A 144179-nucleotide genomic window follows, 5' to 3' on the forward strand; every position below is an offset into this window, starting at 1 on the left:
TTGAACTGGTAAATGTAAATGAAGCACTTGCCGATGAAAGTTAGATATTTGCTATGCAAGAAGATTTAAATCAATTTGTTAGAAATTATGTTTGGTACTTAGTTCCTAGACCTCTGATTTATATAATATTTCTGCACTTTATTTTATTATTTGGCATAGTCCTATTCAACCCCCCCCCTTGATTTATTTATTATTGATTATAATGAAAGCTTTGCACCAGTTACGTGCCTTAAATCCATAAGATTATTTATTTCAATTACATGTCATATGAAATTTAAAATAAATTAAATGCATGTCAAAAATGCATTTTAAACGGTGATCTACATGAGGAAGTATATGTTAAACAACCAAAGGGTTTCGAGGTCCCCAAACTTTCAAATCATATATACCGTCTTAAAAAGATACTTTATGGTTTGAAACAAGCTCCTATGGCATGGTATGAAAAACTGACTAAATTCTTACTTAGTCACAACTTTATTATAGGAAGCATTGATAAAACCTTATTTGTCAAGAAATATAATGATCATATATTGATTATTTAGATCTATGTTAACGATATTATTTATGGATCTACATACACTAACTTGTCTATTGAGTTTGTGTAAGTGTTATGGTTTTATGCTCTTTTAGTTGTCAAATTTTGTAGTATCAAAATATCAATCTATGTCTTATGTAATCTATGTCTTGTGTAGCTTATTGGTATATATGATCAAGACATCACATCATCTCTCTAAACATGATGCTTCAAATCAAGAACGAAGATTTACTTCAAACCATTTCAAGAAATGCAAGTACAAGCTACAACGAAAGAAGTGATCTTGTTTAAAGACTCAAGTTCGTGTGCAACTCGAAATGAAGTGTAATTCAAGCTCTAGAAGATCTCAAGTTCAATGCTACATCAAGTATAGAGATCCCAAGTTTTACAATCTTCAAAGTTTAACTATCTTATGAAGATTCAATGTCCATTCTTCACATTTAAGGTATGAATTGCCTTAGATTGACCTTAGGGTAGGTCATTTTGTATACATAATTCAAATTAAATCTTTTTATAAGTGTTTGGACTGTTCTAAGACTAGTCCTGGACCCTGTTCGACTAGTCCTAGCACTGGCTCGACCAGTCCAAGAATTTCCAAGACCAGTCTTGAGTTGTTGTAATTTTTTAAAATTTTTTGGTTGAGCTATGACCAGTCCTAGAGTCTTCTCGACTGGTCGTATGAACAGTACACAACTCATCCTACGACCAGTCCTGGTTCTACGACTCAAACTCCAGCAACCATTCTTGGTGCCTCACGGCCTGTCTTAGGTTGGTCACAACCAATCGTGGAGGGCTCATGATCAGTCGTGGACACCCTACGACCAGTCACGGAACGGTCTAATCCGATCGCACTCAAAATTTCAAAATGTCATTTGTCCTACGACCAGTTGTAGTGTTCATAGGACCAATCGTAGATGTGATTTCTGAAACTATAAATAGACGACGAATTTCAGAGTTTGATAACTTAATTCAAGTAAAATCAAGGCATCACTCTGAGATAAGTTTATATTCATTTTAAGTTATATTGTGCATATTTAATATTCTCTTTTGTTAGCTTTATTGATTTGATTTTGTTTCTATATTCCAATCTGAATTGAAAAGAGGAATTGTTGTATTCCTTCTTCTTGGAATCAAAATCAAATATAGCTAGCCCATCTGGTTTATTTTAAAATCAATTAGAACCTAGAACCATTTCAAAGTGAGTATTGGACATTGAACTTCTATATTCGAACTTCTACTCCGATTAGTTCTACTGGGCTGCTACAAAGAGAGAAATCCAGGTATTTTACATTTGTGTAAATCTTTTATTGTATTGGTTTCTTTTGAGATTGAGCCAGAAAAATCTCATTATGCTGGTTATTTGAGGAGAGCTAGAAAACTCAGAAGTAGGGTTTTTTGAATTGTGTAAGCCCATTTGAAAGACACAATTGTGAAGGTTTTAGGTGAACCTGAGAAACCTATTTTCATAGTGAACGCTGGTATCCCCTATGTGAGGATATTAGGAGTGGAGTAGCAACCTGTGTGGCTGTTGTTTAACAGTTGGTGAACACACAGGCGAACTACTATAACTCTTTGTGTTTTGTGGATGTGTGGTTTATTTTTTCTATCTTTTATCATTCAAGTTTGTGGGATGTATGTGTGGATGTGAATGTTGTGATATTTATATTTCAAGCATTGTAGGGAATGTTGTAATAGTTTAGAATTTCATTTATTGCTATTTCCTTTATTTGTTCCTTTCAGTTTGAGTTTTTGATATTCAAATTGTTCTAGTAAGGTTGTCCTGCTATAAACCCTTGGTTTTTATGGTGCAAGGTTGTCCTGCTATAAACCCTCAGTTTTTATGGTGCAAGATTGTCCTTAGATAACATTGGTATCAACCTCTCTGTTCTAGAATTTGAAGTTTGATTTACATTTCCATATTGTGATTGGTTTAAAGTGCTATCTTTCCTTTATTCATTTTAATTCCGCTGTTAAAGTTTTAATTTGGCATAGTCCTATTCACCCCCTCCAAGGACATATAGCTAGGCCTTTTCAAGTGGTATCAAAGCCTAATAGCTCATTTTAATTGTTATATTTTTGGATTTAATTCCTAAGCTAATCGATCTAAGCTATTTATAAAATGTCAAATTTTGATAGCCTTTCAGTCACTAGGCCTCCACCATTTGATGGCTCCAATTATGCCTATTAGAAAGTCAGGATGAGGATTTTCCTTAAATCTATGGATGAGAGCGTGTGGCAAGCCATAGTGACAAAATGGACCCCTCCTACCACTGAAGTGACTGGTATCGATGGTTCAAAATCAATGAGAGTAACACTTTATTTCTCTTGGACCACTCTTCAGAAAAATGAGAGTAGTTCCAATGCAAAAGCACTAAATGCAATCACTTGCGCACTATCACCAAATGAATTCAAAAGAATTATATCCTGTGATACTGCAAAGCAAGCTTGGGATATTTTAGAAATGACATACGAGGGTACATCAATTGTCAAGAAATCTAAAGTCCAACTCCTCACAACCAAATTTGAGGAAATACATATGGAGGAAAATGAAATGTTCATAGACTTTTATACAAGATTAAATGACATTGTAAACTCTATGTGAGGTCTTGGTGATAAAATCTTAGAAAGTAAAGTGTATGCAAAGATACTACACTCACCTCCTGAACGGTTCAACTCAAAGGTTACCGCGATCCAGGAACTTCGTGATACGGATAATATGAGGGTAGAAGAACTGGTTGGGTCTTTATAAACCTATGAATTAAATTTTAAAGCTCCTAAAGGTAAATCTATTGCCCTTAAATCTTCTAAATATATTTCTTAAGAAAATTCTGAAGATGATATGGCTCTTTTAGCGAAAAAGTTTTACAAGATTTTCAAAAGTAAAAAGAGGGTTGATTTTTAAAAATCAAATGATAAGAAAATATCAAAATCTAAATCTAAAACTTGGAAATCTTTAAAAGATAGTCAATGTTACAACTGCCAAGAATATAAGCATTTAGCACACAAGTTTCTTAAAAAGGACAAACCTAAAAAGAAAGGAATGTTGGCTACTTGGGATGAATCTTCTAGCACTGAAGCCTCTTCTGAATCAGAAGATTTTGAAATTGAGTCAGGCAATAAAGTCAAAGCCCTTATGACTCTAGCCAAGTTCACTTTTTCAGATCATGATAATTCTACAAGGGAAGAAAATCTGAATAATGATCATGAAAATGAAGAAGATCTTAAAGATGCTTACAATGCCCTATACAAAGAAAGTTGTAAATTTTCTGTAAAACTAAAACTTCAAAAAGAAAGGTTTTCAAAACTTAAAGAAAATTTTGATTCACTTGTTTTAGAAAAATCTCATATTTCAGATTGTTTTAAAAAATCAAAATGCGATTTAGATTTCAAAACTTCACTGATTGAAAATCTAAAATCTAAAAATGAAAAACTAAAACTTGAAGTCTCTTCTCTTTTGAGTTTAAAGGATACATGGAGATATGCCTAAGGTGATCCAAAGTTAGAAAAACTTTTGTCTGGATTAAGAAAATGTGGTGACCGATCTGGTTTGGGCTATGATAAAAATGTTCCTCCGAATCACAAGAATACTTCTCCTAATTTTGTGAAAGGAGAATCTTCAAACTCAAAAGGAAATAGTTCAAATCAAAAGTTTTTTTTAAATGATAAAACTTTTCAATCTTTCAAACCTAAAAGTAATCATATCAACTATAAAAATCAAAACCAAAACCCTTTCGCTGAAAAAATAGTTGATTTACTTAAGGAGCTCTTAAAATCTAACTCAGTGGGTCATTCTTACAACAACTACAAACATAAGAAGACCAACAATACTCCTAAACCCAAAACAGTTATGAAATGGGTTCCTAAGGTTACTTGTTTGGTTGCCCACACGGCTTTCAAAGCTTCAAGCCATTCAAAGTGGTACCTAGACAGTGGATGCTCTAGGCATATGACTGGTGAAAGGTCTATTCACTGATCTTAAAGATATGATTGATGGTTCAGTCACATTTGGTGATTGTAGCAACTGCAAGATTATTGGCCAAGGTACGGTTCAACTTTCTACCCTTCCTTTATTTGAGAATGTTTTATACGTTGAAGGTTTAAAACATTATTTATTAAGCATTTCTCAAATTTGCGATAAAAATCATAGTGTTAAATTTTCTAACCAAGGGTTTGAAATATTAAACAAAAATGGTTCAGTAATATTAACTGGTCGTAGTAGTTCTGAAAACTGCTACATCGTGAAAAGGCCTAGCTATATGTCCTAGAAGGGGGGGTGAATAGGACAATGCCAAATAAAACTTAAAACAGTGGAATTAAAAAGAATATGATAGCCAAAGTAAAGCACAATGCAGGATAGTAAAATAACCTCAAAATTCAGATCTTGAGAGGTTGATACAAATGTTATTCTAAGGACAACCTTACACCAAAAACCAGAGTTTATGGTAGGACAACCTTATTTCTAGAAAGATCTTTGTATCAAATCTCAAATCGAAGAGGAATATAGAAACAAATACAAACTGAATTGAAATAAATTGTAATAAAAAATGTATTGTTCTAGGGACAGCCATACACCATAAAAATGGCAGGGCAACCTTGCTGGAACAACTTTCAAAAGAAATTAAATATCAACCTGATAAAGGAATAGCAGAAAATAAATTCTAAACTATTACAACATTCTCACAATGCTTGAATTAAATGATTACAACATTCACCACCATACATACATCCCACAAAATAATTAAAGATTAGAAAAATAAATCATTCAACCACAACACAAGGGTTTATAGTGGTTCGCCTGTGTGTTCACCAACTGTTAAACAACAACCACACAAAATGCTACTCCACTCCTAATATCCTCACACAGGGGATATTAGCGTTCACTAAAAATAGGTTTTCCCAGGTTCACCCAAAACCTTTACAATTGTGTCTTTGTATGTGGGCTTACACAATTAAAAAAACCCCACTTCTGAGTTTTCCTGGCTCTCCTCAGATAACCAATACAACAAGATTTTTCTAGCAAATCTTGAAAGAAACCAAAACAAAAAGGAATTTACAATTAAATGTAAAATACCCGATTATCTCCTTCATTGTAGTAGCCGGTAGAACCAAATCGAGTAGATGATTGAATGTCCAAGTTCAATGTCCAAGACTCAATTACAATGGTTCCAATTCTAATAGATTTTAAATTAAACCAAATAGGGCTTGCCTTAATTGATTTTGATTCTAAAGAAAGGGAATAACAATTCCTCTTATCAAATCAGGATTGGAATAGCCGAAACAAAATCAATTAAATAAAGCTAAGGAAAGAGAATATTAAATAAGCACACTTAGCTTAGATGGAGCACGGAATTACTCTCAGAAGTTCGACGATGATTGGCTTGAATGGATTAATTAATTCGATAATTTCTTCCGAGATTCATGCTCTATTTATAGGTGAGAAGATCGTGTCTTCAACTGGGTCTAGAGAGCTCTTCGACTAGTCGAAGCAATATCAGATATTTGAAAATCCGGCGGGATATGCTTTAACCGTTCTACGATCGGGTCGAAGGTCTCCTACGACTGGTCGTAGGTCACCTACGACTGGTCGTAGGTCTCCTTCGACTGGTCGAAGAAACTATAAACCATTGCTGTTGGAATTCGAGTCGAAGATGTTCGATCGGTCGAAGATGTAGTCGACACTATTCCTACGATCGGTCGAACAAATTCTGGACTAGTCGAGCCAAAGAGATTTTATCCAGAATTTGTAACAAACTCACGACTGATCGAGGAATTTCTTAGACTGGTCGAAGCAACTCTAGGACTAGTCGAAGAAGGCCTAGGACTAGTCGAAGAACAGACCAATCACATGAAAAATAAACATTCGGTTTATATATCTGAAATGACCTACTTCTAAGGTCAACCTATGGTCAGTCAAACCTCAACCATGAAGTAAGGACATTGAAACACTAGGAACTAGTGACCTTGAAGTATGAGCCTTGAAGTCTTGATGTAGATCAATCTTGAAATCTTGATGTAGCTCAATCTTGAAAATGTACAAACTGCCTTGAACTCTTGAGCTTGAGTCTTGTCTTGTGAGCTTTGCTTGTTGTGAGCTTAGCTTGTTCATGAATGTTGATCCTTGAGAGAGCTTCACTTATGTAAGTTATATATAACATAACAGTGATTTTGGCACCACAAATTTGACAACAGACAGGGATATAAACTATAGCACTTACAATCTCCCCCTTTGTCAAATTAGTGACAAAACACATAACCAAGATAAACAAAAGTAAAACAACTGGTTAATACCTGCAAATCAATATTCAATATTCAATATTCAACATTCAACCAGTTTCAACATTCAACCAACCAATTTCATTCAACAAGATCAAACATACTCAACAAGATCAAACATCCTCTCCCTGACTACCCCTGAGTAACATAACCATTGCTACTCCTCTCACAATCACATTAAGAACAAACCATTCTCCCCCTTTTTGTCACAATATGACAAAGGAGAACTAAATAAAGGAATTCATGAGAGTAAACATGAGGAGGTAAGAGAGTATAGCAAAAGAGTGATAGAGATATTCAACATAGCATCACAAAGAATAAATATCCAGCATAAAACATAAATAGAATCCAACTCAAAATCAGTCAACCAAGTGCTAAGTTATAAAGTTATTACAGACCAGAAGTCTCATAAAAACTACTCAGAACTAGAACTTGAAGATGGAGCAGGAATAGAGGGATCAAGTTGGTGCATGCCTTTGTTCAAGCGCCTAAGATATTTGCTCATGTACTTGAATTGCAAATCATGAGCAACAGACATGTTTTCCATCTTTACATTTATATTCTCAACTTTATCCTCTAATGCTCTCAGACGAGCATCAACATCAGATGGTTCAAAATCTGGATCATTTGCTGAGTCAGAATCCAGTTCCTCAAAAATGTCATCCATATTAATGTCAACACCAGCTTCTTCACGAACACCACCACCACCACCTTGTTCAGGAAGCAGATCCAACTTCATCTTATTGATATTTGTATTGTTGAAGATCAGATGATGGATAGGTGCCTCATCAGCTGGCATATCGACTAACATATGTGTAGCCAATACAGTCATTAAATAAGCAAAAGGAATGTCACTATGACCAAGATGGAGTCTAAACTGAAGAATGAAATGGCAGATTAAGGATGGTAAACAAATCTAAGTACCATTGGAAATAGCATGGATAACACGAACCATAAACGAAGTCAAGTCAGATTTATTACCTGAACGAGGATACAGATTAGACACAAAGATTCTGTGGAGAATTCTGTATTTGGGTAACAAATACCTTGCGGGAAGCGCATTCCCTTTTTGAGTCCATTGAACATCCATGTTGCACAAGTCTCTAGTGAGCATGCGTTTTTCAGACATTGAGGGTTTATCAGTTAAGTTATGGATAGGAATACCCTCATCATTCACAGGAATTTCCATAAGGGCTGAAATTAAATGACGATCAACGTCAAAAAGCCCTTCTCTAGTAGAAATTTGAAAAGTTAAATTATCCTGTGAAAAAGCACTAATACATGTAAACATGGATTGGGCAATGGACTGGTATGCAGGCCCACCCCAATGTAATAAGTTAACTCAACCTACAGCTTCAAGCATAGGAAGGATGCCAAAAGGTGCAATATGATTAACATCAACAGGATGCTCAACAATAACATTACGAGATCTAATGTCCCTAACATATGATGGATCATCATTAGGAACAAGAAGATGACGCTTAGAGATAGCGGTCGATCTAGAGGAAGAAGAAGGACCACGGGAAGTAGTTTTTCTACCTCTAGAAGCCATTTGCAACAAGGATTTCAAGGAATAAAGAAGTTGCAAAGGATTGAGAAGTGGGTTTACACAAAACAGATTTTTTTAAATCTAAACCCCAAATCTCAATGAAATCCAAAATAGAAAGCTTCAAGCTTGAAAAGGAAGCAATCTAGACACAAATCTGCAAGAAAAAGTGATTTAGAACACTAACCTTGAAGAACTTGAAGGATGAGTTCGACAAGTCGAAGCTCGGCTCCAAGGAGAAGAAAGATGAAATGAGGAAGAAAGCAAAAATCCCCAATTTTAAGTGAAACCCGAGTTCTACGACTGGTCGTGGGTATCTACGACCGGTCGTAGGACGACTGGTCGTGTATACTCACGACTGGTCGAAGAAACCCCAAAAATTCAAATTTCTTGCAAATTCTACAAAAATTGGAATTCAATCTAGCAAATATATACACTATAATACAAGTAGGCATAAATAATCAATTTAAAATGCACATGCCAAGATCAAATTTCATCTTTTTGAACCTGCTTTTATCGAGAGGTTTTGTGAAAATGTCAGCTCGTTGATCTTCAGTAGGAATATATTCTAGAGATATAACTTTTTCTTCTACTAATTCCCTTATATAATGAAATCTAATGTCAATGTGCTTAGTACGAGAATGCTGAATAGGATTTTTTGAAATATTTATCGCACTGGAATTATCACAATGTAATAACATAGAATCCTGTTTAATTCCATAACCACTTAACATTCGTTGCATCCAAACAAGTTGTGTACATGCATTACCAGCTGTGATATACTCAGCTTTAGCTGTTGAAAGTGATATAGAATTTTGTTTCTTACTAAACTAGGAAACTAGACAATTTCCAATAAAAAACAACCACCACTGGTTGATTTTCTATCATCTAGATTACCAGCCCAGTCAGCATCCGAGTACCCAGCTAATTGGACATTAGTCTCATGAGGATACCAGAGACCGAGATTTACAGTACTTGCGACATATCTAATAATTCGCTTGACAGCAATCAAGTGAGATTCTTTTGGATCAGATTGATATCTTGCGCAAATACCAACACTTAGAGAAATATCAGGTCTACTAGCAGTTAAATATAACAAACTACCAATCATACTCCGATAAAGTTTTGAGTCAACATTTTTACCATTAGAGTCTTTTGATAGTTTCAGGGTAGTACTCATAGGAGTATCGAAATTCTTGTCATTCTCAAATCCAAATCTCTTGATTAGATTCAAGGCATACTTAGATTGAGAAATGAATATTCCTTCAGGTTGTTGCTTTACTTGCAATCCAAGGAAATAAGTCAATTCCCCAACCATGCTCATTTCGAACTGTGATTTCATCAAATCTGCAAACTCAGTAGTCAAGTCAGTACAAGTTGATCCATAAATGATATCATCAACATAAATCTATACCATTAAGATATGATCATTATGTTTTTTAACAAACAGAGTTTTATCGACAGATCCCATTTGAAAATTATGACTTAGAAGAAATTTTGTTAGTTTCTCATACCATGCCCTAGGTGCTTGTTTTAATCCATAAAGTGCCTTTTTAAGCCGATATACATGATCAGTATTTTTGGAATCTTCAAAACCCATTGGCTGTTCAACATAGACTTCTTCATGTAAATCGCCATTTAGAAAAGTACTTTTCACATCCATCTGATAGATCTTTATCTTTTTAAAACATGCAATGGATATAAATAGTCTGATAGATTCAAGACGTGCTACTGGTGCAAAAGTTTCATTAAAATCAATCCCTTCAATTTGAGTATAACCTTGTACCACTAGTCTAGCCTTGTTTCTAATTATATTTCCACACTCGTCAGACTTATTTTTGAAAATCCATTTTATTCCAATGATGTGTTTATCTTTAGGTCTTGGTCCGAGATACCAAACATCATTTCTTACGAATTGGTTGAGTTCATCTTGCATCGCAACAATCCAGTTCTCATCAGCAAGAGCTTCTTTTACGTTAGATGGTTCTATTTGGGATGTAAAACATACATAATTACATATATCCTCAAGTTGTCTACGGGTGCGAACACCGGTGAGAGGGTTTTCAAGAATTTGTGTGGTTGGATGATCTTTAACAGTCCTCAACTCAGAATCAGTCTGATTCGATGAAGTATCGGGTTTATCAATAATTAGTACTTCATCATTATCTGAATTAGGAATTAGCGTGTTTAAGTGATCATCAATGACAACATTAATGGATTCTTGAATCACACCGGTCCTTTTGTTCAGAGAACCCTATAAGCTCGACTATTTAAGGAATATCCTAGAAAAATCCCTTCATCACTCTTCGTATCGAATTTTCCCAAATTTTCACGATCACGTAAAATATAGCACTTGCTGCCAAAAACTCGAAAGTATTTAACAGTAGGCTTTTTATTGAACCACAATTCGTAAGCCGTTTTATTATTATCTTTTTTAGTGTAGACTCGGTTAATAATATAGCAAGCTGTGTTGACTGCTTCAGCCCAAAGATTTTTAGAGAGCTTCATGCTATTCAACATGACATTAGCCATTTCTTGAAGCACCCTATTCTTTCTTTCAACAATTCCATTTTGTTGTGGAGTTTTGGGAGCAGAGAATTCATGTAATATTCCTTAGTCAGTACAGAACTTCTCAAAATTGCTATTCTCAAACTCAGATCCATGATCACTACGAATTTTACTGATTTGAGAAGATTTTTCAGTTTGAATCCTTTTGAGAACTTTTCTTACTTCTTCAAGGGTTTCAGATTAATCCCTTAAGAAGACTACCCAAGTATATCTGGTAAAGTCATCAACTATTACTAGGATATACTTTTTCCCACCACGACTTTCTGTTCTGGTAGGTCCTATCAGATCCATGTGGAGAAGTTCAAGTGGTCTTAATGTGGTATTTGAATTCACCTTTTTGTGTGAATTCTTTGTTTGTTTGCCTATCTGGCACTCACCACATATTTTATCTAATTTCTGAAGTTTGGGTAAACCTCTTACAAGTTCTCGTTTGCTCAATCGATATAAATTTCGATAATGTACATGTCCAAGACGTTTATGCCATAAATCAGTCTCGTCTGTATAGACCATGTAACAAGTTTGATTAGATGAGCTGGATTCACTAATAATATAGCAATTTTCAGACGTTCTACGTCCAGTTAATATTACAGAACCCTTATTATTCATTATCTCACAGCTTTGATTAGAAAACCGAACATTATGGTTATTATCACATATTTGAGATATACTAAGCAAGTTATGTTTTAAGCCTTCAACATATAAAACATTTTTAAACACAGGAAGATTAAAAAGTTGAACCGTACCTTGGCCTAAAATCTTGCAGTTGCTTCCATCACCAAATGTGACTGAACCATCAGTCATATCTTTTAAATCCGTGAATAAAGTTTTGTCACCTGTCATATGCCTGGAGCATCCACTGTCTAGGTACCACTTTGAATGACTTGTTGCTTTGAAAGCAGTGTGAGCAACCAAGCAGGTGTCTTTAGGAACCCATTTCATAACTGTTTTGGGTTTAGGAACATAGTTGGTCTTCTTTTGTGTATATTTGTAGGAATGACCTATAGAGTTAGATTTTAAGAGCTCCTTGAGTAAATCAACTATCTTTTCAGCTAGTGGATTTCGTTTCTAATTAAAGTTGACATGGCTGCTTCTAGGTTTTTGAAAAGTTTTTGAATTTCTAGAAAAATCTTGATAAGTACTTTTCCCTTTTGAGTTTGAGGACTCTCCTTTAACAAACATAGGAGTATACTTTTGTTTAGGAGGTAGATTTTTATCATAGCCCAACCCGAATAGATCGCCACTTTTTCTTGATCTGGATAAAAGTTTCTCTAACTTTGGATCACCTTGGGCATATTTCCATGTGTCCTTTAGACTCAGAAGAGAAGATACTTCAGTTTTAAGTTTCTCAATTTCAGATTTTAAATCAATAATTAGGGAGTTTTTGAATTCCAAATCGCATTTTGATTTTTCAAAACAATCTGAAATTTGTGATTTTTCTATGACAAGTGATTCAAAACAATTTTTGAGTTTAGAAAACTTTTCTTTTTGAAGTTTAAGTTTAACAGCAATTTTACAACTTTCCTTATATAGGGCATTGTAAGCGTCTTGAAGATCATCTTCATTTTCACATTCACTATTCAGATTTTCTTCACTTGTAGAGTCATTATCTGAAAATGTGAATTTGGCTAGAGTCATAAGAGATTTAACCTCATTGCCCGACTCAGTTTCAGAATCTTTTGATTCAAAAGAACCTTCAGAATCAGATGATTCATCCCATGTAGCCAACATACCCTTCTTCTTGGGTTTGTCCCTTTTAGGACATCTATTTGCTAAGTGCCCATATTCTTGACAGTTGTAACATTGACTATCTTTCAAAGATTTTCAAGATTTGGGTCTAAACTTCTTTTTATCATTTGATTTTTGAAAATCAACCCTTTTCTTACTTTTGAAAATCTTGTAAAATTTTTTAGGTAAGAGAGTCATATCATCTTCTGAATCAGAATTTTCTTCTGAATTACATTTAGAAGATTTTAGTGTGATAGATTTACCTTTAGGAGCTTTAAAGTTTAACTCGTAGGTTTGTAAAGAACCAACTAGTTCTTCTACCCTCATATTATCCGTATCACGAAGTTCCTGGATCGCGGTTACTTTAGAATTGAACCGTTCAGGAAGTGAGCGTAATATTTTTGCACCCACTTTACTTTCTGGGATTTTATCGCCAAGACCCCACATTGAGTTTACAATGTCATTTAATCTAGTGTAAAAGTCCATAAACATTTCATTTTCCTCCATATGAATTTCTTCAAATCTAGTTGTGAGGAGTTGGACTTTAGATTTTTTGACAATTGTAATACCCTCGTGTGTCATTTCTAATATATCCCAAGCTTGCTTTACAATATCACAGGAAATGATTCTTTTGAACTCATCCGGTGATAGTGCGCAAGTAATTACATTTAGTGCTTTAGCATTTGCACTACTCTCACTTTTCTGAAGAGTGGTCCATTGGTAATATGGTGTGACTTTCATAGATTTTGAACCATCAACCCCAGTAACTTCCATGATAGGAGGTTTCCATTCAGTTGTTGTGGCTTGCCACACACTCTCATCCATTGATTTGAGGAAGATCCTCATTCGGACTTTCCAATAGGCATAGTTGGAGCCATCAAAGGGTGGAGGCCTTGTGACTGAAAGGCTATCAAAATTTGACATCTTAAATAGCTTAAATCGTTAGCTCAAGAATTAAATCCAAGAATTAAAAAAAAGAGCTATTAGGCTCTGATACCACTTGAAAAGGCCAAGCTATATCGTCCTAAAGGGGGTGAATAGGACTGCCAAATAAAACTTAAAACAAAGGAGTTAATAAGAATATGATATCCAAAGTAAATCACTATGCAGAAAGTAAAATAACCTCAAAATTCAGATCTTGAGAGGTTGATACAAATGTTATTCTAAGGACAACCTTACACCAAAACCAGAGTTTATGGTAGGACAACCTTATTTCTAGAAAGATCTTTGTATCAAATCTCAAATCGAAGAGGAATACAGAAACAAATACAAACTGAATTGAAATAAATTGTAATAAAAAATGTATTGTTCTAGGGACAACCATACACCATAAAAATGGCAGGGCAACCTTGCTGGAACAACTTTCAAAAGAAATTAAATATCAACCTGATAAAGGAATAGCAGAAAATAAATTCTAAACTATTACAACATTCTCACAATGCTTGAATTAAATGATTACAACATTCACCACCATACATACATCCCACAAAATAATTAAAGATTAGAAAAATAAATCATTCAACCACAACACAAGGGTTTATAGTGGTTCGCCTGTGTGTTCACCAACTGTTAAACAACAGCCACACAAAATGCTACTCCACTCCTAATATCCTCACACAGGGGATATTAGCGTTCACTAAAAAAAGATTTTCCCAGGTTCACCCAAAAACTTTACAATTGTGTCTTTGTATGTGGGCTTACACAATTGAAAAAACCCCACTTCTGAGTTTTCCTGGCTCTCCTCAGATAACCAATACAACAAGATTTTTCTAGCAAATCTTAAAAGAAACCAAAACAAATGGGAATTTACAATTAAATGTAAAATACCTGATTATCTCCTTCGTTGTAGTAGCCCGGTAGAACCAAATCAGAGTAGATGATTAAATGTCGAAGTTCAATGTCCAGTACTCAATTACAATGGTTCTAATTCTAATAGATTTTAAATTAAACCAAATAAGGCTTGCCTTAATTGATTTTGATTCCAAAGAAAGGGAATAACAATTCCTCTTATCAAATCAGATTGGAATAGCAGAAACAAAATCAATTAAATAAAGCTAAGGAAAGAGAATATTAAATAAGCACACTTAGCTTAGATGGAGCACAGAATTATCTCTCAGAAGTTCGACGAAGATTGGCTTGAATGGATTAATTAATTCGATAATTTCTTCTGAGATTCGTGCTCTATTTATAGGTGAGAAGATCGTGTCTTCGACTGGTCTAGAGAGCTCTTCGACTAGTCGAAGCAATAACAGATATTTAAAAAATCTAGCGGGATATGCTTTGAACGTTCTACGACTGGTCGTAGGTCACCTACGACTGGTCGTAGGTCTCCTTCGACTGGTCGAAGAAACTATAAACCATTGCTGGAATTCGAGTCGAAGATGTTCGACTGGTCGAAGATGCAGTCGACACTATTCCTACGACTGGTCGAACAAATTCCTGGACTTTATCCGGAATTTGTAACAAACTCACGATTGATCGAGAAATTTCTTAGACTGGTCGAAGCAACTCTAGGACTAGTCGAAGAAGGCCTAGGACTAGTCGAAGAACAGACCAATCACATGAAAAATAAACATTCCGTTTATGTATCCGAAATGACCTACTTCTAAGGTCAACCTATGGTCAGTCAAACCTCAACCATGAAGTAAGGACATTGAAACACTAGGAACTAGTGACCTTGAAGTATGAGCCTTGAAGTCTTGATGTAGATCAATCTTGAAATCTTGATGTAGCTCAATCTTGAAAATGTATAAACTGCCTTGAACTCTTCAGCTTGAGTCTTGTCTTGTGAGCTTTGCTTGTTGTGAGCTTAGCTTGTTCATGAATGTTGATCCTTGAGAGAGCTTCACTTATGCAAGTTATATATAACATAACAGTGATTTTAGCACCACAAATTTGACAACAGACAGGGATATAAACTATAGCACATTCACATCGTAAGTGATTCTAGCTCATCTAATCAACTGTGTTACATGGTCCATACCGATGAGACCGAGTTATGGCATAAATGCCTTGGACATGTACACTATCGCAATCTCTATAGATTGAGCAAAAGAGAACTAATAAGAGGTCTACCTAAATTGTAAAAAGTATATAAAATATGTGGCGAATGCCAGATTGTCAAACAAACTAGGAGTGCTCACAAAAAGGTGGACTCTAATGCCACATCTAAACCTCTCGAACTTCTCCACATGGATCTTGTAGGACCAACCAGGATGGAGAGTCGAGGTGACAAAAAATACGTATTGGTAATCGTGGATGATTTTACCAGATTCACTTGGGTAGCCTTCTTGAAGTAAAAAGGATTATCAAACGGATCCAAACTGAAAAAGGTTCTCAAGTCAATAAAATCTATAGTGATCATGGATCTGAGTTCGAGAATAGTAGTTTTGAGAAATTCTGTAGCAATCAAGGGACATTACATGAATTCTATACACCTAAAACTCCACAACAAAATGGAATTGTTGAAAGAAAAAATAGAGTGCTTCAAGAAATGGCTAATGTAATGTTAAATAGTATGAAGCTCCCTAAAACTCTTTGGGCTGAAGCGGTAAATACTGCATGCTATACTATCAACCGAGTTTATATAAGTAAGTCAAATAATAAATCTCCTTATGAACTGTGGTTCGATAAGAAGCTTATTGTAAAATACTTTCGAGTTTTTGGCAACAAGTGTTATATTTTACGTGACTATGAAAATCTGAGAAAGTTTGACACTAAAAGTGATGAAGGGATCTTTTTAAGATATTCTTTAAATAGTCGCGCATATCATGTATTGAACAAAAGGACCAGTGTTATTTAAGAATCTATTAATGTGGTCATAGACGATCACTTGAATACACCTACCCCAAGTTCAGATAATGATGAAGTTCTTTTAATTGACAAACCAGATACTTCATCAAATCAAATTGACTCAGAACTAAGGACTGTGAAAGATTATCCAACCACTCAGATTCTTGGAAACCCTCTCACTGGTGTACGCACTCGTAGACAACTAGAAGATATATGTAATTACGTATGTTTTACATCCTAGATTGAACCGGCAAATGTAAAAGAAGCTCTTACTGATGAAAAATGGATTGTTGCGATGCAAGAAGAGCTTAATCAATTTATGAGAAATGATGTTTGGTATCTTGTTCCCAAACCTAAAGATAAACATATTATCGAAACGAAGTGAATTTTTAAAAATAAGTCTGATGAACTTGGTAATATAATTCAAAACAAGGCTAGACTGGTTGTACAAGGGTACACTCAAATTGAGGGTATTGATTATGATGAAACATTTGCCTCAGTAGCTCATCTTGAGTCAATCAGACTATTTATATCCATTGCTTGCTTTAGAAAATTTAAAATTTATCAAATGGATGTGAAAAGTGCCCTCTTAAATGGTGATCTACATGAAGAAGTATATGTTGAACAACCAATGGGTTTTGAAGACCCTAAGAACACTGATCATGTCTATCGCCTTAAAAAGGCTCTCTATGGCTTAAAACAAGCTCCCAAATCATGGTAGGAGAAATTGACCAAGTTTTTACTAAGTCATGATTTTCAAATGGGAAGTGTAGATAAGACTCTTTTTGTTAAGAAACTTAATGATCAAATTTTAATAGTGCAGATCTATATTGATGATATTATTTATGGATCTACCTGTACTAACATGACTGTTGAGTTTGCAGATTTAATGAAATCTAAGTTCGAAATGAGCATGGTTGGGGAATTGAATTATTTCCTTGGGTTGTAAGTAAAATAACAACCTGATGGTATTTTCATCTCTCAGACCAAATATGCTCTGAACTTGATTAAAAAGTTCAGATTTGAGAACGGTAAGAATTTTGATACTCCTATGAGTACAACTTTAAGACTCTCAAAGGACTTTATAGGTAAAAATGTGGATCCTAAATTATATCGTAGTATGATTGGTAATTTACTTTATTTAACTGCAAGTAGACCTGATATTACTTTTAGTGTTGGTATTTGCGCTAGATATCAATCTGACCCTAAAGAATCACATCTAACTGCTGTTAAGAGGATTATGTGATATGTCGCAAGTACTGCTAAATTGGGTCTCTAGTATCCATATGATACTAGTGTTCAACTGGTTGGGTACTCAGATGCTGATTGGGCTGGTAATATTGATGATAGGAAATCAACCAATGGTGGTTGTTTCTATATTGAAAATTGTTTAGTTTCTTGGTTTAGCAAGAAGCAAAGTTCTAGATCGCTCTCAACTGCTGAGGCTGAATACATCGCAGCAAGAAATGCATGTACTCAGCTTGTTTGGATGAAACATATGTTAAGCGATTATGGAATTGCACATGAATCAATGATATTATATTGTGATAATTCCAGTGCTATAAACATTTCAAAAAATCCAATTTAGCATTCACGTACCAAGCACATTGACATTAGGTATCATTACATTCGTAAATTAGTGGAAGAAAAGATGATATCTTTGGAATACATTTCTACCGAGACACAACTTGCTGAAATTTTCACTAAATCGCTCGACAAAAGCAGGTTTAATAAATTGAAATTTGATCTTAGTATGTACATTCTAAATTGATTATTCATGCATATTTATATCATAGTGTATATATATTTGATAATTTATTGATTTAAATTTCAAATTTTTATGAAAAATGCACATTTTTTATGGTACACGACCAGTCGTAGACGTGCTAGACTAGTCATGACACAACCGATCAAGGACGACCCATGACTAGTCGTGTAGTGCACTGACCCTTTTAAAATTTGGAAAAAACTTCATCTTCCTCATTTTCTATTTCCTCTCCAACGAGCCGATGCCCGACCGGTCATACCCACCTTCCTAGATCTTCAACATTAGTGCGTCTTTTGCATTTTTCTTATAGATTCTAGTCAATATTACTTCATTTTCACTGTTGGAGTAATTTATTTTATTATTCATTGCAATTTTGAGGTTTTATCTTGAAAAATCTGATCTATCAAAACCCTACTCTACATCATGTGTAGCTACTTGTTTCTTTGTTTATTCTATTGCAAATGGATGCTAGAGGGAAAAAAAAAACTTTCCGTGGTCCATCATCTTCTAGATCAACCCCTATCACTCGACATCATCTTCGGTCACCCGAAGATGATCCCTCATATGTGCGGGATTTGCGTATGCGCAATGTCATTGTTGAATGTCCTGTTGATCTCGACCACATTGTTCCTTTTGGTATCCTACCTCTTCTTCAAACTATAGAATGGGCTAACATCTTACATTGGGGTGGGCCTGCATACCAATCTATTACTCAGTCCATGTTTGCATGTATTTCTAATTTTTCAACTGAGAATTTGTCATTTAAAATTACTGCTAGAGAAGGCCATGTTTGCATGCATGATCATCATAATGATATCTAGCCTTATTAACATACCTGTCAATGACGAGGGTATTCCTATTCATACTCTAGTTGAAAAACCCTCAGAATCAGAAAAACACATGCTCATTAGAGATCTATGTAATATGAATGTGCAATGGACTCATAAAGGGAATGCACTCCCCTTAAAGTATTTGTTACCCAGATACAAGGTTCTCCATAGAATCTTTATTTCCAATCTATATCCATGTTCTGGTAATAAAACAGAGCCGACTGCCTTTATGGTTCTAGTTTTGCATTCTGTCATTTCTAGTACTAAAGTTTGTCTTCCTTCCTTAATATGTCATTCCATCATTCAGTTTTGTCTCCATTCGGGTCATAGTGATATTCCATTTGCCTATCTTATAACTGTTTTAGCTACTCACATGCTAGTTGCTATGCCTGTTGGAGAGGCTCCTATCCATCATCTTATTTTTATCAATTCGAATATTAACAAGATGAAATTAGAATTAGCTCCTGGCCAAGTGGATGTGGGTGGTGGTGGAGGTGAAGTAGGGAATGAAGAAGAAGCTAGTGATCTTCCTCCTGATGATATAAATATGGATGATATTTTTGATGAAATTGAATCTGATTCTGGTAATGATCCTGGCTATGAGCCATCTGATTTTGATGCTCGTCTTCATGCTCTAGAGGAGAAGGTAGAGAATATGAATGTGGCCCATGATTTACGGTTTAAATATATGCACAAGTATCTTAGACGCTTAAACAAGGGCCTTCATCAACTTGATCCTACCATACCTGCTCCTTCTTCAGGATCTGATTAAGTGCTTTACTCTTGGTCTGTAATAACTTTACTTCTACATTTGTTGGCTTGTGAACTTTGTTTGGTTAACTGACTTTTATTTAAAGTAGTTAATGACTTGTGAAAAAAAAGGGGGAGAATTGATTTGATTTTGCATATGGATTGATATATTGCTATTGATTATAGATAATATGGACTGAATATATGTGTGTTACTCAGGGGGAGTAACTAAGGAAGAATTTGTGCTAGTTAATGACAACTAGTGCATGATTCTTTAACCAGGTTGTAAGTGGTTCTCTTATATATGACTGGCGCATGATTCCTTATTGAGCATGTAATGCTTCTCTTATTTTGATTGGAGTATGTTTTGTCATAAATTTGATAAAGGGGGAGATTGTAAGTGCTATGGTTTTATGCTCTTTTGGTTGTCAAATTTTGTGGTGTCAAAACATCAATCTATGTCTTGTGTAATTTATGTCTTGTGTAGCTCATTCGTATATATGATTAAGACATTGCATCATCTCTCTAAACACGTTGCTTCAAGTTAAGAACAAAGATTTACTTCAAACCATTTTAAGAAATGCAAGTACAAGCTACAACGAAAGAAGTGATCTTGTTCAAAGACTCAAGTTCGTGTACAACTCGAAATGAAGTATAATTCAAGCTCTAGAAGATCTCAAGTTCAATGCTACATCAAGTATAGAGATCCTAAGTTTTACAATCTTCAAAGATCAACTATCTTATGAAGATTCAATGTCCATTCTTCACATTTAAGGTATGATGACCTTAGATTGACCTTAGGCTAGGTCATTTTGTATACATAATTCAAATTGAATCTTTTTATAAGTGTTTGGACTATTCTAAGACTAGTCCTGGACCCTGTTCGACTAGTCCTAGCACTAGCTTGACCAGTCCAAGAAATTCTAAGACCAATCCTGAGTTGTTTCAATTTTTTGAAATTTTTTGGTTGACCTACGATCAGTCTTAGAGTCTTCTCGACTGGTCGTGTGAACAGTACACGACTCATCCTACGACCAGTCCTGGTTCTACGACTCAAACTCAAGCAACCATTCCTGGTGCCTCACGACTAGTCGTGGGTTGGTCATGACTTGTCATGGAGGGCTCACGACCAGTCGTGGACACCCTACGACTAGTTATGGAACGGTCTGATCCGATCGCGCTTAAAATTTCAAAATGTTGTTGGTCCTAGGACCAGTCGTAGTGTCCATAGGACCAGTCGTAGATGCGATTTCTAAAACTATAAATAGATGACGAATTTCAGAGTTTTACAACTCAATTCAAATAAAATCAAGGCATCACTTTGAGATAAGTTTGTGTTCATTTTAAGCTATAGTGTGCATATTTAATATTCTCTTTTGTTAGCTTTGTTGATTTGATTTTGTTTCTATATTCCAATCTGAATTGAAAAGAGGAATTGTTGTATTCCTTCTTATTGGAATCAAAATCAAATATAGCTAACCCATCTAGTTTAATTTAAAATCAATTAGAACTTAGAACCATTTCAAAGTGAGTATTGGACATTGAACTTCTATATTTGAAGTTCTACTCCGATTAGTTCTACCGGGCTGCTACAAAAGGAGAAATCTAGTTATTTTACATTTGTGTAAATCTTTTATTGTATTTGTTTCTTTTGAGATTGAGCCAGAAAAATCTCGTTGTGTTGGTTATCTGAGGAGAGCCAGAAAACTTAGAAGTGGGGTTTTTTGAATTGTGTAAGCCTATTTAAAAGACACAATTGTGAAGGTTTTAGGTGAACCTGAGAAACCTATTTTCATAGTGAATGCTGATATCCCCTGTGTGAGGATATTAGGAGTGGAGTAAGCAAGCTGTGTGGTTGTTGTTTAGTAGTTGGTGAACACACAGGCGAACCACTATAACTCTTTGTGATTTATGGATGTATGATTGATTTTTTCTATCTTTTATCATTCAAGTTTGTGGGATGTTGATGTGTGGATATGAATGTTATAATATTTATATTTCAAGCATTGTGGGGAATGTTGTAATAGTTTAGAATTTCATTTCTTGCTATTTCCTTTCAGTTTGATTTTTTAATATTTAAATTATTCTAGTAAGGTTGTCCTGCCATAAACCCTTGGTTTTTATGGTGCAAGGTTGTCCTTAGAACAACATTAGTATCAACCTCCTGTTCTAGTATTTGAAGATTGCTTTACATTTCCATATTGTGATTGGTTTAAAGTGTTATCTTTACTTTATTCATTTTAATTCCACTGTTAAAGTTTTAATTTAGCATAGTCCTATTCAACCCCCCCCCCCCCTGCAGGACATATAGCTAGGCCTTTTTAGTTTGCAGATCTAATGAAATCCAAGTTTGAAATGAGTATAGTTGGAGAACTAAATTACTTTCTTAGATTACAAGTAAAACAACATGAATATGGTAAATTCATCTCACAAACCACGTATGCCTTGAATCTTGTAAAGAGATTTGGGTTTCAGAATGGGAAAAAGTTTGATGCTCCTATGAGGACAACTCTCAAGCTCTCTAAGGATGAATTATGTAAAAGTATAAACTCCCGTCTATATCGGAGTATGATTGGTAGTCTTTTATATATAACTGCTAGTAGACCTGATATTGCTTTTAGTATTGAAATATGTGTTAGATATCAATCTAATCCTAAAGAATCACAACTAATCGTTGTTAAATGGATAATCCGATATGTCGCGGGTACTTCTAACTTAGGTATATGGTATCCGCATGATACAACTATACAAATTGTCGAATATTCTGATGCAAACTCAGGGAATATTGACGATAGAAAATCTACCAGTAGTGGATGTTTCTAAGGAACTGTTTAGTTTCCTAACTCAGCAAAAAATAAAACTCTTTATCTCTCTCAATAGCTGAAGCTGAATATATTGTAGCTGGTAATGCTTGCACCCAGCTGATATAGATGAAAATAATGTTAGCCGATTATGGTATTGCGCATAACACAATTGTAAGTGCCATAATTTATAGCCCTTTGTGTTGTCAAATTTGTGGTGCCAAAGACACTGTTATGAAGTTTGCATCTATGAAAAAATGCTCTACGCAAGATCAACTTAGGTTGACAAGCACTGTTCACCATTCAAGAATCTCAAGATGCTTTTAAGTTCTACCCCAAGATCTCATGAAGCTTTCAAGTTTGAGCTCCATCAAGACTTCAAGCTTCACTACTTTAAAAGGTCACTTGTCTCCTATGTTCAATGTCCTTACTTCACTCCTGGGTATGATTGACCTTAAGTTGACCTTTAGAGTAGGTCATTTTGGATACATAATTCATATATTTTCTATAAGTGAGTTTTGGTCTATTCTAAGACTAGTCTTGGACTTTGTTTGACTAGTCCTAGCACTGCTTCGACCTGTCTAAGAAATTCCTGGATCAGTTGTAAGTTTGTTACAAAAATTAAAAATTTTCTGTTAGACTTCGACTAGTCCTGGGGACTGTTCGACTAGTCATAGGTACAGTGTCGACTGCATCTTCGACCTGTCGTAGAGCTACGACTCAATGTACAGCGCTGAAATTTGACTTGATTCGACTGGTTGTGTGAAACCTACAACTAGTTGTAGGAGACCCACGACCAGTCGTGGACCACCTACGACCAGTCATAAAACTCTCAAATCTTATCACGCCCGAATTTTTCAAATATTTGTTGGTTCTACGACCAGTCATGGAGGTTCTTAGACCAGTCGAAGACATGATTTGCTCACCTATAAATAGAGTACGAATCTTATAATTATTTCATTGAAAAAAAGGCAATTCAAGCTAATTTAATTCAGTCTTCTGAGAGATAAGTCGGTGCTCCATTTAAAGCTAAGTGTGCATATTTAATATTCTCTTTCTTTAGCTTTCTTAATTGATTTTGTTTCTTGCATTCTAATCTAATTTGAAAAGAGGAATTGTTGTTTTCCTTTTTCTGGAATCAAAATCAATTAGAGCTAGCCCTATAACTTTTATAAAGTGAGTATTGGACATTGAACTTTGACATTCAAATCTCTACTCCGACTTGGTTCTTCCGGGCTACTACAAAGGAGAAATTTAGGTATTTTACATTATTGTAATTTACATTCTGTTTTTGGTTTCTTTTGAGGTTAAGCCAGAAAAATCTCAAAGTTGTTAGTTATCTGAGGAGAGCTAGAAAACTCAGAAGTGAGGGTTTTTGAATTGTGTAAGCCCTTTGAAAAGACACAATTGTGAAGGTTTTGGGTGAACCTATGAAAACCTATTTGATAGTGAACACTAATATCCCCTGTGTGAGGATATTAGGAGTGGAGTAGCATTCTGTGTGGCTGTTGTTTAATAGTTGGTGAACACACAGGCGAACCACTATAATTCTCTGTGTTGTGGATGTGTGATTTATATTTCCTATCTTTTATCATTCAGAATTGTAGAATGTATGTGTGGATGTGAATGTTGTAAATTTTATATTTCAAGTACAGTGGGGAATGTTGTAATAATTTAGATTTATATTTCAGCATTATATTTTTGCTTCTCTATTTGTTCTAGCAATAAGGTTGTCCTACTATAAACTTTGGTTTTGGGTATAAAGTTGTCCTTAGAATAATTTGTGTTTCCATTTTCTCTATTTTAGGTTGCTTTCCATTCCTATTCTGTGATTAGTGTATAGTGCTATCTATTCTTTATTTCATATTCCACTGTATTTATCTTAAAATTTGGCATAGTCTTATTCACCCCCCCTCTAGGACATATAGCTTGGCCATTTCAAGTGGTATCAGAGCCTAATAACTCGCTCTTACTGCTTTTTGTTTCGATTTAATTCCTGAGCTAACGATCTCAGCTATAAAAAAGATGTCAAATTTTGATAGCCTATCAGTCACTAGGCCTCCACCCTTTGATGGCTCCAACTATGCCTACTGGAAAGCCAGGATGAGGCTCTTCCTCAAATCCATGGATGAAAGTGTGTGGCTATCCATAGTGAATGAATGGACCCCTCCTACAACTGAAGTAACCGGGATTGATGGTTCAAAATCTATGAAAATTACACCATATTTCTCTTGGACCACACTTCAGAAAACTGAGAGTAGTATAAATGCTAAAGCACTAAATGCAATTATATCTTGTGATTCTGTAAAACATGCTTGGGATGTATTGGAAATGACACACGAGGGTACTTCAATTGTCAAGAAATCTAAGATACAAATCCTCACAACTATATTTGAGGAAATGCATATGGAAGAAAATGAAATGTTCATGGACTTCTATACCAGATTAAATGACATTGGAAACTTTATGTGGGGTCTAGGCGATAAAATTCTTGTAAGCAAGAAATGTGCTAAAATAATACGCTCACTTCCTGAACGGTTCAATTCTAAAGTAACCGCAATCCAGGAACTTCGTGATACGGACAATATGAAGGTTGAGGAATTAGTTGGCTCATTACAAACTTATGAGTTAACCCTTAAAGCTCTAGAAGGTAAATCTATTGCTTTAAAAACTTCTGAAAATGATTTAAACTATGATTTTGAAAACTCTGAGGATGATATGGTTCTTTTAGCAAAGAGATTTTATAAAATCTTTAAAAGTTACAAGAGGGTTGATTTTCAAAAAGTATTTGATAAAAAGAAACCTAAATCTAAAACTAGAAAATCTTTAAAAGACAGTCAATGTTATAACTGCCATGAGTATGGGCATTTGGCTAACAAATGTCCTAATAAGGGCAAGTCAAAAAAGAAAAGTATGATGGCTACTTGGGATGAGTCCTCTGATTCTGAAGTCTCTTCTGAATCAGAAGATTCTGAAACTGAGTCAGGGTGTGATGTTAAGGCCCTTATGACTCTAGCCAAATTCACTTTTTCAGATAATGATGACTCGACTAATGAAGAAAATCTGAATAGTGAATATGAAAATGAAGATGATTTCAAGATACTTACAATGCCCTATACAAGGAAAGTTGTAAAATTACTGTGAAATTAAAACTTTAAAAAGAGAAATTTTCTAAACTCAGAGAAATTTATGAATCTCTGGTTTTAGAAAAGTCTCATATTTCAAACTGTTTTGAAAAGACAAAATGCAATTTAGATTTTAAAACCTCCCAGTTTGAAAATCTTATGATGACTCGACTAATGAAGAAAATCTGAATAGTGAATATGAAAATGAAGATGATCTTCAAGATGCTTACAATGCCCTATACAAGGAAAGTTGTAAAATTGCTGTGAAATTAAAACTTCAAAAAGAGAAATTTTCTAAACTCAAAGAAATTTATGAATCTCTTGTTTTAGAAAAGTCCCATATTTCAGACTGTTTTGAAAAGACAAAATGCGATTTAGAGTTTAAAACCTCCCAGTTTGAAAATCTTAAATCTGAAAATGAACAACTAAAACATGAAGTCTCTTCTCTCTTGAGTTTAAAGGAAACCTAGAAATATGCCCAAGGTGATCCTAAATTAGAAAAACTCTTATCTGGATTGAGAAAATGTGGCGATCGATCCGGTCTGGGCTATGACAAGAGTGTTCCTCCTAAACCGAAGAATACTTCTCCCACGTTTGTAAAGGGAGAGATCTTAAACTCAAAAGGGAAAGATCAAATGTTTTCTAAAAACTTTAAGTCTTTTCAAAAACCTAAAAGACATATCAACTATAAAAAGCAAAACCAAAGTCCTTTAGCAGAAAAGATAGTTGATCTACTTAAGGAGCTTCTAAAGTCTAACTCACTAGGTCATACTTATAACTCTTACAATCGAAAGAAGACTCGCTATCCTCGTAAACCCAAAATGGTTATGAAATGGGTTCCAAAGGTCACTTGCTTGGTTGCCCACATCGCTTTCAAAGCAACAAGCCATTCTAAGTGGTACCTAAATAGTGGATGCTCCAGGCATATGACAGGCAACAAGGCTTTATTCACCGATCTCAAAGACATGACTGATGGTTCAGTCACATTTGGTGATGGCAGCAACTGCAAGATTATGGGGCAAGGTACTGTTCGACTCTATAACCTTTCTTTGTTTAAAAATGTTTTATATGTTGAAGGTCTAAAACATAACTTGCTTAACATATCTCAATTATGCGACAATAACCATAGTGTACGGTTTTCTAATCAAAGCTGTGAGATTCTAAACAATAAGTGTTCAGTAATACTAACTGGACGTAGAACGTCTAAAAACTGCTATATTGTTAACGAATCCAGCTCATCTAATCAATCATGTTACATGGTCCACACAGATGAGACTGACTTATGACACAAACGTCTTGGACATGTACACTACCGAAATCTATATAGATTGAGCAAATGGGAACTTATAAGAGGTTTACCCAAACTACAAAAATTAGATAAAATATGTGGTGAATGCCAGATTGGCAAACAAATAAGGAACTCACATAAAAAGGTGAATTTTGATACCACATCAAGACCACTCGAGCTTCTCCATATGGACCTAGTAGGACCTACCAGGACGGAAAGTCGAAGTGGCAAAAGATATATCTTGGTAATTGTAGATTACTTTACCAGATATACATGGGTAGTCTTCTTAAGGGACAAATCAAAAACCTTTGAAGAAGTGAAAATGGTTCTTAAAAGGATTCAAACTGAAAAAGGTTCTCAAGTCAGTAAGATTCGTAGTGATCATGGATCTGAATTTGAGAATAGCAGTTTTGAGAAGTTCTGTAGCGACCAAGGAATATTACATGAATCTTCAGCGCCCACAACAAAATGGAATAGTTGAAAGGAAAAAATAGAGTGCTTCAAGAAATGGCTAATGTCATGTTGAATAGTATGAAGCTCTCTAAGAATCTTTGGGCTGAAGCAGTCAATATAGCTTGCTATATTCTTAACCGGGTTTATACTAGTAAAGGTAATAATAAAACGGCTTACGAAATGTGGTTCGATAAAAATCCTACTGTCAAATACTTTCGAGTTTTTGGTAGCAAGTGTTATATTTTACGAGATCATGAAAATTTGGGAAAGTTTGATACAAAGAGTGATGAAGGGATCTTTCTAAGATATTCTTTAAACAGTCGAGCTTATAAGGTTCTGAACAAAAGGACCGGTGTGATTCAAGAATCCATCAATGTGGTCATTGATGATCACTTAAGCACACCTGTCTCAAGTTCAGATAATGATGAAGTTCTTGTAATTGATAAACCTAATACTTCATCTAATCAGACTGATTCTGAACAAAGGATTGTAAAAGATCATCCAACCACACAGATTCTTAGAAACTCTCTCACTAGTGTTCGTACCCGTAGACAACTTGAGGATATATGCAATTACATATGTTTTACATCCCAGATAAAACCATCTAACGTAAAAGAAGCTCTTGCTGATGAAAACTAGATCGTTGCTGTAAGTGTTATAGTTTATATCCCTGTGTGTTGTCAAATTTGTGGTGCCAAAATCACTGTTATATATAACTTGCATAAGTGAAGCTCTCTCAAGGATCAACATTCATAAACAAGCGAAGCTCACAAGCTCTCTCAAGGATCAACATTCATAAACAAGCTAAGCTCACAACAAGTAAAGCTCACAAGTACAAGGATCAATCTTGAATGCAAGAACTGCTCACAGACAAGACTCAAGCTGCAAGACTTCAAGAAGAGTACAAGGCAGTTTGTAAAGAACTCAAGACACTTTCAAGATTGAGCTACATCAAGATTTCAACTACATCAAGACTTCAGGGCTCATACTTTAAGGTCACTAGTTCCTAATGTTTCAATGTCCTTACTTCATGGTTGAGGTTTGACTGACCTTAGGTTGACCTTAGAAGTAAGTCATTTTGGATACATAAATCGAATGTTTATTTTACATAAGTTTGGTCTGTTCTTCAACTAGTCCTAGGCCTTCTTCGACTAGTCCTAGAGTTGCTTCGACCGGTCTAAGAAATTCCTCGATCATCGTGAGTTTGTTACAAATTTCGGATAAAATCATAGGCTTCGACTAGTCCAGAATCTGTTCGATCGACCAATCGAAGGAACAGTGTCGATTGCATCTTCGACCAATCGAAAATCTTCGACTCAAATCCAGCGATGTTTTTCAGTTCTTTGACGATCGAAGGAGATCGTTTTATAGGTTCTTCGACCGATCGAAGGAGACCTTCGACCCGTCGTAGAACGGTCAAAGCTTATCCGCCGGATCTTTCAATATCTATTATTACTTCGACTAGTCGAATAGCTCCCTAGACCAATCGAAGACGCGATCTGCTCACCTATAAATAGTGCACGAATCTCAGAAGAAATTATCGAATTAATTAATCCATTCAAGCCAATCTTCGTCGAACTTCTGAGAGATAATTCTGTGCTCCATCTAAGCTAAGTGTGCTTATTTAATATTCTCTTTCCTTAGCTTTATTTAATTGATTTTGTTTCTACTATTCCAATCTAATTTGATAAGAGGAATTGTTATTCCCTTTCTTTGGAATCAAAATCAATTAAGGTAAGCCCTATTTGGTTTAATTTAAAATCTATTAGAATTAGAACCATTGTAATTGAGTACTGGACATTGAACTTGGACATTCAATCATCTACTCTGATTTGGTTCTACCGGGCTACTGCAATGAAGGAGATAATCAGGTATTTTACATTTAATTGTAAATTCCTTTCTGTTTTGGTTTCTTTCAAGATTTGCCAGAAAAATCTTGTTGTATTGGTTATCTGAGGAGAGCCAGGAAAACTCAGAAGTGGGGTTTTTTAATTGTGTAAGCCCATAGACAAAGACACAATTGTAAAGGTTTTGGGTGAACCTGGGAAAACCTATTTTGTTAGTGAACGCTAATATCCCCTGTGTGAGGATATTAGGAGTGGAGTAGCATTCTGTGTGGCTGTTGTTTAACAGTTGGTGAACACACAGGCGAACCACTATAATCCCTTGTGTTGTGGTTGAATGATTTATACTTCTGATCTTTAATTATTCTTTTGTGGGATGTATGTATGGTGGTGAATGTTGTAATCATTTAATTCAAGCATTGTGAGAATTTTGTAATAGTTTAAAATTTATTTTCTGCTATTCCTTTATCAGCTTGATATTCAATTTCCTTTAAAAGTTGTTCCAGCAAGGTTGCCCTGCCATTTTTATGGTGTATGGCTGTCCCTAGAACAATACATTTGTGATTACAATTTATTTTAATTCAGTTTGTATTTATTTTTGTATTCCTCTTCGGTTTGAGATTTGATACAAAGATCTTTCTAGAAATAAGGTTGTCCTACCATAAACTTTGGTTTTTGGTGTAAGGTTGTCCTTAGAACAACATTTGTATCAACCTCTCAAGATCTGAATTTTGAGCTTATTTTACTTTCTTGCATTGTGATTTATTTTGGCTATGATCTTCTTTTTAATTCCGCTGTAATAAGTTTTATTTGGCATTGTCCTATTCACCCCCTCTAGGACATATAGCTAGGCCTTTTCGAGTGGTATCAAAGCCTAATAGCTCTGTTTTATTCTTGGATTTAATTCCTGAGCTAACGATTTAAGCTATTTAAGATGTCAAATTTTGATAGCCTTTCAGTCACTAGGCCTCCACCCTTTGATGGCTCCAACTATGCCTATTGGAAAGCCAGAATGAGGATCTTCCTCAAATCAATGGATGAGAGTGTGTGGCAAGCCACAACAATGAATGGAAACCTCCTATCATGGAAGTTACTGGGGTTGATGGTTCAAAATCTATGAAAGTCACACCATATTACCAATGGACCACTCTTCAGAAAAGTGAGAGTAGTGCAAATGCTAAAGCACTAAATGCAATTACTTGCGCACTATCACCGGATGAGTTCAAAAGAATCATTTCTTGTACCGCAAAGCAAGCTTGGGATATATTAGAAATGACACACGAGGGTACTACAATTGTCAAAAAATCTAAAGTCCAACTCCTCACAACTAGATTTGAAGAAATTCATATGGAGGAAAATGAAATGTTTATGGACTTTTACACTAGATTGAATGACATTGTAAACTCAATGTGGGGTCTTGGCGATAAAATCCCAGAAAGTAAAGTGTGTGCAAAAATATTACGCTCACTTCCTGAACAGTTCAATTCTAAAGTAACCGCGATCCAGGAACTTCGTGATACGGATAATATGAGGGTAGAAGAACTAGTTGGTTCTCTACAAACCTACGAGTTAAACTTTAAAGCTCCTAAAGGTAAATCTATCGCACTAAAATCTTCTAAATGTAATTCAGAAGAAAATTCTGATTCAGAAGATGATATGGCTTTTTTAGCTAAGAAATTTTACAAGATTTTCAAAAGCAAGAAAAGGGTTGATTTTCAAAAATCAAATGATAAAAAGAAGTTTAGACCCAAATCTCGAAAATCTTTGAAAGATAGTCAATGTTACAACTGTCAAGAATATGGGCACTTAGCAAATAGATGTCCTAAAAGGGACAAACCCAAGAAGAAGGGTATGTTGGCTACATGGGATGAATCATCTGATTCTGAAGGTTCTTCTGAATCAGAAGATTCTGAAACTGAGTCGGGCAATGAGGTTAAAGCTCTTATGACTCTAGCCAAATTCACATTTTCAGATAATGACTCAACAAGTGAAGAAAATCTGAGTAGTGAATGTGAAAATGAAGATGATCTTCAAGACGCTTACAATGCCCTATATAAGGAAAGTTGTAAAATTGTTGTCAAACTTAAACTTCAAAAAGAAAAGTTTTCTAAACTCAAAAATTGTTTTGAATCACTTGTCTTAGAAAAATCACAAATTTTAGATTGTTTTGAAAAATCAAAATGCGATTTGGAATTCAAAAACTCCCTAATTATTGATTTAAAATCTGAAATTGAGAAACTTAAAACTGAAGTATCTTCTCTTCTGAGTCTAAAGGACACATGGAAATATGCCCAAGGAGATCCAAAGTTAGAGAAACTTTTATCCAGATCAGAAAAATGTGGCGATCTATCGGGGTTGGGCTATGATAAAAATCTACCTCCTAAACAAAAGTATACTCCTCCTATGTTTGTTAAAGGAGAGTCCTCAAACTCAAAAGGGAAAAGTACTTATCAAGATTTTTCTAGAAATTCAAAAACTTTTCAAAAAAACTAGAAGCAGCCATGTCAACTTTAATCAGAAACGAAATTCACTAGCTGAAAAGATAGTTGATTTACTCAAGGAGCTCTTAAAATCTAACTCTATAGGTCATTCCTACAAATATTCACAAAAGAAGACCAATTATGTTCGTTAACCCAAAACAGTTATGAAATGGGTTCCTAAAGTTACCTGCTTGGTTGCTCACACTACTTTCAAAGCAACAAGTCATTCAAAGTGGTACCTAGAGAGTGGATGCTCCAGGCATATGACAGGTGACAAAGCTTTATTCACCGATCGAAAGATATGACTGATGGTTCAGTCACATTTGGTGATGGTAGCAACTGCAAGATTATAGGCCAAGGCACGGTTCAACTTTTTAATCTTCCTGTGTTTAAAAATGTTTTATATGTTGAAGGCTTAAAACATAACTTGCTTAGTATATCTCAAATATGCGATAATAACCATAATGTTCGGTTTTCTAATCAAAGCTGTGAGATACTAAACAATAAGGGTTCTGTAATATTAACTGGACGTAGAACGTCTGAAAATTGCTATATTATTAGCGAATCCAGCTCATCTAATCAAACATGTTACATGGTCCATACAAAAGAGACTGATTTATGGCACAAACGTCTTGGACATGTACATTATCAAAATTTATATAGATTGAGCAAACGAGAACTTATAAGAGGTTTACCCAAACTTCAAAAATTAGATAAAATATGTGGTGAGTGCCAGATAAGCAAATAAATAAAGAACTCACACAAAAAGGTGAATTCAAATACCACATCAAGACCACTCGAACTTCTCCACATGGATCTGATAGGACCTACTAGAACAGAAAGTCATGGTGGGAAAAAGTATATCCTAGTAATAGTTAATGACTTTACCAGATTCACTTGGTAGTCTTCTTGAGGGATAAATCTGAAACCCTTGAAGAAGTAAGAAAAATTTTCAAAAGGATTCAAACTGAAAAATCTTCTCAAATCAGTAAAATTCGTAGTGATCATGGATCTGAATTTGAGAATAGCAATTTTGAGAAGTTCTATACCAACCAAGGAATATTATATGAATTCTCTGCTCCCAAAACTCCACAACAAAATGGAATTGTAGAAAGAAAGAATAGGGTGCTTCAAGAAATGGCTAATGTCATGTTGAATAGCATGAAGCTCTCTAAAAATCTTTGGGCTGAAGCAGTCAACACAACTTGCTATATTATTAACCGAGTCTACACTAGCAAAGATAATAATAAAACGGCTTACGAATTGTGGTTCAATAAAAAGCCTACTGTTAAATACTTTCGAGTTTTTGGCAGCAAGTGCTATATTTTACGTGATCGTGAAAATTTAGAAAAATTCGATACGAAGAGTGATGAAGGTATTTTTCTAGGATATTCCTTAAACAGTCGAGCTTATAGGGTTCTGAACAAAAGGACTGGTGTGATTCAAGAATCCATTAATGTTGTCATTGATGATCACTTAAACACGCCAATTTCTAATTCAGATAATGATGAAGTACTAATCATTGATAAACCCGATACTTCATCGAATCGGATTGATTCTGACTGAGGACCATTAAAGATCATCCAACCACACAAATTCTTGGAAACCCTCTCACCGGTGTTCGCACCCGTAGACAACTTGAGGATATATATAATTATGTATATTTTACATCCCAAATAGAACCATCTAACGTAAAAGAAGCTCTTGCTGATGAGAACTGGATTGTTGCGATGCAAGAAGAACTCAACCAATACGTAAGAAATGATGTTTGGTATCTCGTACCAAAACCTAAAGATAAACACATCATTGGAACAAAATGGATTTTCAAAAATAAGTCTGACGAGTGTGAAAATATATTTAGAAATAAGGCTAGACTAGTGGTACAAGGTTATACTCAAATTGAAGGGATTGATTTCGATGAAACTTTTACACCAGTAGCACTCCTTGAATCTATCAGACTATTTATATCCATTGCATGTTTTAGAAAGATAAAGATCTATCAGATGGATGTGAAAAGTGCTTTTCTAAATGGCGATTTACATGAAGAAGTCTATGTTGAACAACCAATGGGTTTTGAAGATTCCAAAAATACTGATTATGTATATCGGCTTAAAAAGGCACTTTATGGATTAAAACAAGCACCTAGGGCATGGTATGAGAAACTAACAAAATTTCTTTTAAGTCATAATTTTCAAATGGGATCTATTGATAAAACTCTGTTTGTTAAAAAACATAATGATCATATCTTAATGGTGTAGATTTATGTTGATGATATCATTTATGGATCAACTTGTACTGACTTGACTACTGAGTTTGCAGATTTGATAAAATCACAGTTCGAAATGAGCATGGTTGGGGAATTGACTTATTTCCTTAGATTGCAAGTAAAGCAACAACCTGAAGGAATATTCATTTCTCAATCTAAGTATGCTTTGAATCTAATCAAGAGATTTGGATTTGAGAATGGCAAGAATTTTGATACTCCTATGAGTACTACCCTGAAACTCTTAAAAGACTCTAATGGTAAAAATGTTGACTCAAAACTTTATCGGAGTATGATTGGTAGTTTGTTATATTTAACTGCTAGTAGACCTGATATTTCTCTAAGTGTTGGTATTTGTGCAAGATATCAATCTGATCCAAAAGAATCTCACTTGATTACTGTCAAGCGAATTATTAGATATGTCGCAAGTACTGTAAATCTCGGTCTCTGGTATCCTCATGAGACTAATGTCCGATTAGCTGGGTACTCGGATGCTGACTGGGCTGGTAATCTAGATGATAGAAAATCAACCAGTGGTGGTTGTTTTTACATTGAAAATTGTCTAGTTTCCTGGTTTAGTAAGAAACAAAATTCTATATCACTTTCAACAGCTGAAGCTGAGTATATCGCAGCTGGTAATGCATGTACACACCTTGTTTGGATGCAACGAATGCTAAGTGATTATGGAATTAAACAAGATTCTATGTTATTACATTGTGATAATTCCAGTGCGATAAATATTTCAAAAAATCCTTTTCAGCATTCTCGTACTAAGCACATTAACATTAGATTTCATTATATAAGGGAATTAGTAGAAGAAAATGTTATATCTCTAGAATATATTCCTACCGAAGATCAACGAGCTGACATTTTCACAAAACCTCTCGATAAAAGCAGGTTCAAAAAGATGAAATTTGATCTTGGCATGTGCATTTTAAAATGATTATTTATGCCTACTTGTATTATAGTGTATATATTTGCTAAATTAAATTCTAATTTTTGTATAATTTGCAAGAAATATGAATTTTTAGACATTCTTCGACCTGTCGTGAGTATACTCGACCAGTCGACCTTCGACCGGTCGTAGATATCCACGACCAGTCGTAGAACTCGGGAATCACTTAAATTTGAAGATTTTTGCTTTCTTCCTCATTTTGTTTTTCTTCTCTAAGGAGCCGTGCTTCGACTTGTCGAACCCATCTTTCATGTTCTTCAAGGTTAGTGTTCCAAATCACGTTTTTCTTGCAGATTTGTATCTAGATTATTTACTTTTCAAGCTTTAAGCTTTGTATTTTGGATTTCATTGAGATTTGGGGTTTGAATTTTAAAAAATCTGTTTTGTGTAAACCCACTTCTTAATCCTTTACAACTTCTTATTTCCTTGATATCCTTGTTGCAAATGGCTTCTAGAGGTAGAAAAACTACTTCCCGTGGTCCTTCTTCTTCCTCCAGATCGACCATTATCTCTAAGCATCATCTTCTTATTTCCAATGATGATCCATCTTATTTTAGGGACATTAGATTACGCAATGTTATTGTTGAACATCCGGTTGATGTTAATCATATTGCACCTTTTGACATCCTTCCTATGCTTGAAGCTGTAGGTTGGGTTAACTTATTACATTGGAGTGGGCCTGCATACCGGTCCATTGCCCAATCCATGTTTACATGTATTAGTGCTTTCTCACAGGATAATTTAACTTTTAAAATATCTACTAGAGAAGGGCCTTTTGACATTGATCGTCATTTAATTTCAGCCCTTATGGAAATTCCTGTGAATGATGAGGGTATTCCTATCCATAACTTAACTGATAAACCCTCAATGTCTGAAAAACGCATGCTCACTAGAGATTTGTGCAACATGAATGTTCAATGGACTTAAAAAGGGAATGCGCTTCCCGCAAGGTATTTGTTACCCAAGTACAGAATTCTCCACAAAATCTTTGTGCTAATCTGTATCCTCGTTCGGGTAATAAAACTAACTTGACTTCGTTTATGGTTCGTGTTATCCATGCTATTTCCAATGGTACTCAGATTTGTTTACCATCCTTAATCTGTCATTTCATTCTTCAGTTTAAACTCCATCCTGGTCATAGTGACATTCCTTTTGCCTATTTAATGACTGTATTGGCTACACATATGTTAGTCGATATGCCGGTTGATGAGGCACCATTCCATCATCTGATTTTTAACAATTCTAATATCAATAAGATGAAGCTGGATCTACTTCCTGAATAAGGTGGTGGTGGTGGTGGTCATGAAGAAACTGGTGATGACATTAATATGGATGACATTTTTGAGGAACTAGATTCTGACTCAACAAATGATCCAGATTTTGAACCATCTGATGTTGATGCTCGTCTTAGTGCATTAGAGGATAAAGTTGAGAATATAAATGTAAAGATGGAAAACATGTCTGTTGCTCATGATTTATAATTCAAGTACATGCGCAAAGATCCTAGGCGATTGAACAAAGGCATGCATCAACTTGATCCTCCCATTCCTGCTCCTTCATTTGGGTCAGATTAGTATTTTTATATGAGACTTCTGGTCTGTAATAACTTTATAACTTAGCACTTGGTTGACTGATTTTGAGTTGGATACTATCTATGTTTTATGCTGGATATTTATTCTATGTGAAGCTATGCTGAGTATCTCTATCACTGTTTTGCTATACTCTCATAACTCCTCATGTTTACTCTCATATATCCCTTTATTTAGTTCTCCTTTATTGTTGTTTCCTTTGTCATATTGTGACAAAAAGGGGGAGAATGGTTTGTTCTTAACGGTGTGATTGTGAGAGGAGTAGCATTGGTTATGTTACTCAAGGGGAGTATGTTTGAACTAGTTGAATGAAACTGGTTGAATGTTGAATGTTGAATGTTGAATATTGAATATTGATTTGCAGGTAAGCCAGTTGATATGACCTGGTTCATAACTCTTTAACCAGTTGTTTTACTTTATGTTTATCTTAGTTATGTGTTTTGTCACTAATTTGACAAAGGGGGAGATTGTAAGTGTTATAGTTTATATCCCTATCTATTGTCAAATTTGTGGTGCCAAAATCACTGTTATATATAACTTGCATAAGTGAAGCTCTCTCAAGGATCAACATTCATAAACAAGCTAAGCTCATAAGCTCTCTCAAGGATCAACATTCATAAACAAGCTAAGCTCACAACAAGCAAAGCTCACAAGTACAAGGATCAATCTTGAATGCAAGAACTGCTCACAGACAAGACTCAAGCTGCAAGACTTCAAGAAGAGTACAAGGCAGTTTGTAAAGAACTCAAGACACTTTCAAGATTGAGCTACATCAAGATTTCAACTACATCAAGACTTCAAGGCTCATACTTCAAGGTCACTAGTTCCTAATGTTTCAATGTCCTTACTTCATGGTTGAGGTTTGACTGACCTTAGGTTGACCTTAGAAGTAGGTCATTTTGGATACATAAATCGAATGTTTATTTTACATAAGTTTGGTCTGTTCTTTGACTAGTCCTAGGCCTTCTTCGACTAGTCCTAGAGTTGCTCCGACTAGTCCAAGAAATTCCTCGATCAGTCGTGAGTTTGTTACAAATTTCGGATAAAATCTATTAGGCTTCGACTAGTCCAGGAATCTGTTCGACCAATCGAAGGAACAATGTCGACTGCATCTTCGACCAGTCGAAAATCTTCGACTCGAAATCCAACGATGTTTTCAGGTTCTTCGACCAGTCGAAGGAGACCTTCGACCAGTCGTAGAACGGTCAAAGCTTATCGCGCCTAATTTTTCAAATATCGGCTATTGCTTCGACTAGTCGAAGAGCTCCCTAGACCAGTCGAAGACGCGATCTGCTCACCTATAAATAGTGCACGAATCTCAGAAGAAATTATCGAATTAATTAATCCATTCAAGCCAATCTTCATCGAACTTCTGAGAGATAATTCTGTGCTCCATCTAAGCTAAGTGTGCTTATTTAATATTCTCTTTCCTTAGCTTTATTTAATTGATTTTGTTTCTGCTATTCCAATCTAATTTGATAAGAGGAATTGTTATTCCCTTTCTTTGAAATCAAAATCAATTAAGGCAAGCCCTATTTGGTTTAATTTAAAATCTATTAGAATTAGAACCATTGTAATTGAGTACTGGACATTAAACCTGGACATTCAATCATCTACTCTGATTTGGTTCTACCGGGCTGCTACAATGAAGGAGATAATCAGGTATTTTACATTTAATTGTAAATTCCTTTCTGTTTTAGTTTCTTTCAAGATTTGCCAGAAAAATCTTGTTGTATTGGTTATCTGAGGAGAGCCAGGAAAACTCAGAAGTGGGGTTTTTTAATTGTGTAAGCCCATAGACAAAGACACAATTGTAAAGGTTTTGGGTGAACCTGGGAAAACCTATTTTGTTAGTGAACGCTAATATCCCCTGTGTGAGGATATTAAGAGTGGAGCAGCATTCTGTGTGGCTGTTGTTTAACAGTTGGTGAACACACAGGCGAACCACTATAATCCCTTGTGTTGTGGTTGAATGATTTATACTTCTGATCTTTAATTATTCTTTTGTGGGATGTATGTATGGTGGTGAATGTTGTAATCATTTAATTCAAGCATTGTGAGAATTTTGTAATAGTTTAGAATTTATTTTCTGCTATTCCTTTATCAGGTTGATATTTAATTTCTTTTGAAAGTTGTTCCAGTAAGGTTGCCCTGCCATTTTTATGTTGTATGGCCGTCCCTAGAACAATACATTTGTGATTACAATTTATTTTAATTCAGTTTGTATTTATTTCTGTATTCCTCTTCGGTTTGAGATTTGATATAAAGATCTTTTTAGAAATAAGGTTGTCCTACCATAAACTCTGGTTTTTGGTGTAAGGTTGTCCTTAGAACAACATTTGTATCAACCTCTCAAGATCTGAATTTTGAGATTATTTTACCTTCTTGCATTGTGATTTATTTTAGCTATCATATTCTTTTTAATTTTGTTGTTATAAGTTTTATTTGGCATTGTCCTATTCACCCCCCCTCTAGGACATATAGCTAGGCCTTTTCAGTTGCGATGCAAGAAGAACTCAACCTATTTTTGAGAAATGATGTTTGGTGTCTCGTACCTAGACCTAAAGATAAACACATCATTGGAATCAAATGGATTTTCAAAAATAAGTCTGATGAACTTGGCAATATAATTAGAAACAAGGCTAGGCTAGTAGTATAAGGTTACACTCAAATTGAAGGTATTGACTATGATGAAACCTTTGCACCAGTAGCACGTCTTGAATCAATCAAACTCTTTATATCCATTGTGTGTTTTAGAAAGTTTAAGATTTACCAAATGCATGTGAAAAGTGCATTTTTAAATGGCGATCTGCATGAGGAAGTTTATGTTGAACAACCAATGGGTTTTGAAGACCCCAAAAATGCTGATCATGTGTATTGTCTTAAAAAGGCACTTTACGGTTTAAAACAAGCTCCTAGGGCATGGTACGAGAAACTAACAAAGTTTCTATTAAACCATAATTTTCAAATGGGATGTGTTGATAAAACTTTGTTTATTAAAAAACATAAGGATCACATCTTATTAGTACAAATCTATGTTGATGATATCATTTATGGATCTACCTGTACTGACATGACTATTGAGTTTGCAGATTTGATGAAATCTTAGTTTGAAATGATCTTGCTTAGGGAATTGAATTATGTAATACCTGGTCCATTCGGTACTATTTTTCATGCTCATGTATATGATGATTGACGCCCTTAGCTAGACATGGATTGGTCGTTCATAGTACACACCCAACTGACCAGAACCCCAAGACTGCGAAACTTATCTCATATCGACCGCCCCATCGCCACAATCGTGGAGAGGTACCACCCGTGCATCGGTATAATACTCCGTTAGTGAGATACGTAGTGAAGAATAATAAGTGTATCATGTGCACATGGCACCATGTATTTCCCACACATGTGCACAACACATGTCATGCACACATGTACATGCCACACATGGGTGAGAGAATCTCTACCCATGTGTGTGATGTCACATACCCATACCTCTTCTCTCTCATGTGCATGAAAAGTCAACCTTTCTCTATGCCATACACTATGCATGACATCACCACACCATGCCATCCCATGCTCCTTTAATCTACCATTAATTATAAAGCATGAGTTAAGTACCACAATCCTAGCCTAAGCTAATATTAATCACATTAGCTTAACTTAACCAAAATTTTATCCATTTCTTTATAAATACCCCTCCATCCCTTAGCATTTCACCATTTTCCATGGAGAGAGAAAGAGGAGTGATTTTGGTGGGCCATCAACACCATCAATTCCATCCCTTCCATCCATCTCAACCATCAATTCCATCCCTTCCATCCATCTCAACAATCCATGTAATTCATCAAGGTGAGTACACCCCCTCCACTCTTATGGTTTGTTCTCTTTTCAATTTTTTTTTATGATTAATAGTGGTTATGATTTGATGATAATGATGTGATCAACGGTGTGGATGTATAGGTGAATACATATAAAAAGATGATCTAATAGTTGTGATGATATGATGATAATAATGTAATTAACGATGTGGATGCATAGAAGAATATATATATATATATATGTGTGTGTGTGTGTGTGTGTGTGTGTGTGTGTGTGTGTGTGTATCAAATAAAATTATTCTAGAATTCTTGTGGACCCATTGATAGTGGGCCTCACCAAAATATTTGTATGTCATCCAAACTATGCAAGAATAACCCTTTAGGCTGGTTAAACTCTCACACACTCACACCTTGCACACATGTGCATACCACACCATAAAAAAAATAATAATAATAATAAATGATAATAATAATAATATAAATAAATAAATAAAATGAAATGAAATGAGGAGTGGACGCTGCTGCCAGCGTTGAGAAGACGCTGCAGCAAGCAGCGTCATTTTGCTTAAGTGTAAAGGGGTTGGGACTGTGGGCCCACAACGGGCCCCACCCAAAATGTATGTATTTAATCCACGCCGTCCATCCAATTTTTCAGCTTATTTTAGGTGTTGAGCCAAAAAATGAAACTAATCCAGTTCTCTAGTAGGCCACACCATTAAAAATCATGTGAAGACATGTTAAAACATATAAAAGTACTTGCTGGGGCCCACTTGGAATTTTTATGCATTTGAAACTTAGACTGACCCCTCCACCACATAGGACACACATAACAGATGGACTAGATTGTCCTGTTGTGGGCCCCAAATATGAAAAACAAAAAAAAATGCAAAACAGCACTGACGTTGTTGCTGTCAGCATCTAACGCTGCAGCAAGCAGCGTCTCTGCTGACGCTGGAAGGAGGTGGGCCCCACCACAGGCCCCACCATGATGTGTGTCGAACATCAGTCCCATGCATTTGATGGGTCTCATTTAAAAATGGGCCACCCCTAAATTTTAGCCATACACAGAACTCAGGTGACCCACACCATCAAAAATCATGTAAAAACATGCTAAAATATACAGAAGTACTTGTTGGGGCCCACCTAAAACTTTGATGCATTTGAAACTTGGACTGACCCCTCCACCAAGTGGGACACACACAATGGATGGATTGGATCTCTCAAGTGACCCACCTTGATGAGAAAATATACAAATAATAATAATAATAATAATATCAAAATAAAATAATGGTGTGAGGAAGTGAGGACGTCCACATTTGGGGTAAAATTTTGTGGGCTGATCATGGAAATTTGATAACCATTGGAAATTTTTAGGCTCTAGTATGCCCTTATATGCTGGGATGCTTCCTTGGCCATGGACTCCACTTTGTAGTATGATGTAGATCTATGCCTTTCATCGATTTATCCTCATCATTTTACGGTATGGTTCCATAGACTAGTCAGATCCAAATCTCATACCACGGGAGCAATATTGATCACTTGTCCACCGTTAAATATTTTCTAGAGTTACAGTAATGTTTGTGAGAAATCTATCCATCTATTCCTTTTAATCGATCATGGACCACCTAATATACATGTTTTACCAGCCATTCATCTATTTTGATTAGATCATTTTAGAGTGTGGGGCTGCCTATATATTTACGGCAATCTAAGTCGTTTTCATAGTGCCTATTATAATAGTTATTTCTCATTTAGTCCGCCAGTTGGTAGGAATCATGTGGATCACTATACTATAGGAATTTAGGATCTTGGGTGGCCCAACTAGTAGTGTGGATTGGTGGAAGTTGTGTGGACCACCACATGTGAGTGCTTGATTTTTTTTAGCCCACCTAACTATATGAAAATTGGGGCAATCGTGTGACTACTTGTTTAAGTAGATTTATGATTGTTGTGGCCATTAAACATATGATCACTGACGGGATGAGTGATAACTAGATTTGACAAAATGGTGCTAAATATGTAACTCATAAATCTTGTGATCATGCGTGACGTGGATAGCCGTAAATCATGTGGGTATGTGGGGAATGTGTAGCCCAACTATATGATCAAGTAGTGCTTTGGTGAGTACTAAACTATGTGAAATTGTGATATTGGCCGCCCGACTACATGAAAATTTAGTAAAGCGATTGCTCCATTATGCGAAATATGGTATAATAATAATAATAATAAGTAACCATCTCACCTTAAGTCCCTTATTATGACAAGTAGAGTGACATTTGTGTGGCCACTCAACCATACAGACTTCTGATGGTGGAGTGGCCATAAGACCATGTGGGCATAGGAGAAATTATGTGATTACTCAGACTCATGGACTATGCCAATGGTGTAACTTCCTGGGTACATGAACTTAGGACTTGTGATAGATTAATCATAGGCCCATTGAGATATATTTTTGGCCCATATGATGAAGCTCATTGTGATGTATTTCCTGCCCATGTAATGTGGCTCATAGTGATGTGAATTAGGCCTAGGTATGTGGCCTACTCGCGAAATAGATTTAAGTCTACTTGCAATGTATTCAAGGCCCATGGGCGAGGCCCAATGTGATGTATTTGAGACCCATGGGCGTGGCTCATTGAGATGTATTTTAGGCCCATGGGTTGTGGCTCATTGTGATGTATTTGAAGCCCATGTGTAGGGCCCACCTCTTGTGTATTTGAAGCCCATGGGTCGTGAAGCCTGATGTGGTGTATTCATGGCCCATGAGCCGAGGCCCGTTGCGATATGTAGTGCACATATGATACGGCCCAATGCAATGTATATACGGCCCATGACTGAGGCCCAATGCGATGAACGTGCGGCCCTTGTGTGAGACCCAAAGCGATGTATCTGAGGACCGATGTGATGTGTGATTTCACCATGACGTATGTATTGATGTTTATGTGGGTCATTCCTTGGGGGCAATGTTGGTTAAATGTCCACATTGTCGAAGCCGATTGTTGAGGCCGGTTATTGATACTGATTATGAGTATGTGACAGCATAGCATCATCATACATGCCCATACGCATCATCTGCATGTTTGTTATGAGATGTGGTTGACCATTGCATATGTTGTTGGGCAGATTGTTATGAGACTCCCTGATAGGCGGAGGTTATCTTATATGAGTGCACGGTATGCGTAGGATTGATGCATGACTGTATTGTATGACTCATGCATCTTGCATTGTGTGCCCTAGCGACATCAGGGCCGTAGCCTCCACAGACATATCGTGGATGGCCAGATGGGACACCGAAAATGTTTGGTTCTAGCATACGGGCGCCATAGATGTCCCTAGGTAAAAATCCCTAAACCTCCGAGGCCAGGAGACGGCCCAATGTCGAGACCAAGTGGATACATGAGCACCCGAGTGCTGAATACCAGGAGGCCGCGTCTCCCACTGTGTTGTGGTCGGTTAGGAGGGGGTGTGGCCTTACCCACCTGAGGGTAAAAGGCATTACTAGGCTGAATTTGACTAGCTCATGAATGGGTCCGTTATCGACATGCCGGATAGGTATTGGCAGACTATTGGCCAGGCAGATAGTGAGGTTTCTTACGCTCACTTGGACTGTGCTGCTAGGAGAGAGACAGTGTCATTTGGAGTGTACTAAACCCTGGTGATGATCTTAGAGAGAAACTATACTGATATATGGACTTATTGAGCAAGAGTTGCATACTCATTCATTCATTCATTCACTATCCACTTGGGCTGGTGGTGCGCAACTATTTGTTACGTGTACCTTTGCAATGGCCAGGATTTCGGTTGGGGCGCGCGACTAACCTGAGATCAGGAGTTTACCACATTGAGTCTAACTATCCAAATTAGGTATGGGACTAGTTTGGATAGAAGTCCCTTGTGATAGACCCCATAGTCTGCGATACTACGTACTACTATCCCGACTTCACTCAGCATAGTCATTTCATTCGCACCACATATTGCATTGCATTAGTAACATTTAGCATTTCGGGTTACTATGTTTCAGAATTTAGATACGGTTGACGGTATTCGTGAACTCATCAGGAACTGTATATTGCATTGCATCCTTGGCATCTGATATTTAGCTCTTTATAACTCCTCATTTACATGCTGATTTATATTGCGTACTCTGATATTGTATGACTCATGGACTTGTCAGTATTTCTGATATTGTATAATTATAGCATGACAATATGATGATGATGATGTGATTACGGATGCATGTAATATGGTTATGGCTGTGGTATGATTTCCTTGTAGCATATTTATCTTGCCTGCATGTAGGACACTGCACACACGTGTGTACTCACTAGGCTTTTGCCTAAGCCTCCTATTTTCCATTTTTTCAGGGTTGGAGTAGCTTGGAAGACTTAGCTTTCTCGATGCATTACATCTATTATTCGATTTGGCAATGTTGACGTTACGTACTTTTTGTAAACCATTATACTTATAAGCATCGGGACTTATGATGGAGAGTGTTGCTTAGTAGTTTGATCATGGATCTTCATGCTTAGGTATTATTATATGTATATACCAAAAAAAAAATTTCAATCAAAAATTTCCTTGTGGTGCGCCGAACTCGAGACTTGGTGTATGAAAGTCGAGTGTCGAATTCGGGGCATCACAGAAGCTGTCCGTCCCCGGGTTTGGGGCGTGACAAATTATTTTCTCGGGTTGCAAGTAAAACAAAAACCTGATGGAATGTTCATTTCTCAATCTAAATATGCTATGAACTTGATTAAGAGATTTGGATTTGAGAATGGTAAGAACTTTGATACTCTTATGAGTACAACCTTGAAACTCTCAAAAGATTCTGCAGGTAAAAATGTGGATCCGAAATTATATCGGAGTATGATTAGTAGTCTATTGTATTTAACTACTAGTAGACCAGATATCGCTCTAAGTGTTGGTATTTGCGCTAGATATCAGTCTAAACCTAAAGAATCGCACTTGACTGCTGTCAAGCGGATTATACGATATGTCGCAAGTACTGTAAATCTCGGTGTCTGGTATCCACATGAGACTAGTGTTCAATTAGCTGGGTACTCGGATGTTGACTGGGCTGGTAATCTTGATGATTGAAAATCAACCAGTGGTGGTTGTTTTTATATCGGAAACTGTTTAGTTTCTTGGTTTAGCAAGAAACAAAGTTCTATATCACTTTCAACAGCTGAAGCTAAATATATCGCAGCTGGTAATGCGTGTACACAGCTTGTTTGGATGAAACGTATGCTAAGTGATTATGGAATTAAACAGGATTCTATGTTATTATATTGTGATAATTCCAGTGCCATAAATATTTCGAAAAATCCAATTCAACATTCTCGTACTAAGCACATTGACATTAGATTTCATTATATTCAAGAATTAGTAGAAGAAAAAGTTATATCTTTGGAATATATCCCTACCGAGAATCAATGTGCTGATATTTTCACTAAACCGCTCGACAAAAGCAGGTTTAACAAAATGAAATTTGATTTCGGCATGTGCATTTTAAAATGATTAATTATGCCTATTTGTATCATATTGCATATATTTGCTAGTTTAGTTTTCAAATCTTGAAAAATATACAAAAATTAGATTTTTTGGCCTGTACTCGACCAGTCATAAGTATCCACAACCAGTCATGCTACGACCGGTTGTGTATACCCACGACCAATCTTGAATCGCATGGAGTCACTTAAAATTTAGGAGAAATCACTTTCTTCTTTATTTCAACTTCCTTTTCCAATGAGCCAACACACGACTAGTCGAACCCATCTTCCAAAATCTTCAAGATTAGCGCTCCATTTGCATTTTGCTTGTAGATTTGTGTCTAGATTGCTTCTATTTCTCTCTTGGAGTTGTCTATTTCGAATTTAGTTGAGATTTGGAAATTTTCTTTTGAAAATTCTGATTTGAGAAAACCCATTTCTCAATCCATTGCAACTCTTTATATTCTTGAAATCATTGTTGCATATGGCTTCTAGAGGAAGAAAATCAACGTCCCGTGGTCCGTCTTCTTCTTCCAGATCAGCCCCTATCACTAAGCGTCATCTTAGGGCTCCTGAGGATGATCCTTATTATGTTTGGGACATCAAATTACGTAATGTCATTGTTGAGCATCCAATTGATATTAATCATGTTGCTCCTTTTGATATTTTTCCTATGCTTCAATCTGTAAGTTGGAATAACTTATTGCTTTGGGGTGGGCCAGCATACCAGTCCATTGCCCAATCCATGTTTGCATGCATATGTGCTTTCTCACTGGAAAATTTAACTTTTTCTATCTCCACAAGAGAAGGGCCTTTTGAAGTTGATCAACATTTGATTTCAGCCCTTATGGATATTCCAGTGAATAATGAGGGTATTCCTATCCATACTCTATATGATAAACCCTCTGTCGCAGAAAAACATATGCTGACTAATGACTTATGCAATTTGGATGTACAATGGACGCATAAAGGGAATACGCTTCCCTCAAAGTATTTGTTACCCAAATACAAAATTCTTCACAAAATCTTTGTGTCTATTTTGTATCCTCGGTCGGGTAATAAATCTGAATTGACGTTCTTCATGGTTCGTATTCTTCATTCTGTTGTTAGAGGTGTTAACATTTGTTTACCATCCTTGATTTGTCATTTCATCATTCAGTTTCGTCTCCATCCTGGTCATAGTGACATTCCTTTTGGATATTTGATGACTGTGTTGGCTACACATATGTCAGTCGACATACCGGTTGGAGAGGCCCCTATCTATCATCTGATATTTAACAATTCCAATATCAATAAGATAAAACTAGATTACCTTCCTGGCCAAGGTGATGGTGTTGGCGGTGCTGAAGCTGTACATGAGGAAGAAGTTGGTGATCTTCCTCCTGATGATATTAACATGGATGATATTTTTGAAAAGCTTGAGTTCGATTCCACAAATGATCCAGATTATGAGCCTTCTTCATTTGATGCACGTCTAAGTGCATTGGAAGATAAAGTTGAGGGTCTAAATGTTAAAATGGAAAACATGTCTGTCGCCCATGATTTACAATTCAAATATATGCGCAAATATCTTAGGTGCTTGAACAAAGGCATGCATCAACTTGATCCTTCCATTCCTACTCCTTCATCTGGGTCAGATTAGTATTTTTAAGTTTACTGGTTTGTAATAACTTTATTGCTTCTAACTTGTTTTGAGTTTGTCACTCTCTTTAACGTAGCTCAGTCTATGAATTATGTGTGTTACTTTTGCTATGTTCTTATATTTTGCTAGTTACCTCTCATATTTCTCATTGATTATTTCTTCTCTACCATCTATTTTGTGCTTCCTTTGTCATATTGTGACAAAAAGGGGGAGTATGGATATGTTATAGATATGTATATGGATATGGATGTTGTCATGAGGAGGGAGTAGCATTGTATTGTATATTGTTTTATGAGTATGCTACTCAGGGGGAGTATGTGTAGAGGTAGACTGAATATAGATTTACAAGTCTGTAGGATGCTGGTTGCTAATAACTGGTGCATGATTCTTTAATCAGATATTTTGTGTTATGTAACATATCTTGAAAGTGTGTTTTGTCACTAATTTGACAAAGGGGGAGATTGTAAGTGCCATAATTTATAGCTCTTTGTGTTGTCAAATTTGTGGTGCCAAAGACATTGTTATGAAGCTTGCATCTGTGAAGAACAATGCCCTACTCAAGATCAACTTAGGTTGACAAGCACTGTTCACAAGTCAAGAATCTCAAGAAGCTTTCAAGTTCAACCTCAAGATCTCAAGAAGCTTTCAAGTTCAACCTTAGGATCTCAAAAAAAAAAAAAAAAAAAAAAAAAAAAAAAATCCCCTAAAAATCCTCATTGTAGGATCTCAGGATTGGAACCTAACATATGGGAGCTAGGAGCTAAAAATTGGGTATTACGGAGGCCGTTGCACTGGATTCAGTAGTCGAAAATTTTATGAGCCTAGTTCCTGAGTTTGGGGCATGATACCCAATGCTATAACTGTAGAGGTTATGGTCATCTTACATCTGAATGTCCCACGAAAACAAATCAAAGGAAAGGCAATGGCCGCCACTTGGGATGACTCGGAGGATTCAAATTCAGACTAAGATGAATCCCAGAGTGATGAAGACTAAGGCTCATTAAGAATACTTATGGCCTCCACCACATCTCTCCCAAAATCAAGGGACACAAGAGACAATGATGATCATATGAAAGACAAGTCATCCTCAGATGAAGAAGAGGAAGAAGTTAGTGATAACGGTCTACAAGAAGCCTATGACCAGCTATACACTGAGAGCTTGAAAATACTTAAAAAGCTTGGTCAGGCTATGACCAAAAACAAAAAATTAAATAGTGAACTTGAAAAAGTTAATGTTGAGAAAAAATGATTGGCTAATAAGATTGAAGAATTAACAATAGACAATTGATATTGCGGCTTTACTACTACAAGTGAGGCTTGAATATATGACTAATGTCTTGATTTTTATTTTTTATTTTTTTTTTGCGCGTGGGGGGGGAATAGAACTTTTAAATTTTAATAATTTAAACAACAATCAACCACATCCAAATATACAAATAAAACAATCAAACAAAAATAAATGGATGTATCAAATCAACTCAAGACTAAAACAGAACAATAGTGAAACATCATGTGTGCATTCTATCAAACATGTTTGCTGCAATAATAATAGACATCCACAATCCTTTAGCAAAATAAAATAACTACAAGAAAAAATCATTTAATCCATTACACACTATGTATAGTGGTTCGTCTATGTTCTTACTTCACTCCCAGTTGACTCACTCTCTCCTAGAGTGTACTAGATTTGACTATCAAAATGGTTTTAAATTAGGTTTACACAAATAAAACAATTAAACAAAAATGAATGGATGTATCAAATCAACTCGAGACTAAAATAAAACAATAATGAAACATCATGTGTGCATTTTATCAAACATATTTGCTTCAATAAGAATAGACATCCACAATCATTCAGCAAAATAAGATGACTACAAGAAAAAAAAAATCATTTAACTCATTGCACACTATGTATAATGGTTCATTTATGTTCTTACTCCACTCCCAGTTGACACAATCTCTCCTAGAGTATACTGGATTTGACTATTAAAATTGTTTTAAATCAGGTTTACTATAAACCTTTACAACATACAAAAGATCTATACATTTTACATTCGTCGATGGCCAACAAAAGGTTTCAAAGAGTTTGTATCTCAAACTCAACACGATATCTTACACAAGGATGACACACATACGCTCCCATCGGAGGCCTACACAAGGACTTGGTGAGTTTGGTTTGTCAAACTCTGAAATCCAACTCTACACAAGAATCGATTTTCAGACAAAATGGATTCAAAAATAACTTTCTTACTTAAAGTGGATGAGCTCCCATTAATGCGCCTTGTTAAAGAGCTTCCTCTATCACGAAAACATCCTCTTTAGCTCCCTTAAACTGCAATCTTGAAGTAGATGTGATTTTCTAGTACCGAGGTATGGGAGAAGAGTATGTGAACCTAACTCAAGATGATAGATCTTCGAGGATACAAGTTAGGATCTTCAAAGACTAGCAATCAATGCCCTTTAGCATAAAGATTTGCCATTAAAGATGAGGCCATGGGCCCACATGTATGGAATGGGCAATCACGACGCTATTAGTACCTTGGTGCCCCTTCGGACCGGCAATGGGTGGACCTGGGTTTAGGTCCATTAAAGGTGATAACACAACAGTATGCGAAGTTTGCTCGACTCGACAAGCCTGACACGGCTTTGGTACCAGCTTAGTCCATGGGCCATGCTTGGGCCTGCATGTAGGCCTGATCAATTTTTGAGGCGGGCGTAGCCTCACTGGGCCAAGCCTGGCCCAACCTGAAATGAAAAGTGAATGTCTTAGATCCTATAAGTATGCCATTCCAATCCTTAGACAGGCAACCCATCCACCTTGAATGTAGACCGTTGGTTTCATTATTGAATGTAGACAGTTGGTTTCATTCCTCTAAAATTTCTCTGTGCTTGTGTGGCCTACTTGATCAAATGATAAATTAAAAAATTCAAGTGAGAAAATAGATTACAACATTTTTTGGCTGGCCAGGTCAGTCCCAGGCCCAACCAATTTTTATGCCTCAATCTTGGGCTGCTGTGATAGGCCCTGAGTCTTAACCGTTGGGCCTATTGCCACCCGTAAGGCCCGAATTTTGAAATGCTCAGCCCTCGACTTCCAAAATATTGATTTTGTTGGTTGAGGCCCAGAACATTGGCAGCCGTAGAAGTACTAACCATGGCCTGTCAATTTCTTCTTCTTATTCTTCTCTCTCTCTCTCTCTCTCTCTAAGAAAAGAAAACTGACGTCAGGCATTCAACGACCAGAAGCGCTTTAATAGGACAGTTATTATTGTCTTGTCGTGTGTTACTTGCAATGGGCCAAGTACATCGAGGCGCATCAGATGAACAGTTCGATCACATGAGCACTGAGCTTTTACAGATTACCATTTCAAGTAGTGCTGAAGTGTGTAAAACAGAACAAACTCAAGGATGCCAATTAGCCCAGCAGCCACACCTGACCCATCTAGTTGTGGGTCCAACCCCAGCCCAATTCAGGATAAGAAAGTGCACCACTTTCCGGTGGACATAAATGAGCCTTCTTAGTTGAGGCAGGTTCTTCTACAAGTCCTTGGTCGAATAAGCTTATTATACAAGGGTTGCACGTGGGGCCCACCATGTTGTCTGCATGGCATCAGATGCTGGCCCCACCATGAAAGCCGGACACCCCCAGAACCAACCATCATGTGGGTCACCATATGATTTTGGGGTTTTTTAGGTGGTTGCCTGTTGTTTTGTACGGTGTAGCCCACCCAATTGAAAAGCTCTATTTATCGTAGCATCCCTTCATCGTGGTGGGTCTCACTTAATGCATGGCTTAGATGGCATACAAACAATCTAGCGTACCCCAACCTGCAATAGCGTTGCGTATGGATAGGTGACTAGGCAGGTGAACAACTTTTACACGGGTGAATAGATTTTTACACTCAGGTGACTAGGCTGGTGAATAGACTTTAAAGCTCAGGTGAATAAGCTTATCCTACAAGGACTAGCAGAGAAACCGGTCTCTCCTATGTTATTTCTATGTGACCGCTTGCTCCATCAAATACTTTTAAAAGTATTAATTTGAGCCTTCTATGACCACATGATTGGATGCGCTGCTGCATGCATCATCCATCCAGTGGGTCCCACTAGAACGGTCGCATCTTGGAATTGTACCCGTTGATGGAGCTTCCACCTAGGGCTGTACATCGAGCAGAGCTGAGTTGAGATGGGCCAAGCTTGGCTTGACTCATCTTTGCTCTCCTCGAGTTTGTGCTCGACCTCGAGCTTACCACCAAAGCTTGGTTTGTTTACTAAACTTTTCGAGTCAAGCTTAATGCGATCTTACCTCGAGTCAAGTCGAGCCTACTCCTAACCCGACCCATCCCGCACCTAACTAAACCTAGCAACCCGACCCAACCCACACCCAACCCAACCCAGCCACCCGACCCAACTAACCCAACCCCCGATTCAAATATTCACTTATATATATATATATATATATATATATATATATATATATATATATATATATATATATATATATATATATATATATATATATATATATAAAGTATTATATAAAGTCATAGAGGTACCTTTTTATTGGTGCTAAGAGAGAGAAAGAGAGCTTGAGCGAATGGCCGAGTGCATATGGCTAAGACAAGTTGGGCAAACGCCGAGTCGAGCTTGGGAGCGGCAAGTTGGGTAAGAAATGAACGGACCGGTAGAATAAGATTTAAGTTATATATATATATATATATATATATATATATATATATATATATATATATATATATATATATATATATATATATATGAGTGGAGCTCAGCCGAGTTCGAGTCAAGTCCAATTCCACTATGTTCGAACTTGGCTAAAACAAGTTGGGTCATATGAAGCTTGGCTCATCTCGAGTCGTCCAAGCTGATTCAAGCCAAGCTAAGCGAGCACTTCCAGTTAGTTTGGCTCATGTACCGCCCTACTTCCACCTTCGAATAAAAACCATCGTCGCCAATGTTTTTAGATTTCTTGTAGACTTGGGCCATATGGTTAGGATTGTATGAATGGGACCCACCAAATGGGCCATTTGGCAGGCCCCCAAGTGAAACTGGGTCGATTTTCTGAAATTTGGGTGACTCCCAACGGACTTGACTGATTCAATGGCCCAGATTGAATTTTTCTAAACACAGGTCCCATCATGAAAATTATGTTGATCCCACTCATCACACGGCCACACCGATACTTCCGGTCAGATTATCGGCCCTTCATTGATTTCAATGGCATGGTCCACCTTATGAGTGGATCCACCTGATTCCTACACCAAGCTTCTTGTTGAGCCCCACCATTTGCAAGGCTTGGATGTTCTACACATGCGACAGAAGCATGATACAATGCAATCATTCTTGTTCAAAAAGGAGAAGCGGAAAGATTTTCAGATCTTAAAGGCTGCAACCGACTCTACTCGGAAGACTGAGCTGAGCTGATCCTAGACTCGGGTCCTTCGTTCATGGGTTGGAACTAGACATACTTCGGTAAAGCCCAGACCATATCAATGATTTACAATAGACGATCCATATAAATGTTTGGACATTTTCTAATATACTTTCTAGATCCATGAAATGGGCTCCACGGTTGTAGATGTATATTACAGGGCCCATTTACACATGGTGCAATGCAGATAGTGACCCATGTCCACTGTGTGCTAACAATGTTGCTATACTGAAATAGATTCTTAGATCGGTGCGACATACCAGAAACAAACATGGGAATATGACTTTTATAGGAAAAATACAGTAAAATGGAGAACATGGTAAAAATTATTACCATGCAAATGAATACATGTGGAAATAATTTAGTGTAAAGCATTTGCATATGCAAATGTTGTGCAGACAAACAAGCCTCTGTTAGAAATAGAGTTTTCCATACCAGCCATTTAATGGCCAATTTTTAATTTTTAATTTTTTGCTTTGAATCACCTGTTACAATGATCATTAAACATATACAGAACATTAATGTTCATCATCATGATATTTATCTAATGCTGTTTAAAACAAAGCCACTCACATGTATGCACCTATCTATATAGAATACCAATACAGATTAGGATTAGCTACAGAACTCTAAATATCATATAATACCAATACAGATTGGGATTATATATATATATATATATATATAAAATTCCAGTTCATGAAACTTTCAAGCCACTGGAATATTTGGCTCCCCTAGATTCACAAAGGCCTCAGCACGGACCATGCGGGTCGTCGCTGCATTCCACGAAACAAGGTGGTTCATGAATACGCTCACATATTTCCCCCTGTTGTCCTGTTCATAGAATCCCAAAGACCATACGCAACTTTGAGTAAATTTCAGAATCAACAAACCAGCCTTTTTCTACTCTTTTATTATTAATTATTATTATCATTTTTTTGTTGGTGGGGGGATGATTTCTCAATCTTTCTTTCTTTCTTTCTTTCTTTTTTTTTTTTTTTTTTTTTTTTTTTTTGTAAAATGGTCAAGGGCACCAAATATCATGAAATTAACAGGCAAAAGTGATCATAAAGCTGAAAACAAATTCAAATGTCCATTATGATTAAGAGCCCCAAAGCATTCACAAAGCTCCCACTACCAAATGCCAATGGATGCCCACACATATTCAAAGTGGGGTTTTGGACAGAAGGAACCCTTAATGCCACAATAAAAATTGAATTAGAAATGGCATTAGATCCCATTTTGACTGAAATTGGATTCTGGCCGACTGTCATAGGACAGTGGGAGATTTGGGAACAAAATATTGGTTTCCCAGTGGGTAGACGCTCTTTTCCCTATCATGAATCATCTGAATAAACCATAATTGAAGGACCATGGATCAATGATGTAGGACGGTGGAGTTCGGATGGATGTAAAGTACCTTGTAATCGGTATAGTAAGCATGCTGCAAGATTTACAAAATGGAAAAAGATTATAAATTCTTGCTGTATACAAGGATAAATTTGAAAGAAGAACAGAGGCATTTGTCCATCAACTTACCTCCCACATATCCAGATTGATAATTGGCTTCAAAAAAAATAAAATAAAATAAAAATCAATTCAAAAGAATGTCAGCCCAAAGTTTCAGACTAGTTGACTCACGCAAGCACACACATGCAGTCACATCCAACTGATTTTATTTTTATTTTTTAAATTTTTTTTTGAAGACACAGGGTGTCCCCACCTCTTTTTTGAAGTGAGACTAATCCCTACGGATACACGCAATCACCCACAACCATGTGTACCGGGTAAAGCCAAGGAGAGGAATCGAACCCTCACCTATAGGGAGAGAACCTGTGGTGAAGACCATTCGCCCAAACCCCGTTGCCATCCACCTAGTGCATAATTTCCAACCTATCATGCATGTGCGACATCCACCCTGTCCAAAGGTTGGCCCCACCATGAGGATCACTTTGTCCAAGAATCAGCCCCATCCGCTCATCGGGCAGATCACACTTGTCTTTTGCTATTTATAGCTGAAATACATTATTTCTTGTGTGGCCCACCTGATGAATGGGTGGACAAGGTATTCAATAATACCATTATGATATGGGCCACCATACGCCCATAATGGCCTCGTAATGCATGAAGGTTCCTGATGGGGACATCACGCACACACGCGTACGCACGCCGCCCCCCTATGCATGTACACCAGAAGGAGGGCTCCACCGTTGATCTAGATCGATGACAACGTCCAGGGAGGGCCTCCTAGTTAGAAGACGGAGTTTGGTTCATTGAAGTGGGCCCGATAGTCAAGCAAAGCCCATCATGGAATCTCATGATCAGGGTCCGCTAGTCGGATTAAGTTCATATTTTAGGTTTTGTTTATTTATGTTATTTAGAACATCATGAATACTTTAGATTTCTTTGATTAATTTTTTTTTTGGTTTACTTCATCGCCAAGTAATAGGTTGCGCACATGGCACGAGTTTTGAAGTATAAGGTTTTCCTATAAATAGGCACCCCTTGTAGTTCTTTTGATTCAATGAAGATGAATAAAAATTACTGCGTTTTCCTGCTCCTTTCCAAGTTATAAAAACCTAATTGGGTGCGAAGCCCTCCCTTTTTCGAAGGGCTAACTACAGTGGTGCGAAGCCACATCTATGCCAATTCGTCCCCACCTTCTTCCATCCATATCTATCTTCTCCTATAAACATTCCATCTGCAAATCCATCAATAGTTGCAGCCATTTTTCTCTCTACAACAGATTTCCATAATCTGGCCCTACAGGAGGGCTGAAACTTTTGCGGAGCACCACGCACAAACTGTGCATCGGATCGAGTTGAGATTTGGGTGTTTTGGAGTCCATCCCTGGCTAACCAGGGACAAGGTGGCCTTTTCTGAATAGTGGGCCCCACACACGTGAGGTCGTGATCACACGCACATGCGTCTGGGCCATTGTTCTTGTCCACACGCGGGAACTGTCTTCCGATTTAGGTTTTCTTCTTATTTTATCATCTCATACCAGTTTTTCATAAACCCTAACCCTAGATTGTATTATCCTTAACTTATTTGCCCCTTTTCTCACCCTAGGGTTCCTTGAATTGAAATTGGTGAATCCCTTTGATTAGGGACTGATTGTTGTGCATGTGTGGATGATTACTACTTTGAGCATCGTTTGGTTTATAATTTTAACAGATCCAGCCCTAACATGTGTAGGCCTGGACCCACATAGATTCCCCTTAATTGAATGGTTTGGACTTTCATGTGGGATATGGAATTTGTGTAATTGTTTCTGAACTAGTGTGATCTTAAGCCTGAAATCTCGCACATCATATTTGAATTTCATGTCCTACATCAAATTTGGTATCAAAGCTTAGGGTTCTTATAAGAGAATGCATTACATGTTTAGGGTTTAGTTGTTTATGTCCATTATGCATCAATTCTCATCATATATGGCTGTTTAGAGGTTCATAAACCCTGACATAAGTTGCTGAAATTTTTTGTTATACCCTTATTTGAATTATTTTAGAAATTAACTTAGTTTTCTATTTCTTGGTTTAAAAACTTTCTTTTTCTGTTTTTTAGAAACTAATTTTTTAGAAACTTTCTTAATATGTTTTTAGAAACTAATTTCCTTTCCTTTTTCTTTTTTAGAAACTAGTTTACTTTCCTTTTTCTTTTTTAGAAACTAACTTACTTTCTATTTTTAAAAACTTTCCTTTTTCTTTTTTTTAGAAACTAGGTTGTTTTTTTTTTTTTTTTTTTTGAAACTTTCCTAATTTGTTTTTAAAAACTTTCCTTTTTCATTTTTAGAAACTAGGTTGCTTTTTATAGAAACTTTCCTAATTTTTTTTTTTTAAGAAACTTTCCTAATTTGTTTTTAGAAACTTTCGTTTTTCATTTTTTAGAAACTAAGTTGTTTCCTTAAAAATAAGTAAATAAATAAATAAATAACTTTCTTATATTTTGACAACTATATTGCTGAATTTTAGTAGCACTGCGTAGTTTCCCTCATATAGAGTCTCATAGGATCATTTAGTCCCGTGTAGTTGCATATAGTCGTAGTAGAAAGTCCTTAGGTGGAGTTAGCAGCCGTATGTCATACGTATGGGTCATGGTTTTGGCTTGTACCCTTACACTAAACATGAAGCAACTGCTAGAGTCACTAAACAAACGGTCCCAAAAGATCGAGTTTTCGGGTAAGCGCTGGGAACAACATATAGACCAACGCTTTGATCAATTTGATATGCGTATTACCAAACTAAAGGCCTCCGCCAGGACAAACCCCTCCATTGGGGTAGATGTCCAATCTCAGGCAGGTGGCCAGGATGATAGACCAATAAATGGAGTTGGCCAAGGAATCAGTTATGGGTGTGCACCCGTGCACCCACCCCGTGAGGGACATCAAGACCACTATTTTGAGGGGAACAACATATGCAACATTGTAGCTAGAGAGGGTACACCAGAGGCCAGTGTATAGTTACCTACTAAAGTCATTCCGGTAGTGGGTAAGTTCCATGATGTCTTTCCTAATGATCTACCAGATGAGTCTCCCCCTAGGAGGGATATAGAGCACACCAGAACATGAGACACGGTAATACCTACAGCCGAGTTTGTGTTTAATAGTTTTGTTAATAGGTCCACAGGTCTCAGTCCTTATGAAGTCGTTACTAGTTATAAACCTGAGAAACCTATTGATCTTGTCCCTATGTCACTGTCCCATAGGCCGTCAGAGTCTGCAGAGTCTTTTGTGCATTACATTCATTCATGGCATTAAGAAATCAGGCAGAAGATCACTACTAGTAATGAACATTACAAATTTTCTGCAGACCAGTATAAATGTTTCAAGGAATTCAATGTAAGAGACTGTGATGGTCTGCATCAGGCCCGAGCGGTATCCTCTGTGGGCCGTTCGTAAGTTACATGCGCGTAGAGCTGGACCCTTCAAAATTATAAAATGAAACGGTCTCAATGCGTATGTGGCAAATTTTTCACCTTCCATGGGAATTAGTTCCACATTCAATGTGGAAAATCTAGTTGCATTTCTAGAGCCCATTGATGCATTGTCCAGCCTTTCGTCTAACCATCCTGATTCCTCAGACATTTCCCTTTATCCATGGCCCCCTCCCAACCCATCTTCCCAGCCTCTACCTCCCATACCTACCCTTCCCGACCCATTTTTTCAGCCTCTACGTCCCATACCTACCCGTCCCGACCCATTTTCTCAGCTTTTACCTCCCATACCTACCCTTTTCCGACCCATTTTCTCGGCCTCTACGTCCCATACCTACCTGTCTCGATCCATTTTCTCAGCCTCTACCTCCCATACCTACTCTTCCTGACCTTTCTTCCAAGCCTCTACCTCTCATACCTAACCTTCACACACACAGAGGAAATAGAAGATATCCTAGACCATCAAATAGTTTCAACGTCGGACGGCGGGTTTCAGAAGTACTTGGTTAAATGGAAGTCATGCCCAGCTTCAGACAGCACGTGGCTCACTGAGAAGGAGCTTCAGAGACTTGATGCTGACATCCTGGAGCAGTTCAGGAGTATTATTTCACCAGTGGCGAAATCTTCACAACCGGGGAGAATTGATGGGGACATCGCGCGTACACGCGCATGCACGCCGCCCTCCTATGCACGTATGTCAGGAGGGCCCCACCGTCGATCTGGATCGATGATGACGTCCATGGAGGGCCTCCTAATTAGAAGACAGAGTTTGGTTCATTGAAGTGGGCCCGATAGTCAAGTAAAGCCCATCATGGGATCTCATGATCGAGGCCCGCTAGTTGGATTAAGTTCATATTTTAGATTTTGCTTATTTATGTTATTTAAAACATCATGAATGCATTAGATTTCTTTGATTGATTTTTATTTTAGTTTACTTCATCGCCAAGTAATGGTTGTGCACAGGGCGCGAGTTTTGGAGTATAAGGTTTTCCTATAAATAGGCACCCCTTGTAGCTCTTTTGATTCATTGAATATTAATAAAAATTACTGCATTTTCCTGCTCATTTCCGACTTATGAAAACTTAATTGGGTGCAAAGCCCTCCCTTCTTCAAAGGGCTAACTACCGTGGTGCGAAACCACATATATCCTGATTCGCCCCCACCTTCCATCCATATTTCTCCTCCTACAAGCATTCCATCTACAAATCCATCAATAGTAGCAGCCGTTTTTCTCTCTACAGCAGATTTCCAGAATCTGACCTTGCAGGAAGGCTGAAACTTCGGCGGAGCACCACGCACAAATCATGCATCGGATTGAGCTGAGATTTGGGGGTTTTGGAGTCCATCCCTGGCCGACCAGGGCCAAGGTGACCTTTTTCTGAATAGTGGACACCACACATGTGTGCCCGTGATCACACGCACGTGCGTCTGGGCCATTGTTGTTGTCCACACGTGGGAACTATCTTCCGGTTCAGGTTTTCTTCTTATTTTACCCTCTCATACCAGTTTTTCATAAACCCTAACCCTAGATTGCATTATCCTTAATTTATTTGCCCATTTTCTCACCCTAAGGTTCCTTGAATTGAAATTGGTGAATCCCTTGGATTAGGGACTGATTGTTGTGCATGTGTGGATGATTACTGCTTATCTTTGAGCATCGTTTGGTTTATAATTTTAACAGATCCAGCCCTAACATGTGTAGGCCTGGACCCGCATAGATTCCCCTTAATTGAATGGTTTGGACTTTTATGTGGGATATGGAATTTCTGTAATTGTTTTTGAACTAACGTAATCTTAAGCCTGAAATCTCGCACATAATATTTGAATTTCATGTCCTGCATCAGTTCCCACCATTACCGTTACATAGGATCCATTACATAACCATTTTTTAAAACCTTTCTGATAAAACCTTTCTGATGGGGCTTGGATGTACTGGGTGTTGGATGTGAGCATGTGTGTGTGTGTGTGTGTGTGTGTGTGTGTGTGTGTGAGAGAGAGAGAGAGAGAGAGAGAGAGAGAGAGAGAGGATAAAATGCTAAAGTTACGTAGTAAAGCCAACTATTCACCACAAAGGCCTCATGACTGAAGTTGGGTTTTCACTAAAACACGTAAAAAAAAGGAGACAATACACAATACATTATTTATGGCTAACATTAGCTGAATAAGAAACATGAGATTTACGAATTCACTATAATTATATATATATTTTTTTGAATTTGAGACATTGAAGAAACATCTTTTTTGTTAGGTAATTGAGTACCGTTGAGTGGATGGTTGATGTAGACACGAAGACTAAGACATGTCAGCCTTCTCTGTTACTGACTAAAAACCTCTCTCTGTGAATTCAAAGTTAGCTTATCAGGTTGAAGAAAACTCGAAAACCATTTTCTTGAGGTAGGAAAACATTTCATCCATTTGGGAGTATCAATTGCAGCAGAGGCTAAAAACCTTTGAGATTTGCATGACAACTAGAGAATGAAATGGTGGATATTGTCATGTTCTTCGTTCAGAGCAAGGATGGTTTTTTCAAAACACCAATACGTTGAGAGAGTAGGGGAGAGAGACCAAAGGAGAAGGAGATCGAAGGCAAGCGTGAGACTAGACGCGGGGTGCATACTACATGCAGGGAGAGAAAGAAAGGTTTCAACGGTGGGCAACCCATCCCTACTTTTTATGTTGCTGTGGCCCATTCGAATTTTAGATCTACCTCATTTTTTGTTTGATGTCCTAATGAGCTGGCGCAACAGATCTATGGATTGGATTTCACAGTCACCATGGTGAGCCCTACAGAGCCTTTGTTGTATGAGCTCCCTAATACGACATCGCCCTATGCGGGCTACATGCAAAGAGAAGGAAAGTGAGTGCGGGCTACTCACATGTAAGACACAAATGCCCTTGGTTGAAGGGCCAAACAGATCCCATCTTCCTTTTAAAATCGAAAGTTTAAGCCCTCCCTCTGACTAATTGCAGGGTAAAATTGGCCAAACACAACTCACGTTATATATAGTAGAGATAATAAGGGAAAAGATTGTTTATAGGCATTGTCCTGTTCTTCATTATTTCAATTCGGCAAAGAAGAGTCAATTCTAAGGGTACTCACACACAAGCCACACCCAGCCAGAACCAAATAGTGCAAGGGCTGTGTTCACAAACTCTTCTTTGAAATTTGTAAAGGAGCCAAAATCCTTCTCAATCTGCTGAAGAACACCACCCCAAGGCATATTACCACCTCCAGGTTGCATGGATTCCCAGAAGAAATCATGATTCCAGACCTGCAAATGATCGAGTTCCCAAAGCAAGCACATAATCATCTTAGAAATGTATTTTCCTTAACAAACAACCACATAATTTGGTCAGAAAATAAGATTTCAAGATTATAGAAGTTCAGATGAATATGTATAACTTACATGCGCCAATGCTCCTAGCTGCATCAGTTTACTTGGACAGTCCAATTGATAAATCTGAACTGTCCATTAAGTCCAGAACAAATTCCATGGGCTATGATGCAAAAATCACACTGATCAGATGACCCAACTTGATTTGGCCTTCTTTTATAGCCATCCATTTCCAAGCAGTGGATGGGATGGTTTCAATTGCCTAAAAAAAAGTCATTCTTTAGAATTATAAGCATTACATGATGGGTCCTAACAAATAGATGGATCAAATTGGTCAGTGGACAAATTTTTATGTGAATGACCTTGACCGTCCACATTAGAGGCTATTGATCATATGGTTATATTTGTCAGATTAGTGTGATGTTTGCATGGTAACCCATGAAATATTCTCTGGACTTAGTGAACAGTTTGGACCAATGGATTGGACTAAGTGTCTCAATGCAACTAGGAGTACTGTAATTTATAGTACTATGAGAGCATAGGAGCTCTCATACTTAAAATCTCCCTTTAAAAATAAATAAATAAAAACACAAATATGGCATATTGAACCACATGAGAGTAACTGATCTGTCTTGGCCACCAACTTGGTGGCATGAGCAACAATGCATATGTATTTTTGGAGAGCCATGAGTGGACCAAAATTCAAGCAAACCACTGACCACTAGGAAGTAAGTGCCCGATCATGAAGCTCTTATGCTAGTTACCGAGATCCTTCAGGTTCCCCATGGTCTCTGCAGATATAACACAACATGGATTCGAGTATAAAATCTATTTTGGATACAACCTAGTGATACCAGAATACTTTAATAGATGAGTCATTGTTGGAACAATTAATGACCATCACAGCATTTTGGCATTAAATAACTGTTAAAACACGTTGTTCAAGTAGGGCCGCTCCACATCTTACCCATTTTACTCACTTCCCCTCCATATTCATTATTTTATTGTTAGTAGTGAAAGTATTTGTCTTTATGTTATCAAACATTTATCATTAGTTAACAAAAGAGTTTGGACATGAATATGGCTGAGACCTATTTGATGCCTCTTCCTCTTTCTTCATCATCTCCTCTCTCATTTCTCTATCCTTTTTTCCTTTTACTCGTGTTTTTTTTCACATATACTCAACTTGGTATCAGAGTTTCAGGTGGGTTAATTTGCTTAGTTTTGGATCAGCACCCATTTTTGTAAATTGGGGATAGACAATGTGATGGTATTGATCATCACCAAAGAATGAGGCAAGATCAAAACCCATTATTTCTATGACAGAATTGGGCACATATTATCCACATCTTCTCCCCATTTCTATGAGGGAACCCACCATCTCTCCAACCTACAGCGATCACCAGATTCATCCTCCATTTGAACTGATGTCCAAAAACATTGGAGAACACAGGTTGTCAAAATCACGTGCCAACACATGCTGTTGCCAATCCTGTGGTTCGAGCATCAAGATTGCTGGAGCCTTGATGCCATTGGAATCAACACGTTTCACCACTACAAATTGCAACCATAATGAATAATCCTCGATGAAACCCATCGCTACTGGTTTTCCTACTGCTCTTATCATGGTCACTGGAATATTTTTACATTGCAGGACCTAGCTACGACCTACAGTCATCAGGTCTTTATTGGATGCCTGCGGATGTTGTTCTTGCTCAGTTTCTCTTGTCATGGGTATTTTGGTTATAGCTGCATTCTGTATCATGGCAAGATCTATCTGGCAACAACCATCCAGCTCCAAAAATGTTATCAAATCACATGGTATCTGGTCAATGAGTTTATGCTTGTGAGGTCTTTGTAGGTGGGACCTGAGAAATTCAGCATGTATCAATTTGGTTTTGTACAAGCTGCGTAACAATTGGGATGTCCGATAGTAGTGTGGTAGATTCTTCTACTGTTTCAAGTACTCCAAGTGGTACATTCATATGGTTTTCCATAATGATAACCAAGGTTTACAGATTACTACAACGAAGTTGGAAGATACGAACCACCTTATAATGTTCCCAATTTGCCAAGACGTATATTGGCGGAAGGGGCAAACTGGGTAGACTGTCAATGGAACGGGCCTGGGGTTGGCTTCAGCCCAAATTTTGAACTATTCAGACTGCGCCTGCTGGGCCGGGCTTGTTCAAATTTTTTATTTTGCTTGGCCCGGTCCCTCCCATTGACAGCCCTAGTACTAGGGGTGGCGATGGGTCAGGCTAGGGCTGGGCACCCTAGCCTGGCCCTAGTTTCCTAAGCTCTGGCCCTTGCCTGGGCCCTACAGGGACCACTCTGTTGGGAAAAGATTGAGATGATCAAAGGTTTGAAATTGTCCAATCTAAGATTTTTGGCCCCTCCAGCCAAGATGAGTCCCAATCATATAAATGGCTTTGATGTTTGGAAAAGATCACTTTTAAACTACATGTGTAAGTTGAATGACAACCACTCACTAGTGTATTTAAACTGCCCATTCTTTTCATATAATGATGACCCAATTGATGATTAAGCCGAAGCATTTATCATTGGCCTGGGCCAAGCCAGGCATGGGCACCAGGCCTAGATTTCATGCCCATGCCTAGTTCTCAGGCCAAGTTTAGGGGGCCAAGCCCTAGCCCTACAGGCCGGGCCGGCCAACCCATTGCCGCCCACCCCTAATTGGTACCTTAACAGTAGGATTACGGATGCAACTACTTCAGATGCATACTATGAGAAGTGGGAACCCAAGAATTTGATGGTACTGTCTTGATTGTTGCACTATGTAGCCTCAACTAAGTAGATTTCTTTCTTTCTTTTTTCTTCTTTTCTTTCTCAAACTGCCTGGGAAATATGGTATTTTGTTACCTACACATTTGCAGAGAAAAAACATAGCTCGTTTATACCACCTACAGCAAGATATTGCATATCTTACACAGGGGGAGCAGCAACCAGATGGTGATTATTCAATTCTACATGGAATGGAGAAGGAACTTGATCAATATCAAATCTTCAAACCAACCTGTTCAGCAAACGGAGAGCAAACCAGATTTTTGAGTTCTTAGCTGGTTTAAATTCACAGTTTGGATTACCCTGAGATCAAGTGCTTAGTTAAGATGACCTTCCACTACTTAGCCAAGTTTACTCCTTTATTCAAAGTGAGAACATCGTCGTGCTAGTACACAACACTCCCAAGTGACTGATAGATTCGCTCTTGTCTTGTCTTCCCTTCCACCAGAAGGTAATAAAGGTGAAGCTCATATAATTACAGGAGGAAATTTGACCAAAGATGATAGGGACAAGGTGAAGTATGATCATTGTGGACCAGTGTTTTAAATAGCGGTAGCGTGATGCGTGGCGCTCCACCCTCTATAGCATGTAGCGTAAATACGTAGCGTGTAGCGTAAGTTACACGATACTTCGATTTTTTAATTTAAAAATAGGACAAATATAATAAATAGTGAAAATATATAAATAAATATATATATATATATATATATATATATATATATATATATATATATATATATATATATATATATAAATGCCTAAAAGATGATTCATTTTATAAATTATAAGCATGTTCAAAAAAGTTATCAGTTATCATTTATCAAAAGCCAATCCACATATATAAGCCAAATTAAATAATTATCACATCAACAACTTTCTAAGCAAACCACTTTAATTAATAATGTCTAATTGAAACCACAAGTCACAATTATGAAAAGAAATAAAAATCCTATAGGTTAAAAGTATCAAGTACAATGCAAGTGTTACATTCCTCAACATTAGAAACAATGAAAACATGAAAAAAAGAATTAAAAAATAAAACAGTAAAAAAATACATTGTAGCTTACGCAACGGACGCTACGCGCTACATAGCTATAGCGTACGCTACAGGGGATTTACGCTATTTGGGACGCTGCGTAGCGCTACGGCCACGCTATGCTACGTAGCGTACGCTACGGGCGCTATTTGAAACACTGTTGTGGACTACCACATGATGCTAAAAAGCTTTAGAAATGAACTTGGGCATCCTACCAAGTTCAGCTGACCAGGACCGTCACATTCACACAATTCAGCTTTTATTGGAGAATCAACTCCTATCAGTTCTAAGCTGTTAATAGTGCTTCCCATTGTTACACCAGATTTAGCAATGTCCTCTTTGAGGCAGATGTCTGTTCCAAAAGGCAAGAGTGAGAATCTCCACCATCTATTTGCTTAGTTGTATTGTCCACCTTCCTCTACCACATCCTTTCCCATTCAGGCATGCATTCAGGCCATCATGTCTAACTCTCATTATCTGACTTTCCCTGGATCATCGATTTAGGTGCATACAACCACACAACAGGTATGTCCTCTCTTTTTTATTCTTATAGTCTATTGTACGACCGTGAAAAAGTTTAGATTGTTAATGGTTATTTTTTCTTTTGTATCTAGAAAGGGAACTACTACTGTCTTTCTTAATTTGTCCTTCTTGTCAATTCTCCATATTCCTAATTTTGCAACTAACCATGTTTCAGTCAGTGACCTTACCAGATCTTTGAATTGCAGTGCAACATCTTATACCTCATATAGTGCATTCCAGGAGTTGGTGACGAAGAAGATAACTGGACTTGGTCATGAAGCCGATGGTACGCACATGCTGGATTCTGCTACTTCAGCTTCAACTACTCTCCAGCCCAATCACATAGAACTTTCTACCTCCCAAGTAATAAAAAAGCAACTCATTGTTAGAACTTTTTTACATAGGTGTGGGGACCCTCCTTGATTTCTTCTATTTCTAGCTACTGTAATTTTATTTCATTTGTGGATCATTTCTCCCATTGTACATGGGTTTATCTTATGAAAACCAGTCATGAAGTTCCACAATTATTAGGAGTTTTCATAAAATGATAATCACTCAGTTTGAGAAAGGAATTAAAAATTTTAGATCTGATAATGGAAAGGAATACCTTAATGGTGAGCAATCCTACTTTGAAGATCAAGGAATTACACACCGGACTTCATATACATATAACCCACAGTAAAATGGTGTCATGGAGAGAAAAATTAGATATCTTTTGGAAGAATGTTCCAAAGAGGTTCTGCAGCGAAACTGTCCCCACTGCATCATACCTTATTAATTAGATGCCTTCTTAAGTCCTTTAACTTCAAAATTACTTATCAATTCCTTGACCATAATAGTTTGTTGTTTAGTGTACCCATAAAGTCATCAGTTGTGTCTGTTTTGTTCATATTCGTGGGCCGGATAGGGTAAAACTTGAACCTAAGGATTTGAAGTGTGCTTTTCTTGGATAGCCAATCTTAAAGGGAGTATAGAGTGAGTATAGATTCTTTGATCCATCTTTAGAGAAGAAAATTGTTCCACAAACGATAATTTTTAAAGTCTGTGCCTTTTTCCTGTGCTACTATCTCTAAACCTCTTCAGGTCAAAATTATTTAAGGAAAGAGGCAGTCTTGTGTTTCTATCCCTATGCTAGTCACTTTTCCAGATAACTTCAAATACTTGAAGTAAAAGAGGAGCTGAGAGTATAATAAACTCAACTGCCAAATGAGGTGACCTGATGCAGGAAGTGAAAAGTAAATATATTATGCAAGATTTCAGGCTTTAGATCATACTAATTTTAAAACAATCACAAAAATTTCAAATCCCACATAAAGTCAAGCATTCAACAAGGGGAATCTACGAGGGTCCAAGCCTACACATGTTAGGGCTGAATCAATTAAAATTATAAACCAAACAATGCTCAAAGGAGAGTCGAATCATCCACACATGCAAAGGATTATTCTCCAATCCAAGGGATTCACATGTTTCAAATCGGAAAAACCTAAGGTTTGCAAAAGTGGAATAGAATTTGGGATTTAGGATTATCTAGGGTTAGGGTTAGGGAAATAAGGTAAGAGAGGGGCGAAATAGAGGAGAGACAAACCCGAGATGTTCCACACGTGTGGACAGCGGCTGGGTCCAGACGCATGTGCATGGGATCCTGCCCTCACGTGTGTGGGGCCCACGAACCCAAAAAGCGACAACTTGGGTTTGGTCGGCCAGGGTTGGGCCACACACACACACCAAATTTTAGACTAACCCGACGTCCGGTCTGTGCACGGTGCTCCGCCGAAGTTTCAACCCTCCTGCAGGGCCTGATTCTACAAATCTGCTGTAGAGGAAGGATCGGTTGCAAAAGGGGGTGGATTTGAAGTGTGGATGGCTGTGGGAGATGATGAATATGGATGGTAAGAGATGGGGGCGATTTGAGATGGGTGTGGCTTTGCACCACGGTAGTTAGCGCTTCAAAGAAGGGGGGGTTTCGCACCCAATTGGATTTCCACAACTCAGAGAATTAGAAAAGCACGAAAACGCAGAATTTTATTCATAATATTCAATGAGAAAAAACCTACAAGGGGTTGCCTATTTATAAGAAAACCCTATACCCCAAAAGTCGCGCCATGTGCGCACACTATTACTTAAAGACAAAGTAACAAAAATAATAACTAATCAATGCAATCTAAACCGTTCATGTCCATGATGTTCCTAATAACAATAATAAACAAAACTCAAAGTCTTATGTCATCTAGAGTAGTAGGCCACGATCATGAGATCCAATGCTGGGATCCACATGATGATTGGGTCCACTACAAGGAACCAAAACATAGTCCTCTAACTTGGAGGCCCTCCATATATGTCGTCATCAATCCAGATCGATGGTGGGGCCCTCCTCCTCCTTGCGTACGTGCGTAGGGTGGGGGGCGTGCGCGTGCGCATGATGTCCCCATCATGACCACAGTAAGCACTCCACACCAATTGACTTCTTTGAATCCACAGAACGTTTCCTCTCAGCCTTCTTCTACTTGTCCTACAGTAGTTAATACTGATTTTGATCTTCACATTGCTTTCTGTTTTGTTAGGCCTCCAAAAACCTTGAGCCTTTGTGGCCAAAGGAGATTGTTCTAGTGTTACTAGGTATCATATTGTTGCAAAGGTTGAGAGGTTTTAGTAGGAGAGAAGGATGGAGATCCCTAGGAGACGGTGAGGAAGAGGAAGTTGAGCATCAAGAAGAAGCTCAGAAAGAAGCCACTGCTGTCGGAATATCCAACCCTTTACATCAAAGGCTTTCTGGGAGGTTGGCTGCCAATCAATTTTTTTTAGGGTTTTCGATAGAGCCGGAATGGTGATGGATGTAGTGGTGCCAAGGGACAGGTACAAGGTGGCATATCGAGGCTTCGCGTTCGTCTAGATGAGCTCGGAGGAAGAACTCACTAGAGCAGTGAAGATGCTACATGTGGAGAGTTTTGGAAGAAAACTCTTAGTTCAGAGAGCGGATTTCAGCTCTAAGCTCAATAGCAGGGAGGGGAAGCCCTGTTTAGATGCAAAGACTTCTAATGGAGCGACGAGGTCTTTGGAAATGATGGTTGTGCGGCAGATGCCAAGGCACCCTCCTCTCGATAGGGAAACAAATCCATCCTCCTATTAAGAGGCAATTCCAGAGAAGCAACCCAATTGAGTCCATTAGCAATGACACAGGTGCACTAGATGAGGCACCCTCCTCTCGATAGGGAAACAAGTCCATCATAGGGAGGCAATTCTAGAGGAGCAACCCCAATTGATTCCATCAACAATGATGCGGGTGCACTAGATGAGAAGCAATCCAAGGAAGATAAGTTGGCCTCTATTGGGGGGTGGGGGTTCCGTCTAGATCATGAGGTGATTTCCTAGTCTTAGGAGTTTATTTGCCATTTGGCTGTCGTCGGAGTTGTATTCGCTCAAGTCGATTGGCTTCAATGAAGTATGGATCTGCTTGAGGCCGGAGGTGAAGGTGGAACTTCTAGTTATGGCAGGAGCAATAGATGGCCATGTTCTGTAAATTTGGAAATGGGTGGAACATTCCCTGCTCAAGAAGGAAGAGGCATGGTTTTTATTTTGAGAGATTCCTCTTGAGCTCTATTTTAAAGACTTTCTACATCACAATAGCTTCTTGTTTAGGTTAAGTGCTGCTACTAGACCATTCAATAGAGAATGGGGAGGAGGTGGGGGTGGCCAGAGTTCGAATTAAGCGAAGCAAGGGGCAAGGAGACCCAGATTAGTAACAATGATTGTTGCGAAAAGAAGGGTGGTGTTGCAAGTGTAGCGGGAGGTGTCGGAAGGGTCACCACCCCGTTGAGGAGCTTTTTAGAGTTTGCAGGAGGCAGGGGAGAGTCGAGAAGCCATGGTTTTCGACATTCTAGCAATGAAGGAGCACAGGGCTGATGCTCTGCTGGAGCTCCAGTCTCTCAATTTGACTCATGCACAATCTTGATTGGAGGGCAGAAGGTTGGTGAAGACGGAGTTGTTGGTGACATGTAGCGAAGATTATGATGCAGAAGCATGAGTCGTCGCGAACTCCATGAACCAAAAGTTTGAAAGAGGTTTTGATGGGGACATCACGCACACGCCCCCTCTACGCACGTATTCTAAGAGGAGGCGAGCCCCACTTTCGATTTGGATCGACGACGACATCTTTGGAGGGCCTCATAATTAGGGGGCTGCGTTATGGAGCATTGGAGTGGAACCGATCATCACATAGATTCTTCCATCGGATCTCAAGATCGTGGCCCACTACTTTAGATGATGTGGGACTTTGAGTTTTAACTATTTTTGTTATTAGAAACATCATGAACGATTTTGATTGCTTAGATTAGTTATTTTATTTGCTTTTGTTTTAGTATTAGTGCACGCACATGGCGCAAGGGTAATTTTCTCTTTTTGGGGTTTAGGGTTTTCTTATAAATAAAGCAATCACATGTAGGTATTCTCAATGATATTTTTGAATAAAAAATTCATGCGTTTCTTCCTCTTTCTCTTTGGGTTGAAGAATCGAATTGGGTGCAAAGCCCTCCCTTCCTCGAAGGGCTAATTATTGTGGTGTGAAGCCACATCCGCTCCAAATCATCTCCACCTTCTTACGCACCACATCCATCACCCTCTACACTCCTTCCACCTTCAGATTCACCCACTTTCATATCTAAGTTTTCTCCTACAGTAGTGTACAAACAGATTTTCAAATTCTGGCCCATCTGAAAGGCTGAAACTTCGGCGAAGTACCACACACACGCCTTGCAACAGATCAACACGAAACTTGGTACGAAGGCAGCCCATCCCTGGCCGATCCCAGCCTAGAAGTCAGTTTCTGACTTTGTGGGCCTCACACACGTGAGAACGACCTGTCACGCACGGCGTCCAGGCCCATCTGCCGTCCAGCGTGTGTGGCTCATCCCAGGTTCTCTTTTTCCTCTATTTCCTTCTCTTTTAGCTAAAAAAAAAAACCCTTAATCCAAATCCCTAACCCTAAAGAGTCCCAAATCTCAATTATCCCCAATTTTCAAACCCTAGATTTTCCCCCAAATTGAAACTTAGTGAATCTCTTGAGTTGAGAACAATCCTTTGCAAGAATGGATGATTCTTACACTCCTTTGGGCTTGTTTGGCTTATAATTTTATTTGATCCAGCCCTAAAGTTGTGTAGGCTTGGACCCCCATAGATTTCCCTTTTTGAATGTTTGATAGTATGCAAGATGTGGAATTTTGTGACTGTTTAAAATTGGTATAATCACAAGCCTGATTTCTTGCATTCCATATTTAATTTCATGTCCTGCATTAAATTTGGTATCAGAGCACATAGGGGAATACAATGCATGATTAGGGGTTAGTTCATTTTTTTTTTAATGCACCACACCCATACAATTAGGGTTGTTTAGAGGTCCATAACTCATGATATAGGCTACCGAAATTTCAGTTATCAGAAAGTTAGCGATTCACATTGCTGAATTTTCTATTCTCCATTTATTTTGACAGCCATATTGCTAGATTTTTGTAGAGTTGCGTAATTTCGTTCATATAGCGTCCTATAGGTTCATCTGATGTCATTAGGGTGCATATAATGGAGTCTAAGCACATATAGTTGCATCTTAGGACCCCTTGAGTTGTGTAGTGCATGCCCACACGTACTGGACGCGGCTTTGGTCTGCACCCCATCATGAACACCAAGCAACTTACCGAGTCTCTTAGGAGAATAACCCAAAAGTTGGACGCCATGGATGCAAGCATTAAAGCATCTTTGCAACAGGTTAATAATCGTTTGGACCAATTAGATACACGTGTCCATCAAGTTGAAATCTCCACCAGAGCAAACACCACCATTGGTGAAGATACCTAATCTCAGGCAAGTGGTCAGGAGGATAGACAAGGGAATGGAAGTGGCCGAGGAAATGGTCGTGGGCGCGCACCTGTGCACGCACACCGCGAGGGGTATCGTGATCATTATGACCCAGATACGCAACTCCTCAAGGGAGTTAGGGTAGAAGCCCTTATGTTTAATGGCAACTTAAACCCTAAAGCCTTTTTAGATTGGTTGGCGAATATGGACCACTATTTTAAATAGTACGACATATCGGATGCTCGCCGAGTCCGATTTACTAAGATGAAGCTTGTGGGCCAAGCAAAAAGGTTTTGGACTACCGTGGAACGAAAGAAAGAGAGGTTGAGAGAATCCCCAATAATCCATTAGGAAGATATGAAAGAAATTCTAAAAGAGAAGTACCTCCCTTTCTCTTATCACTTGAGGGTGGTTGAAGATTGGCAATCTCTTTGACAAGGTTCCATGAGTGTGGCTGAATACATTGAGAAGTTCAAAGAGTACTTGACCCGATGTGAGGTTGAAGAGGATCCCGTGCTCCCTCTTGCTCGATTTAAGACAGGCCTCTATTCTAACATTAAGAGAGAGTTGCTCGCCAAAGACATAGACACTCTTGAACAGATATATCAAGTGGTGTTGGAGGTCGAGCAATACCTCAAGGCATTTTGTGGGAAGGCGGTTTGAGTCTCGTGATTCTGGCGCTAAGGCCAACCCTTCTGGGGCTAAGCCTGGCACTGGATATCAATACAAGTCTTCCAATAGTTTTTAGTTTAGGCTCAAGGATGATAAGGGTAAAGGAGTTGTTGGATCTAGCTCACGTAGAGGCGATGCGACTAGGCGTTTTAGATGTCAAGGGTTTGGTCACTTTGCCCACCAGTGTAGCACGAAAGAGGGTACCAAGGTGTTCCTTATTGATGAACAAGTGGAAGTAGTGCCCCCAGAAAGTGACAATGAGGAGGAAGAATACGAGCCGGCGGAGATCCCTAGTGATGAAGAAGAGGGAGCGCAAGAGACTGCAACACTTGCAGTTGTTCGATGCGCCTTTGCACAAGCAAAGAATACCGACGATTAGCGCCGTAACACGATCTTTTATACCTACGCAAATTGTGGTGATAAGAGTTGTAAGATGATCGTAGATAGTGGTGGTTGTGCCAATGTGGCCTCAACTGACACTATGAGCCGTTTGGGCTTGAAGCTTGAAGCCCATCCTCAACCCTATAGAGTGTCTTGGGTTAACGAGACTTCCATTTCAGTCTCGCACAGTTGTCTTGTTCCTATCTAGTTTGGATCATATAAAGACACTCTGGTGTGATGTCGTTCCCATGGATGTTGGCCACATCATTTTGGGTAAGCCCTGGCTCTATGACAGGGATGTCACCATATTTAGTCATTCGAATGTGTGTACATTCTGGTTTGAGGGCAAGAAAGTCAAGCTAAATCCTCTCTCACCCAAGAACATGACTGGAAAGGAGTCCACCACAAAGAGCGGTGCAAGTGGCTCGAAGGAAGTGAAGGAATCGAAGTCCAAGTCTAAGCCTCTCCATATTCTAAATGCCAAAGACTTTAAGTGAGAGACTGCGTCTGATTCGATGGTGTACGCCCTTGTGGCTAGGGAGAGTGCACCAGAGGCTAGTGTAGAGTTATCCACTAAAGTCATACCGGTAGTGGATGAGTTTCATGATATCTTTCCTGATGATCTACCGGATGAGTTTCCCCCTATGAGGGATATACAGCACGTCATTGATTTAGTCCCTAGGGCGACTCTACCAAATCTCCCTTATTACAGAATGAACACAAAGGAGCATGCAGAGTTGAAGAGGTAGATTGATGAGCTCCTAAAAAGGGGTTTCATTAGAGAGAGCATGAGCCCGTGTGTCGTGCCTGCCCTTCTTATACCTAAGAAGGATAGCACATGGAGGATGTGTGTTGATAGGGCCATCAACAAAATCACAATCAAGTATCAGTTTCCCATATCGCGTCTTGATGAAATGTTGGACATGATGGCCAACGTTACTATCTTCTCAAAATTTTACTTCAAAAGTGGTTATCACCAAATCCGTATACGCCCTGGCGACGAGTGGAAGACGGCCTTCAAGACGAAGGATGAGCTATACGAGTGGTTAGTCATGCCTTTTGGGCTGACTAATGCCCCGAGTACCTTCATGCGTGTGATGACCCAAGTGTTGAGGCCCTTCATGGGGAAGTTCCTGGTCGTCTACTTTGATGATATCCTAATTTATAGCATGACCAAGGAACAACACCTCAACCATTTGAGACAGGTTTGTGGGATCCTTAGAACTGAAAAATTTTACGCCAGCCTAAAGAAGTGTGCGTTTATGTCTAGCAGTGTTATCTTCTTGGGTTTTGTTGTGTCAGCTGTGGGTGTGTCGGCGGATCCCGAGTAAGTCAAGGCCATTATCAATTGGCCTGAACCTCACAATATTTATGAGTTGCGCAGCTTTCACAGCTTGGCCACCTTCTATAGGCGATTCATTCGAGGCTTCAGTTCCATTATGACTCCTGTCACGGATTAGATAAAAAAAGGAGAGTTTCAATAGATGAAGACAACCTTGAAGGCCTTCAACGAGATAAAAGACTATGATGACCGAGGCTCCAGTCATGCGACTTCCGGATTTTTCAAAAGTTTTTTAGATTGCATGTGACGCGTCAGGAGTAGGCATAGGAGGAGTACTTAGTCAGGAAGGGCACCCTGTCGCCTTTTTTAGTGAGAAATTGAATGAGGCGAAGCAAAAATACTCCACCTATGACAAAGAATTCTATGCGGTAGTGCAATCGTTGCGCCATTGGCGTCACTATCTATTGCCGCAAGAATTTGTCTTGTTCTCAGATCACGAGGCCTTAAGATATATGAACTCTCAGAAGAAATTAAACCCTAGGCACGCCAAGTGGGTCTAATTCCTTTAAGAGTACATTTTTGTTCTTAAGCACAAGGCCAATGTAGAGAATAAGCCTGCCGACGTGTTGAGTCGTCGAGTCGCGTTACTCAATTCCATAAGTGTCGAAGTCACAGGGTTCGAGCATATTAGAGAGGATTATTTTGAGTGCCCAGATTTTGGAGTTGTGTACGCATCGTTGTTAAAGAGTATTTGATATTGGATGGATATTTGTTTAGGAGTGACCATTTGTGCATACCTTGCACCTCCCTCCACGATTTTCTTGTCTGGGAGCTACATTTAGGAGGGGTCGCAGGTCATTTTGGTCGAGACAAAACCATTGCCCTAGTGGAGGCTAGATTTTATTGGCCAAGCCTCAAGCGAGACGTGGCCAAAATTATAGGGCAGTGTCATACTTGTCAACTGACAAAGCAGAAAAAAGCAGAATACGGGGCTATACACTCCTTTACCAGTTCCATTCGCCCCTTAGCAGGACATCAGTATGGACTTCGTGCTTAGGCTCCCCAAGACCATTCGAAAACATGATTCCATATTTATTGTCGTGGACCGTTTTTCTAAAATGGCCTACTTCATCCATTGTTCGAAGACCTCTAACGCATCCCATGTTGCCAAATTGTTCTTTAGGGAGGTTGTTAAACTTCATGGGTTGCCCAAAACTATAATGTCTGACCGTGACGTACGGTTCATGAGTTATTTTTGGAAGACACTATGACATATGATGAGTACTAGGCTCCAATTTTCTTCTGCCTACCACCCTCAAACTGATGGTTAGACTGAGGAGGTCAATAGGAGCCTAGGAAATTTGCTCAGGTGTTTAGTGGGGGAGCACACCAGGACGTGGGACACTGCACTCCTTACCGCCGAGTTTGCCTTTAATAGTCTTGTCAATAGATCCACAGGTTTAAGTCCTTTTGAAGTCGTTACTGGTTATAAACCTAGAAAGCCTATTGATCTTGTCCGTGTCCCTGTCCCATAGGCCATCAGAGTCTGCAGAGTCCTTTGCACATCATATTTATTCATTGCATCAAGAAATCAGGCAAAAAATCAATACTAGTAATGAACAATACAAATTTTCTGCAGACCAACATAAAAGATTCAAGGAATTCAATGTAGGGGACTGTGATGGTCCGCATCAGGCCAGAGCAGTATCCTTAGGGAACCGTTGGGAAATTACACACGCGTAGCGTTAGACCATTCAAAATTATAAAACGAAAAGGTCCCAATGCGTATATTGTAGATCTTCCACCTTACATGGGAATTAGTTCCACATTCAATGTGGAGGATCTAGTTTCATTTTAGAGGACCACTGACACATTGTCCAACCTTTCACCTAAACATCTCAGTTCCCCAGATCTTTTCCTTGACCCATGGCCTCTTCCCGACCCATCTTCCCATCCTTTACCTCCTATACCTACCCTTCCCACATCTAGAGAGGAGATAGAGGATATTCTAGACTATCAGATTGTATCGACGCTGGACGGCGGTTTTCAAAAGTTCTTTGTCAAGTGGAAGTCACGCCCAATTTCAGACAGTACATGGCTCACTGAAGAGGAGCTTCAGAGACTTGATCCAGACATCTTGGAGCGGTTCAAGAGCTTTGTTTCGCTAGTGGCGAAACCTTCGCAGCCAGGGAGAGTTGATGTGGACATCATGCACACGCCCCCTCTACGCACATATTCGAGGAGGCAGTGAACCCCACTTTCGATTTGGATCGACGACGACATCTTTGGAGGGCCTCGTAATTAGGGGGCTGCATTATGGAGCATTGGAGTGGACCTGATCATCAGATAGATTCTTCCATCGGATCTCAAGATCGTGGCCTATTACTTTAGATGATCTAGGATTTTGAGTTTTGACTATTTTTGTTATTAGAAACATCATGAACGACTTTGATTGCTTAGATTAGTTATTTTATTTACTTTAATTTTGGTATTAGTGCTCGCACATGACGCAAGGGTAATGTCTTTTTTGGATTTAGGGTTTTCTTATAAATAAAGCAATCCCATGTAGGTATTCTCGATGATATTTTATGAATAAAAAATTCCTGCGTTTCTTCCTCTCTCTCTCTCTTTGGGTTGAAGAATTGAATTGAGTGCGAAACCCTCCCTTCCTTGAAGGTTTAACTACCGTAGTGCGAAGCCACATCCGCTCTAAATCATCTCCACCTTCTTACGCACTACATCCATCACCCTCCACACCCCTTCCACCTTCAGATTCACCCACTTTCGTATCCAAGTTTTCTCCTACAGTAGTGCACAAACAGATTTTCAGATTCTGGCCCATTTGAGGGGTTGAAACTTCGGCGGAGTACTACACACACGCCTTGCGACGGATCGATGCCAAACTTGGTATAGAGGCAGCCCATCCCTGCCCGATCCCAGTCTAGAAGTCAGTTTCCGACTTTGTGGGCCCCATACATGTGCGGACAACCTGCCACGCACGTGCGTCCAGACCCATCTGCCGTCCAGCGTGCATGGCTCATCCCAGGTTCTCTTTTTCCTCTATTTCCTTCTCTTTTGACTTAAAAAAACCCCTTAATCCAAATCCCTAACCCTAAAGAGTCCCAAATCCCAATTATCCTCAATTTTCAAACCCTGGATTTTCCCCCAAATTGAAACTCAGTGAATCTCTTGAGTTGGGAACAATCCTTTGCAAGAGTGGATGATTCTTACACTCCTTTAGGCTTGCTTGGCTTATAATTTTATTTAATCCAGTCTTAAAGTTGTGTAGGCTTGGACTCCCATAGATTCCCCTTTTTGAATGTTTGATAGTATATATGATGTGGAATTTTGTGACTGTTTAAAATTGGTATAATCACAAGCCTGATTTCTTGCATTCCATATTTAATTTCATGTCCTGAATCAGGTTTGGGTCCCGAGCCTCGCCCAAGCCAACTTTTCTACACCAGAGCTAGCAACTTTTACTTGGTTCGAGAGGACACGCGTCACAAGGAGACAGTGGAGGACATGTGGCGAGAGGAGCAAGTTAGGGGGGACATGCGTCGGAAGGAGAAGACAATTGTGTCGTCCAACCCCTCTTCCTATTTTGGAGTAGAATCGGACGGTGAGGATATATCCGATACAAACACATGGCAAGATGAGGTTCATTCATCGACAGATGAAGGGACCAACGATGCGTCACACATGGAGCATGCCACAAAATGTGGCCTTAGTCTGCACCCCATCCCCCGTGACGGCTAAGATAACACACGTGAAATTTTTCAATTTTTCCACGCGTTCCAAGAGCGCTCTCATGTGGAGACATCCTGAGTCTTTCTTATAAGAGAAGGCCCTCCTTTAAAGCCTGGAAGGCTATTTTTTCTCTGAAGCACTCCAACAGCGTAGGACATGGGGGTCACAAGCGATCAGGGTCTCCAGAGGAGGGTGCTCTGGTGAGATTCTTGCAAGGAAGAGTCAAAGACTAGCCTGGTGTCAGCTCAACCCTTGCTTCTGGTGGTTCCAAAGGTGAAGGGGGTGGAACAGATACAAAGTTTCACGAATTGGTTGACTCGAAGGTCGGATAGGTGTCGTTGGGTAGCAGGACCTCAGGAAGAAGATTTTATAAAGGAAGCCATTGTTGTTACTCCTTTGCATGCAGAGAAGATTTGACCTCCGCATGTATGTATAATGAGGAAGTGCTCGGAGCAAGTTCTTAGACTCAGGCAAGGAGATGATCACAGAGGAACAATTTCAGTAGACAAAGGATGTTCTTGTCAGAGTCGGGGGACTGGTGGGTATGTCTTACAGAACGCAAGATGAGAACAACTATGAATTCTACCAACTTGTACAAGCCAAGGAAGTGCAGTGCCAACAATCTGGTCAGTTGATGAAGCCCAAGAAATTTCCAAAGGGATGGAGAGAGATGATGAATTTGGAGTGTTCCTTAAATTACGAATTTGCAAGAAAAGGAAGCGTAGTGAAAAGGGCAAGATTGGGAAAAGGTTGTGATCAATGCTTGTCATGTCTTGGAATGTTAGAGGGATAGGGTGCAATGCTAAGAGAGCTCGGGTCAAGAAGCTACATAAGAAAACGAAAACTGACATTATCACAATGCAGGAATCTAAATTGCAAGCAGTAGACAAAGGTCCGATAAATTCTATTTAGGCTATTAAAAATGTTGATTGAGTTTCTATTAATGCTTCAGGGGAATTTTGGTCACTTGGAAATCTAATATCGGTTGTTTCTCCAATTCTTTTTCACTTTTATTCTTACCGCGTGATCTATCTTCAGAATTTTAGTGGGTGTTTTCCATTGTGTCTAGTCCATGTAGAAACAATTTGCGGGGTCAATTTTGGGTAGAACTTGATTGCATTAGACAGAACTAGTCTGCCCCTTGTGAATAGGAGGGGATTTCAACGTTGTCTACTTTACCTATAAGGGTTTGTTTGATTTTTCATGTCAACCATAAATACATTATAAATAGGTAATTATTACTTTTTTAGCCTATTTGATAATCTGGGTGTATTTTCGATTTGAAAACCAGTCCAAAAAGATTCACTCAAATTTGTGGGCCACACTGTGATGTATGTGACATATCCATGCCATCCAACCGTTTTACCAGAACATTTTGGGGCATGAGCTGAAAAAAGAAGCAGATTCAATGCGCCAGTGGCCCACACCAAAGGAAACAATGTCCTTAAAATGTCCACCACTTAAAGTCATTTCCTTCACCAGGCTCACATTGATGTTTATTTGTCATCTAACCTGTTCATAAGGTCACACAAACATGGATAAGGGGAAAATACAAATATTAGCTTGATCAAAAACCTCTAGGGGGGCCAAGAAGTATTTAATGGTAGGCGATCGATTCATCACGGGTTCCTGTGGTGTGGTCTACTTGAGCTTTGGATCTACCTCATTTTTGGGCTCATACCCTAAATTCAGCTGGCATAATGGATGAACGGTGTGGATAAGCCACATACATCACAGTGGACACCACATTCACTTCATAGCCATCCTTGATTTTAGCATGCAAAAGGTAGGTTGTAAACATCTGCATTAGGAACGATGCGGTAATTACTTAGGTAAATAATTATTACCTATTTACAAGGTGACATGGAAAATCAACAACTCTATGTCTTTACGGGGGGGACCCTCCTATGTCACGCTTGGATACGTTTTTTGGTTTCGACAGATTGGATTGAGAAGTTTTCCCTTGTTAATCCGTGAGGCCTCCCTAGAGCAGCCTCGGATCATTGCCCCATTGTCCTCGAGGTCGCTAAAGAAGATTGGGGCCCCAAACCATTCAGGTTTGAGGTGGAAGGGTTCGATCAGTTAGTGGCGAAATGGTGGTCCTCCTCAGTTGATGGCTATGCCAATTTTAGAAGATCAGAGTGTGGAAGAAAGAAGCCCTAGGCAAGAGGGAGGAAGAGTTTGGCAAAATAGCGGAAGAAATCCATGAGCTTGATTTGCTTGAAGAAGAGGGAGGTCTCTAGTGGGAAACCCTAATGTGTTTGGAGCTTATCTAACATAATCTCTTCTGTTGTTGTACCTCCACATGATGGGTGGTGAAATCATGCTTATCAAAGGTGTGTAAGGCCCGCTTTTGCATTATACCTACATGATGGGACAAAGTGGGCCATCGTTCATCCAGTATGCAATATACATTCAGTTTTTTAAAGCATGAAATCAGATTTGAAAGCTGAAAATTCAGAAGTTCATGAAGCTCCTCCTTTATTATGTTGATCGAGACAAGTTGAAGCTTGAAATCAAGTATTGACTTAGTACGTCAGTTTGTTGGACGATTTGTGTTTGAGAAAATTATTATTATTATTCCAATGGATTCCAAAAATTATCCCAAGAGAAGTATTTTATCCTCATCGGATTTGGTGCCTCTCCAAATAACATTACTGAAATTAAATGGCACGAACTATCTACAATGGGCCACATCTGTAGAAGTTTTTCTGATTGGAAAGAGAAAAGTTAAATATTTGACATCCCCCAAACCTCATATCATTGTGACAGACTATGATGATTAGTTGGTAGAGGATACCCAAATTAGGGCATTGTTGTGGAATAGTATGGAACCACATATCAGTGCCAATGTAATCTTTCTCAAGACTGCCAAACATGTCTAGGACAGCTTGAAGGAGATGTATTCTAGTGAGAAAAGCTTAATCTATATTTATGAACTCCTACAAAATATATTTGCATTCCAGCATGAAGATAAAAGTGTGAGAGAATATTATTCTACCCTATGTGGCATGTGGGATGAGTTGAATGTATATCAATCAATCGTTGTTAATAGATTTTGAGATTATGCTTAGGCAAAGAGAGGAATTCTGTGTTGCTAAATTTCTCTCTGGCCTTAGACGTGAGCTTGAGCTTGTAAGTTCTCATATTCTTGGAGGTAGTGAAATTCCCTCAGTGACAAAAGCATTCGCTAGAGTTCAGAGGACGACTGGCATGTCTACTCAGAGTTCCACTTCATCATATCGTTCAACTTTTATCTTTGCAGCAGGCAGAGGTGATGGAGAAGCCAAGGTGGTCATGGTCAAGGCAATAGATTTGGAGGTAGCCGTTGTCGTAGTCGTGGTTGTGGTAGCATTAGTGGTCGCGGTCGCATTAATCATCATTGCACCCATTGTGGCCTTAACAATCATAATATTGATTCATGCAATCAAGTCAACTCTCTGGAAGATAGTTCAGAAGGTTATGTATCCAATACTGTCAATCTTGTTGAGCCGAGTATTAACGATGACACAGTCACTATGTCCAAGGAAGATTACGCCAAGCTTCTAAAAAATCATTTCACTCATGCATCTTCATCCACTTCCACTGCTACCCTTGCTCAATTGGGTACATCTTGTCTTACATTTTCTAGGTGTACTCCATGAATTATTGATTCCGGTGCTTATGATCATATGACAAGTAAGCGCAATTTGTTGTCCAAGTTAGTCCAATCTTCATCCATTTCATTTGTCACCATGTTGATGGTACTTCAACTAGTATATCTGATGAGGGCACTGTATGTCCTACATCATATCTTTCCTTTTCATCAGTTTTGTATATTCCAAAGTTCCCATTGAGCCTATTATATGCAAGTAAACTAACCAAATCCCTGAATTGCTTTGCCAAAATTTTTCCCTCTTATTGTGAGTTTCAGGATCTAAAGACGAGGAGAATGATTAGTGGAGGGCATGAATCTAATGGACTCTATTGTCTCAAGAGTGGAACGACTGAAGCTGGAGTTGCATTGCAAGCTAACATCTCTCCACATCAACGGCATTCCAGGCTTGGGCACCCATCCTTAGCTATTTTGAAGAGTCATGTCTCGTCTTTGTCTTATGTGTCTAAGTTAAAATGTAAAGCTTGTGAGTTAAGCAAGCATCACAGTGTCTTTTCTTTCCCGTGAAGATAAAGTTAGTGATAAACCATTTTATATGATACATTTAGATGTGTGGGGACCCGTTCATATTCCTAGTTTATCTTACTAAATATTTTATCATTTTTGTAGATGATTGTTCTAGAATGACATGGTTATATTTGATGAAAGATCGTTCTGAGGTGTTTTAAGTGTTTTAAAGAATTTCAAGCTCAAATCCAAAATCAATTTGATGCTGAAGTGTTTGTTCTAAGATCAAATAATGCCAAGGAGTACAGATGAATTCTTTTGCATTCTTATCTCTTATCTCATGAGCATTCATCAAACATCATGAGCAGACACACCGCAGCAAAATAGAGTTGTTGAGTGAAAAAATCGTCATTTGCTTGAAGTAGCTAGGGCATTATTATTAGACATGAAGGTTCCAAAGAGTTTTTGGGGTGATGCCGTTTTAGTTGCATCTTGCATGTTATCTTATATATTGGATGCCATCATCAGTATTAGGAGGTCAAACTCCTTTGTTTGTCTTGCATCCCCAGTGTACTTCCTTTTCTCTTCCTCTTAAAATTTTTAAATGCATATGTTTTGTACATCAATTTGATCATGTTTTTGATAAGTTTGAACCCAAAGCTGTAAAGTGTGTATTTTTGGGTACTCAAATACTCAGCGTGGCTACAAAGGTTATAATTATATCACCTGTAGACAATGTGTCCATGGATGTCACATTTTCTAAAACTACTCCATATGTCACATCAATATTCCAAAAATTCTACCAACCTTCCTGTGATGACAGACATAGATTTACCTGGAAAGCATGCCACGGAGTCACATCCAAATCCCCCATCATTACAGGTCTATTCCAGACATTCTAAGAGAGGTACGAAAGCGCCTAATAAAGTGCCTCCCGCCAGTTGTACCAATATGTTCGAAGATCCACCTAGTAACGGGCCTCCACCAGACTTGTTGAATGAAGTTGATCAACTTATTGTTGTTCGAAAGGGTATATATTCTTGTACTCTACATCTTATTTTCAATTTTTTTCCTTGAATGGTCTATCACCTTCATTTTGGCAATTTACCTTGCCCTTGTCGTCTGTGTCTGTCCTTCGATTGTTTCAGAAGGCTTTACGTTCTGATGGGTGGAAAAGAGCTATGGAAGAAGAAATGGTTGCGCTTACTCAAAATCAGACTTGGACTTTGGCTAAGTTGCTTGCAGGAAAACGTGCAGTAGGATGCAGATGGGTATATACCGTGAAGTACAAGTTGATGGCACTTTGAATCGTTTAAAGGCCTATTTGGTGGTGAAAGGATATACTCAAACTTTTAGAGTTGACTACTCTTAAACGTTTTCCCCAGTGGCCAAGCTTCATTCAATTTGTGTGGTGATCTCCATTGCTACAAATTTGGATTGGCCCATATATCAACTGAATGTAAAGAACATGTTTCTTCATCGTGATTTACTTAAAGAAGTATACATGGAGCAACCGCCTTTCTTTGTTGCTCAAGAAGAGTCTGATAAAGTCTGTCGGCTAAGAAAATTGATTTATGGGTTGAAGCAGTCTCCACATGCGTGACTGGACAAATTTAGTAAAGTGATAATGCAGTTTGTGATGAAAAACAGTCATACTGATCACTTAGTCTTTGTTAAGGAGAGTGAGACTGGCACTCTCATTCTTGTTGTTTACATGGACGACATCATCATTACTGGAAATGATGGTAAAGGCATATTTAAGTTAAACAAGTTCTTGCAACAACACTTTTGTGCAAAGGATTCAATACTTTCTAGGTATTGAGGTAGCTCGATCAAAGTTGGGAATTAATTTGTCGCAAAGTAAATATGTTGTGGACTTGTTAGAAGAGACACGTTTACCGGGGGCTAAGCTAGTTACAACCCCTATGGACATAAACTCTTAAGTTAAGTACAAGTGAAGGAGACATGTTTGATGATCTAGGCAGACATCGCCAATTGGTTGGTATAAATTGATCTATTTAACTATTACATGACTGGATATTACTTATCCAGCTAGTGTAGTTAGTCAGTTCAGGCAAGCCTCTCGTGTATCTCATATGGACTGTGGTTCGCATAATTAAATATTTGAAGGGCGCCCCAGGCCGTGCAATTCTCTACAAGCGAAATGAACATCTTAGAGTGGAAGGATTCTCTTGTGCAGACTGGGTTGGATCTCCTTTAGATAAGCGATCCACCATAGGTTATTATACCTTCATAGGAGGTAATCTTGTTACCTGGAGAAGCACGAAGCAACAAGTCATTGCCCGTTCTAGTGCAGAAGCAGAGTATAGAGCGATGGCTCATACCACGTGTGAAATTTTGTGGCTGAAGACGTTGATGTGTGAGTTAGGTTTTATGGTTGAAACTCTCATGAATCTATATTGTGACAATCAAAATGCGTTACATATCGCCAACAATCTAGTTTGTCATGAGAGGACCAAGCATATTGAAGTGGATTGCCACTTCATCATAGAGAAGGTTGTAAATAAGGAAATATCCACACCATTCATTAAATAAGAATATCAAGTTGCTGACATGTTCACAAAAGCTCATCTAGACAAGTTTTTTGACAAGCTGAGCATTTATGATATATATGCTCCAGCTTGAGAGGGAGTCTTAGAATGGTCACACGTGTGACATGATCACACGTGGACACATGTGACATGTCCACACATCATCCTATTGGGGCTCAGCCCTAATGCATTTGGGTTGAGTGTATATGAGTCTTTGAGTCTTTAGTGATGTATTTCTTTATATTTGTCTCTATAAGGGTATTCTTGTAATTTCAACTCCTAAGTGAAAGCCATAGTAATAAAACAAAAAAGAGGGTGGGCGTGTGGCGCTTCTTATGCTCTCCACTCTCTCTCACGTTCTCTCTCTCTCCTCCTCTTCGATTCTTTCTTTCTTCTAGATCAACAACAATAATAATCATGTTGAGAGTTGAGGCATGCACAAATGCAGATTGGGGACTCTGTAGCCAACCATAGATTGGACTTAGGACTGCATGCTTCTTGGAGGAAATCTATTTACTTGGATTAAGAAACAGTTTGTTGTCTCAAGATCTAGGGTGGAAGCAGAGTACATATATATGGCAAATGGGTCATGTGAGCTACCGTGGCTGAAGGTATTATTACATGAACTTAGTTTTCCTGTGAAAGAACTGAAGAATTTATATTGTAATGACAAAGCAGCTATTAGTACGGCTGGCTCATAATTGAACTCAACACGAGGATAACATACACAAACACTCAATTACATATATTTTTCCTACAAGACCAAGCATATCAAAGTTTATCATAATGTCATTAGAGTAAAAGTTACCTCCAAGGAACTTTGCTTTCCATTTGTAAAGTCAGGCAGTAGGAAATGTTCAGCTATCTGCGATACTAGGCAAGCTGGGCGTGGTGGATATCTATGCACCAGGTTGAGGGGGAATGTTACAGTGTTGGGCCACATCTTACCCATTTTACTCATGTACTCACATCTTACTTGTGTTATATAGTGTTGGGCTATTTTCTTTTTTTCTTTCTTTTTAATGAGGGTATTTCTTTCTTTGTGTTATGAAGGCTTATCACTAATTGATAAAAGAGTATAAACATGAATAGATCTGAGACCATCCCCTAATCTCTTTGATAGGACAATCCTAACCCATTGATTAGTAGACTGCAAATAAATGGTCAAGAAAGAAAATGCAGCCATTCAATTGGGAAAAAAAAAATCCAAAACTTTTGGTGGCTAGGATCCTCCAATCTGAAAGGTCACAAAGTAATTTCCCATCCATGGTAGGGGCCTCCAAATCAATGGTCTGGATCACTGAACCAAAGGTCCCAATTGTACAAACTGAAACTCCCGAGGGCACTATGCATATTTTCAGGTTGAGTATCATATAATTCCTCACAAATAAAAAGGACATGTTAAAGTTTAATCAGAGGGAGCACCTCAGCAGCATTGTTGAACTCTGGTAAGGGGTTCCCATTGTTGTAGGTTACTTTGACCAGTTCCTCCATTGTGTATGCATATAATGGGCTTTTCTCCAGCTGTTTGTTCAAGTCCTCCACATAGTCCTGATGATGCTTTCCCCAATGCATTTCAAGTGCCCTCCGGCTCATATATGGTTCCAACGCATCCTAGACATGCACAGAAACAACAAAAATTTCCAAATCAGTTAGGTAGCCGATCAATTAAAGCAATGTACTTCTATGACTTCGAATGAGTAATCCTTCATGGTGGAACATGAAGAAAGTCGCATGACACAATGATGAAGTAGAATCTGAGCTGGAATCTTGAGCTTTGATTAGCCTACATGCACCTCTCCATGCACACCTCTAAATGAAGCCATCATGCTGACCTGGCATGTGTTTGAGACATTCATGCCATGCATGAGTGGACTTGCACTGTGTAGATAACATAGCCCCAAAATCAGGTATGGCACTCGTCATGCAGGCCAAACGTATATGTTGAATGTGGATGGACTGCTAGCAATTCTTTGGAACCATCCATTTCCTCTGTACGTGTGGCCCACATGATGAGTTGCCCAGCCTAATTTTCAAGCCAGATCATTTAAAGAAGAGGTTCAAATGTCTACATACATGCCATGAAGAGGCACCTATGAGCTTTGCAAAATTAAGAACTTCATTGCCATGAAAAGGCCATGAAGATGTCAATTTAGCCATGGATTGGAGACAGCTGCTAATAATATGGCACGTGAAAAGATAATCCAATTGTAAAAAAGAAGAAACAGATTTTTCTGATCAAAATATTTTATGTGTGACTTACTAGCTTATAAGGAGGGGTTGTCAAGCCAAAGAAAGCCAAAACCTTTGAAATCCTTAGGGTACGACATGATGGTCTTCTTCGCTGCTGACAATACATAAAAATAGAAGGCATGACACAGCGCAATGGAATGAAAGTGACATAACGGAAGAAACAATCTAATTTTGATGAGCAACAGAACAATGACAGCTCTGAGATTAATTTGTAGGGTTTATTATGAAGACCCACACAATAACATCCCCCAAAAGGTATATCTATAAACAGAGGCCAAGTTTCCTATTCGTTCTGAACATGGAACTTCCCTGTTCAGAACTTGGTTTGTCCATGATTGGTCTATCCAAGCCATTGATATGACAGCCCTCATCATGGATGGACCATTCCCCCAAAATCTCCCAAATTGGAATATCCTATCTATCAAATCTTTGGTCTTTACTCCATTGAATGCGCTTTGTTCTACATTTCCTTTTAACCATGTATCTGCATGATGAATTGAAAGGATACTCTGGGAATGGTCCATCCATGATGGGGGATGGCTCAGATGGACTAATGATGGACCCCACAGAAACAAAGTAATGAATAGGGAACGCAGGCTCCTATAAGCAGAGTTGAAACGCAGTACCTTCAGCTTAAATTAAAGCATTCTTTCAAGTTTTAGTTAGTTCACAATTTTCACCCAGTCAACTCATCTTGCGTGGTTTAAATCAAATGCACCCACATTAGAAACTTAGGTTAGTTGATAACTATAATTTTGACTTGATAGTCCTTGGTCAGAAAGCAAGTTAGGTTCCAATGCAACCTTAGAAGCCAGCTTTACACCATATGGAATAGTTACAAAAAGAATTGAAATTTCCACATGCTCGTTAATCTCCATTTGTCTCTAATCACCATGCTAGTTTTAACAACAAAAGCTTCTTTCCTCGTATGCTCCAATCCTCCTAGATCAAATTAGTTATAATGTGCATGTGTGAGCATGGCTAGATTCATGACTCTGTGATAGTGACCTCATGTTTCTTGTGTTTCCACTAAGAACCCAAAAAGTGGAAGCCAGGCCTTGTCAGTACCACCCAGCAAGAGTAACAAGCAAATCTAGCCAGTGAGGACTGAAGGCAATATGATGCCATTGGGAGGCCCAAAATCTGTCACCACCATGTGATGTATGCTTATTCCACTTGCATGTGGGAGCCCTGCCCATACACATTTATGCATGTGCCAATATGGAATGCATTTGAGAGATCTGAGCTTTCTGACAGGTGGGGTGGGCTACGCTGTTCAGATGTTATGGCCTAAAAATCAGGCCATCCAATACCTCAGATGGGCCAGAGCATGCAAAACAAATAGACGGCTAGAAAAACAAATTCAACCATCAATTTACTTTGTACATTTTGGCCCACCTAAGGAATGAAATAACCTGACTTTCAAAGTAGGAGACTTAAGCATTCCAACCAGATGGACAGCTCAGATCTGGCACACATTTTCTATATTGGCCCCATGTGCCTACATGTGGATAAGCAAGGCTCCACGTGTGTAAAATTAGCAAACCTCCAACTAGATATATCATTGTTCGGAGTATCCCCAATATTATCAAAATATCCCTGATATTATCTATATCTCCAGCTCGGCGGTACCAATAACACTGGTAGCGATACCAATAACATTGCTAGTCTCAAAAATTCCAGGAATCAGCGATGCATCCCTAAGTGCCGCCACTGTATCGTTATTTTTAAAGTCCTTCAATATACATTGATACACCATCCTCTAACGGCTCAAGCTTTTAGAGAAAGTGGTTATTTGACATGGTATTAGAGCGGAAGGTCAACAGTTTGAATCCCAGGAGCAGTAAATATGCATCCCTAATATATTCTCCCACGAGGGGCTGTTTATGGTGTGAGTTGTGAGTGTCCCTCCACCCTTGCCCAGCATGTTCCCGTGCGGAGTTCCACCCCGCATGTGTGAGGGAGTATTAAAGTCCCTCAATATACATTGATACACCACCCTCTACCGGCTCTAACTTTTAGAGAAAGTAATTGTTTGGCAGTTACACCAATGTATCGCCAAGATTTTCGATTTGGTAAATTCCAGGTGTCACTTGTATCAGCAATGTATTGATATCACCAATATTTTTTATTGTGTAAATTCTAGGTGTTGCTTGTATCACTAGTGTATCAACGATATTCAATAATATCACCAATGTATCGATATCACCAAAAATCTATTTACTAAAAAAATTTCCATTTCAAATTTTTTTATGGGCGAATAGTTGTATGCAATGTTCAACTTATCGACGATAATATCACAATAGTATCGTTATCGCAACATGGGAGATATCGAGACCACAATCTTTCGTTTCCTTTCCAATTGTCGACGATTTCTTGGCGAAATATAGTGTTGCCGATATTCTGAAATATCGATGGATGTTTGGACGGAAGGTTGGATTGATGGTTGGATGGATAATTGAATGGATGGGATGGTTGGACTGGATTTTTACAACAACACATGCTTTTAGGCCCCTATTAGATGGAAACTTATTATGTATGCATTCTTTTGCAATTTTTTAATTCCTTAATATACAAACATGTGTATTTTAGCATATCCTGAAGTATTACTAAAAAAGTCCACTGTTTTCCTCATGTTTGCTTGCATTTCTGGTTATCGGTGATATTATCGACGAGATCAATATTGTTTCAGCATCCCTAACTAGCAAAACTTATAGCAATACGGATACTTCAAACATTGGATATCATCATTTAAGCCCTATACCAACTAATTGGGGTCGGCTACAGGAATCTTATTCCACCATTCCACTATCATCTGACTCTCATATGTAGGATTCATGAGAAAAGTTGTGACCAAATTTTAACGACAGTTGCCAACCTTACCCAACCCTCCTTTATCAAGACTTGGGAGTGGCAATGAGAGTGTTGCTGGTACAGATGAAAACATATGATATGGTAAAGATCATGGAGCAACTAGCAAAAGTCCTCAGATGGAGATGAGAAGGCTTACATGAGTTTTACCTATAAGAAATGGAATGATTGAAGCTCGCAATCAAATGGGATTGTGAATCTTAGAAGAATAAGAAGGGGAGAAAAATAGAAGCTAATCAACAGTCTACATCCAAAGTTGTGCACGATAGATATAATAGTAATAAGTAAACTTCAAATAGCTTTTCAATTACTTTTTGATATTCATTAACTCTTGCTATGTTTCCTTCTTGTGTAAGAAAGTTTCTAAACTTGTAGTTTTTTTTTTTTATTTAGACACAGGGTGTCCCCACCTCTTTTTTGAAGTGAGACTAATCCCTGCGGATACACGCAATCACCCACAACCACGTGTATCATGTAAAGCCAAGGAGGGGAATTGAACCCTCACCTATAGGGAGCAAACCTACGGTGAAGACCATTCGCCCAAACCTCGTTGGGTAAACTTGTAGTTTTGAGTAAGCAAAAGGCTTTCACTCCCACAAAGTTACAAAAAGATTGAAGATATAATCAAAAGATCAGAACTTGGTATCAATAACCAAATACAACAATAACAAATTTGATTAAGCATTTACCATCATTTATTCAACATGGAGATTCAATACAATTTTGTCATTTTGTTTTTCTTTATCTCCATCACAGCCATCTCCCCCAAGGACTGTTAGTGGGAGGTGCGAATAAAAACTGACCCAGGTATGTATGTGATGTGATTATGTGAGAACAAAATGGTAGAATTGAAATGTTAATGAATTTCTAGAGATATTGTAGCTCATTGCAACTATTTCCCTTTGATTCAAACACTTTTCTTAAAGATTGCTTTTATATATATATATATATATATATATATATATATATATATATATATATATATATATATATATATATATATATATATAGATAGATAGATAGATAGATAGATAGATAAAGGGAGCCAAGGCAATCCAAAAGGGAGCAAACACCAAACTAGAAACACAAACCAACCTAAAACAACCATACAACTCTAGAGGACAAAAACCAACTATACAGAAAAACCAAATGGCAAGATGAAAACCAAGAAACTTGAAAAACAACTATACAACTAGAGACGACAAACACAGCAGGCTCAAGGGAAAATTGCCCCACCTAAACAACCAAACCCCAAAGACAAAAGCCATAGCCAGACAAGCGAAAGTGAAGAAGGGCAGAACCTATCCACGGCAGAAGCGAGGTGTTTGCTCTAATCCAAAAGAGAAGCAATGAAGGATTTGTAGCTTAGATTTAGGTTGACAAACAAAGTTTTCACATCTCTGAATATTAGAGATGAGACCTTGGAGGAAGAGGTGTTCCTAAAGTAGCAAGAGTTTCTTTCTGTTCAGATATTCCACAACGCCATAATGCTTTGGAATCTTTTCCATAACCTCCAACGTGACAAGCATGCGGCAAATTTGAAATGCCGCCCGACATCAACCAAGTGTAATGGAATTTAATCAAGATGGAGGACCACAAGTGAGTAATGAACAGGCGGTGAATGAAAGGTGAGTAATGGAATTTGCTTCTCCAAGGTAAAGCAAGCAGACATAGGTCAAGACCATTCCTCTCCGTTGAAGATTATCGACTGTAAGAGTCTGACCTCTAACTAGAATCCAAACAAAGGCCAAGACCTTAGGGGGAGCTTCGTAATGCCAGGAGGAGGAGAAATCCAAGCGATGAGGCGAGTTATGACCCCTAATGTATGAATTTCCAAAAGGATTTGGAGAACTAGCCAAATGAAGAAAACGTCCAGGCAAGGGAGTCTTCAATTGTTGGATTGGACTGGATAACTTGTAGCAGCTGCAATAACTCCAACAACTCATTCACTTCATTCTCTGACAAGTCTCTCCTACAAGGAGGGCACTAGACCCCTGAGTCAACAGAGATGAAGCAATTAGCAATGGAGATGTTGGATAACACTCTAGCCAAAGCAGGAAAGGAGTTGGCTAAGGCACATTTGAAGATACAATGATTCCTCCAGAATCTAATCCTAAAACCATCTCCTAGGTTGAATGAAGTGCCTTCTCGAAAGAGAGACTGAATAGAGTAACCCCCCCCACAAGGTGATAACGATAATATCCCTCCATCTATTTCTAGCTTCAGACCAACTTAGGAGATGGGACCCTAATACCTGACCCTCCTTCCGTCTAAGGCATACAGACTTCAGACCAACTTAGGAGATGGGACTTCTAGCAATTGGAATTGCCATTCCAAAGGAATTCATGCCTAAGTTTGTCTATCTTGGCTAGCACAGATTTGGGAAAACTATATAGAGATAGAAAATAAGAAAGAATATTGGACAAAGCTGCTTTTATGAGGGGTTAACTGTCCCCCTAGAGACATGTAACGACTTTTCCAAGAGGATTGTAATCGTTCCATTCTTTCAATGAAGATAACCCAAAGGTGGTTGGCTGGTTTGCCAATACAGAGAGGAAACCTCGGGTATGAAGAAGAGAATGTGCTAGCTTTGCAACCAAAAGTCTCCGCTAATCTAGTAAGGAAAGAAAAAGGGATGTCAATACTAAACAATTCTCTATTAAAAAGATTAATCATGAGCCCCGAAATAGCTTCAAAATATTGAATAACTTTCCCTAAATTGACCACAAGTTGAAAAGAGGCTTCACAAAACAGAAGCGGGTCATCAACAAATTGGACGTGAAAAATGGGACTATTGGGCGAGCCCTTGAAACCATTCAAAAACCCATTATGGTAAGCATTTGCTCAAGCCATCAGAGGCAAGCACAAAAAGGAAAGGAGACAGGGGATCCCCTTGCCTGAGTGATAGGGACATCACGCGCACACGCACGCTCCCCCTACGTACGTAAGCAAGGAGGAGGAGGGCCCCACCATCGATCTAGATCGATGACAACGTCCAGGGAGGGCCTCCTAGTTAGAGGATTGCGTTTTGGTTCGTTGGAGTGGACCCGATAGTCATGTGAATCCCACCATGGGTTCTCATGATCGTGGCCCACTAGTCCAATTAATCTAGTACTTTGGGTTTTGCTTATTATTGTTATTAGAAGTATCATGGACGGTTTAGATTACTCTGATTAGTTGTTATTATTTATTACTTGGTCGCCAAGTAATAGGTTGTGCGCATGGCGCGAGTTTTGGGGCATAGGTTTTATTATAAATAGGCACCCCTTGTAGTCTTTTGAATTCAATGAAAATTAATAAAATTGCCGTGTTTTTCTGCTCCTCTAAATTTTTGAGTTGTGGAGATTCAATTGGGTGTGAAACCCTCCCTTCCTCAAAAGGCTGACTACCGTGGTGCGAAGCCATACCTATCCCGATTCGCCCCCACCTTCTTCCATCCATATTTTTCTTCTCCTACAATCATCTACACTTCAAATCCATCCTCTATTGCAGCCGTTTTTCTCTCTACAGCAGATTTCCAAAATCTAGCCCTGCAGGAGGGCTGAAACTTCGGCGGACCACCACGCACAAATCGTGCATTGGATCGAGCTGAGATTTGGGGGTTTTAGATTCCATCCCTGGCTGACCGGGGCCAAAGTAGCCTTTCTCTGAATAGTGGGCCCCACACACGTGCGGTTGGGATCACACGAACGTGCATCTGGGCCATTGTTGTTGTCCACACGTGCGGTACTTCTCTGGTTCATCACTCTCCTCTCTTTCACTCCTCTTTCACCCAAAATCCCTAACCCTAACCCTAAATTACTCAAATCCCCAATTTTATGCTATTTCTTCAACCTTAAGGTTCCCCGAATTGAAATTTCTGAATCCCTTGGATTGGGGGAATTATTTCTGTGCATGTGTGGATGAATTTACCCTCCTCTGATTCTTGTTTGGTCTATAATTTTGATTGATCCGGCCCTAGCGTGTGTAGGCCTGGACCTGCATAAGATTCCCTTTGATTGAGTGTTTGAACTTTTGTGTGGGATGTGGAATTTTGTGTAATTGTTTCTGAACTAGTGTGATCTAAAGCCTAAAATCTTGCACATCATACTTGAATTTCATGTCCTGCATCACTGAGCCCCTAGAGGAGCAAAAAAAAAAAAAACCTTTGGGGGATCCATTGACAAGCATAGAGAAAAAGGCCGAGGAGAGGCAAGAATGAATCCACCCTCACCACTTCTACCCGAAATTAAATCTAGCAAGCAAGTAATTTAAATGTCCCCAATCAACATGGTCAACAGCTATTTCAATGTCCAGTTTACAAACCAGACCACCCAACCATCTCTATGGTGAGAATCTATGGATTCATGAGCTAGCAAAGCGCAATTTAAAATCTGCCTATTAGCCAAGAAAGCTCTTTGCACCTCTGAAATTATGTTAGATAACACAGGCCAAAATCTGGTAGATAAAATTTTGGCAAGACTTTATAAGGAACTCCAAGCAAACTAATAGACCGAAAATCTTTGAGCTCCGTCACTCCATAAACCTTAGGGATTAAGGCTATGTAGAAGGCTCCCATAACTCTGGATAAAATACCAGAGTTGTGAAATTCTGAGTGGAAATCAATCAATTCAACCTTCGAAATGTCCTAGAAATTTTGGAGGGAAAAAAAAAAAAGCCAAAGGAAAGCCATCGGGCTAGGGGCCTTGTCCTTACCGATAGAAAGACAATTGTTTTGATCTCAACCTTGAAGAAAGGGGCCTCAAGAACTGAGACTTCCTTGACAAGGATTTGAGGAAAGTCCAGGTTATCCAGAGAAGGTCAAAACCAAGATTTAATAGATAATAAGGAAGAGTAAAAGGAAACAATGAAATTCAATACCTGAGTATGGTTTTCTAACTTAGAACCGTTATCAGAAACACTACGTATCTTGTTGGATCTAGCTCTTGCACTAGCTATCGCATGGATTCTTATCCCCATCCTTCAACCAAAGAGCCTTGGATCTCTAACTACATTTGATTTCTTGTTGTCGGACTACTTTGGAGTATGCCAAATTGAGAGAGACCCTTTGAGATAATTCCTCATCCAAGAGAGGGTTAGACTTCTCCTGTAAGTTTAAAAGGTGGATGGAGTTAAGAGAGTTAGAAATAGCCATGAGGTCGACCTGAGTGTCTCTCCTCCAGATGATTAGGACATGGGTGTCTCTCCTCGACAAAAGTGTCTCTCCTCCAGACATTGCTTAAGAAGCTTAAGCTTACTACTCAAGATGAAACTCAGGCTATCAGAAACTGAGAAAGAAGACCACCAGTTGGAGACTAAAGAAGGAAAGCCATCAATCTCAAGCCAAGAGAGCTCAAATCTAAAAGGTTTGGACCCCCAACTTTCTTCAACCAGATCTAAAAGAATGGAGCAATGGTCTGAGACTAGCCGAGGGATGCCACATTGAAACATAACAGGGAAAGATTCCAACCAAAAGGGAGAAACAAGAAATCTGTCCAGTCAAGATAGGATTTGGGGGAGGGATTGTTCTCCACAACCTATTCAGAAAATAATTGCATGCTACTCGAGATATGACTACCGTTGGATTTCTCAAAGAAGAAACAAATCACAATGAAATCACCTCTACTGCACCAAGGGTCCAATTGTCCTTAATAGTGTTAAGGTCCTCCCAAAGTAGGTGCCTCGAGGAAGCAATGCATGGGCCATACACAAAAAAGATGATCCATTTGAACCCTAAAATGCGATTTCTCAGAACAACGGACACAGCAAATGCTCCAATCAGGGAGTCTTCTTTTGTTCGGGAATTAGCGTCCTAGTCCACAGGAATCCCCCTCGAAGAGCCCACAGCATCCAATCTTTTTTTGCCTAAAACCCCAAATGGAATCAAGGTTAGAGCATCTTACCAACGAGAGCTTGGTCTCTTAGATAGCAACAATTTGAGCCTTGTACTTACGAAGAAGCTCCTTGACCTAGGATTTTATTTTATTTTTTTGTGCTGTAGTCGAGGCCTCAAATATTCCAAGAGATTATCTTCATTGGATAACTTACTCCTCCCTTTCTTAGAAGAATGAGAGGAAGAACCCATCTCATAGTTAACAGAGGATTCGAGATTCATCAACTCCCTCCATCCTCGAGAAGACTTTGGACTTTTCCTTGCTTCTAATGCTACTTTGATCCCACGTTCCTCAATGAACTGAAATAGGGTAACATAATCCTCCTCTGAATCCCAAATGCAGACATCTCCCAAATTCCATATATGCCTCGATAATCTGCTAGGGGCTTTTGTGGCCAGAGAAGTATGAGTTAGACCCCTTGTGCTCTAGAAAAGTCAAGAAGGTTATGGATTTATGGAGGGAGGACGTCATTTGGAATCCATTGCAGAGGAAGCACGTCAATAAAAGAAGCGTCACGTAAGAAAGGTCGGGGGGGAGGGTGCGACCTAGTAAGAGCCTAGTCATAGGGTTTGATTTTAAAAGGAGAGGAAAAGGATTGAGGAAACTTCCTACGAGGAAAGGACTGGAAAAGAGTAACTAGGGTAGAAGGGCGAGGCTAGATTAGAGTTAGGGTAGCATGGTTAGACTTGAAGGGTAGGTAGAGGGGAATGGGATATCGAGGTGGCCATCAATGCCATCGTCAGAAGCTGACGGAAGCAACGGTGGAAAGGGCTCGATAGCGAGAGGGTTTGAAGGGCAAAAGGACAATTGAGAAAGCATAGAGAGGGAATTAACGGACGAGGATGAAAGGGAGGAAGCATGAGAAGGAGACACGTCAGTGGAGCCGTCGTCATTACTAGCAAAGCTCTCAGATCGGAGATGAGGAGAGAACTGAAGACACCTGTCCTTAAATGTGTACACCCTCATCGCATTGGATTGGTTGTCATGCTCTGCTAGAGCATCCAGCAAGCCGTGCACCTCTGTCTCTGGAGCTCCTCAGAACAATTGGAACAATATGAAAGCCGGTCGCGCTATCAGGAAAATCCTCCAATGAAACCAAGATGAACAATCTATCCTTCCCAACCACAATAGGGATTTCGGATATCACCATGTCAAGGCGTTTTTTTCTAGATTTGAAGTCTAGCCAATCTCAGCTACCAGCCAGACTCAGTAATAGGATCGAACAGAATGACCTCACCTATGTAAGAACCCAACGCTAAGTGGAACTCCATATCCATAGTTCGAGCAAGATGCCAAAGAAATTGTACCAAGAAACTTCAAAACTGAACAAGTCCATACTGAGAAGAAGCTCCTGCCAATAAGATGGGGTGGAGGTTTGCTTCAGGCCTAAGATTGAGGAGAAGGAGCGACTCCTCTCGAAACTACCTTCTAATAGCTAGCAAATAAACTCCACCCAAACTTTGAAATCGGTTAGGGAACCGATTTCAATCACCAGGCTTTGCCATATGAGGTAGAAGCTTTGATGATCATGGACTCATCCACCATAATTTCTAGGCCAATAGAGAAGATAACCTTCTAGACCCTAGGCTTATGGGGCTGCAAGGAAGGGTTACCGTAAACTAGTGTTGATCATCGAGTCTGTCAACTCCCACCACATCTTTGTAGGAGCGTCCAAACACCATGCGAGACTGGAGAGGAACTCTGGTGCCTTTATCCGGATTGATAGAGGGGGGTTGACACTGGTCCTCCTCCCTGTGGAGGGGTTGCTACTGCTTCTCGGATCTAGAGCAAAAACAGACCTTCTAGTTTAAGAAATGTCATCCATTGAAGCCGCTTGATTGAAGGTGGAAATGGCCAACACAACAACCTCTAATGAGTCCATCTTGACAAAAGTGAAGCCTCTAGGTAGCAGAGTTCCTTTTTTCTGGGGGAGAACAATCTCTTTGACCTCCACTAACTTCCGTAAAACTCAGGAGATTGTGTATTCATCCCACTTGGTCGTAAGATTCGAAACAAATATGGTGGGGAAATGAGCGAATTTAGATGTTGGTAATTCTTTTCTAGCAAGAGCTTTCTCTTCTTGGTAACTAGAGTCCAACCATTGTCTTTGGGAACCGAGAGGCTGAAGTGCGTAGCCAGGGCTCTCCCCAGGATACCACTATGTCCACCATCGAAATGGGGGATAGGGCCTCTCCTTTTAGATAGAAGTTCCTTACCATCGGAAGACATCATTGGATCCTTTTGCAGCATCATTCTCCAAAGGTCTCCATCTTCCTTGCATTTGGCAATGATCGTACCTTCACCATTTGGGTTGTCCACGAGAACTTGATCTCCATCATGAATGCTCCCCTCAGCAGCCAACCACTAGTCTCTCACATTTCTTGATGCTCAATATTCTCTCTTCCCTCTTCACGATCTCCCGTGTTTCTAGCTACTCAATATTCTCTCTTCCCTTTCTTCACGATCTTTCATTTCTCAGTCTCCTCTCATCATTTTCCAGCCAATTCTAACACATAACCTGATGCTAATATAAATGGGTACATAGTTGGAGGGTGCTCTTGTTTGCCATTATTTGGTAGCTATAAAAAACGATTGAGCTTTTGAAGGGTTCGCTCATGGGCATGTGGGTCCCCTCATACTTCTTAAGCCTTTTGATTATGGAAATGCATGCTCCTTGTATAGTTTCTTTTCCTTAGTCCCTAGAGAGGCTAATGCTATTGTGAATGACTCAGTCAAAAGTGGTGAGGTCAAGCATTCCCTGTTTGTTGCTAACTCTTATCCACTACCTTAATGGATAGAGGTTCATTCCCTTGTTTATAATAAAATTGTAGTTGCTCATGGGGAAAAACAACGTTTGAAATATTGGTATCGCGTTACGTATCTCACCCTTGGGATATATCGTTTGTATCGGGTAATTTATCGCACTTTTTGGGAAACATGGGAAAACATCGAGAAAATGGTTGAATTTTCAATGAAACCTTTAGGTATTGTTAAAAAATTAAAAAATTACCTTAATACAGACTTTTAAATCATAACATCTCAAAAAAGAAGTGCACATAATAGGTTACCTTGATATAGGGTCCTAAGCCATGCACTGCCTGACTGAACTAATTTAACTATATTCAAATTGAATGCATAACATTTAAAGTGTATGTGATGATCATTTCATCAAACACTCCTAAATACTTCGAAATTAGTCTCAATTGACAACTGGTTGAAGGGAAATTTCGAGAAAAAATAATATTTTATTAATTTTTAATTAAAAAATTATTTTTATTTTTCGAAAATTGATAAGGACTTAACAAATCAGTAGATCAACCCTAGTTGATGCTTGATTTCATGTTTGGAGTGCAACATTGCAAGCAATTTAAGAGAAATTGGGAAATTTTTTAATTTTCTCCAAATCGTACCACCTACACTCAAATTTCGAAATTAAAGTGCATGTAATGGTCATTTCATCAAATACTCCTAAATACTTCGAAATTAGTCTCAATTGACAGCTGGTTGAAGGAAAATTTTGAAATATATATATATATATGGAGAATATGAAGAACCTATGGATATCAAAATCAAAGCTCCAACTCCATCATTTTCAAGCAAAACATGAAAAACCAATGGATTTGTAACCACTTAACACTGATTTAATGTAATTTCAACAATAAAATAAAATAAAAAAAGGATCAGAAATTGAAAATGGTCACCAAACCGAACATGTGGTATATATCTGCATTACCCATGCATTTTGTATCACACAGGTGGGATACAAGATATCGTGGGATATATCGGCCAATATCGTCGACATTTAAAACATTTGGAAAAAAAGCATTATGTTAAAAATACTTTTTTTAAGGATAATAGATATTTTATTAAAGAACTGCTCAAAAATAGCCAAGCCAGAGAAGAATATACAAAAAACTAGCAAGGGATTACATTATAGACCTAGCCCAAAAGCAGGAAAATGTTTTACACAATCAACCCCTGCTGCCCATTCCATTACATCCCTCTTGATCTTCCACACGACTTCTTCCCATGGTCCTGCTTTGTTGTGAAAGCAACAAATGTTTCATTTGCCTCGAATATTCCAAAGGACCGCTAATAAAGATAAACGCCAAATAGATCGCTTTCCTTTTACAAGCCGAATAGCATGCCACATCCAGAACAATAAGTCTATTGAATGAGGCATCAAAACATATATGAAGGTTGTCCACCATAAGTCTACTGAACAATAAGCCGACTTTGAGAAGATGCGACCACACTTGATACACATATGTTGGGGAGGAGCATGGCCCGCTTCTGAAGGTTGTCTACCATGAGAATGTGCCATATTCCTACCAAGCGAAAGAGGCCACTTTTGGAGGAGTATCATACGCCCAAAAGGCATACAAAATTCATAATCTCCCACATTTGCTTCCGCCCAAAACATTGAGTATAATGATTTAACCGAAAAGTTACCCAAGGGGAGGCACTCCATATCAAGGTGCCCGAGAGATTGGGGGAATAATATAATAGATGAAGCTGTTCCAACAATCTTTCAAATTCCAACACCTCATCGGTTAAGGCCCTTCAACATGGAGAGCACAATGCTCCCCTCCCACCATCGTGTGAAAAACATGAAGCCACGATCACATTTCTCGAAGGGGATAAGCAAGCCAAAGATGGAAATTCCACTGCTAGTGTATTATCACCGCACCGTCTATCTTCCCAAAATCATATCCTATTGCCATTTCAAAGGGAGAATTTCAATCTTGATTTCACTATAGGAGCAACTGAGAAAATGGATTTCCAAATTCCGGATGTGTTGTATAGAGATGACTAATTAACCTCCCTCTTCTAGCCATACTTGGACGCTATGACTTCCCTCCATAGCTTCCCCTCTTCAATTCCAAACCTCCAAAACCACTCGCTAAGGAGGGTCATGTTCATATCTTCTATCACCGCACCATCTATCTTCCCAAAATCATATCCTATTGCCATTTCGAGGGGAGAATTTCAATCTTGATTTCACTATAGGAGCAACTGAGAAAATGGATTTCCAAATTCCGGATGCGTTGTATAGAGATGACTAATTAACCTCCCCCTTCTAGCCATACTTGGAGGCTATGACTTCCCTCCATTGCTTCCCCTCTTCAATTCCAAACCTCCAAAACCACTTGCTAAGGAGGGTCATGTTCATATCTTCTAAAACTCTTAATCTAGCTCCTCCCTCGACTAAAGGTTCGCAAACTTCCTCCCACTTGAGTAAGTGGAACTTGAATTTATCTTCGACCCCTTGCCATAAGAAGTCCCTCCATAAATTTTCTAATTTGTTCAAACTTTTTTTGAACAATTATATAAAGACATAATATATTGGTAGGTTTGATAGTGCCACCTTGATGAGAGTAATACGACCCATCAATGATAAGTGCCTGCTTTTCCATTTAGATAACTTCCAATCAAATTTCTCTATTACTCTGCTCCACAAATGCTTCGGAGGTCTGCCTGCACATAATGGGAGCCCCAAGTAAGTCAATGGGAAGGATCCCGTTCTGCATCCAAAGACATTTGCAAGGGCAGATAGCTTTTCCTTAGAGAGACCCATGCCAAGCATTTCACTCTTTGCAACATTAATTTTTAGCCTTGAAACCACTTCGAAACATCCCAAAATTTTCTGCAAATCGCCTACCATGGCTTCATCTGATTTACAAAATCAGAGTGTGTCATCCACGAATTGAAGGTGAGAAAGCATTTCACTCTTTGCAACATTAATTTTTAGCCCTAAAACCACTTCGAAATATCCCAATATTTTCTGCAAATTGTCTACCATGGCTTCATCCGATTTACAAAATAAGAGTATCTCATCCGCGCGTTGAAGGTGAGATAGTCTTCCCCGCTTGGATTCCCTCGAAAACCTGAAATGAGACCTGCCCCTTGGCCTTTTGATAGCATGTTGCTAAGTGCTTCCGCCACCACGATGGAAAAAAAATAATAATAAATAAATAAATAAAAACTCAACATCTTCGTAGAAAATTTAAGCGAAACTTGATAAATAAATAAAAACAGATGAATAGTGTCAGAATTACTATTCATCTAGCCCAATTTGTGAAAACCAACGAAGTAGGCTCTAATTGAACACAAATTAAGCATGATTTGGTAGATTAAGGTTTATTTCATTGAACTACAACAAAACAAGAAAAAGATATGAAATAAAATAAAATAATAAAAAATTAGAAGTGATGGGTTACTTTTTTTTCCAAGTTCTCCTAAAACAACCAAATCCGCTTCACATACCGACTCCCACTCAAGCCCATATTGCCTAATGTTCTTTTTAGCACAAAAATCTTAAAAGTAACGGGAAAATAGGACAAAATGTAAAACATCACCATATATCTATGTGTGTGTGTGTGTGTGTGTGTGTGTTTAGCATTTTTTTACACACACTGCTACACCCACACACACCACAATGGGTCCTTGAACCCATGACCTCTATGTTGAAACTCTTGTGAGTCTACCACTGAGCCATGAATAGGGACCCAAATAATTCTTTCTTGTCAAAGGTCAACCAAATAGTCCTAATTGAACACAAATGAAGCATGTTTTGGTCAATTAGGGCACATTACATATGAATACAATGAAAAGGCTATTTAAGAGAGAGAGAGAGAGAGAGAGAGAGAGAGCAAAAAAAGGTGATAGTTCGCCTTCTTCCGATATTTCCCAAAATGATCCATTCCATTTCAATTCATCAAATCCCACTCTAAATGTTTTGATCTTCAAAATAGGCCTAGATCTAGTCTAACATCAGTTCCAAAGCCTCATTCATGGTTGAAATGAAGTGGAAAAATAAGTGATTTTTTTAAGATGACCATTTTATTTTATTAAAGAACAAAGAAACAGCCAAGCTGCCAAATAGTTACAAGGCACCCCATCCATTAAAGGATAATTCACGTCCGATTAAAGTATCAGACATCGAAGCCCGCTCAATTACATTCATCTTTGCATTACTAAAACCCCCTTCGCTAGGACCAGAAAAAATCCACAATGGTTTTTTGGTATCACTCAAGCCACCCCAAAATTTTTCAGGAAACTTTCCTAGGCCCCCCTCGTAAAAGAGCAATTAACGAAGAAACAATTAATCGATTTTTCATTCCACCAACATAGTGTACACACATTGGTAATGTACAACCCCCCTCTTACTTAGGTTGTCCATCATAAGCAACTTGTTCCACCCTACTAGCCATGCGAACGCTACCAATGTGAAAGGGCGGCATATGACCATATGGGCATGATGTGCGCCCTTCCACCTACTGGATGGGGGCTGAATAGCATGTTGTAGAAGGAAACTGTCCTGACTTGTTTTCTCACCACATGATTGAGTCCCACCCCAACAATAACTCACACTCGTTAGTTGTTTCGATAAGCTTATGAATTCCTCCACCTCTCAAATTCCTTCGACAATAGGCATCCATGCTCCACTTTTGCCAACAGGATCCCCCACCCACATGTCCTTCCAAACCCTCCTATAGTGGTTTTTCTTTAGCCAACATTCCTTTGCTCCATACTTCCTGATCATGACTTCCTTCCATAAAAGCTTTCCTCCTCCATGCCCAATTCCCAAGAACCTTCTTAAACTGACACACTCTTTAATCCAACTCCTCCACTTTTCCCCACAACCAAGTCTACGTAACATGTAGTCAAGGAAATCCCAATCAACATGATCATATGCTTTCTCCAAATCTAGCACACCACCCCACCTTTGGCTTCTTTATGTTGGTAATCAATGCATTCATGAGCTATCAAAGCATTATCCGGTATGTCTTCTCTCAACAAAGGAACCTTGAGTCTTGAAGATCAATGTTTTCGGTAGCGCTCATAGCATACACTACGTAGTGTAGCATACCTAAAATGTTGTGTAGCATAGCGTAGCTAAAATACTACGTAGCGTATGCAAGTAGCGTAAGCTACAAAGTATGTAGTGTACACTACATGTAGCGTGTAGTGTAGGTAGTGTATGCTACTTGAAATCTCCTTCTAATGCTAGTTAAACACCTATTTTAAAATGGTGGCGACTCATCCCCATCACACATGGCACTACACTAGATCAATCCAGACCATCCAAATTGTGGTCCATATCGTGGATAGAGAGCACTTAGATCAATCCAAACCATCCAAATTGTGGTCCATATTGTGAATTTGTGATGTTTCAATAAAATAAAATAAATAAAAAAGAGGTCACACTTAGAGAGGTCTAAAGGAAAAGAGACGGAGATTTTGCATGGAAATATGTGGTTGATGATCTAGATTCATAGTTAAGAACTCTTAGGAATTATGCATTTTGTAAATTTTATCATATTTTTCAATTATTTTAATTTAAAATATCAAGAATCATGTAGCTTACGCTACACAGTATGTAGCTTATGTTACACACTATAGAGGGCCAAACGCTACACTATATGCTACATGCTATTTAAAATAATGTTGGAGATAACACTCCTAAGGATGACACGGAATCTTGTGGCCAATACCTTTGCCAAAATCTTGTATAGAGCCCTAATTAAGCTTATCGGCCTAAGGTCTTTTAGGTTGTTTGCTCATTTCTTTGGCACATTTGACTTCACCAACTCACAAAATATTCTAAAAGAACACCAATGGAAAACCATCCAATCCTGGTGCTTTGTCATCCCTCCCAAGCATGGTTCTAAATGTCGATATCGGCAGATGTATCGGCTTGGCAGAAAAATTATACAATACATCATCGCATATCAGTATCAGGGCCAAATTGGCCCATATCAATCAGAATTTTTTAAAAAGAAAAATTAGGAAAAAATGAGATATCTAAAAATCTATCATTTTTATTTTATTTTTATTTTATTTTATTTATTTTTTTACTTTTTTTATTTATTTTTGTGTTTTGACCATATATTCAATGGTCTAATGGACCATTCTTTGCTAAGAATGTTGTCTTGACGGGCTGACCTAATATAAGGTGGTGTTGATTTATTTTTTCATATAAATTGTTGATATATATTAGAAATTGATATCATATATTGATTAATGAACTAATAAACTAAACACATATTTAAAATAATAAGAAATTAGGATTGTAAGATACGGCATCGCATATCGATATCGGGGCCGAATCAGCCCGATATAGGCGGATGTATCGGCCTGGCAGAAAAGTTATATGATGCGGCATCGCATATCTGTATCGGGGCCAAATCAGCCCATATCAATCAAAATTTCTTTTAAAGAGAAAATAGGGAAAATATTAGAAAATAAGAAAAAATGAGATATCTAAAAATCTATCATTATCTTTCTTTTTTGTGTTTTGACCATATATTCAATGGTGTATCAAATCATTCTTTGGTAAGAATGTTGTCTTGACGGATTGACCTATTATAAGGTGTGGCGTTGATTTTTTTAATTTTTTTATTGTATCAATTGTTGATATATATATTAGAAATTGATATCATATATTGATTAATGAACTAATAAACTACACACATATTTAAAACAATAAGGCATTAGGATTGTAAGATTAAGAGAAGAGTATAAATATAACAAGCATTGGTAACTTGATATATGAGTAAGATTGTAAGAGGTGAATTTTTTGATAAAGAAAAGTAATATTGAATCTGATTTTTTAAAACAATAAAAAAAAAATTAAAAAAAAAAAAAAAAACTTTTGAAAATTGACCAAAAAAAAAAAGGGGTGAAAATAAGTTAAAAATAAATTTGCAGCCTCTAAAATGTAAATGTTTGTAAAAAGAACTTAGATCTATGTTTAAATCAATAGATCTATCATTCCCCCAAATAAATTTTGCAGAAGAAGAAAAAATTCAACAAAATACCTAAAAATGAATAAAAATGGCTCGAATATAAAAAAATAATTTAAATTTAATCATAACTGTAAATGTAGATCTATGTTCAAAACAAACATATATTAGCCGAGATCTATTATTCATAATCATATAATTTTTCTAAAAATTATTTTTGAAAAATTTTTGGAAAATGCCCAAAACTTAACCAAAAAATGTAGAAATACTTTTTTCTTTAATCAATGCATGTGTGAAATCATTAGATCTATTGTCTTCTAATAGTCCACAAGCATCATAACAAGAAACATATTAAAAATAAAATAAAAATAAAAAAATAAAAATCCTATGTAAATCAAAAAGAAAAACCCTCAAATTGAGACAAAATTATGCAGGATAATTAACCACTTGCACTAAAAGCTCGAACTGTTAGAGTATAGCAAATTAATCCCTTTATCTCATAGCACGGGCCTCACATCTCATGAGTTTAGGACCTCGGCCGAACCCCCCTCGTGGGCTCGTGGGCCCCAAATCACATAGGCTGCCCACCCCGAGTGTGTCACCGCATCCCACGGGCTACCCCACTCGAACCCGATGTGAAATGCGCATTAATCACCCCCAGTGAGAAGTCTTGAACACGAGACCTCCCCTGTGGGCCCCAAATCACATGGGTCACCCACCCCAAGTATGTCCCTGCATCTCACGGGCTACACCACTCGAGCCTGGTGCGAAAATGCCCCTGCATTAATCATCCCCGATGAGGAGTCTCAAACACAAGACCTCCCGCTCTGATACCAATTTGATGCAGGACAATTAACCACTTGCTCTAAAAGCTCGAATTGTTAGAGTATGGCGAATTATTCCCTTTATCTCATAGCCCAGGCCCCACATCTCATGGGTTTAAGACCTCGGCCGAACCCCCCTTGTGGGCTCGTGGGCCCCAAATCACATGGGCCGCCCACCCCGAGTGCCCCCGCATCCGACGGGCTACCCCACTTGAGCCCAGTGTGAAATGCACATTAATCACCCTCGGTGAGGAGTCTCGAACACGAGACCTCCCCCGTGGACCCCAAATCACATGGGTCACCCACCCCGAGTTTGTCCCCGCATCCCACAGGCTACCCCGCTCGAGCCCGGTGTGAAAATGCCCCTGCATTACAAAATTAATAGATCCATATTCTTATAACTCCTCAAGCATCATAACAATAATCAGCCCAAAAAAAAAAAAAAAACTAATTTCAAATTTTTTCAAAAAATTCCTGCATAAATCAAAAAAGAAAAAAACCCCAATCAAGATCAAGTCATCCATGATCTAATCGAAATGGTTTATATAATTGTTTCGATCAAATTATAGATCGAAACAACAACAAAAAAAAATTTACATTTTTTTCTATTTTTGCAAAACTGAGTCCGAGAGCTTCGATCTTTGATTTGATGGAAAAAAAAAAAGTTTCAGTCTTCAAATTTGACCTAAATTTGGTTGAACATGCCTTTAAAACAATTCCTCTTTGCAAACAAATCAAAACAAGGAGAAAACAGAAAAAACAAAGAGAAAACACACACAAAAGACCCACTAGAGCCTTTTCTAGTCATATGTTGAACCGATACGACAGTGAAATATCGATGCTGATACAGCACCTTTTTTCATAACGGCCCGATAGAGTATCCTATAGAGTATCGTATTCGGTCGATACAAAACTGATTTTTAAAACTATGCTCCCTAGCTCATTTATTTCCGCTTTAATCTCATCTTCTGTGACTGGCCTTTTAAGAATATTCACCTATTCCGAGATAGTCTAAAATACCATATCATCCAATCTCAGTCTCCCCATCCTTCACTTGTGAACAAGGTATTCTGTATCAGTAACGGTGGCCGTAACGGTGACCACCATTATCGATACAGGGGCGTAACGACTGTTACAACCACCATAATGGTTAGAAATTTTCTTTTGCCCAAAAAATTCTAAAGAAATATTTAGAACATAAAGAATAATGTAAATATTCCAAATATGTATTGATTTTTTGTTTTGATCATGTTTATGGTAGTGTAACGATCCACTCTTTGGTGAGAGTGTTGTATCGAGCCGTCTAGTGAATTTGTGAACATGATTATATGTATCTAATGTTTACACATCACAATCAAGCATTAAAACTAGAAATAAGAAAAATTGCATGAAGACTCCTTTTTCAATTTTTTGAAAAAAAAAAAAGGCCATAGTAGCTTCTATTCACCCAAATCACTTCAATCTATGATTTTAATATTTAAAACTATAGTAAGAGTGGTTAAAATCTATTGTAAAATGATTTACGAGAGTTTTTGGAATGAGAAAAGTACAAACAAAGGGGAGAAATGGATTTAAATAAAATAAAGTGGCCATTTTTCGACTGTTACGGGGGTAACGGTCGTTATGCCCCGTAACAGCCTTTATATCCACCATAACGGCCTTTATATCCCAAAAAATCAATTGCCCCGTTTCACCCCCGTATTGCATAACGGTCATGACCGTTACCTATACATATCGGCCTTTACGGGCGTATCGTAACGGATACAAAACACCTTGCTTGTGAGCAAACCGTGATAGAAGCCATCAATAGCATTGCATACTTCAACTTTTTCCTCCACCCTAACACCATTCACCACAATGTTGTGAATTCTCTTGGCCCTTGCACTAGCTAGTCCATGGAAGAATTTGGTGTTGTCCCCTCCTTAAGTCAATTTTCCCTTGACAGATGCTTCCATTTTATCTCTCCTTTAAGCGACTTTTGTATTCTAATGTCAGCATCTCTCTTCTAGTTCTTTCCTCTACTGATAAGACCACGCCCTCCTCCTTGGCATCCAGTGCTTGTATTTCATTGAAGATACTATCCATCTCTTGCTCCCTTTTGCCGAGCAGCTCCTTTTTACACTACATGATTTTCCTTTTAAGAAGTTTCAATTTCAGGAATAAGCACAAAACTTGGATATCCTTCCAATTCTAATGATGCCCACCATTCATTCACCAAGTCCACAAATCAACCCACTTTAAGACACGTGAATTCAAACTTGAATGACATGGGACCACAATCCTCCTCCACATCTAGTAAAACCAGATATTGTAGCCCTCATTGACACTTTAAAGGGAACTTCTCTACCCATGTTGTTGAGACTAAGAATCAATCAACCTTGGACTAAACTGGCTTCTCTTGGCCTTTGGACCACATGAAGTTGGCATCCCCCATTGGAAGGTCAATTAGCTTGTTCCTTTGCACCCAATTTGAGAACTAAACGATGCTTTGAGTAATCCTGCCCTCGGAAGATTTTTATAAGAGAACCTTGCAACATCAAAATCTCCTCGAACACACCAAAGGGCATCCCATATTCATCTCATACACTATAGAAAACACCCATCTGAAGACGGAGTTCACCGGGGGTGATTAATGCACATTTCCCACTATGCTCGAGTGGGGTAGCCTGTGGGATGCAAGGACACACTCGAGGTGGGCGGCCCATGTGAGGCGGTACCCATGTGATTTAGGGCCCACGAAGGGGTTTCAGTCGAGGTCCTAACCCATGAGACGTGGGGCCTGGGCTATGAGATAGAGGGATTAATTCACCCTGCTCTAACAGTTCAAACTTTTAGAGCAAGTGGTTAATTGTCCTGCATCAAATTTGTATCAAAGCGGGAGGTCTCATGTTCGAGACTCCTTACCGGGGGTGATTAATGCAGGGACATTTTCACACCGGGCTCGAGTGGGGTAACCTGTGGGATGCAAGGACACACTCGGGGTGGGTGAGCTATGTGATTTGGGGCCCACGAGGGAGGTCTTGTGTTCGTCACTCATCACCAGGAGTGATTAATGCGCATTTCACACCGGGCTTGAGTGGGGTAGCCAGTGGGATACTAGGACACACTCGAGGTGGGCCGCCCATGTGATTTGGGGCCCACGAAGGGGGTTCAGCCAAGGTCCTAACCCATGCAATGTGGGGCCTGGGCTATGAAATAAAGAGATTAACTCGCCATACTCTAACAGTTTGAGCTTTTAGAGCAAGTGGTTAATTATCCTGCATCAAATTATGAGATTTGGGGCCCACGAAGGGGGTTCGGCCGAGGTCCTAAACCATGAGATGTGGGGCTTGGGCTATGAGATAAAGGGATTAATTCACCATGCTCTAACAATTCGAGCTTTTAGAGCAAGTGTTTAATTGTCCTGCATCAAATTGGTATCAGAGCGGGAGGTCTCGTGTTCGAGACTCTTCACCGAGGGTGATTAACGTAGAGGCATTTTCACACCGGGCTCGAGTGGGGTCGCATGTGAGGTGCAGGGGCACACTCGGGGTGGGCGGGACCCACGGGGTCGATACTCCTCAACGGGGGTGATTAATGCGCATTTCACACCGAGCTCGAGTGGGGTAGCCTATGGGATAGGGGACACACTCAGGGTGGGCGGCCCATGTGAGACAATACCCATGTGATTTGGGGCCCACGAAGGGGGTTCGGCCGAGGTCCTAACCCATGAGATGTGGGGCCTGGGCTATGAGATAAAGGGATTAATTCGCTATGCACTAACAATTCGAGCTTTTAGAGCAAGTGGTTAATTGTCCTACATCAATCTCACAGTTATAGAAGATTGTTACCATCTCCACGACAGAAACAAAGTATATTATTGTGACGAAGGCTTGAAAAGAAATGATATGATTACAGGGTCTCTTGTAGGAGTTGGGTAATAAGCAAGAAAATTGTAAGTTGTACAGTGACAGTCAAAGCGTAATTCATTAAGCAAAAAACTCAACCTTCCATTCAAGAACCAAGCGTATAGACATTAAATATCATTTAATAGAATTGCTTTTGGAAGATGGACAATTTACTTTAGAGAAGATTCACACAAATCAGAACTCCACGGATATGTTGACTAAGGCGGTCACCAAAGAGAAACTGAAGTCATGTTCAGTTTCTATTAGTCTTCAAGCTTGAAGACCAGGAGGAGATTTACATCAAGTTCTCTACGGAAGCATGGGCTTTTACATATGCAGCATGTTCAATGGGAGATTGCATATGACCAATCTCCAAGTGGGAGATTGTTAAAATCTGTGGAGCCTGATCATTAGAGGTGCACTGCTCATCTAACAATCACTTTCGCGGGCAATTTTATAATTTCACATGGAATTGTATGTAAACCTTAGTTCGTTTGGGGTAATATATATTTTGTCATGAGAGAGAGAGAGTCATCATTATATTGAAAGCTACTACTTCGTTTTTGCATTTGAGCATAGTGGATCGATGTGAATCTGTGGACGTACCAAAAGGGAACCACGTAAATCTCAATGTTGTGGTTTGTCTCTTTTTCATGTTTTCTTTTGATTTTGATATTATTATGCGTGTAGTCAAGAAAGGATCTTTCTCCTAACACAAATGTACCCCCAGATGGGGCATCTGATGTATAAATGTTGGTTTGAACCAAACCCTAATCCGTGTTGTGCATTTAGACGCAGTCAGTGTTCGAAGAATCGATATCGCTACAACTTTTGTTGGCCGGGGATAAGGAAACAATATCGATATTGCCGCTAATATCGCTGTTAACCGAAAATGCAGGAAAACATGAGGAAAACGGTAGAATTTTTAGTGAAACTTCAGGAGATGGTAAAATACACATATTTGCATGGTTAGAATAAAAAGTTTGCAAAAAGAATGTATACACGTTAAGTTTCCATTTAATTGGAGCTTAAAAGCATGCGTCGCGTAAGAAACGGTCTAACCATCTCATCCATCCCATCTAACCATCCAATCATCCATCCAACCTTCCATCCAAACATCCATCAATATTGCATACTACCGACAACTCATGATATTTTGCCAAAAAATCATCAACAACTAGAAAGGAAATGAAAGATTGTGGTCTTCATATCGCGCATGTTGTGATAACAATAATATTGAGATATTATCAATATTAGCAACGACAAATTGAAAACTACATACAATGATGTGCTCATAAAAAATGAACTAGAATTTTTTTTAATAAACAAACTTTATGTGATATCTATACGTTGGCAATATTATTGAAATATCGTCGATACACTTGTGATGCAAGTGTTACCTAGAATTTATGCAGTCAAAAAAATTGACGATATCAATACATTGGTAATATAAGTGACACCTAGAATTTACACAATTGAAAGTATTGGCGATATCGATACATTGGCGATACTTAGTGATACATCGTTGATGCTTGGAATTTCTAATACTATCAGTGTTATCGGTTTCGCTACCAGTGTTATTGGTATCACCAAGCAGGAGATAACGATAATATCAGAGATAATTCAAACAATGGACATAGTTCACAAACCCCTTCCAATCCCCCAGCTGTCGAAGTAGGCACTAGAAAGCCCACTCACAGAACACCATTTGGATTGGTTTTCGACAAGTGAGACAATCGGAAAACCCATTTTTGTGGAAAAACCATCCAAAAAGGCACTTAAAGTTGAATTGCTTTCTTATATAAGTGACCCAATTCATTCAACAGAGCTTTTCTAAGTCCCTACACGCACAACCTTCACATTTGCCAGACCTGCTCGTGTGTTGGGCATCCAAGCTATGCATAAGGTGAAGTCATGCCACATAAACGGCCCAGTCCAAAATTCAAGCAGCAAACCCCATCAGGCGGGCAGGCTTCACATATAACTTGAATGTAGACTGTTGACCACCGTCCATTGTTTCAGTTCATGGGTTGCCCACCTGATGAATCATCCAGCCTGATCTTGGGTCAGTTCATCTACAGGTGGGCCCACCTGAAACAAAGACTGAATGCAGGAAGATTAAATGTACGGAATATAAATATATAAAAATATATACCAGATGGGGGTTGGGAATCTTCAATGGCCTGCAGAAATGGGAAGCGAGAAGAAGAGAATTTGGAGGGAGAGGGCTCTGATGAGAGGAGGAACTAGGCAGCAGCAGCAGCTGCTGAAAAGCCATTACCCAAAACACCCCTTTTTTCTCCGTTCCTTTCCTACTCTATAACACCATCATCATCATCATTATCTGCACAGAAATCCCAAATATAAAATTGAAAAATAAAATAAAGCATTAGTTTCATTTGAGTGAGGAAACCGAAATGAGATTTTCGTTGCATTTCTGACCTTTTCTTCTCCTTTCTTCTTATCCTCCTCTTCTTCTTCTTCTTCTTCTTTCTCTTTCTTTGAAATGCGGAAGTTGAGAAGGGTTTTAGCTTCGAAAGGGTTTTAGCTACAACCAGCAGATAGTAGATATGGCGCGTGCAATGCACGTGGACAGTAAAAGGAAGTGATTTTTGAGAGTAGCAGATGAGGATGGCAATGCGCGGGCTAGGGCTGCACCTGGTATTACCCAGCCCTGATGCCGGGCCCTGGTCCTGATCGGGTCAGAAAGGCCTCGGCTCTCGTCAGAGTAGGACTAGTGCCAGGCAGGGCCACAAATGATCAACGGTTTGAAACGGTCTATTCTAGGAATTTTGGTGAGTATATGAGCCCCACCGTGTGAATGCTCTTGATCATTGAAACATGACTCCAAAGCCAAGAGCGCCTTCAAACATATGTCCATTGATTGAGACCTGGTTACAAATATCTTTAAATCATGCATTTTGTTTTCTAGTTGTGGCCAACTTGATGATTGGACTGGGCTAACTTACCCAGCCATTCAGCATTTTCCTATGCTTGACCCAGCCCAAACACTTGACCTAGTTTTCAAGCCCGGGCCTGGCCTCGGCCCAAGTTTAGGAGCGCAATCCCTGGCCTTATACGGCAGGGCTACCTCGGCTGGGCCGGGCAGGCTAACCCAATTTCACACCTGGTGGAGAAGCGGATGTACATGGTTTGCCCTGCGTGGGGAGTGATTTGATACCCTGGCTAAGTGTGATGGCTCTTGCTCGGGCACATGAAGTTGCAGGTATATCATACCTTAATTCTGCTATTGCTCGAATCTGGATGAGAGGTATTGTATATATAAACGTATGAGTGCCTGCATCAAGGAATGCAAAGGGCAATAGGGGCACCGGTGTTAACCAGAGACCCTCCAATGCATAAGTTAGGTAGGTCGGATTATTAGAAAAATAGAACTTGAATCAAAGATTTTTGTGCTAACCTTCTTCAGTAGGCATGAGAGTTATTTATAGGATGCTTATATGTTCACAACCCCAAGTATAAGGCTGCGATGTAATAATAATCTCGGTGAGACCGAGGTCGAATTCATAGAGACTAATCTCATGTGTTTTCTGAAAGCAACTAGAAGAAGAACTAGAAAAAGATGAAAACCTAAATATGGAATATTTGAGAGTAATTGTCAGATATTTAATGAAAAACTTAAAAAGCTCAAGGGTGAGAAACTAGGGTTTCCAAGAATCCACTTGTAGAGATCAAGGAGATCTATGATTTATTCAATTCAAACGATTGGAATCGGAGTCTCATCCTATCCAATTGGAAGATATCTCAATAAAATCAAATTTGAACTTCCTTTGACCTAGTTCTCAATGGATGAGAGGTGTAAGAATTGGAAGTGATTCCATCACAAAACCATGCCCATGAGACAAGGCAAACAACAGCATTTATCAATCTCATAACCAATCTGGGAGAATTGTGAAAGTTAGGGATGATTCCATCATCCAACCATGCCCAAGGGAAGATGGAGAACAACAGGACTTCCTAACTTCACAATCTCAATATATGAAAAGAACATACTCAAAACGATCGCAGATTTATTGTAATTTGAGTCACAACAAACCATTAAAAACTGAAAGTATTCCTTATAATCAAACTAGAATCAAAGAGAGTTTAATATAAACATGAATCAAAGCAATAGAAACATCACATCACATCACACTACAAACTTTACCTCTTAATCCTAGCTAAGAGGTTTAGCCAGTCATAGACATGATTGAACTAGAATCTCTTAATAAAAGCATAAAAACAACTAAGGAAAAGAAAGAAAAACTCTTGGCGACGGCTTCTCCATGCTTTTGTTCTACTCCTCAAACCTTAGATGATGCCTAAGGGTGCCTTAAGGACCCCTATTTATAGTTTTAGGTCTTAAACGTTCGCACCGAGTTGGAAATTTTCAGAAACCGCTTCAAATTTTCGCACTTTGTGTACTGTCTACGTAACCCATGACTGGTCGAGGACAACCCTCGACTGGTCGAGGGTCACCTTTGACTGGTCGAGGATGACCTGATTTTAGCGATTTTAGTTGCTAGAGTTCAAGTCAAGGCAACTCGACTAGTCGAGCAGAGTCCAAGACTGGTTGAGCGTACGCAGGACTGGTCGAGCCGGAGCCAGGACTAGTCGAGGATCACTGAATTTCACTTTAAAATTCTGATTTTCTTTATTCTTGACTTGGTTTTCTTGGATCTTCAGTATATGCATTCTTCATTATTAGTTTTATTAGATCCATTCTTGACTTTGGTAATTCTTGAGCATTAAATCCATGCTTTTGACATCTTTTTCAATCCAAGCTCTTAAAATCACCTTGCAATATAAACATGATTAAAATATAACATTAAGCATTATCATGTTCATAAAATCAAGTAATAAATAGGGTCTAGTATGCAATATTTGACCCTCAATATTATACTGCTTCCGAGCTTACCTATCTTAATAGGATCTGTCAGATACATTGAAGGGTCCGAATTCAAATTGGAATCTACTTTCTAGAATATTGTCGAGCCCACCTCAGTCAACATGATCTTCATTTAGTATCTATTCAGATAAGTCCTTTCTTGGTATGATGTGGATTATCTCCGGATATCCCTCTTCATACGTCGAGGTCAGTCTGATCAGCTTGGGAGGTAAGTCCTATCACTGAGCTCTGTCTTTGAACAGTTCATCTCGACAAATGAGTCACTCCTCAGAGCTCGATTCTTGGGCCTGAGCTTGGTATTAATATTAGTGCACTTAATTTTGCACCCTGGTTTGTCAATCACGTGAATCATTGTGTCGTATAGTCGATTGAGCCTTTGGAAAGTGAAGACTGAAAACACAAGCAAGTTAGAGCATCAAGGAAGAAAGAACAGGTACAAGAAGTGCCTTGGTGACCCTAACCCTTGATCCAAAACAACTCATTGACCTCTAGATGATCTTGACCTAATAAGAATATTAAATTGACCATCCCTTAGCCTTAGGAGACTAAGAGAAACATGATAAATAATGCTAGAAGAGGTACGAATCTGTTGTGTAATAGTTAGCCCAAAACAACAGATTTTATGCCATGTTCGATGGCATCAAGCTGCCATCGAGCAGTCTTTGATGACATCGAATACCTGGCTGATGACATCGAATACCTGGCTGATGACATCGATCGAGAGTCAGAGATGTCCAGCAACCAAACTAGATTTTCATCTAAAAATCTCGATGGCATTGAGGTCCCTTCGATGACATCAAAGTCCCCTCGATGACATCGAATGAGAGTCAGATTTGTCCAACAAGGTTTTCAATTTTTTACTAACTTTCTCAGAATCGAAGCCACTTCGATGACATCGACGACTTGATGTTCGATGACATCGAAGGTCAATCGATGACATCCATAAATGGTCCAGATTAGTCAAGCAAGAAAATACCATATTTAGTCCGGATTGTTTGATGGCATCAAGGAACCCTTCGATGACATTGACAAAGCCATTTTCTACCTGTTTTCTTACCATTAGAGCTTAAACTTTATAAAAAGGGCATTCAGTTCTTGGGCTTTTTGATGGATTTTTGGAGCAATAGAAGGTAGGGTGATTACATATGCATATCCCTCATCCCATGCCTCTATTCCTTTGAGTTCTAAGCAATCTCCTTGAGATTTCAACTCTAATGAGGATTCCAACCTCATCATTGAGATGTGCTTAGACCGTTCCATTTCCTAGAGATTGGACTTAAGCAATCTTGGTATATCATTGTCCAAATCTTCTAAGAGACTCATCTAGTTAAATCCCCTAGGTTAAATAACTTCTCATTAGTTGTAAGAGATTCAACCCACTCCCATCAACTTTATCACTTCAAAGAGCACCACATGTAAGGTGGTTGATCGTAGAGCTGAAGCCTTGACGAAACGACGACAACATGATCGAGGGAGCTTATTTAAGCATGGGAGAGCGAAGATCAAGAAACCCAGGTGGCGCGAAAAAATAGACTCAATCCGACAAGTGTTGTAAGACCCGTATCCTAACCCATACTGTTCTGTAGGCTTCCGCGGTCCTCTGGTCGAATTTCGGCGACCTGCAATGCGTAGATAGTAGTTGCACGTGATCCTGAGTTGTGTCCCGTATATCAGAGTCAGCTCGACTCGAGACTTGTACCATTGCGACCGCATTGTCGTCGCGGTTCCAACGCCGCGTCTTATGCACCGATCCAATATCCTGGCAGAAAGTTGCGGGCCGGCGTTTATTTCGAAGAAACGCCGCGCATTTGCAATCCCAAGAGAATCTCTACAACATGTCAAATTAATCTCATCAATCACCTCATGTCAAATATAAAGCAACCCATGCTTTCTTTCTCCATAAGTTAAGCAAACCCAAAGTCAACCAATCCATCACCTCACCCATCACTCAGATCCATCACCCATCTCCCATCACTTCTCTTTCAACCACTCTCTCTCTCTCTCTCTCTCTCTCTCTCTCTCTCTCTCTTTCTCTTCACAAAATCTAAGCAACCAAATGAGCTCACGTCCAAGCTCTTCCATGTGAGAGAAAGTGATTTTTGGTGGCCCATTTTTCCATTCTTTTAACCTTCATCCTAGCCATTCAAACCTCATCTCCCTCCATCAAAGTGAAGCACATGGAGATTGGCGTTCCAATGGACCAAGAAGATCGAAGGTGGGTGCCTTATAGGCTAGGTTTTTATGTTTTTATGATGGGCCAAGTGAAACCTACCAATCGATGGTATGAATCTCACTTTGGGACCCTAGATGTGGCCGATGGCCCCCCTTAATTTTATTATCATTCCATGATGGGGCCATTCTCCATGGACCCCATCATGATGTTTACTTTCTAGTCTAAAAAGGGGTCATCTAGACCTTACATCTTAGTGGAGAAGGGATCTCCACCGTTGATCTTTGATTTGGTGGGCCCACATGCAATGGGACCCACTTGATGTATGATTGGATGCTTTAAATGGAGGGCCCATAGTGTCGGGGTCCCTCCATCACGCATGTCCCTCTATCTTTCTCTCTCTCCTCCTCTCTTTTTATTTTTTATTTTTTATGATGAGGCGGCCGTGTGGCCCACTTGAATGGACCCCACCATAAGGCATGTATTTTATCCAAGCCATTTATAGGTAGGGCCCACTTTATATGTGTTGTTCCACACCACCCAGCCATGTGGTGGCCCACCTAAGCAGGGCCCACCTTACATGCATTTGTTAAGCCCAGAAACGTCCAGCGTCTGGACGTTGACGTTAACTGGGGAAAACAAAAATATTAGCTTGGTTCTCAAGCCTTGGAGAGGGCGGTCCATGTAGGCACCACATTGATGTATGCATTCAATCCACACCGTCCATCCTTTTCCCCATACCATTTTAGGCGTTGAACCGAAAAATGGGGCCAATCCAAGTTCCGGGTGGGCCATAGCATAGCAAACTGTATGCTTATCGTTGAAATACCCTCCTGATGTTTCTATACATAAAAATACCCCAAATATTGGACTCGTTTGGTCTGTCTTGGGCCATAAAATCCAATGGCTGGGGTGGATTTTGAGGATGCAGGCCCCACATGCAAAAAACCTTAAGAAAACAGGTTTTTCAAAAAATAAAATATAACCATGCAGCAGCTGACGCTGCTACTGTCAAAGATGCAAGCAGCGCCAGCGCTGCGCTAGCGGGCTGACGTGCTGGACCGCGGGTCCCTTGCCATGGGCCCCACTGTGATGTATGTGGAATATCCACACCATCTATCTTATTGGACCTTAGGGCAACGGGCCCCACCCCAAAAATCAGCCGTATACACGGCTCAGGTGGCCCACATCAGAGGAAACAATGGGATTGAACGTCTGCCCTTAAAACCCTTTTATGGGCTATAGAAGTTTTGGATCAAGATGAAATTTGTTTTTCCTCTGTACGCGGGTCTGTGCGACCTTACCAACGGATTGGATGATATATAAACGTGATGGTGGGCCCCACGTGGGACTCACAATGATGTTTGGGTTCGTAGACGGTGGAACCCATCATGTATTTGTTTGATTAATGTCGTCCAGTTGCTGGACAGCCAGTAGGCACCACCAATGACGTATGTGTTTTATATATACCGTCCGGCCATTTCCTAGGTTGTTAGATGGTCACTGGACCCCACTCTTGATGTATGATGTATGGGTTATATCCAAACCGTCCATCCAGATGGCGGGCTAGCCTTATAGCCTTGAGACTAATGGGGCAGATCTGCCTATCAAGTGGACCACACAACAAAAAGCACTGGAGGATTGAACGCCTGCCATTGGAATCTCCCTGGTTCCACAAGTTCTGGATAAATATAATATTTATTTATTATTATTTTTTTGGTCGGTGTGACCTTGTTAAATAGATTGGATGGTAGATGCATGTTATGGTGGGCCCTGCGTGGGACCACTAATGTATGTTTTGAAATCCACACCTTCCATTAGTGTGGACCCCACCATGAGGTATGTACTTCATCTATGCCGCCCATCCCTATGGGACCCACCATGTTGCATGTGTTACACCCAAGCCGTCCAACCATGTGGCAAGCTTGTCTTATAGGCTTGAGGCTAAAATAAGTCAAATCTAAAGTTCAAGTGGGCCCCCCACCATTTAAAATAGTAAGGACATTGAGGCCCACCTTGGTATATGTATGGGGCCCATTTTGATTCATTTATGGCCGTCTATTGAGGCCCACTTTGGTATGTGTATAAGGCCCATCTTGATTTATTTGTGGTTGTCCATTGAGGCCCATATGATATGCATATGGCCCATGTGATTAGGCCCATTTTGACGTATTCTAAGGCCCATCTTGATGTAGTTATGGCCCATCCATTGGGGCCCACCTCTGATATGTATGAGACCCATCTGTGAGGCCTACCTTTGATATGTTTATGGCCCGTTGTTAAGGCCCACTTGATGTATATGAGGCCTATATGATGTGGCCCATTTGATGTATTTGGAGTCCATGGGTTAAGGCCCATTGTGATGTATTAGGGCCCATGGGTTGAGGCCCATTGTGATTTATTAGGGCCCATGGGTTGAGGCCCGTTGTGATGTATTAGGGCCCATGGGTTGAGACCCATTGTGATGTATTAGGGCCCATGGGTTGAGGCCCATTGTGATGTATTTGGAGCCCATGGGTTGAGACCCATTGTGATGTATTCAAGGCTCGTTATTGAAGCCCACCTTGATGTGTATGAGGCTCGTTATTAAGGCCCACTGTGATGTCTATGAGGCCCATTGTTGAGGCCCACCTTAACATATATAAGGACCATATGATGAGGCTCATTTGATATATTTAAGGCACATGGGTCGAGGCCCATTAGGATGTATACAAGGTCTATTGCATTGTGTGATTCCACCATGGGTTATGTAATGACATTTATGGTGGGCCATGCCTTGGGAGCAATGTTGGTTTGATGTCCACATTGTAAGATTAATGTTGGTTAAATGTCTGCATTATAACTCTCCCTAGCACCCATTGATAGGCCCATACTTGTTATGTGTTGGCCGTCTAGGCCCATTTGCATTGTAAGGATAGTTCATTACCTTACAACATGCTTAGCATAATTCCATGACTCATGCCATATGCACCATATGTATGCTTGATATGAGTAGTGACTGTTCATTGCATACGCCATTGGGCAGACTATTTACGGGACTCTTTATGAGACGGAGCGCCCACATTATCGCGTCGTATTCGCAGGATTGTTGCATGACTGGATAGTGTGACTCATGCATCTCGCTTATATGTGACTTGATCATTGTACGCCCTAGTGACATCAGGGTCGTGGCCTCCACAGACAGATCATGGATGGTCAAATGAGACACCGTAAATATTTGGTTCTAGCACTATGGGCACTTAGGATGTCCTTGGGTGAAAATCTCAGAACCTCCGAAGCCAGGAGTAGCCCCAACGTCTAGACCAAGTGAAACATGAGCACCCGAGTGCCGAATACCAATAGGGCGCGTCTTCCACTGTGTCGTGGTTGGTTGGGAGAGGGTGTGGCCTTATCCGCCCGAGTGAGGGGGCTATAAGCTAGGCTGAGTATGACCAGCTCGTAAATGGGTCCGCTATCTACGAGCCGAGTAGGTATTGGTAGACTACTGGTCAAGCGGATAGTGAGGTCTATTCCGCACGATGGGCTGTGCAGCTAGGGAGGAGGCAGTCGGAGTGGAGTGTAATAGACCCCGGTGATTTCTCCAGAGAGCAACCGTACTGATATATGGACTTATTGAGCAGAAATTACATATCCATTCATTCATTCATTCATTATCCACTCGGGCTGGTGGTGTGTAACTATTTGTTACGTGTACCATCACATGGCCAGGATTTCGGTTGGACGCACGACTAGCCTGAGATCAGGAGTTTACCACATTGAATCGGACTATCTAAATTTAGGTATGGGACTAGTTTGGATAGAAGTCCTTGTGGTGGACCCCGTAGCCTGTGAATTACGTACTATCATCCCGACTTCACATTCCAACATGGTCATTTCATTCGCACCGCATATTACATTGCTTCTGCAGCACTTAGCATTTTTGGTTACTATGTTTTTTGCACTTATATAGCCTAGATGAGGTTGATGGTATTCACGGCTCGTCAGGATTTGCATATTGCATTGCATCCTCAGCATTTGTTATTGTCTTTTTATATTTCGCATCGCATGGCCCTGGGTATGGCCGATACAATTAATGCTTTACATCAAATAACCTTGGTACAGCTGATAGCATTCATGGACTTACCGCATATTTCCGCATGACTCTAATCTTGTATGATTCATGATCTTGTCAGTATTTCTGCTTATTCCAATGGTGTATGATTTATGGGCTTTATTATATACTTGGCACTTACCTTATACACACTTTCACCACCCTCTAAGCTTTCTATAAGCTTATGCATGATAGATGCGTGTAGGCGGTGTTAGGTTGCAGCAGCATTGAGCTTGGAGCGTGCAGTGGTCTTTTGGAGTTTTGATTTTCGACATATGTATTTCCCTTTCAACATTGTATTCAAATATTTATATTAGTGGATATGTGATGATGATGTTGCCCTTTGTGATTTGGGTAAACTTGTGGTTATGCTCCATCCAAAAAAAAAATCATACTGAAAATCCTCCTTGTAGGATCCCAGGATCGGAATCTAGCGTATGCGCGCTGGGAGCTGAGAATAGGGTACTACGGAGGCTGTCAGCACTGGATTCGGCAAATCGAGAATTTTTTTAGCCCAATTTTTGAGTTTGGGGCGTGCCAAGTGTCATCTGTAAGAGTCCATGGCTACAATCCTTATGTAGGTTGGAGTGTAAGAGTTTGTAAACCCAAACTCGACTTGGTTCTTACATAGGACCTTGGCCTTTATAAGTGCTAAGATGTTGAGCACACATAAGTTGTCAAATTTTGTAAAGACAAAACCACTTTATAGTAGATCTTCAAGATCGGTCTATGTTCAAGAGAAGATCAAGCTCAAGATCAGTCTATGTTTAAGAGAAGATCAAGCTTAAGATCGGCTAATGTCCTAGAAAAGTTCAAGCACATATTCAAGATGAAGTCGGAGATAAAGATCGAGGTTAAAATTAAGATGAAGTTCAAGACAAATATCAAGCCAATTTGAATAAGATATTTGATATCTCAAGTGGTATAAAACCCTAGAAAGACCTTAGGACTAGGTACTTTCAAAATTATTTAATTGTGGGTTTTTATACTTATTTTGTCTGAAATTCGGCTAGCCTAACTTTTGGTTTGACAAGCCCAACTTCAAGCCCGAAGTAAATAACAACTTTTATTATAAATTCGGCTAACCTGAGTTTTGGTTCGACTAGCCCGAGCTTGAAATTCGGTCAACTAGAGAAAGTTCGAGTCAACTTCCATCAACTTCAACTTTTAGAATTTAGCGGAATTCGGTCAGCTGAAGGTCAAATTCGGCTAACTGAATTGTGTTGTTTGGCTAGCCGAAGTTGACCTTAGGCCAGCTGAATTTTGGATAATCCTTATCCCACGCAATCCAAAATCCATTTAACTGAATCCGCTGAAGTTAACTAGTCGAAGCGTAACTCGGGCTAACCGAAGTTCTAACTTCTTTGCCTATAAATTGAATTCTTCTCTCATTCTGATTTACACAAGTTAATTATCAGAATTCTTCTACAAGCTTAAGTTATTAGCAAGCTATTGGATGGTATTTATAATTTATTTTAAATAGCTTTTTCAATTCCCTTCTATCTTAGATCTTTTAAGTTTAAATCTAAGAGAGTAAACTATACCCCTCTTTTAAGATCTAAGAGAATTGATTTAAGTAACTTTTAGATTTAACATAATTAAAATCAATAGAACCCTAAACCCTTTCTATCTGACTGAACACGGAACTATCTGCATTCAAGAAAGAGGTCATTCTGCTATAACCTTCTGCTACGTCTTCTACGGTGAAGATAAGTATACATTCTATAACTCTTTTTAGGTTTTTCTGAGATCTCCTGTGAAAATCTCAGTTTAAGGTTTTATTTGAGATATCCTGATAAAATCTCAGTTTGGGTTTTTATTATGATAGCCCATGAAAATCACAAGGAATTGTATTCGATTTTTAAGGTGACCATGAGAAAACCTTTCCATAGTGAAAGCCAAAATTACAAGGGAAATAATTTTGGGAGTGGAGTAGGTGTGGTTGTTTTTAAAGCACCGAACCACTATAATTCTTTGTGCCATGTGGTGAATACTTTATTTTTATTTGCGATGGATTGAATGTATTTAATTTCAGTTGTATGGTGGATGTTGTAATTCTTTTATTTACTCTTGCTAGTTTAAGGTTTTGATTTAAAAGAAATTCGTGAAATAAGGTTGTCTTGCCTAAAACTTTAGGTGAAGGTTGTCCTACAAATTATTTGGAATCAAGGTTTCAATACTCAAGCAATTGAGATCTTTGTTTTATTTACATATTCAGTACTTATTTCAATTATTTGGCATTGTCCTATTCACCTCCCCTCTAGGACACCTTAAGCTCTCCTTTTCAGCCTTTGTGTAGGGCCTAAATCCTTAGTTCTTGTGTAAGACCAAGGTTGTTAGTTCACCTAAGGAAAAACCAACCAAAGTCCTTTCGTAGGCCTCCAATGGGAGAATACGTAACAAATTGAGGATTAGGACCTTGGCTCCTTTGTAGGGCCTAAAACCTTAGGTTCTTATGTTGGACCTTGACTCTAGTGTGGAGTCCAAATCCCAGGTTCTTGTGTAGGACCTTGGCTCTTGCGTAGGGCCTAAATTGTCCGGTTCTTGTGTACGACCTTGGCTCGGGAGTCGAGCCAAAATTGTCAGGTTCGGGAGTATGACCCTTGCCTTGTGTAGGGCATAAATCTTAGAGTCATTGTGTAGGGCTACAAAGGTTAGAGGTGAACCTGATTTAAAGAATTCGATAGTAAAATCCGATACACTCATAGGTTGAGTGTGTTCGTCGGGAGTGAAGTAGGTATCACGCCCTAAACTCAGAAACCGGGCTCACAAAATTCCCGATCGTCTAATCCAGTGCTGACAACCTCTGTAATACCTCATTCTTGCCTTTCAGTGTCCATATTCTAGATTCCGATCCGGGGATCCTACAAGGAGGATTTTTCTAATGTATATTTAACTCGTAACAAGCATAACCACAAGTTTACCCAAATCACAAAGGCAACATCATCATTACATATCCACTAATATAAACATTTGAATACAGTGCTCAAAGGGAAATACATATGTCAAAAATCAAAGCTCCAAAAGTCTGTTGCACGCTCCAAGCTCAATACTGCTGTAACCTGACGCCACCTGCATGCATCTATCGTGCACAAGCTTATAGAAAGCTTAGAGGGTGGTGAAAGTGTGTGTACAAGGTAAGTGCCAAGTATGCAATATAATGTCATAAATCATACAATGGAATAAACAGAAATACTGACAAGATACGATATCAGAGTAAGCAGAAATATATTAGTAAGTCTACGAGTCATACAATATCAGAGTACACAATACAGATCAGTTACACAAATGAGGAGTCAAAGAGAGCCAAATATCAAATGCCGAGGGTACAATGCAATATGTAAATCCTGCTAAGTCCGTCTAGGCCATATAAGTGCAGAAACACGGTAACCCAAAATGCTAACTACTGCGGATGTAATGTAATATGTGGTGCAAATGAAATAACCAAGGTGGAGTGAAGTCGGGATGATAATAAGTAGTATCACAGGCTATGGGGTCTATCACAAGGGACTTCTATCCAAACCAGTCTCGTACCTAAATTTAGATAGTTAGACTCAATGTGGTAAACTCCTGATTTCAGGTTATTCACGCACCCTAACCGAAATCCTGGCCTTTATGAAGGTACACGTAACAAACAGTTGCGCACCACTAGCCCGAGTGGATAGTGAATGAATAAATGAATGAGTATGCAACTCTTGCTCAATAATTCCACATATCAATACAGTTCCTCTCTGGGATCATTACCAGGGTCTAGTACACTCTACATCAGCTTGCCGCCCCATCAAGGGCACAACTGGGTAAGTGGAAGAGACATCACTATCCGCCTGGCCAGTAGTCAGCCAATATCTACCCGGCACGTCGATAGCGGACCCATTCACGAGCTGGTCAAACTCAGCCTAGCTATGCCTACTCTCTTAGGTAGGTAAGGCCACACCCCCTCCCAACCGACCACAATATAGTGAGAGATGTGACCTACAGGTATACGGCCCTCATGCTCTCATATATATCCACTTGATCTCGACGTTGGGGCATCCTCTAATACGAAGAGGGTTTAGGGATTTTCACTCAGGGCCATCTATGAAAGACCGATGCTCAAACTAAAAATTTTTGGTGTCCCATCTGGGCATTTACGATATGCCTATGAAGGCTACGGCCCTGATGTCGCTAGGGCGTACAATAATCACAACACACAATGCAAGATGCATGAGTCATACAATCTAGTCATGCATTAATCCTGCGTATACCGTACGCTCATGTGAGATAACCTTTGCCTATCAGGGAGTCTCATAACAACAAACCCAATGATATATGTAATGGTCAACCACATCTCATAACAAACATGCAGATGATGCGTATGGGCATGTATCATGATGCTATGCTGTCACATACTCATAATCAGTATCAATAATCGACATCAACAATCGGCCTTGACAATGTGGACATTAACCAACATTGCCCCAAGGAATGGCCCACATAGAGCCTAACATATAGTGGACCCATGGCTTCGCACAAGGGCCTAATATACAACATCATGGGCCTTACTCAAGAGCTCAATACACATCACGATGGGCCTCTCACATGGGTCTAAGATACATCACAATGGGCTTCATCGCCTGGCACTCAAATGCACCACAATGGGCCTCATCACATAGGCCTAATATACATCACATTGGGCCTCAAACACAGGCTGAATATACACACAATGGGCCACAAATACGGACCGCATATATATCACATTAGGCTTTGACAATCGGAATTGGCCTCGATAATTAGAATTGACAATCGAAATCGGCCTCGACAATCGGCCTTGACAATTGGAATCGACAAGTGGGATCGACCTTGACAATCAGCCTCGACAATCTGAATTGGCCTCGACAATCAGAATTGGCCTCAACAATCGAAATCAGCCTCGACATATGGAATCAGCCTCGTTAATCGGACTTGGCCTCAACAATCGGAATCGACGATCAAAATCGAAATCGACAATTAGAATCGGCCTCGACTAACGGAATTGGCCTTGTCAATTGGACCTGGGCTCGACAATTAGGATCAGAATTAGCCTAATAAAGGGCCTAAAGGATGGTCACAATGTGTACATTTAACCATCATTGCCCATCAATGTGGACATTCAACCAACATTGCTCCCAAGGAGTGGCCCACATAGGGCCAAATGTATAATGGGCCCATGACCTCATACAAAGGCCTAATATACATCGCAATGAGCCTCATACAAGGGCTACATACACATCACTATGGCCACATCACATAGGCCTAATCCACGTCACGGTGGGCCGCATCACATGGGCCTAATACGCATCATGATGGGCCGCATCACATGGATCTCAAACACATCACAATGGGCCTCACTCATGGGCCTCATATACATAATAGGTGGGCCCTGCACATGGGCCTCAAATACGTAACATGTGGGCCCTACACATAGGTCTCATATGCATCAAATGGGCCACGTATCTAGGCCTAAACATATCACAATGGGCCTTATCCATAGGCCATGAATACATCACAATGGGCCTTGCCCAGAGGCCTCAGATTCAAGCAGGTGAGCCCCATCATATGAGCCTTGAATACAGGGCAGGTGGGCCCTATCACACGGGCCTCAAATATACATCATGATGGGCCGAACCAACACACCATTCATCTATAGTTAGAGATCATCTAAAGCATTATTCAAAAAAAGAATCATATCCAAAGGATCATGTGGACCATACCACACTTAACAGTGGTGATAAAGGGTCTCATAGTTAAGATTCTAGTGGGCCCCGCCATAAGGTTTATTTCCCATCCAGTTTGTTCATAAAGTCACAAAGACCTGGATTTAGAGGAAAAACAAATATCATATTGGTTTAAAACTCCTGTAATCCCCAAAGGGGTTTCAATGGTAGATGTTTAACTCCACTGTTTCTTTAGTGTGGTCCACCTGATAACTGGATTTGTCTTATTTTTCTTCCCAAGCCTAGGACTGGCTCACCAAATGGATGGATGGTTTGGATGAACCAATACATTCATCAGGGGAGGGGTCCACGTACGTGGCCCACTAGAGATGTGAATCTGCTTCATTTTTTATTTTTATTTTTGTCTCAAGCTATACGACATGCTCACCATTGGGTGGACGGTTTGGATATAACACATACATCTGGGAGGACCCACCATTTGGACGGTGTGGATTAAAATAAATACTTCAAGTGGTCCACACGTGTGGCCCATATAAAACACATACATTTAGGTGGACCCCACTGTCTTGCCCATCCGGACAGTGGATGTAGAATATATACATTTAGGTGGGTCCATGTCCAGTGGACTGGATGGTGTGGACTGCCACACATGCAGCAGGCCCCACCGTCCAGTATCACATGGACAGTGAAGATATAACATATATATCAGATGAGGCCCCATCGTCCAGGGTTTAGATGGTGTGGCAAAACACATACTTCACGGTGGGTCCCACCTTCTGATGGATGGCGTGAATGAACATATATCATGGTGGGTCCCTCCTACCAAATGAATGGACGTTTGAATATAACACGTACCTCATATGTGGGCCTCACAGAGACTTGCTGACGTCATACAGTGGGACCCACAGAGCTTGCTGGATGGACGGTTTAGATATAAATCATACCACATGGTGGGGTCCCACTGCACGGACGAACAGTGTAACTAAAACACTACATCACGGTAGGCCCCACAGGATTTGCTGACGTTAACTAGCAATGGGACCCACCATCCTAACTTTGGACGATGTGGATATGAACCACATACATCAGGTGCGTCTCACACCACCCGTCCAGATGGATGGGTGTGGATAGAGAATAGATACATCAAGGTGGGTCCCACGTGGGGCCCACCATAAAATTATATTAATATATTAATATATTATTATTTTATATTTTATATATTCATTATTATTTTATTTTATTTTTTTATTTTTAAGCAGGTCCAGTGTCCAGACCTGGACGCTGGACGGTGTGCATGAAACACACACCCCATGTGGGGGTCCCACGTTCAGTTCAAACGTACGGTTGGTGTGGATGATCATACATTGAGGTGGGTTCCCACCGTCCAGGGATGGAAGGTGGATAAAACACTTAAATCATGGTGGTCCCACGTCCAGTGGGCCACACATATGCATCAAGCTGATATTTATATTTCCCCTTCATCCAGATCACTAGACGGTTAGTCCAGGCCGCTGGACGAACGGCGTGGATACTACATATACATCAAGGTGTGGTCCACGGATGGGTGGGCCACCCCACTCTAAATCAAGCCAATATTAATGTTTTTCCCTCCGTCCAGGCCCACCCGAAAACGGGCAGCAAGGTGGGCCCTTAGCGGACGGTGGTGCGTCCCACAAGGTGGATAGCATGGATAAAAAGGAACATACATCATAGGGTGGGCCACACATAAAAGAGAGAGAGAGAGAGAGAGAGAGAAATCAGATGGTGGTGGAGGGACCCCACCACTATGGGCCCTCCATTTCTTACAACACAAACATCAAGATGGGTCCCACCATAAGTGGGCCCTCAAATCACAAAATCAAATAATAAAATCACCCACCTTTGATCTCTTCTTCCTTCTTCTGCCAATGCATGCTAGAGCTTCAAAGGAACAACTTCAATGGTTGAGATGAAAGAGGAGTGATGGTGGAGATGGGAGATAAAAAGTGGGCCACACAAACTCTATCCATGGAGCTTGGATGATTGCTCTCATGGGGTTGCTTGAGAAAATGGAGTGAAGAGAGAGAGAAAGAGGAGTGATGTAAGGGAGAGAGATGGGTGATGATGAAGTGATGGATGATGGTTGATGGTGGTATGGGTTGTGTAAGAGAGAGTTGACTTGGGGAATGACTTGTGTACTTGGGGATGGGAAGGAGTGATGGGTTGTGCTTTGATTGATTGATGAGATTAATTTGACATTTGGTAGAGATTCTCTTGTGTGGCATTTTTTCCTCGAATTGAACGCGGGCCCACATCTCCTGGTCCGAGTATTACCTCGACGCGTGAGACACGGCGTCGGAACCGCGGCGACGGCGCGGTCGCAATGGTACAAGTCTCAGGTCGAACCGACTCTGGAATATAGGATATAACTCAGGATTGCATGCAAATGCCGATAACAGATCGTGGGTCACCAGAATTCGACCGAGAGGAGCGCAAAAGCCTAGAGAATGGTATGCGCTAGGATACGGGCCTTACAGTAGGCATGTAGCTGAACCACTATATATGATTTTGTTTGGGATTGTCTTTTGCGCATTTATTTAATTATGCTTATGTGTTTTGAATGCTTAATTATGAATGCATATTTAGATGAATGTCTAATATTGATATGTAGCACATCCCACACTCTTATATACACTATCTCTTTATAAACTAGGAGCCTTAATTGCAAATCATGTGTAGTCTATGTGATTGGACCCTCTATTGGCTTAGAAGCCTTAGAGTTACTTTACCTTACTTAGTTTAATTGCAAATTAGTTTACATTAGGCAATTATTATTTTTTATTTAACATATATTTTAAATTGGTCCTAATCACCCCCTCTAATACTTAGCCTTTATTCTCTAGCTCCGCCATACTTCAACACATAAATGCATGGTGGCAAAAACCGCAATTTCAATTAGCCCCTTAGGTCGGTTAATCTTATATGATTGATACGTCGATAACTTGAGGAGCCCGTTCGGGCGATTCTTAGTTAGTGTCATTCTGATATTCCCCCCTTGAAGCATGTCATCCCCTGTGATAGGACAATTCAGTTTTCCTCACAATAGTTGCCCCTACTTCCGACCTTGACGTTCGCAAGCTGGAGAAGTAAGAACCTGAACTAATCTATAAGTGCGGGATTCAAAGTTTCAAACTGCAGGTAGCCAGATCTTTTTCTTTTTTGAAATTTTTGTTTAACGATAAGGGTGGGAATCGAAAATGGTGGAGTTTGTCATAGGAATAAAAAAAGAAATGATGGTGGTTTCATAGTATAAGGGGACGCCCATTGAGTAGCGAGTGCCATTCGACTCCTGAGCGATTCACGGGTGGACATCTATAACTCGACCATTTAATGCTTAGCTTGGGTGAACCTTGTGTCACTACATGGAAGAGCTCGTTAATTGATATGCCTTCTCATGCTTTCATGGATGCTGCCAGCATTAAATGCATTGCTACTTGGTGGCTTATAAATAGAGGCTTCTCCTCTCATTGTGCGCTTACTTGATTTTGTGAAGTTCGAGCTCTATCAACCTGCTTCTTCATTCCTCTAATTTTCTTGTGTGTTTCTTCCTAGTTGATTTGTAGCAGCTTGAGATCAGTTCTTCCGATAAGCACCAGCTTGATCCCTTCTTCTCCTTTGCTCTTCATGCCCTTCTTCCCACGTTTCCTTTTTATTTTTTCTCTTTTCATGTCATCCAGGGAGACTCTGAGGAGGCCTCCATTTCAGGGGCCTTTCATGAGGAGTTTATACATGACAATACAGACTCCTAGCTAGCTTCGTCAAGGGGACCACCACCGGGTGGTGGCACCTTGTGTCAAGGAGGCATCTTCGCCTCAGGTAGAGGTGGCCTCCTCGTCTTCTCAAGGGGTGGCCTTATCGGCTAATATTTTTATATCTTGTCTACAGCCAGAGGACTTGCAGTCCATTTGGTCAAATTTTCGGATCCCAAGCATGGTGGGGCTGCAGCTTCCACGAGCAAGGAATGACTGTGAATGGAGGATTCAATCGCTTCTAATGATTTTCTAATGTCTGTGAATGACTGTGTGACGAATTGGTTAAATTGTTCTTAAGCTTCTATGTAATTCTGAAGTGAATCCTCTTGGACTGTTTCTGGTTGGATCTCTTTAGTAGGGGATCTAAGAGGATAGTCATTAGAATTGATTGTTAGTTCACCTCGCTAATTTAAACTTTGATGTTTCTATTGATTATAGTCATACGAGTCATATGAGGGAGAGTTTGATGGTTGTTGGTGCATGTTATCACCCATAATATAATCACTCATTGTTTTCTTCTTGCCGAATGGGTAATAATTGTTCTCACTCTAATAATCAAGTAATGATTTCTTGATTAATGGAGTGTAATTGTTCTCCCTCATATGATCTCGTATGGACTTCTTAACCGGTTGAATATCATATCTGGTCAGCTCTCAATCTTAGTTTTAGTTAAATTTCGAGACATAGGTTATTTCCTAACATAATCATTTGATAGCCCTTCACGATATCTCTCATCTTTTAGAAGTAGATTAGAGTTTTCACGTGTCCACTCTTATATGAACATGATTAAACCCTGATTCTAAATCTAATCCTAAAATAAATTTCTACGGAAAACATCTTACAACAATAAGAAAAGAAAGTAAAGGGAAGATGTTACCAAAAGAGAAGAACTAAAATTGAAGATCCTATAAAATAGAAACAATAAACAATGTTTAAAGAAAAAAGATAAATCTTAAGAACAAAATTCTGGAAATTGCAAAATTCTAAAAACCCTATATTAAAAAAATTCAGAAAACCAGAAAAATCTAACCTAAATCAAAAATCAAATCTAGAAAACTTAAATCTAATCGTGTTTAACGCCAATCCCTGACAACGACGCTAAAAACTAATTCATAATCCTTGAAAGGACGAGTTATAGATGCCCTAAAGGAGGGTGAATAGGACTGTAAGACCCGTATCCTTGTACCTTACCCTTTCACCAACTCCTGCGATCTTCTTCGTCGAATTCCGGTGACCTGCTACCTGTAGACAGTGAATGAGCGTGACCTTAAGACACACCTCGAAGACCTGAGTTGACTCAACCCAAAAGTCATACCCTTGCGACCGCACCGTCATCGCAGTTCCAACGCCGCATCTTGCCCACCAATGTAATGAGTTGTGGGCCCGTGTATATTTTGTGGAAACACCGTGCATTGCGGATCTCCAGAGATTCCAGTTTAGGAGAGGGAATCTCTGCCCATGCCATCATAACCTATGCCTAGCCTATGCCTAGCCCATGAGTCATCATAGCCTATGCCTAGCCCATGCCTCTCCTCCCATCATAACAAGCAACCCATGCCTTTCTCTCTCATCCCAAGAGTCAACTTCTATGGCATGCCTCTTACACAACCCATCATATCTCTTACACAACCCATCCCTCCTCTCTCATTTTCATCCCATCCCATCCCATTCTCTCTCTCATTTCTCTACCCATTCCCTAGCAACTAAGAGGAGAGAAAAGTTCTAAGTAGAGGAAGAAGGACCCAAGCTCAAGACCCATCTCCCTACCCCAAATCTCACCATCAAACCCTCCAATCTTCATCATCTACCATTGAAAAGAGAGCTTAGGAGCTAAGGATTCCAAGGAGCCAAGAAGAAGAGCTATATGTGGGTGTTCATAGGGTAGATCTTTGATTTTAATCCATGGGACAAGTGGGGCCAACTGGTTAATGATAGAGATTCCATTTTGGACCCAAGGTGTGGCCAATGGCCCACCATGATACTTATGTGTATTCCACGATGGGGCCATTCTCCATGGACCCCACCATGATGATTATTGGTTATCCATTTGCAAGAGGGTCATTTAGACCCTTGATTTTATGGTGGGGAAGGTATCCCCACCTTGATTTACTGATTTGAGGGCCCACACAATTTTGGGGCCCATCTTGATGTATGCATTGTATTGCAAGGGAGCTCATAGTGGCGGAGCTCCCTTCACCACACGATTCTCTCTCTCTCTCTCTCTCTCTCCGTCTCTCTCTCCCTTCCCTGTTTGGACCCCACCTCGATGCATGAGTTTCATCCACACTATCCACCCAAGTGGGACACCAAATTGCTATCCATAATAGCAGCCACATGCTGTTTACTTTGGGCCTGCATGACTGGCCGATCACACAGGCCTAAGTGGAAAGGGAAAGACCCACTAATCAGCTTAGTTTTCCAGCTATGTGGCCCACTTGCATGGACTCCCTTTGAGGCATGCATTTTATCCATATTGTCCTGCAAATAGGCCTGGCTGTTGCTTGTCTCCAAGGCCTGTACAACCAAATAGGCCTGGATGAAGGGAAATCCCAAATATCAGCTTGATTGGAAGTGGGTTGGCCCACTCACATGGACCCCACCTTGATATATGTACTATATCCATACGTCCAGCCTGTGGGATCATCTCAGGCCCGAGTCCAAACTGGACCGACCTAACGGCCAACAACCCACTGTGATGCACTATTTTATCCACCCTGTCTAGTTGTTTTGGGTGGAAGTGTGGGATCGGCCCACCTTCTAGATGGCCCACACCTAAGAGGGGACCCACCATGATGTATGAATTGTGTTCACACAGCCCCTGGGGCCGGCCATAGCTCAGGCAGACCCCAGTTCTACTGGACTGGCGCCCAGCAGACTGTGGGCCTGCTGTGACACACACACATGTATATATATATATATATATATATATATATATATATATATATATATATATATATATATATATATATATATTATCCACTCCGTTCTCCCATTATGTGGCCCATCTGGACGAAGCCCACACCTTTGGTGGACCATCCCCAGATGGGGCCCACCATATATATGTGTTCTACCCATGCCATCCATCAGTAGGACGCCCAGCAGGCCCAGCTGCTAGTGGGCTGGCCGTCCAACAGGCTGCCCACCATGTCGTATGTATTATATATCCTTGCTGCCCATCACTGTGGGGCTCATTGATGATGTGTAGGGCCCTCACATCCTCCACCAGACTTTTTCAGGGCCCACACAAGGGTGGGGGCCAGAGTTGATGAATCAGATCCAAATCTAAGGTGGACGCCTACCGGGGAATAACTGGGCTGGGGCATCCCACCATGGGGCAGCCTCGTGAGGCCCACCTTGGTGTATGTGCTATACACGCTGTCCATCCATTTTCCAAATTAGTGTAAGGGTCGTGAACCCCATCATGAGTCAGATCAAAGTCCCAAATGGACCGCACCATAGGATAGTAGTGGTTAAATGCCCACCATTGGAAATTACCCTAAGGCCCACTACCTTTATAGCTCATTTCCCATTTCCCCCTTCTTTTACTTAGTTGTGGGCAAGGTCCCACCTATGTGGTAAGGTTTAGACCCCACCATGCTTGGGTTATCCCAAACCGTTGGGCCCCCATTGATGATGGTGCTTTCCACCATACCTTGAAGGAATTATCTAAACCTTAGAGCCCACCTTATATACGGATCGGCCCCATAGGAAGGCCCAGTTTATTGCATGATAAGAGAGGGTGAGGAAGCCCAGTTGTTGTACATAGTTTCACCCTCTCAACTCACCTTATTGTATAACCATTAGGCTCACCCATGAGGCCCATTCTTGATATAAGTATGACGCCTAGGCCATCCATTGTCTATAGGAGAGTACATCATCACCCCTTGCCTATTTGGATGTTCGGGCTAAATCCGCTATCCCTTTGTGGACCCCATCATGTGTTTAGGCCAATTATTACTTATATTTGATAATCATACTTGTCACGCCCCAAACTCAAAAATTGGGCTCACGGAATTCCCGATCGCCGAATCCGATGCCGACAGCCTCTGTAGTACCTCATTCTTGGCTCCCAGCACCCATACACCAGATTCGGATCCTGGGATTCTACAAGGAGGATTTTGAGAATGAATTTTTTTTTGTAAAGAAGCATAACCACAAGTGTACCCAAATCATAAGAACAACATCAACACCACATATCCACTAATATAAACATTTGAGTACAATGTTGAAAGGAAAATACATAAACAACAAAATCTCCAAAGTGATCTGCCACGAGCTCTTGCCTCAATACTGCTACGACCTAATGTCACTTGCATGCAACGGTCGTGCATAAACTTATAGAAAGCTTAGAGAGTGGTGTATGTGTATGCAATGCACGTGCTAAGCATATAGATATCAGAGTAAGTGGAAATATTGACAATTCCATCAATACCATCAGACTTATTCAGACTATGCGATGCAAAGACATAATAAAACAAAGTCATATGCTGAGGAAGCAATGTAAATTGATTACGAAATGCGGAGATATAGTAAGCCAAATATAATATCTAGGCCGTACAGTGCAGAATCATAGTAAACCCAATGTCATAAGCCGAGGGTGCAGTGCAATATGCAAATGCAAAAGAAATGATAAACTTGAAGTATGTAATCAGGATGATAGCACGTGGTATTATAAGCTGTGGGGTTCATCACAAAGGACTTCTATTCAAACCAGTCTCATACCTAAATTTGGATAGCTAAACATAATGTGGTAAAATCCTAAACTCAGGTTGGTCACACGCCCCAACCGAAATCCTGGCCATTATGAATATAACGAATTAATTACTCACCACTAGCCCGAGTGGATAGTGAATGAATGAATGAATTAATCAAATACTGAATATGCAACTCCTACTCAGTAAGTCCACATATCTGTATCGTACATCTCTAGGATCATCACTAGGGTCTAGTATACTTTACACCAGCTTGCCGCCTCATCAAGTGCACAACTCTGTAAGTGGAAGAGACCTCACTATCCGCCTGCCAATATCGGCCTAACTCGTCCATAGTGGACCCCATTCCTCAAGCTGGGTCAGACTCAGCTTAGTCATTACCTACTCCCTTGGGCGGGTAAGGCCACATCTCTCTCACAACTAACCGCGACACTGTGCAAGACACGACCTATTGATATTCGGCACTCGGTGCTCATATATCCACTCGGTCTAGACGTTGGAGCATCCTCTGATACCAAGAGGGTTTAAGAAATTTCACCCAGGGACATCTATAGCACCCCATGTAGAAAAAGATTTTCGTTGTCCAATCCTGCCATCCACGATATGCTTGTGGAGGCTACGACCCTGATATCGCTAAGGCGTACAGTAGTCATGCACACAAATGTGAGATGCATGAATCATGCCATCAGTCATGTAGAAATCCTACGTGTACCGCACGATCATGTAGGGTACCTCCGTCTCAGGAGTCCCATAATAAACCAACCCAATATCATATACTACGATCAATCACTCCTCATAACAAGCATACATATGATGCGAATGAGCATGTATCATGATGTAATAAAGTACATAGGCATGATTATCAGACAACAATACTCCACAATTGACCATCACCGGCTTGTCACATACTACGAGTATAAACTGAATGACGTGCTCCTTCTACAACTATAGGAGCCTATGCGGTATGTCTTACATTAGCCTTTCAAGGCTCTGCATGATCCAAGACGGGGACGACAGGTCTAGTCCATACATCGAGATAGGTTCTACATAGTGGATATATCAAACCTGATACTACATATTCTTCTATCTACGGCAAGGGGTGATGATGTACTAAGCAACGGATAGCCTAAATGATACACTAATATTCAAGATGGACCTCGTACTTGTCTCAACAAAGAGATGGATGGTGTAGATGATATGTACATGTCATGAGGTCCTAGTAAATGAGCACAAGGGTAAGATACACTTGTCGTGGTGAGTCAAGTGGGTATATGACAAGGTGAGCTAATTGGGTGAACAATTGGGCTTCCTAAATCTCTATATCATGTAATAAACTGAGCTTTTCTATGGGAAGCCCAATACGTACATAAAATGAGTTTTAGTGGAGTACCTACACTTAGGACTATGTGTCTTTCCAAGTAGTGGGGAGGCCTATCTCGACAGGGATGATTGCCTCCGAGCCATAAGTCAGAGAGAAGGGGGTTTCTCCCGTGGATGATTAGGCTGTGGTCTTATAAGCCTAGAGGACAAATGAGAGCTCGTCGGCCTAGATACCCTTGGCCTTCTCGAGCTTCATCTTGAGATGATATTTGATGACTTTATTCACTACTTCCACCTGCCCATTGGATTGAGGATGATGAGGTGAAGAATAAGCATTTGTGATGCCGAGCCCCTAGCACATGCCTCGAAATTTATCGTTGTCGAACTGCTTCCTGTTGTGGGACACGATAGTGCAAGGGATTCCGAACTAATAGATGATGTTCTTTCACACAAAATCTATTACCTTTTACTCAGTAATTTTCGCCACTGGCTTAGCCTCAGCCCACTTGATGAAGTAATCGACTATCACAATTGCGAATTTGGTCTATCCCTTTTTAGGAGGTAGTGGTCTGATGATATCGATCCCCCACTGAGCGAATGGCCAAGGCCTGCTCATAGGGGTCAGCTCTTCAACAGGCTACCTAGGCACGACAGCAAACCGCTGACATTTATCACACCTTTGTATGAAGTTCTTTGAATCTTCTCGGATTGTTGGCCAAAAGTACCCCTGACGTAGTATCTTTTGAGCCAAGGCCCGACCTTCAGAGTGGTTTTCACAGATCCCTTCATGGACTTCTCGGATCACATAATCGGCTTTGTCGAGTCAGAGACACCTGAGGTACGGCTGAGAGTACCCTTTTTTGTAAAATGTGTCATCCATCATGACATATCATGCTGCTCTAACTTTTAGATGCCAAGCCTCCAACTTATCCTCAGGGACCTTGCCAGTAGTGAGGTACTTTGCGTTTGGATCCATCTAGCTCAGGGTCATCTATATTGGATTAATCATCTCTTGGTCGGCCCGATCGATGATTGGGTTATCTAGAAATTCCACAGGGACGATCCTCAGGATCTTCCCTTCAGTAGCTGAAGCCAGCTTTACAAGTGCATCGGCCCAAGAGTTCTTGACCCTAGGGATCTGGCTGATGGCGCAATCCCTGAATTTCCCTGTCAGCCTCCGAGCTTCGGCCAAGTATGCAATCATCCTCGCCTCCTTGGCCTCATACTCTGCCGATATGTGGTTGACGACGAGCTGGGAGTCGCACCGCACATCGAGAAGTTGGACCCCCAGACTAGCGGCCAATCTGAGTCTAGCCAACCGTGCTTCATATTCTGCTTCATTGTTGGATTCCTTAAAACCGAGCTTCATCACGTATTGGATAGTAGTCGAGTCAGGCGCAGCCAGGACAATCCTTGCCCCAGCCTGTTTCGAATTTGATGACCCGTCCATGAAGAGAGTCCATCTATCAGGTTCCGCTTCTGATTTATCCTCCTCAGGAGGAGGTAGCGCTATGGGGTAGCTGTCGTCATTTTTGGATTATCCGATGTCTCTGAGTTCGTATCTCCGATCTCTCTACTCGAAATTGTAAACTCGGCTATGAAGTCAGCCACAACTTGGCCTTTGATTGTAGTCCTCGACAGGTATTGAATGTCAAATTCTCCGAGTTCTATTGGCCACTTGGTAAGCCGCCTGGACACCTCGGGCTTCTGGAGGACTTGTTGTAGAGGAGAATCTATGAGGACAATGATGGAATGCGCCTGAAAATATGGATGCAACCTCCGAGTAGAGATGACTAGGCTGAGGGCTAACTTCTCCATGCTCGGATATCTAGTCTCGGCCGGGACCATTGCTTTGCTCATGTAGTAGACTGGATGCTGTTTACCTTCCACTTCTCGGATGAGTGCTAAGCTAATAGCCGAGGTGGACACCACCAAGTAGAGGAATAGAGGCTCGCCCTCCTCGGGCTTGGATAAAAGAGGAGGCGACCCCAAGTACTGCTTCAGCTGTTGAAACGCTTGCTCATAATCTGAGGTCCATTTCACTTTCTTGTAACCCTTCAACTATTAAAAGAAGGGGAAGCACTTATCAGTGGCTCTGGATATGAACCGTCCAAGCGCCGCCACTCGTTTAGTGAGGCATTGAATCTCCTTCATCATCCGAGGAGAGTTCATATCGAGCAGAGATTTGATCTTGTCGGGGTTCGCTTCGATGCCCCTCTGGCTGACCTGGAACCCAAGGAACTTACCAGAACCCACACCGAAGGCACATTTAGAGGGGTTCAACTTCATGCGATACTCTCGGAGGATCGAGAAAGTTTCTCCGAGATCTGCAACATGATCGGACGCTCTGACACTTTTGATAAGCATGTCATCGACGTAGACCTCCATGGTCCGACCTTTCAATCGGGCGAACATCTGATTCACCAGTGTCTGGTAAGTCACCCCAGCATTCTTCAGGCCAAAGGGCATGACTTGGTAACAGTAGAGTCCCTTGTCCATGATACAGGTCATCTTCTGCCTGTCTAGGGTGTGCATGGCTATCTTGTTGTATCCAGAGTATGCGTCAAGGAAAGTAAGAAGCTCGTGTCCGACAGTGCTGTCAATCAGTTGGTCGATCCGAGGTAGGGGAAAGTTGTCCTTGGGAGACGCTTTATTTAGGTCCGAGTAGTCTACGCATACCTGCCACTTCCACTAGCCTTCTTCACGAGGACTACATTTGTGATCCAGTCCGGGTAGTGGACTTCTTCAATAAAGCCTGAGCTGAGGAGCTTTGACACCTCTTCAGCAATGGCTGCATATCTTTTGAACTCGAATGCCCTCCTCTTCTGCTTTATCGGTTTATACTCAGGGTCCACATTCAGCCTGTGAACCATGATCTCAGGAGGGATTCCCACCATGTCTTCGTGCGACCATGCAAAGACGTCCTTGTGCTCTTTGAGGAATTTTAGCATCTGTGCTCATTACTTAGAATTCAGCAATGATCCGAGCTGAACGGTTCTACTTAGATCGGCCTCCTTGAGCGGGATGGTTACCAAGTCTTCTATGAGTAGATCCTTTGTAGGATCCCTAGGGTCAAGCACGTTAATCGCTAGGGCTTGCTTTGTTGAGTCCTTCCTTACTGCCATCGAGTAGCATTTGCGTGCCTCGCGCTGATTTCCTCAGACATACCCGACCCCTCCTTTGGCAGGGAATTTCATCATTAGGTGGTAGGTGTATACCACTGCCCTCATTGCGTTAAGGGATGGTTGTCCTAGAATGATGTTGTGCACTGACGACACATTTACCATGAAAAAGTCTACTAGTAGAGTCACTTCACTCTGCCCTTCTTCCACCATAACTGGGAGGGAGATGGCACCCTCAGAGATCCCCTTATCTCTGGCAAATCCATGCAGTGGAGTCTTCACAGGTCGGAGGCGTGACCTATCTATTCTCATCTTATCGAACACTTCAGAGAGGAGTACGTAAGTTGAGCTCCCGGTGTCGACTAAGATTCGGTAGATTTTGTGATTAGCTATCTGTATTGCTACTACCAAGGCATCATCGTGCAGGTGTTTGATGCCCCGTGCATCGTCCTCTGTGAACATGAGACTGCAAGGACTTATTTTGGGCTCCTTCCTTGGTCTCTCTACCGAGCCGATGTAGTGCTCATGATCAATGCTTCTTAAATGGGCCTTGCAGGCCCTGTTCGAGTCTCCACCGCCAGACGGACCATTAAAGATTGTCCAGATCTCTGGGGTCTCATCCTCAGCCTTCCGCGGTTGTTCATCCTTCCAAGTCTACTTCTCTTCCTTGATATACTAATGCAGATGGCTCTTGTAGATGAGTGTCTCTATCTCATTTATCAGGTCAATGTAGTCGTTGGTATTGTGGCCGTGGTGACGGTGGAAGTGGCAATACTTGCATTTATCTCACTGGCCAGCATCTATCTTCATGTAACTCGGCCAATACAATAACTTTTGGTCTCGGATGTCGAGCAAGATCTACTCGGGGGACGTGTTGAGGTGAGTATCGAGTGGAACTTCCTCTCTGGCTTCTTGCTCAGTCTTCGATCTTGGGAAGTGTTGTCGTCTGACCTCCGCTTATCTGAGTGCAGCGCCTCGTTCCTCTGTCTCTTCCCCTTGGATGATTGTTTGACAGCTTGATTGTTCTTATGAGAACTGAAGAACTCTTCAGCATCTGTGTATTTTTGTGCTTGGCTCATGAGTTCGTCCAAGGTACTCAGGGAATTTGTCCCTATGGAGAATAGAAATTTCCCTTCCTTGAGCCCATTAATCATGATGGACAATGCCTTGTCGTCATAGCTGTCTACCTGTAGGGCTTCCTCATTAAAGCGGGAGATGTAATCCTTCAGTGACTGCCCGCTCTTCTATTTGAGGGTACGGAGATGAATGGACGGTTTACGGCTCTTCTTGTCGACGATAAACTGAGTCAGGAATAACCTACTAAGTTCGGCAAAACTGTTGATGGAGTTCTACTTGAGTTGTCGATACCAGTTCCTCGCCGACCCATTTAGAGTTATCGAGAAGGCTCTGCACATCATTGCCTCTGAAGCTGAATGGATTTGCATCCAAGATCTGTAGGATTCGACTTGTTTGGTTGGGTCCCCTGGCCCCGAGTACTGGATGACAGGAGGCATCCTAAACCTCAGAGGCAATGCCTCGGTCATAATGCTGGCGGTGAAGGGAGGTTCAGTCTCTTCCATCATCGCCTGTACAGTAGTTGGGACGGTGGTCGGCTGTTGGTTCTGCTGTAATGTTTTAATCTGGTCGCGGAGCTCCTTAAGCTGAGCTTCCCACGGGTTTTGGCTCTTTGCCACTGCTTCCTGGGGAGCCTCTACCTCAGGCACTCTGTCCTGTCTTCTCCTCTCTAGCCGATGGTGGAGGTTAGTTAGGGCCAGAGCTGAGGTCGCAGACATGTAGGATGGTTCCGCGAAGGCTCTGGGACTCGGGCAAACCGATTCTGGGATGCTGCATTCCACGTTAGATTAGGAGCTTGGGCAGATTGGTTCTATGACATGACATTTTGCATAGGATTGGGAGCTTAGGCGAACTAATCTTGGGGCGCCCTGACCTGAGAACTTACTTGTTGCAGTGGTTCTTCGGGTGCCGGGGCCACTTCCACTAGGTTGAGGGGTGGCTGCCGACTTTGTTACATCTTCATCCGATTGATCTCATCCTTCAGCATCTGAACTTCATTTTCCACCACTTTGTATTTCCCTCCTTGGCTCCGAGTTCGCTTAGATGAGCCTATTAGAGCCAATTCATATGCAACAGTGAAGACGATTAATGCTATCCGCTCGGCTCGAGTTCCACTGCTATCATCTTCTTCTTTCCTCGCGCCATTTCTTGTAAGGCTTTCTAGCTTTTTATTTCTCTTCCCACAGATGATGCCAAAAATGTTGAGGTCAAAATTTGGTCCACCCTCTACTGAACGCTAAGAACTCGTAGTAAACCTTGGTCCTACACAGAAAGGTGAGCAAAGGAGACACTGGCTTAAACAGGGGACCCTCCGATGCCTAAGTCAGCCTTGGAAATTTGGGTCTAAGTAGTGTATTGTAGAGAGAGAGGGTGTGAGATCTTTCGTACCTATTGTAATGGGTTTCTCTAGTATTTATAACTGTGAGACAAAAGGATCATGGTCATCAATATCGGCACGATTTACTCAATTAAGCGGAAGTCACATGTGCGGAGATATCGGCTATTATCTTTGGATCGTGTGCTAGATCATTCTCCCGTATGCCTTAATGGGGTGTATTCATGGGCGTAATCTTTGGGCATGTCCATACTTGGGTTAATCCCACAACTTGGTTCCCCGAGCTCATGAACGGATTGACCTTATCTAGACTCAGATTCAATTTGTCTGAGTCTATGTTCGGATCCCACTAGTCGGAGCACGGGGGTCGGAGTCTGTTGGGAATGCCTGTTCTAAGCTTAGTTCTCATCCTCTGGATCAAGGATGACTTGGCCGATCTGAGGCCGTAGGTCTTCAGACGTTGGTTCTGCCCAGCTCGGTTTGCTACGTCTACTCACATTTTCCCATAACAACACCTATTTATAAAACACGCTAGGTGGTCCTCATTGCATGAAAGGTAAGGCCCACACAAGATAGCCCATACTAGATGGCTCACTTAAGGTTTTTAGCCCAACAACACCTGAGAGTTATTTTTCTGAGTTCAGATGCTACATTAAATGCTTTGGGAAGGTGGTGGACCCAACTGACGTAGCCTCACATAAATTTTACGTCAAACAGATTCTTGCGCAATGTTGGTTTCTGGCAATCTTCAATTCAGATTTATGATCACGTGGGACCCACATTTAGTGAAAAGAAGGATCCATATGTTAGCTCTATGCATGAGCTTTAAAAAGTATAAGGTGAGCCTCATTGGTTTGGTGTATACAATTTACGGTGATGTTCCAAACATGGGTACTTTGAGGAAGTGTGCAGGAAACACAGTGCAGAATTAGTTTTGTCCCGACTTTGAGTACGTCCCATGATCACAATGGATCACATTTCAATATGTTGTTAGGTGCCCTTGGTAATACTATATATGTACTTTAAAAATTATAAGCTGGGACCAACTAGTTGTGCACACATAATATTTGGTATAGGGCCAAACATAGGTACTTTAATTTTCTGCACAACCATGTCTGACTCCATTTTGGGATCCACTCCCCGATCATGTGGGGTCTGATTTGGCCCAAGTAAAATATAATTTATTTATTAATTGGTATATCTTAAAGGTTCCAAGTGGTGGCCTACTCATATCTTGTGCGTGTGGTCCACTACAGAGGCCCAAAGTTGGTACAAAACACAAATCATCAGACAATTTTCAGCAATGGGGTCTTTCGCAACTTAGGGCTCAATTTCCAAACACTTGGGGATCATTCCTGACACAAAGGTGGGACATCCCAGCTCACTTATATAAGGATTAAACATCCCCTAAAGTGGGAGTGTGAGGCCCACCACAAGGTGTCAAAGATGTCTACATGCAATGCAGTCAGGTACTTGAAAATATTCCAGCAAACAGAAAGTGCAAAAGAAATGAAATGGTAGAATGGCAAGTGGCGCTCATATGCTAGCAAAGCATAGATAAGAGACACACATCAATACACATGGTTGTCCAGATTAAATGAACTATTAAAGTACATAAATCAAAAGTGGTCTCACTACCAAGTGGATCCATAATAAGAGGATGAATGTTGTAGACAACATGCATATAACATACAAGTATCACATGAAATGTCTTGATCAAATATCTATGATCAGATTCTATGTTGGAAAATATGAGCTAATGGATGGTTTGGGAACACATCATTTAGGATGTTTATAAGTTTCTAACCATACAGAGCCTTGGATTCATCTGGACCACACGTAGCAACTCAAGGTTTATCCTTACAGAAGTATCTGTTGGTCCAGAATTTCTTAAATTCTATCATGAAAGAATCTAACCATAGGGACCGTACATATGATCAATAACTATCTTTAGTTAAGAGCAAACATCAAATACATCTGACCGTTGGAATTACGGATATGGCCCACATAAGAATGGTCATAACAAGTTCCCAAATACATCTTTCGTATAAGGCCAAGATAGAGGTGTATTATATACCATTGGAAAGCTACTTCGATTTTCTACGAAGTCAATAGATTATATATTTCTATTGGGTTTAATAAAGGGACCAAAAATAGGTCACCTTTTGGAAAATCAGAACCCTCCGTGTATTATTAGACATCAGCCAACTAAAGTTAATGCCGCGGATGATTGGATTGTTAGATGGCTATGAAATTTGGCTTAGAGTTAGCTCATATTGTGATTTATATTATTAACAAGTTTC

General features: G+C 39.7%; 1 protein-coding gene across 2 annotated transcripts; it reads right to left on the reverse strand.

Moving 5' to 3' along the window:
* Positions 1–53397: 53397 nt before the first annotated feature.
* Positions 53398–112370, reverse strand: LOC131243066 (superoxide dismutase [Fe] 2, chloroplastic-like). 2 transcript variants are annotated; one of them, XM_058242143.1, is made up of 8 exons: positions 112102–112370; positions 111815–112003; positions 86466–86546; positions 85628–85816; positions 61022–61193; positions 54526–54552; positions 54407–54430; positions 53398–53820 (listed from the first exon to the last, which is right to left on the reverse strand). In XM_058242143.1, the coding sequence occupies exons 2-8, from the start codon at positions 111935–111937 to the stop codon at positions 53738–53740; spliced, it is 699 nt and encodes a 232-aa protein (XP_058098126.1). In that variant the 5' UTR covers positions 111938–112003; positions 112102–112370; the 3' UTR covers positions 53398–53737. The 2 variants fall into 2 exon arrangements, with proteins under 2 accessions (XP_058098126.1, XP_058098125.1); XM_058242142.1 differs by having other exon boundaries at positions 86466–86549; positions 112102–112350.
* Between the last annotated feature and the right edge of the window lie 31809 nt (positions 112371–144179).

This window comes from Magnolia sinica, chromosome 4 (assembly GCF_029962835.1).
Source record: "Magnolia sinica isolate HGM2019 chromosome 4, MsV1, whole genome shotgun sequence".
NCBI lineage: Eukaryota > Viridiplantae > Streptophyta > Magnoliopsida > Magnoliales > Magnoliaceae > Magnolia > Magnolia sinica.

What these genes read in the sequence shown, in the direction of transcription:
- LOC131243066 (XM_058242142.1), bottom strand. Translation starts at nt 111,937, where the DNA reads ATGGCTTTTCAGCAGCTGCTGCTGCTGCCTAGTTCCTCCTCTCATCAG. An exon ending in AGTTCAACAATGCTGCTGAG is followed by an intron (nt 61,194 to 85,627) that starts GTGCTCCCTCTG and finishes GATCATTTGCAG; the next exon opens with GTCTGGAATCATGATTTCTT. An exon ending in TGGCTGGGTGTGGCTTGTGT is followed by an intron (nt 54,553 to 61,021) that starts GTGAGTACCCTT and finishes TTTTTTTTGAAG; the next exon opens with CCAATTATCAATCTGGATAT.